Source organism: Glycine soja, chromosome 17, assembly GCF_004193775.1.
Source record: "Glycine soja cultivar W05 chromosome 17, ASM419377v2, whole genome shotgun sequence".
Lineage (NCBI taxonomy): Eukaryota > Viridiplantae > Streptophyta > Magnoliopsida > Fabales > Fabaceae > Glycine > Glycine soja.
Window position 1 is genome coordinate 7,902,099 of NC_041018.1, and position 121,952 is coordinate 8,024,050.

Consider the following 121,952-nt stretch of genomic DNA (forward strand, 5'->3'; position numbering starts at 1 on the left):
CATCACCAGCGGTGGGGAATATTCGATACGGGGAGTGCCAGAAGAATCATGCGGCGAATACGGGAGGTTATGCTGTGGATGGCTGCAGGGAATTCATGGCCAGTGCCTGTGAAGGAACAAATGCGGCGCTTACGTGTGCGGCTTGCGGCTGCCACAGGAACTTTCACAAGAGGGAAGTACTGCACGGCGTAAACTGAAGAACAAGTTCTGAACTTGTCATGACTCTTGAGTGAGTTCACACAATTACCCTCTTTCTTCTAATTCTGGTCCTTCTTCATTCGTACGAACCACCCACAGTGAGAAAGAAAAAATAGAAAGTTTGTCTATCAAATTAGATGATTGAATTGATGAAGGTTTAAGTTTCTTCCCATCATCTTGCCTTTTTCTTTGGTGCTTGCAATTAAGTGTTGATTGCCGATACAATAGACATTGATATTCATGATTCTTGTAAAAGAAAATATATTGAACTTATGGACTTTTTTGTTCTTGGAATATTATTCAATTGTTGTTCTCTCTTGTCTTTTGCACCCCCAAGTCATTTTCCTCCTTTTTCATTTGTTTATAAGGCTTAATCTGGCACGTGAAGGTAGGCTAAAATGCAGTGAAGATAAAGCGATCCACACCTGCTCCTTGAGCTTTGATTTTGATTTTTATTCATTTTTTTTTTCTTCTAAACTTAGTATCATTTTCTAGCCAACGCTACTGTGTCATCTTGTAATTAAACTTTTCTCATTCACCAAAAATAGTTGGGAATCATAGATAAATGAAATAAGTGGAGATTACGCGTTAAGGACTGCATCTGTTAAAAGAATAAAAGAAGAACGTGACTTAAATATTCTATCATATGTATTTCTGGTACGTACGGTGTTATTTTCTTATTAATTAGAAATAGTGTTTCATCTTAAAAACTAAAATTAACAGCTTCTAAAAGATGAAATGTTAATTTTGATTGAAGAATAATATAAAAAATATTTGTAATATTTGTTTAATTTTTTTACAAACATAAAATACCTAATAGAATAGCATTTAATGCATTAGAAAAATATTCTTTTTAGTTTTTATTTAATGAGTTTCATTTAATACCTTGCGGCAATTACTCTATTGCTTTTTTAAGTTCTTTTTTGTTGCTTTTCCTCTAATAAAGAAAATCACGACAAATATCTTAATTAACATTTGCTAATAAAAAAACATGAATACATTAATGAAGGATAATTTACTAATCATATAATTAGCTCTGAGTTAGAAAGTATGTATGGCTGGATGTATAAATTAACTATATATTTTGATGTTAAAATATAACTAACTGTAAATTAGAAAGTATTAATTGCTAATGTACAACTTAATTAAAAACTATAACTTTTTATTTCGCAAAAGGCTTAAGTCTTTAAGATGTTTTTGTTATACTTTTACTTTATCATCTAATCATAAATTATCATTTATACAAATTTATTAACTATTATAATAACTATCTTAAAAATCAAAATAATTTTAATTTGTTATTCAATCGTAAATTATTTATATAAAAATTTATTAATTTTTGTAATAATTATCTTAAAAGTCATCACATAAACAATAATTTAATATTAAGTAACCGTATAAAATAATTTTATAATTTGCATCATCATTTAAACTCTATTTTGTTAATGATATTAAAATATTTACGATTGCGATTACTAATCTAAGTATTTTTTTTGTGTGCCTACTATGATACCCGCATGGGTAAAATTACTATACATAATAAATTATTAAAAAGAGATCATTTAATGATTTTTTTATTTTTTCTATTTATGAATAAACTTGTTTTTAAAAAATGATACCCATGAAATAAATAAAAAAACTCAATATAAATTTATAAACCATCTATAATTCAGGCCGAAAATACCTTTCCATAAGTAAGCTGAAGTTTTCAAAATAATTAAGTGATACGTCATGTTTTTAATCATATATATCCCTTTATATAAATTCTAATTAACCTGGCTATCCGATTTTACATTAATTGTACTGTACATATAACTCATTATTTTGAGTTTTTGGCAGGGGTCCAGAAGCTTTATTTTTTGTTTAGTGTATACAGTGTATTGCACTACACACTGATCAAGAAAATTGAGTGGGACGTCGAATTTTTCTTATGATTATGTTTAAATGTCTAACCCACCACTATATCTAGCTAGCTAATTGTAAGTTGAGTAAATATACGAGGATTTAAGTTCAATCTTTATATAAAAAAAATGTTTAAATGTCTTTGATTGATGAATCCACTCTAGCTCTAGCTGCAGAAGATTGGGTCAATATTGACATTGACTGACAGATGAACTCGTAAAAAAAATTATGTCTTGTTAGTTTACTCGTAAAAAAAATTATGTCTTGTTAGTTTAAATCTCTTTTTGCACAATTTTTAAATTATAGTTTTTAATTAGAAACTTAAACAAATATTCTAATTTACCAACATTATATGTTGGTCGGAGTACAGCTATATTCAAATCACTTCAGCAAAGGTTTCATGTTTTAGTCTTCTCAATGGAATAATTGTGGTTAAAAAAAGAGATTTCGCTAAAAATAATTACCCAAATTTCTTGATAGAAAATAGTAATTAGTAACATCGGTGAATATATTACACGTATAACATAATCTAAGTTATTTACCTAATTAAATACTAATTAAATTCATTTGAGTGAAACCAGGTAATAAGTATTATCCATTTGGGTTCATATTTTGAATCACTGACTCCAAACTTTTTTTCCACTTTAGTTACAACGTGGGAATAAGGGATTTATTAAGAGCTAGAATTAAAATGAACATATTTTATATAAAAAAGAAAATGAAGAAGACAGCTATGGCAGACATAACCAAACATTCATATGGGTATTGTAGGGACGGTCTAGTGTGGAAAAGAGTAAGGATTTAAATCATGTAGTGAGCCCATAATTAGGTATAGATATGGACGGATGACCGTAAAATCTGTCTGGCATAGATAGGAGTGCATGCATGTATATATGCTTTGCCTTCTCAACTTTCCGCTGTTAATTTGGTCAATATTCTTCAATCCATCCCTTTGGTGGCGTCTCGGTCATGCTGGACCAAAAAGAAATCAAATTGAGAATTAGATTCTTTTTTTAAGATGAAAATATCAAATATTATCTCTATTTTGAAATGAAATCAATAAAATATGACGTATTAAACAAAATAAAAAAAACTAAAATTGTATTTCCACCTTTTTTTTTGGGTTAAATTTCAACTTTTATTTATTAGAAATTTATTAATTTCTAAATTTTTTTGTTAAGATATATTATTGCCTGTAAATAGTTCGATCTGCCGTTGAGAAGTCTAAAGCAACGGCTTAACTTATTTGGTTGTTGGCCAACCGTAAATATTGTGATTTCCAAAATTAGGATAAGACCTTCCCCCATATCTTATTTCTTTATATTGAGGCAATGAGTAGTTTTTAAAATTACATTAACCACAAGAAATATATTAATTTGTATATAAAGAAATAATAAAAGAATAAATTTATCCCTTTATGAATGATCGATCAGCTTCATAGAATTGTATATCAAGATATCTAACTCAGATGATTTTGAGCGGAGTGTGTGAACTTATAATTAAATTATTTGGGTTTAACCCCGAAGCATAAAAACATTTCATAGAGTTATATGAAGATATACCAATATACTATTCAATAGTTCAATTAATATTTTATTCATTCATGCATAATCAGATCCCATGGCTTTGAAGCCGCCGAAAGATCAGCATATACAACAAATTTAACCTGAAAGATATACCAAATTAAAGAGAAAAAAGGAAAATATGTTTTAAATTTCTTTAAATTGTAAAAAAACTAAAATACTAAAATCGAACTTCAATTTTTTTTTAAAAAAAATAAAACATATTTTAAAGAAACTTGGGATAGATTGAACTGGATGGCTGTAAAGTCTTTCGGTCAAAATATATAAAACCTACCAAACTTTCAAGAAAAAAGAAACTCTATTAGCTCAAGATGATCACGTGCGATGATGAATGCGGCTTGATTTTCCTTCTATACATATTGTTAAATGATGCAAATTCTGGATGGATTATACAAGGAAGTTTGCTATGTTATACCGAATCAACAAGGAATGGAATCTTATGTGTCGGTAACTTCATGGGACTTGCATTGTTTTGTAATTTTGGTGTTTGGGATATGTATGCACACACATTTATGTGAATAAAAACCCGTTTCAATTACTAAGATTGAGCTCATATTCATATTTATAGGAATGTGGGTAACATAATTTAATTTTTACCCCATTATTATAAATATGAATAACATAAAAGTGATATAATCACTTAAATTTAAATTATTAAGATCGAAAAATGTATTTTTTATATTTATATTTTGTTAGGATTTTTTTATCTAATCACTTTAATCTAAATATTTTACTTTTTTATATTTTTTTTCTCAACCAAACAATTTTAGTCGCTTTCATCTTCTTTCATTAATTTCTCACAATTTTTACCAAAGTCTTGAAAAAGGTGAAGTGGTAGAAACTTTATCCTCGGGATTAATATATATAGGACCTACATCTAAAGATGTCTCTTTCAATTAATATTTGATATGTAGAAGGCAAATTTGTTGGATAATCATATCCACCTCTCTGCCGCTGTACGGATTCTAAGTATAATAGTAGCAAATGGCCAAATTGGACTCACTGCAGGGCTGCAACATCCAATTAGTGCAGCTAAAAATAGCAAAGCTACCAGCATAACTTATGTCATGCAGCTGTCACTATATATATATGACAATCAAAATCAAACCAAATATGCCTTAGGTACTTCTTTAAATCTTAACCGTATTCAAATATCTATCTTTCTTCCCAGATAGAAGGCATTCAAAGAGAAAAAAAGATGATTCATGATTGATTGGAAAGAACTCAAGAAAAAACAAAAACTTCGTCCCTTATCTAACCACAGGCTATTAAACACGAATACACGATAGATAGTACTACTAATGCATATTTGTTAACTCACATAATTACTACGGTAAGCATTTGTTTTGTCTGCTTCCTTATTTTGAGAAACTCGAACATGTTTTTTGTGTGAAAACTGATGTTTTAATATTCTAACAAGTTATTATTAACATACTTTATTTTCTCTTTTATATCATTTAATTTTTATCTTTTTTCTCTTTATATTATTATCATATTATTCATTACATTGGTGACTTTCTCCATTTGTTTTTGTTTTTCATTTTATTTGTCTCTTTTTTCCACTCAAATCCTATTCCAAAATTCAATAATGACTTATACTTCCTTTCCTCTCAACTTTTTTTTTTTTTTGCAGGAGTAAAGAAATTATATATTAGTAGTGTTAATATACACAAGGAGTGGTTATCCACCCTCGACAGTGCTCAACAAATTAAAAGCTAAGAATCACTTTCCCCATGCCTACCTAGTGAATAAAATACAGCCCAAAATTAAGGAAGTTGTTGCACACATGATCGAGGGTCCAGTTGCCAAACATAGAACAAGGTATCAAATCCTTTGATATTGGCATTGATCCACGTCCATGCACAGTAACGAGCCTCATCCAATAAGTTTGTTACATCACAAGGAGTAACATTGAACCTGATGTTGTTTCCAGATTACTGCAGCCCATCGCTTTCTTCCCACTCACCGGACCCTTGTGTTGCCGGAAATGGTCCTTAAAGCTAGCAGGTAGCACCCTCATATCACCCCACCAAATTAATGTAACATTGTGTCCACAATGAAAGGGAGACTTTACATTCAAAAAACAAATGTTGAGCTGTTTCCTCCTCTGTTTTACACAAAATACAGCTCGTGCAAGTTCCACTAGGAATAATGTTCCTCAGCTTCAAATTATCCATGGTTTGAATTCTATTATGAGCTATTTTCCATATAAACCCTTTGATCTTGGAAGGAATAGGCAATCTCCAAATATATGAGAAAATTTTCCCAATTTCCGAAGATCCCTCCCTTTGAAGGACATTGTAAACCTCCTTGACCACATAGCTTTTGTTCCCATTTAATTCTAAACCCATCTATCTTTGGTGTCTTTTTTGGACAATTGGAGTTTCCCATTGAAACCATGCCCTTTTCCATGCCAACACATCATGCCAATACCCAACTTCCAAAACACTATTATCTTTTTGCTCGGAATTAAGATACACCCTATTAAATTTACAGCATAGACTTTCCTCCCCTAGCCACTTAGAATGCCAAAAGCTTACCTCACTCCCTAAGCCCACTTCCCTCCCAATGTTATGTTGGAACCACCCTAAACCGTTATCATATACCTCACAACATCTTAAGAGATCTCCCCACCATTGCGACCCTTTTTTCCCATTCCCTCCTCAAGCATGTAATACTGTATTTTTCTATCAACACATCTTTCCAAAGGCCTTCCTCACCTTCCACGAGCCTTCTGGAAAAGCTCTAAATTTTTTATACCCAAACCCCCTTTTTCAATAGGTGAATACACAATATCACACCTCACCCAAGACACTTTTTTCTCCTCGCCCTTGGTCTCCACAAGAAATATCTTTGTATATTATTTAAAATAGTAATCACTTTTTAAATAAAAAAGGATAAGAAATATATAGAAAGTGAAGAGACTATCAACTTCATCAAGCATATTCTCCATCCAAAAGATAAGTGTCTTTTCCTCCATGATGATAGCTTCCTCCACATCTTTTCAATCACCGGTTGATAAGTGCTAATTTTCTATGCACCACCCCATGGGTAGGTGGACCCAAATAAACAAACAACATGCCCGAGATTTTACTATGTAAAACCGAAGCAAATCTATCTAACTTTGCTTCTTCCACATGTAGCCCATTAAGTTACTTTTGGCCAAGTTAACCTTGAGCTCGGATGCTAATTCAAAGCACCTAAGGATTATTTTAAGGGTGATACAATCCTTCATGTCATCCCTAAGAAAGAAGATTTAACCTTGAGTCAAGATGCTAATTCAACTTTGAGTCTCTGTTTTTATTTTTTCACTTTCTTTGGTCTCAATTAACACATTAATATTGGAAAAGCAACGAACAATTGCATTGTTATCGGTGTACTCCGTTTCCACATAATACGTTCCAAAATCCACCAAAAAAATATATACTAGTACGAAAGAAATTATTCTTTTCTCTCTCTTTTTTTTTTCTTCTTTTACACACAACGCGATTATTAAATATATATTACAATTAAGATTGCAGATCAAGCCTGTTAAAATATAAAACTTTGAAGGAATTTATACCAAAATTAAACTAGAAATTAATTAAAAACGTTTCTTTCGGCATTATCAATCTGGTCAAATCAAAATCAATGGTGTGATTGGGAATGGACTGTTCCATAGACGACATAATTTTTTTTCTACAAAAACCTTCTCAAAAGATATAATTAATTTATTGTTTTTCCACTGTAATTTGAACAATTAGCAGCATTATTTGACATTTTGACAAAAACAAAAATTTAAAAGGACATGATTTATTTCCAAAAGACTAAATACAAATATTATTCTATTTAAAGTCAAATATTATTTGACATTTTAACAAAAATTTAAAGTCTCATTTTGATCCCTTGTTTCCATATAACGCATTTTCATAAAATAGGAATTAAAAGGACATGATTTATTTCCAAAAGACTAAATACAAATATTATTCTATTTATGAGGACAATTCAAACATATTTAACTCAATTATAAAAAAATATTTAACTCAAAATTTTAATAGTGATTTTGGTACAAGAAAATTAATATGCACCGGAAATCAAAATTAGCATAGTTAATTCCGAGGATTTTCACAACGGTGAATTTGGGACAAGAAGAGACAACTATGTGATCGACGTCCTGCCATGGCATGTTGGTCATGGTCAGTGAGATCGCACTTGAAGACGAATGGCACAGGAGCACAATGTCATAAACCACTCTACCAAACAAATTATGATAAATTTAAAAGGATTTTCGTGTAAGTTTCACATCATTATATGTGTGTTGCACATGTTTCATCAAATAATATACAAAATAAAAAAGTTATTTTGTAACTTAGGTAATTATCGTGTCATGTACTCTTCTTGTCCTATGCCACAAAAAAAATCAAACGAATCCTTAATCCTTAATGTTCTTGTAATAAAAAATATTATTATTCTATATTTTAAACATATACTATTTTAATTGTTGTATGAAAAATATTATTAAAATCAGAAACGATTAAGTTATTTTTATGTCCTTAAATTATTCAAAAGAATATTAAGTCTTTATATGTTGAGAACTTGTAATTTGGTTGTAGAACTTTTAACATGTGATATTTTTGTTAGGATCCAATTATGTTGATTAATTTTTTAAAATATTTTAAAGACTAGGCTGTTACTTATTCAGTAAGTTTTTAAACTGTTTAATTTTTTTTAATTGGATACAAAATAAAATCCAAAAAAAATGTGATTAGAACCTGATAAAATAATTTTAAATGGCATAAAACAAGAAAACAGCGCATGCCCTTTGGTACTTCTGAATCACATGGGTCTCTGGTCTATAGATGCAACAACTGAATGAACTGATCACCATAACTACTTGCGGTAGGTATCATATGATGGGTGTAGCTCACACGTACGGGGTAACACGTGCGTTACGAATCACCAACGGATATTATTTGCTTGCGGTAGAAAAACTGGATTTCTTACCACCAAAATATTGTTTTTCAAGGACTAATGTTCTGTGACGTGTGGTTTAATCTTCATTGTATTACAATTAGGAAATCTATTTATAATACACTACTATAAATTTACATTAATATTTTATTATTATTATTATTTCGATCCATATATATATATATATATCATTTATGAGATACAATGTAGAATTCACTTAAAAAAAAGACAATGTAGAATTATTACGTGCAAGACGAAAGTTCTCCCTTCAAAATCTCAGCAAATTTTTTCTTGTTGCATATTCTTTTATTTATTTTATATTTTTCTTTGTCTTTTCTTTTCCTCACATATTTATTAATTTCTTTATTTGTTTCTTCTGTATCTAATTCATCTCAAAATATGCACCTGAAAAAATATTTCAATAAAGATTAGTCATAGATAAATGTAGTTAATATTTCCCACCTGTGATTATACAAAATATATCCAAATAGAAAATTTCCTTTTCCAATGCAGAAATCCCAATAGAAAGGCAGACATGTAAGAGCATAGCTAGAACTCTTTCGCCCAATTTTTATTAGAATTTAGTTTGTTTCTTCGTCCTGTATTTTTCATCACTTTTTTTCATCCAACACAGAAAACAACAGCAACAAAAAAACTTATAATTTTATTTTTAATTATAAACTATGACTTATATTTAGTTTTTTTTTTAACCGTCAGCAGCTTAATTAGCATTTGCTGTCTTTGACCATTCTTTTCATGTGATTTTATAAGGAATTGAATTTTCTGCAGTTATATTTTTAACTGATGTCCATTTTAAATAAATAAAAAATCCGGAAGTTTTAAAGTAATTTTATACTTTTCAAAATAGACAAAACAAGCAGTCAAAAAAAGAAAAGACAAAACAAAGTAATTAATGATAAGAATTTTTGGGTGTTATTTACAGAGGATTGGATCCACCATTTTATAGTCTTCTCCCCTCCCTTTCAAAACACTTCTTTTTCCCTTACATTCTTCGAAAACTTCATATTAGACTTTTATTTAAGTAAAATATTTTTACAGTCAAAACTTATGGAACTAAAATTGTTCGACGATTAAAATTCATCCAAATAAGTTTTGTCGTTTTCACCAACAAAGTTTTTTCACAGAAAAACTGATTTTTTAAAACACAATTTTTTTCCTTACTTTCTTTGAAAACATCCTATTATACTTTTTTTTTAAAGTAAAATATCTTCACAATTTTAAAAGTTATTAGACTAATTATTCAAAACATAAAGTTCATTAAATGAGTTTTGTCTTCACTAATAAAATTTTTCCACAGACACATAATCAACTTATGTCAGTGTATTTCAGACATCCAACTATTACGAGTATGTTAAATCTTAAGTGAATTTGTTTAATTTTTTTTTAAATTTTTTTTAATAAAATAAGTAATTTTCTTTTTTTTGATGTGTTTATTTAAATTATTTTTATTTAAAATAAATAATTTTTTACTTTTTAAGAAGCAGATGCTTTATACTTCTTAAAAAAAACAATTTCATAAGAAATACTTATTTTAAAATTAAATTTAAAAAAATTAACCCCTTATTGGTATCATGTTAGCTAGTAGTAGTATGATATCATCATTGTGGAGATACCATTACGAAAGACGATAAACAAAGCCATCGAGCAGTGATATATTCATTACACATTCTGCACATAATGCATTTATGGTTATCTAGCCGCGATATGATTATTTAGCTGCGGCATTTATGATTGCACATTGTATTATATAGGTAGGTCCATTTGAATTTAGCTAAAGTTTGGGGTGTATGTATGAGTTGAATAAATTAAATCAAATTAATTTTGATAATAAATTTTATGTACATTCAAACATATATTAATTACAGTAACAAAACTAATTATGAATACTAAGGCGAAAAGAGACACTTTGTGATTCACTGCCTCCTCATATTTTTACTAAAATAAAAGAAGAAAAATAATGAAAGTTATACAGTAGTGGATGTTTGTGAAGATAATTATAGTAACTTATAGATATAATTATATGAATGAAATAGGTACAAAATGCGTACACTAAAACATTCTATTGTCTTTATATATAGTTCTAGATAAGTATAAATTATGTATTTTTATCTCTAAAATTAGCACAATAATTAATTATATATGCTGGAATTGTCTTAATTTACTCTATCAGGTCCTTCAGATGGTAAATTCAACTCCAAATTAAAGCTTCATTCTCATTGCTTCTTTATTATTAAGAGAACTGTAGAAGGGTGTGTTTGAATAATTAGAACAAACAAAAAAAAAAACTAACAAATTATGTGTTGTTGGTTCTTCCCCTTGTGTCCGGTATATAAGGTCTGTGACACTACGTACATGCACATGCAATGAGCTCAGCCTCGTGCTCAATCACAGGCCAACCTCAGATGGATTCGACTGCATGATAGCGGTGCATTTAGGATGGATCCAAAAACATACCATAAAGTCTTTTAAAAAAAAAAAAAAAACTGTAATTGGTTTGTCCGGAATGAATGAAACCTTGAACCGGAATTGATGTTATGGAGGGTTTTGTTCTGTTTTTACTCCTTGAAACTGGATTGCACAAGCAATCATGGGCACCCGCAAAGGTACTTTGATGCTCAATCAACTTGGTAAATTGTAGTATATAAATTTGGGTCGATTGACTCTATCCTAACTCATTTAGTCTTCGACATGTGAGTTAGGGTCAAAATGACCCACATATATAAATGGAAGGTAAAAGGAAATCATAAAGTCTTGTGGGCTAAGATTAATCCATGGAAAAAAAAAATTAGAATTTTTTTATTCTCAATTTAAATACATATTTTAATATAATGTTTCTTTATTTTTATACAAAAGAAACACGATAGAGATCAAATGTAATTATATATTAAAGAGTTAAGACTTAAATAACTATCTAAATGTTCTAAAACAAAATACAACTTTAAAACTATGTGCAATAAGGTAACAACAAACAACAATTACTTCTCAATTGCCAATAATATTTATTGAAAGCCCCATTCTACCTGTTATATACAAATAAAACAAAAGATCATATCAAAATTCGTCACACTAACATCATAACCAATACAAACATAAATTCAATTGTTATTAGTTAATACCCACGATTCCTCGTAGAAAATTATATTGCAAATACACTAGACCAATAATATTTATGTTTGCAAATACATATCATCAAGAAAGATACAAATACATCATACCAATTAATATTTATGTTTGCAAATGAAGCATGACAACTAAAGGCAAATAGATCATGATCGACAAGTGATGGGATATAATTTAGATACAACGTCATTAGATTTTTAGTTAGAGGTAAATCAACATTAGAGTTTTAGTTAAAGGTGACATAACGAGCTAGTTGACCAGTGCAGGCTAGTCAAATGCAGATTGTAAACTACAATGGAATGGACAAAAAAATAATCTAAATTCAATTTAAGACTCTAAAACAAAGTCCATGCCCCAAAAATGTTCAACTTCTTTTAGAGTTTTTAACAAGTTTTTGTCGGTCAAATCCACGCCACGTAATAATCAGATTGAGCTCGAAAGATCCACATTTCATTTGAACTCAACATTTAAAATCTATCATTCATCAGGTTGACTCTAGCCCAATTCATTTTACCACCTTTAGTTTTAGTATTCACAATCACATTTAAGGAGAAAAAAAATCATACCTAAACTTGTATTTGTATGGATAGTATTTTTATTATAAAAGTGTTACCAATACATTTTTTGATACATTTCTTCTATCGCATATTCTATTGTTGGCTAAAGCTTATTGGCAACAACAAAATAATTAATATGATGTAGGATCTACAATTTTTTTAAAATTTTTTAAATAAATTTTAGCAGAATTAAACAATATTTTTTAAAAAAAATGTGTGGCTAGCACTTTTTATTTTAGTATCCAAGCTCAACCTTCATATCGTACTTAAATCCATTAACGGCGTTTTTGTCTTACATGCCTTTATTTTGACAAACTATTAGAATAATAATAATATTTTAAAACATACTTAAATAAATTAATAATATAAAAATATTTTAAATATTTGTGACAAAATAAAATAAATTGAGTATAATTAGAATATACTATGTAAAATATTTTTACATTGTTAACCAACTATATTTATCATATATTTAAAAATCGTTAAATTTTGTGACAATTAATTTATTGAATAATAATATCAAATCTTTACTCGGTCAATATATTAAAATTAAACCATAATAATATGTAACTTTATAATTTATTTTTATTATATACGTTTGAATCTATGGGGAGTGGTTATTGTATTAGTACTTGCAATTTTTTGTGGATAAGTACTTCAATTTAAATTCAAACCTTTTCAATGGATAAAAGTCTTATTTAAAATCAGTTTCAGACTCAATTAACATTAATTTTAGTTCCCGTAATGTACATATCTTTTGGTTTTAGTGCTTAGAAAAAAAATCGATTTTAATCTCTACTAATTTAATTTATTCAATTATAATCTATATAGTGATTATGGAATTGACAAATATTAAAAAATAAGCATGATATTTCCTAAATAATAAAGACTCAAATGAAAATATTCTAAAATAAGATGAGCCTGTATTAAAACTTTAAAATTTTACAAGGACTGAAACAATTATACCAACACAAAAAGAAATATTAAAATAAGAACCAAAATGGGATGAAAAATTAGATTAAAATAAAATATAATATGATGACTAAATAAATTTTAAACCTTTTATGTTATTTCTTGCTTGGTCTGAATTCATTTGCCATCTCGCTTTTGATCAATTTGTTTACTTGCATCCGGAGAAAGATAAAGAGGCCCAAAAGGCATAGCGGCAGTTTTTTTATCGGTAGCCCATACGATGATAAAAAAAAGCCCATAGTTAGCGAGAGAAGGAAGGCCTAAGATTGTTATTCTTAGAAGAGGCCCAAAGAAAGCTGAGGCATGCATCCGGTCCCTCATTCACGGGAGTTGCTATTTTCACCCCTTTACTTTTTCAATATCATGCACAATGACACTCTTACCCTCTTCTATTTTCCTACACCCCTTCCCCTCACTGCACGCACTTTCCCCTCTCTAACTCTTGCTATATAATTTTTTTTTAATTATGATGTAATTTATCCTTTTAAATAATAATTAAATTAATTATGATACAAATTCGTATCATAATTAATTTATTACTATTAATAAAGGAAATTTACATAATAATTAATTTGATTAGTTTTATAAATGGTAAATTTTATGATAATTAATTCAATTTTAATTAAAAGATAATTTATATGATGTTGATTACTATAAAAATATTAATTGAATCTTAATTCATTTAATTTTAATTTATCACCATTAATTTGATGAGGTTAAAAGGGTAACTTACATCAACAATTAATAATATATTTTTTCCAGTTCAATGACTAGTGTAAAATAGTATGAGATTGTCATCTAATCACAAATCACTGTTTAAATCATTTTAAGATAATTATTTTAAAAATTAACAAATTTATCATGGATAACGAGTTATAATTTAGTGATTGTGTAAATTTTTTTACAATGTGAATATATAATATTTTTTCTCTATTTTTTTCCATAAAAAATTAAGAATATGAAAACGTATTTATGTTGATTTCGGTTGCGTACTTTATACAACCGAAAAATATTTTCATTTTGTATTTTTTCAAGTAGTGGAATTCTCCTCGCCATCTATAAGGCAATAGTGTAACTTGCACGCACATTATACTCCCCTTGGGAAGGTCTTTTTATTTTTCAATCAAATGAAATAAATAAAATCTTAAACCCTTCTTTAGATTAATGTATTTGGATAAGAGATAACCAGATGGGAAACTGAAAGATACGGGTTTTCAATCTCTGAGCTGTAAAAGCGAAACGGATTTTTGAACACTGGTATTGTTATTTTGACTTTTGAGGTAAAAAGAAAACTTGCAGTTCATTTACTGATTTATTTAATGGGTTTTAAAATCACGTAACGTGAATGCGATTGGTAATCACAAATTCACAAAAAATTCGCCTCAAACAAAACTATCCCTTGCTAATTGCTATGTCTTGTCCGAGTACGAACATGTGAAGCTGATCAGGTACTATTTGTTGCTCAACTGAACTCCTACACGTCATCTCATTGGACCACGAGTTTTGACCACCCACATTCCAATTTCATTTTAATTTTTATTCTTCTTAGTTCTTACTATTCTCTTTCGATCCTTTTTAATTCTGAGACTTGACCCGTTAATTCATAGTACTATATGAAGGCCTTTAATTTGTGTTTGTGTGTTTCAGCAAATACTAGTAATATAAAAACTACTACCCTTTAATCTTTTTTTGTTGAATTTGTCTTTCCTCGGACCTTGTTCTTCTTCAAAAATGTCAGACAAGAACATGGTTCCCTCAAGATTTATATTTTGTGTAATTGTCATTGCTGTGTTCCTTTTGGTGCTGTCTTCCTTTTTCCTCATCCACTTGAGCAATCACTCATTCATTCCTAGATCAGTTTCGGAACTTGTTCTTGTTAACAACACATCCCTTGATTTCAAACCCAATTTCAAGAGGGAACAAGTTCAACCACAAAGCTGTCAATTTTCCAATTCTAGCCACAAATCAAGTTCCCCAAGACAGCAGAGGAAGATACCATGCGATCCAACTAATGCTCTCTTAAGGGTGTTCATGTATGACTTGCCTCCAGAGTTTCACTTTGGGCTATTGGATTGGAAAGGGAATGTGAACCAAACATGGCCTAATGTGAATAACCCAAAACACATTCCACCTTATCCAGGTGGCCTTAATTTGCAGCATAGTGTGGAATACTGGCTCACCCTTGATCTTCTGTCCTCAAACATCGCGGAAAATTTTCGGCCTTGCACTGCAATTAGAGTGCAGAATTCGAGACAAGCAGATGTGGTTTTTGTGCCATTTTTCTCATCTTTGAGTTACAACCGGCATTCCAAAATCCATGGGAAGGAAAAAGTTAGTGTTAACAGAATGTTGCAACAGAGATTGGTACAGTTACTAATGGAGAGGGAAGAATGGAAACGTTCTGGAGGGAGGGATCATGTGATTGTGGCACACCATCCTAACAGCATTCTGCGTGCAAGAAGAAAGTTGGGCTCTGCCATGCTTGTGCTTGCAGATTTTGGAAGATACCCTTCTCAATTAGCAAACATTAAGAAGGATATAATTGCTCCATATAGACATCTAGTAAGTACTGTACCAAGAGCTGAGTCAGCTTCATATGAGGAACGTTCTACACTTCTATATTTCCAGGGGGCAATATATAGGAAAGATGTGAGTTTATCATACTCTAATATTATCTCTTTTATGCATGTTTAATTGACTTGTATAGTTTTCCCTCCTGTTTTGGATGGTAATTTATGCTTAGTTGGTAGTTGATTATAGTCATTTGAAGTTGTAAAACATATTGCATGATGCAAAGGTGACTTTAGAAGCTGAGTTGATTCTAAATTCTGAAGCTTTTCCATAAAAATTATATTGATCAGGAGTAAAAAGGGGGAAATCTTGATCTCCTCAGTCTTTAGTAACAAGCACCGTTTTTTACTGTATCGTTATCTACTTTTCAATGAGTGTGCACTTTTGTCCATTAACTAAATTTCATAGAAAAACAACTAAGAAATGAATAGCAGGGTTACTGAGTTGAATCCTGGGATCCTACAATATCAAAACTCATCCTGCAGTGGTAGTTTTGCTTAGAATCATCGTAGCGAGTATGATGTGATTTTTATTACCTTTCATCACATTATCAAAGTTGTTGTAATCAATTCTAAGTCTATTAGATGAATGTTTATTTGTTGTAATCCATTAAATTATCATGGTGAAATCTTTAGGGAGGAGCTATTCGCCAAAAGCTATATTACCTCCTGAAAGATGAGAAAGATGTGCATTTTGCATTTGGAAGCATCAGAAAAAATGGGATTAATCAAGCAAGCCAAGGCATGGCCTTATCCAAATTTTGCCTTAACGTTGCTGGAGATACCCCATCCTCGAATCGCCTCTTTGATGCCATTGTGAGCCACTGTGTTCCTGTGATCATTAGTGACGAAATTGAGCTACCATTTGAAGATGTTTTGGACTACTCAGAATTCGGCTTGTTTGTCCATGCCTCGGATGCTGTAAGGAAAGGCTACCTGCTCAATCTCCTTCGTTCAATCAAGCCAGAGAAATGGACCCAGATGTGGGGAAGGCTAAAGGATATTACACAGCACTTTGAGTATCAATATCCAAGCCAGCCTGGGGATGCAGTGAATATGATTTGGGAGGAAGTTGCACATAAGATATCTTCATTACAATTCAATTTGCACAGGAAAAACAGATACCAGAGACCTTAGCTTCTTGTTATGATCCACTGAAATACTAAGGTGGAGCCAGATAATGACTCTGGTCATATTCAACTTATCAATGGGAGAGTCATGGACCTGGTTTTACTTATTTGCTACTAGCAAGCTCCATCCTCTCCGTTGTTACAATTTTTCACCAAATCATTTTTTATCTTCTTGATGAAAAGATGGTAGTTGTTTTCTTTTAAATCACATGGGATAATTGAAAAGAGTAAAATACCATATTGATTTTTCCTTCTCTTCTTGGCAATGACATATTAATTATATGGATATTTCTACCGTATCCCCCTATATGGCGCCAATGCATTTTCTTCCATTAGATATTGTATGGAGATTCAGGAAACAATAATCTAACTGCCAACAAGGAGGTAAGTCTCCTAATTTCTTTCACAAACTAGATACTCTCTTTTTTTCATATGTGGAACCACCATATGCATTACCCCTGGCTTTTGTGGTGTTTATGGATCATTGATGTGCAAACAAGTTAAATGGCAAAGGAGCTATGGACTGAAAGTGTAGAGTAGATTTGATTTGATTTTCAAATGGGAACTACATCTTAATTTTATTAGATTGCATGGAATAAGCATAGCTGCATAGGTGAGCAATAGAATTAAACATAAGGAGTAGCAACTGATTATGCAGGAAAGTCAGCCTCCAAATTAAGATAATTTCTCATGTATTCTTTCTGATATTAATCAACATAACAATTAAATTTTATTATGTACTTAATCTGATGTTACATATTTAATTTGTGTGCTACGTGTTAATGTTTTGATTGATTGTTCGTATAATGATGTCTCCTAAATTAGTGGGAGAAACAAGCAGAAACATCAATAGAACGATATATATATATATATATATATATATATATTCTTCCTCTTCATAAGGGGGAAAAATTAACATGCACTATATTCAGTATTTGAGAACTAACAAGATCATAAACTATCCAGCTATTGGTCAATTCCTACGATTTCTCTACTCTATTAGAAACAAGGCTGGCTCAAAGATTTGTTCAGCACTTCAGCTGCAATTTTTCAGCTGACAGGTAGACTCAAGGTAGAATAGAACTGAAAACAAATATAAAAGAAAACGTAGAAAACCAACCAACCTCCTTTAGAAGTGGTTAAGGATGCAAAGAACAATTGTTTTTGTCTTTGCATTGTGAATTCTCTTGTCATTTCTCAGCATAGCAAAGGACATAGGCGAAGCAGCAGGTCAACTTCTGTTGTGAATTGGATCTGGTCCTTTTCTAACTGTCCTTTTGTTTGATTGATTAGGATCAAAGGTCATTGAAGGTGAAGGTGCCAACTCCACCTTTGATTGGAAATCCTCCACTGCTTCAGCCTTTAGGACACGAAAACTTCTAACAAATGGCAATAGTCCCTCATCCCATCTCAGAGCAAGATCTTTGCTTCTCAAGCCAGAAACCTTAAATGGTTGAGAAGCTAAAATCCCAACACAAACTAGAACAAAGAAGCCTCTAAAACTTAAGAGACTCATGTTCCCCTTTTTTTTTCTGCTATGAGATGAGTAATGTGGAATAACAGAAAGTTTCTGAATTTGAAGCAAAGAGGAGATAGGTAGTGTGCTGGCACAGAAACTCCTCTATTTCTTGTTACTCATTTCATGAAAGTAATGTTCTATGGGACTTGGAAGGAAGAGTAAAAGCATAAAGCATGAGAAGCCCGGAACATGTAGGGAAGGAAGTTTTAGATTCACCCCAATCATAAGTCATGCTATGGAAGCAAATATATAAGGCTGTTTTAGAAGACACTGACAAGGTTTTGAATGAAAGCTAATTGGAACAAACAATACTCTTGGGAAGCCAAGTATCTTTTCATTCAGTTTCCCTACATCCCTATCATTTGCCATACTCTTTTTTACCAAACAAAGACCAAACTAGGTGTATTGAACACTTTATTAATCTGCCACGTCAGCTGGACTTGCTGACGTGTCCATGTGTCGTACCATGAAAATATTTGCTGACCGGCTAAGATTGGATGCATTGGGCTTATTTGAACCAGCATCCCTATAGGCTTATTTTATTAGAAGAAAATGAGATATACCAAAATAATCTCTCCAATAGTATTTTGGAACAAAAATGATAGGCAAAGAAAGAACAACACTCTTTTTAATACTTTCTTTATAATTCACTGAAATTGACTGAAAATTGATAATTTAGTGGATTCTACTTGTTATTAATAATTCTTTATCTCAGTTTAGAAGTGAGATTTACTAATTAATGATTTTTAATAAATTTTAGACAATCATAAAAAAAAAAGAGTGTCATAACATTTCTCACAATAGGTATGTTTTATTAGAGATAATTATGTTGGAGAGTAACATTATAATTGATAAATGTCTTTCTAAGTTCTTAACGTACTTATAAAGTTTGGAATCACCTGTAACATTTCCATGTTAAGTAATTCATACTTCGGGTATAAATAATATACTTATTTTGATGTTTAACATGATAAACTATGATCATTTTAATTCTGAAAACATTAATAAAGGGCAACAATACCAAAGTTTAATCATTTTAGAGAGTCCCTTCAAAATAATACTATTTTGCAATTTCATAGACCAAGCGGTGTTCTTAATTTTAAAAACTATTTTGGTATATTTCTATAAAAAAAAACCCTAAGTGTGTCTCAGATACAAATATTATAAATAAAAAAACATAATTAGAAGGAAATTTTTTACTGAAAGTGACCTGTTTGTTAAATTCTTTAAGAAAGATTAATTATAAATAAAGTTAGGAATATTTCATACTAATGGCATGATCATCTATAACTTTTTTTTCCTTATTTTTTATTTTTGTTAATAATAACAAAAGTAGTAGTTATTTCTTTACCGTTTTTTTATTGATATTTTAAAATAAAAAGTACTTAAGTGATTTTGATTAGGAAAAAAAAAAACTCCGCCATTAAACCAGTTATCACATTGTCTCTCTTCTCTGGTTTTAGTAAAATGAATTGGGGAAATTATTTGAATTTCCTTTATGTTAAGACTTAAGAGACGTGAACCCAATTGCTTGCCATGACTGCTAGAAATAAAAGGTAAAGAAGTTCAGTGACTAATTTAGAATGCTAATCGAACATGGACAAGAAAGCCATTAAAAGTAGAGCATTTTGGGAGAAGGTGGGGAATAGCAACCACTCCGAAAAAAACAAACCAACCAATAACTGTCTTTTATGTTCTCTTTACTTTCTTTATGCAAACTATCTTTAGAATTCCAAGCTCTTCTCTCCATGCAAAAAAAATAAAATATATTGCAGTCTCGGTTTCTTGTGTTTAATGGAATTCCTTTATGCTTTTCTTACCTCTCTTTGGATGGCTTAGCCCAAAAACCTTCATTCAAAGTTTAAAGAAAACGTTTGTTAACTTCCAAATATGGCCATTCTTCCTTTATTTTTCTCGCTAATCCATGAAGACCATCCTCGACTCTCTTCTATCCAATATCCTCTTATCTCTCATCCTCTTTTTTCTTTTTAAATTTTATAAATTTATGGTTCCAATAAACAGTATAATTCGCATGTTTCATCACGTTAAGAGGATAAAGAATCAATGAGGCACGAAGGGAATCCTATTCTAAGAACATGGTCAATTACTTAGATACTCTTTCTGACCCTCCACTTTAGAGCTATGTATTAAAGTGAAAGAAATATCTGAACATTGTTTAAGGAAAAGAGAAAAAAGAAACAAATGAACCGTTGCTTTACAAAAATAACCCTTCACCGTAAGTAACAGCTTTTCAGATCCATCAATGGTAATATAATTGCTATACGATCAGAATGAGTTCAAAATGATTCCAGCTTATAAACAAGCATATGCTTATCTTTATTCATCACATCAGTACACTTCATTTGCCAGAGTAAATCAATTATTATACTTTATCTTATTCATGTGTTGAAGAGAATATACCATTTTTTTATTGATAAGAATTAGTTTTGTTAGCATAAGAGATCCCATCCGACTTTTTCCCTCTTTTCTTCTCCCTCAGTTATCTAACCCAACTAATCTCCTAAAGAAAATAGGCCATACGTAACCAGCATTTCTATTTTAAGAAATCATTTTGAAAACCAGACATGGAGTTTCTATCATCCAATACTTGTGTCAAGTCATGGTGACATGCATTAGACACCTTGTCCCTTGTGGAGCTAAGGACTCCTGGCACCAACCCAAAATAAGTATATAAACAGAAATGAATGCACGAAGTATGGAAAAGCAAACTCAAATTGGTAACCAAAAACCACTAGTTAATGTTATATCAATCAGTTAATAGTGGTCCCTCTCCCCCATTGTTGTCTCCTATCACATTAACATTGACTGCAATGATTGATCAACAAAAGGGTAAAGATCTTTCACAGTACTCAATTTGTACCTATTCTTGAACATATCTTAAATGTTAAGGAAGGGCTAAATACTCGACAGACAAACTGCTACACATAAAAGAAGGATTGACCTTCATCTGGTGCAGATGTCGATTGCCTAGTGGGCATGACTGGATGGTCTCAAAGTATGACAGAGAGGAATAGAGTTAAAGTGCACCCTATGAGGTGACGAGATACAACTCCAAAGGGGTACCAGATGAAGATAAATGCACAGCATAATCTGTGTTTCATGAATAATTGAGGAAAAATTATATGACCAGCGAATAAAAAATGGAAAATCTAACAAAAACAAGAAAGCAGAAAAGAAAATTGAACAGAAGCAACTGCTATAATCAGATATTCTGAACTTGGAAGCACATCGCCTACCATGCTGTTTTCCTCGTTATGAACTTTCTAAGAACTTGGCAATAGTTGAAGATTCAAATAATTTCTTAAAAGATGGAAAATGTCAGAATATTACTTCATTTTCCTTGGCTGCTTTGAGACCTCAGGATGTCCGCAGTAGACATTGATATCTAATACTATGGAGGAGTGCAAAATAGTACATGCAGTTGCATAGCAATTGAAGTAGATTAGACAAGTCACCAACAAGACCCGACAGAGTTAGTAATAGTTGAGCCTCTTAAATAGAGTTTGATTCTTGATTATGCATTGGGAAAAGACTTTGTTGAAAGAAATAAAAATTCATGTTAATGATCACCAAGATTTCCTCATCTGTTGTCTAACTTATTCGATAATATTATATCTTTAACAGATTCAAATCTCCACACTCCACACTCTATATCATTAAAACTTAATTATTAGGTGTCTATCATTTCCGCATTGAATCGTTTTGAAAGTGGATTATTTCCGCACTAAGTCTTCAATTGTGGACTAGATATTCCTTAATGCAAAAAAAAAAAAAAAACACAGAAAAGACAGATTCCCATTCCATAGAATATACTTTTCGTCAATATTGACCATATATAATAAGAACAACTATGATGCTTGAATACTTAGTATGACACAAGTACAGTACAGCACGAATATGAAAATACATTTTTTCTGAAATTTAGGATACAATGCATTTTGGATACATTAATAAAAAAATTATAGACAATTTTATATAGATGCAAAATATTGATAAAAAAGAGACATTGATCATTTATTGATAAAAATATATTAAAGGGTTCTTTTTCAAGGTATATTAAAGGTTTAGAATCTCATGCAATGATAAAGTCACTGCATAGGATCTAGTTTAGGGTGTTCAGATGGTTTGCTCACATGCCTGTATGCAATAACTTCCATAACATACTTCTTATGCTTGTGTATTAAGCTTGCACAGATGCCTTGCAATTAGTAAAAGAAAATGCTAATTGCTTCTCCCGAAACTCAAAAATAATTACTTAAGGAAACGTTGCAGGTCATGCGGGTTAATGCTGTGCTGTGTTTGAGGGTGGGGTCGTTGAGATTTACATTCATGAAATAAGCTACTGCCAAGAATCATGAAATAAGCTACTGCCAAGAATCATGAAATAAGCTGGTCAAGTTAGTATACATAAAACGTTTAGATCATAAAACACATAAAATGTTTGGATCCTCCTTTTTTTCCCATGGCCATGCCCACTTGTTCCACCACCACCACTCTTTCCTCTATAATGTTTTTTTCCTCCTCCTAATGCCATGTTAGCATCAGGTTTCACTTGCATCTCTTCTGGCAAGGGAAGAATATGATCCACACATTTACGGAAGCTAAAATCATCAACAGATTCACCCTCCCTGACGAGGAAGAAGCACCTACTTTTCCACATAGGATGCTTGCGGACTTGAAAAACACAGATTCCTCCTCCAATCTTAGTATCAGGTTCCGTATGGCCGTTCTTAAGCAATTCCAGTAGCATCATATGCTCATACTGCCACACAAAAAAAAACAACTTACAGTGAATTCAGTAAGTAAATTCTGGTTGTGGCTACTGCATCATCAAGATAATGTTACTGAGGCAACATACTAAGACTAAGCCAGTTTACACATTAGCTGACAGTGAATTTGCATGCATTTGAACCTTGAAAAATGCCAATGCATTAAAATACTGAAAATTTAGCTGGAAAAAATATTTGCCTTTTGATGCCCTATATGCATAGACAGAAATTTCTTCATCTTTGTGAAAAAAAATACTGAAAAATTAGCTGGAAAAATATTTCAAAAATAAGTACTGTAGATAACATCGGTGCATAGTCATGGCCAAATTAAAAAAAAAAAAGGATTTTTTTTCTACCTGCGAAAAAGGGATAAGTAGATAAAACGATAACGGTGACAAGTGATCGAATACCTGGTTAAGATTTTGAAAAGGGGGCCAAGCATGAAGGAGATTGTAGAAGTAATCGAACATTTCCAGGGAAGAGGCGAAGCTTTTGAAACCCAATTTCACGGGACCTGAAGGTTTCTTTTCTTCTTCATCCACCTTCCGCTTCTTCGAAACACCGTCTTCTTCGTCATCGCTGTCCACTCTAGTGCGCTCCTGATTTGAGTCAACGCCGTCGAAAGCCGTGTCTGCGGCGGCCATGGTGGTGGGCTCGACGATTTCCGGTTCCGATGCAGTGGCTTCCGCCATGGTCGTGGGTGGGCCTAGTTATTTCAAAAGTTTATTTATTAAAACCAAATTAGGGAGCGGGAGGGATTCTGATTGACCTAATTTTAATTTCTTCATCACACGCCAACCAATTGGGCCTCACTGATTTTTTCTTGGCCAAGGCCTTGCTGTTAAATTGGGTCCTAACATTTTATTCAGATTCAAGGTGAAATAAAAAAGGTCAATACTTTTTTTTTTAATTTAAAAATGATTCATTTTTTTTCAAAAGCATGGATAACTTATTATAATATATTTTGATTTATTATTTGGCGAGCTCATATAGGATAGGATTAATTTATTAATTTATTCTATCTTGTCTATTAATTCAAAATTTAGCCTCAGTAGGAAACCTAATTAGGAATAAATAAGATAAACATGGAGAAAAGTTTGCTCTTTCACACTTATGCAACTTTTTTTTGTTTCATTACAACTCACTATCTCAATTAAAACTTTTGCCCTAACATATATATTATTATTGTTATTATTATCACACTATTCCAATTAACACCTTTGTGCAACATATATGTCACTATTGTTATTACTATCGTTATTGTTATCATTATCAATCATGTATACAACTAGTCAAAATAGAAGTAGAGGAGAGTTACTGTAGGTTAGAAAAAAATATAAAGTTTAAAAAGTGATTTAAGATTAAAATTGTCCAATGAAATGTAATCACCAAATTGAGTATATTCCCTTTATTATTAGTAAGTATAGATTATTGTCACCACAACTACCTATGATCACCATTTCCTACAACCATCATTATACTATTACTATTATTTGTGTTCTGTAGTTTGTTTAAACTTATTTGTTGAAATAAATGTTTGTTTTAATAAATAAGTATTTTGTATTTTTTAATGTGTTTGTCTAAATTGTTTTGATTTAGTTTTTTTTTTGTAAAAGTTTAAACAAAGTGGCATGTTATCATTGCCACAATCATTGACATCATTACTATTATTATCATTTTGATATTTTTCATCTCCAACATTTCTATTATTGTTATTGCTACCACCATTATTATGATAACTATCATTATCATGACAACTATTATCATTATCACTTAGAGGTGCTAAAACGGACCAAAATTCATGAACCATCCGAGACCACCACTGATTCTTCTGGCTAAGGTGACTAAAAAAACTTAAATTTTTTTATTAGCTTAAAAATTAGAACACCCACTTACAACTGTCTCACTTGGGTTAAACTCATGGTGAACTAGGCTACCTCACTTGACCTACTTAAAAAAAATCTAGTGTGATAACCACAAATATAATGTTTTTTTTTGCTTTAAAAAATTAATTTATTTAAAATTGAATTTGTCAAAATAATAAAAAACCATAAACAAACAAATATATATATATATATATATATATATATATATATATTATTCTTAACTTCTATAATAATCACCTTAAAGTGATCCACATGAATAATTTCTAATAGATTCGTGATGAGGCATTATCAATCTAACCATTGTTATAAAATATTAAATTAAAAGTTTAATAATTTAATTTTAATGTATTATCAATCTAACAAATGTTATACTATCAATCAATCAAATATTATATTAAATATAATTTTTAAGCTAATTATTATGAAAATTAATAAATTTATCATATATAATATTTTATAATTAAATGATAACATAAAAATTCTTTATATTATTCGTGTGTGTATAAATTAAATTCTTAAAATAATTATATGTACTTCAGTAAAAAAAATGGAACTTAACCTATATAGTTTAATTTTTTTGGCATTTTCAGTATAAAAAAAAACATTTAAACAAACTTAAGTTTTTTTCTGTGTGGATAGGACACTTGCAAGTTTTATTCACCAAAAAAAGGATACTTACAAGTTTTGACAATTTTCAGTACAAAGTTTGATCTCCAATCAAGAACCTGCTTATGCACGACCTTGCCAAGCATATAAAATATTTTTTTTGCAGTTGTAGAACCATCCATTATGGATTGGAAAATCGCCAATTTCTCTTCATAACAGACGGGGAAAATAATTAGTGTTTTTTTAAATGAGTCCGTTACACCTCCATAAATACGATAACTCGCGACTTCATTTGGTTAGCCTTCAGTTAGAAGTTAATTAAAACGTAGAAATTAATCAATTTAGGGCGTTTCAAAAGGTAAAAACAAGTAATCAAATAAATAAGTAAATAAGCAGCCTTTGTGCCTTTAGTTTTGGCTCCAACAGTAATGATTACTAGTTGCTAGAGTCTATCAAGTTAGCGGAGAGGCAAATGATTATGATTTATCGCTTCATAATGTGTTCAACTTTCAGATCTATCTATTGCTTGGAAGAAAACGGGAAACGTGCGGTAACCATGCATGCATGGTCAGGAAGAGGTCCAGTCTTATGAAGATTACTGTATTTATCTGAGGTTGATCAATATACTATAGCCATAGAAGATTAATTAGCATGCCTAGTTATCGCTCATTCCCAATCATATTTGTGGAAAATGACTACGAATTGATAATTGATAGGAACATTTCCCGAACTTAATTAATTATCAGGCTATATGTTAAGTTAATGACACTCGTTTTATTTTATCCATTGGAAAACTTGAAGTAGCCACCCTCAACTAACTAGACACTAATCAATTGTTCCTGTCCCATTCACTCTCGATCTTATGAAAGTAGTTATCTTAATCCAATGGCTGAGATTGAGCACAACCACCTTGGATATATCCTAATCCTAGTAATTAAATTGATCTTGTAACTCTCACAAGCATACTCATCGTCACCATTAAAACGCATAGAAGGCGACGCGCACATTCTCCAAACAATTAATAGCCACCTTTAGTTACAAATGATTCACTCTCATCATATCGTATATTCATATATGTTGCCAACACTTCCTTTCATATTCCCACGTTCTACTACTGTTTCATCAAGGAAAGGACTTACTCCAATCCTTCTTCACTACTACTTCAGCATCGTTATACATATCTTCCTGTGTGAAGCATAATCATGGAGTCTCAGTCACTCATGGGTTGGAGCTCTTTCTACGAAATAGATGAAAAACCATTTCCATTTACGTGCCAATTTTCTTACAGGTAAACCATGAAACTTCTGTTGTACTATCTTACCATGATGAAATGTTTGATTTTCTTACAAAGTTTTTTTAACTTGTTGTAATTATTGAAATGCCTTTTCTCAGCGGAAACAGTGAAGTGTATCCCTCACTGGATTGGCCTTACGGTTTTCCCATACAAGACTACTATCTTGATGCTGTTCCTCTTATGGATTATTACCCTTCAGATCCATTATATGAAACATTAACACTCGCTACTACTGAACCAACACAAAGCGTGCAAGGTCTTTTATAATACTACTGTATCATGCATGTTATTATATTCTTGCATGCCTTGTACACTTGTCCTTATTTTGAGATTGGATATCTTAAAAATGTTACTGCAGACTATGACTTTTATGACATTAAAAAGGGTTTATCTGGCTGGAACGAAGTTGATGCTGTGTTTGATTCACAAAAAGTATTTTTGTTTGGCAACAACGAAGAAAGTGGTGGGATCGAGAAGCAAATGATGGAAGAAGATGGAAAAGTGAACAACCAAGGGAGAGAAGAGAGAATCAACAATAGCAGTTGCAGAACGTTATCAAGGAAGACCATATCTCAGTACTTCTACATGCCAATATCACAAGCAGCCACAGAACTCAATGTGGGCATAACACTTCTGAAGAAAAGGTGCAGAGAGGTGGGTATTCGAAGGTGGCCCCACAGGAAGCTCATGAGCTTGCAAACTCTGATAAACAACGTGCAGGTGAGTTCTCATTGTGTGAAATTAAGGTCGCAGTTTTGATATACTCTCCTAACAAAAACGAACATACACATTTGCTGATAAAAAAATGTGTTGATTAATAAAAATGAGGTTTGCAGGAGCTAGGGAAAGAGGAGGGGGGAGAGAGTGAAGAGAAGTTAAGAAGTGCGATTGAGATATTGGAGAGGGAAAAGAAGGTATTGGAGGAAATGCCAGATACTGAACTCGAAGACACTACAAAGAGGCTTAGACAAGCGTGTTTCAAGGCCAACTACAAGAAGAGGAAGCTCACAGTCACAGGGCGGAGGAAGGAACCACGCTCTTCTTCTTCTTCTTCTTTGCATTGAGCTTGATGAATGTCATTGCCATCGAATATGATAAGAAACAGTTCGAATCTTTCTATATGCATGCTATCTAATATATCCAAGTAACGTGTTTTGATAGTTTATACTGAATTCACTATGGGTTGTTTTATGTGGGCGTTTAGGCATAATATAGATAATGCTGGTTGAATTGCTCAAGTTAAGAAAGGGTACACACGAAGCAAGATAAAAATATCGACCGAGTTTACCATGTCCGAAATCATCTTGTGTGGAAAAGTAGGTGTTTTTTTATAAATATCTATGAAGGAGGGATGAATCTGTTGATGTTATGAATGTGTGGTGGTGTTCATATTATTGGTTGATAAAAGAGATGCATTTGAATGTTGATGTGAAAAAGCTATGTGGGGAGGTGGCGGGCGTGGCCTTGGGCAGCTCAAGATATTGTATACAATAGGAAAATTATAACAATTATACTCCTTAATTTCACATGAGATATACATTTTTAATTAATAATAATAAAAAAAGATAATCTAATTTCATGTCCCAATTCGATATCTATCTCCATTTACATTTTCGCACCTCTCCCATTCACTTGAATTTTAAAATATGATAATAGACTAAAAAAGGTTTAAAAACCGTCGGAAAATTTGATGTTATAATTTATTTTATGTTTAGTTTGAATATTTTTTTTTATCTAAAACCTGCAACGGTTTGGAGATCACTTGGTTGATCTCTCATCCATGTAATAACAAGCTGCATCGTCGGTTCACCGTAAACCTCAAACGTTGGACATCAAATGGCACTAGAACCTGTGATTTCTGCCATAAAATCTGTTTCCCACAAAGCCCATGGTTTCCTATTACAACACCATGATCAGGGCGTGCTCCATGAGTGATTCACCGCAAAAGGGTCTTCTTTTATATCGGGATATGAGAAGACGAGGCATTGCTGCAGACCCTTTATCTTCTTCCTTTGTTGTTAAGTCTTGTATAAGGTTATAAGGTTTTTGTATCTTCTTGGCGGAGTTCAGGTTCATTGCAACATCTTCAAATACGGGCACCAATGGGACACCCTTTTGCTCACTGCTGTAATGGACTTGTATTCAGTGTCAGAGAGGTGGTGATGCGTGTAAGGTGTTTGATGAGATGCCTCCGAGGGACACTGTTGCTTGGAATGTGATGATCTCTTGCTGTATTCGAAATAATAGGACTCGGGATGCTTTGAGTTTGTTTGATGTTTTACAGAATTCGAGCTATAAATGTGAGCCTGATGATGTTACCTGTTTGCTTCTTCTTCAGGCTTGTGCTCATTTGTATGCCTTGGAATTTGGAGAACGGATTCATGGTTATATGATGGAGCATGGTTATGGGGGTGCTCTCAATTTATCTAATGCTCTCATATCTATGTATTCGCGGTGTGGTTGTTTAGACAAGGCTTAAGAAGTGTTTAAGGGAACGGGGAATAAAAATGTGGTTTCATGGAGTGCAATGATCTCTGGTTTGGCAATGAATGGATATGGGAGAGAAGCTATCGAATCATTTGAGGAGATGCTGAGAATTGGCATTCGGCCTGATGATCAGACACTCACGGGTGTCCTTTCTGCTTGCAGTTATTCTGGAATGGTTGATGAGGGGATGTGATAGGTTCTGGAATTCGAGGTCCAGTGCCTCCCGAGAGCAGAATAAGCAAAAGGAAGCGAGAAGAAGAAGGATTAAGGTAATTGTGTAATTCGTATTATTCCATTGCTTGTTATTACATGGTAATATATAGATGGACCTAGTAACAGAATTCATGCTGAGCTGGAATAACTAAGAATCTTTCTAGAATATGTGTGTAACAGAATTGGGTTCCTATAATCAACAATTCGTTAATCAAGCAAGGCTCTGTATCTGTGCTTGTTCTAATGCTCCTTAAACATAGTCTTTTAAGTAGTTGGGCTTGATGATTCTTCTTTTGGGTTTTCCTACTTCTTGCACCCCCGTTTTTCCTACTTCTGCTATGCCCTGTGTCTCTTCTTCCTCATCTGCATAATCACCTTCAGCTTCTATTCCTGTAACAGGATGTCATTTTTTGACCGTATGAGCAGAGAGTTTGGAGTAACTCCCAACGTTCATCACTATGGGTGCATGGTTGATCTCTTGGGCCATGCTGGCTTGCTTGATAAGGCTTAACAGCTTATTATGTCAATGGTGGAGAAGCCAGACTCCACAACGTGGAGGACCTTGCTTGGTGCTTGCAGAATTCATGGCCATGTTACACTTGGTGAACGAGTAATTGGACATTTGATTGAATTGAAAGCTCAAGAAGCTGGGGATCATGTTTTACTTTTGAATATTTATTCTTCAGCTGGGGACACTGGGAAAAGGTAGCAGAAGTGAGAAAATTGATGAAAAATAAATCAATCCAAACCACACCTGGTTGTAGCACAATTGAACTGAAAGGAGTAGTACATGAGTTTGTTGTGGACGACGTTTCACATACTAGAAACCATGAGATTTACGAGACACTGGATGAGATTAATCATCAGCTGAGGATTGCTGGCTATGTTGTTGAACTTTCATCTGAGTTACATAAGATGGATGACAAAGAAAAGGGGTATGTGCTCTCTCATCACAGTGAAAAATTGGCTATTGCTTTTGGGGTTCTTGCTACTCCACCTGGCACAACACTGAGAGTGGCTAATAATCTCCGCATATGTGTTGATTGCTTCAATTTTCTGAAACATTTTTCTGGGGTTTACAACGGTGATGTAATTCTTAGGGACCATAATCGGTTTCACCACTTCAGGGGAGGGTGCTGCTCGTGTAGCAACTATTGGTAGGAATATCATGAGCTGGTGATAAATGTGTCATATCCAGCAACGAGTGTTAAATGATTGTCAGGAGCCCCTGCAAACGCAGAATAGATATCTTCACGGCTGGTATATTGTAGACAATCTGGATGAATATTGGTATAATTGAAATGCAACCATACATATTAACTACTAAGGAGGTTTTACACTGCATTTCAAGTGGGTGGGTGAAGGCTAACTAACCATTGCCTTTATTCAAGTCCTGTATTTCATGATATGTCTGAAGTTGGTGGATAGATCATTCAAGGTTGATCCTGCGGATCATGATATCAGATCAGACACCTGCCAAACACCATTGACCAGAATGCATAAAAAAAAAAAGAAGAAAGAAACCTGCTATCCGAGAAATTTGGTGTTGATTCTCTCTTCTATTTCTTTTTTAGAATTTTTGTTTATATTGACACAAGACACTGAAGACAGGGAAGGTTCATCCTCTGGAATACAAGGGGATTTTGTTTGAGATTGGCACTCCTCATCTGCTAACTATGTTATCATCTTTCGAGGAAACCCTGAATCAACTTCTCTGACCGATAATAAATTTTTGTTGAGTCAATATATTATTATTAAGGGAACAGCAGTAAAGCACTGTTACAATGCCAAATGATCATTTTCTATACATTTGATTTACAGAACAACAATATCTAACAAACACAGTTCTTTTCCCCATTTTTTTTTACTTGAATCATTCTCGCCCTTCTGGCTAGTGGCTGAGAGAATAGGGTAATCATGGATTCAAAGCAGACAAGAGAAACAGCTGCAGAAAATCTTGGCCATGGAAATTATTTGACTGATAAAAAATTATAAATACAATTTTAAAAATCACCAGTTGTAGTATTAGAATTTAGAACATCTTATCGGGTTCAAACTGCAGATTTGTCTGAGTGCAGACCATTTGCATCCATCTATTGAAGGGTCCATTGATCTGGCACTGATGAGTGAAAAGTGTATTGAAAGCTCAATCAGGCCAGCATGGTTAACTAAATTCTGCATCAGTAAAGGAGATTTCTGAAATACTAAAATATTCAACAAAAAACCAAAACCTGGTCTAATGGCCATATTATTCAAAAAGCAACGTTTACATTTTTTTTCAATTCTACATTATAATGCTTACATCTTTGAAGATTTCTGACCAAAACCTAAGCTCGGTTTAGAGAACAGAAATGGAAGCGTCCTCCCGTTCTACTAACAAAACTGGAAGTAGAATTGATACATAGAAAGTCTGAATCCTAAGTTCTGGAAGCAGTAAAGATGCTACAACAAATCTGCAACCTAAGTCCTCTAAGTAGTATTTATGCTCAAATAAATCCATAACCCAAGAAACCACCTGCTGACAAGGAAATTTAAGCAGCAACAGTTTGCTTCTGAGCAAAAGCAATCCCCTTCTCTATGCTGGCCTTGAGTTCAGGCTTAAGTGCTTCCAAAGCCTTCTGCTCATAGTCAGTCAACCCTTGGAGGTCAGATGGAATTAAAGCCTCAACTCCTGTCCTACCAAGTTTCACCCTTGAAGCAAAGAATGGAAGGTCAGTCAAGTTTGATTCCACAAATGAGCACTCATACACATCCCCATCTCCATCAAGTGCGCGAAGAGACGATTCAACAAATCTAGCAGCAGCATATGCCATCGACAAGGTAGCAGACCCTGTGCCTGCCTTTGCTTCAACAACTTCAGTTCCAGCGCTTTGAATCCTGACAGTCAACTCATCAATTTCTTCATCAGTGAAACTCGCCGAGGGTCTTGTCTTTGACAACAGAGGAAGAATGGTAATCCCGGCATGGCCACCAACAACTGGGACATCAACGTCAATCAGCTTCAGGTTCTTCCTCTGAGCAACAAACGTGTTTGCCCGCACAACATCCAGTGTGGTAACCCCAAAGAGCTTCTTAGGATCATACACACCCTTCTGTTTCAAAACTTCTGCGGCAATAGGCACGGTAGAGTTCACAGGGTTACTGATAATTTGAACAAAAGCATCAGGGCAGTAATCCGCAACAGCAGAAACCAAGTCCCTGACAATGCCAGCATTGATGTTGAAAAGGTCGTCACGAGTCATGCCAGGCTTCCTTGGAACACCGGCGGGTATGACAACAACATTCACATCCTTCAAACAATTCGGCAACTCAGAAGCTCCAGTGAAATCCCTGACCTGTGAGGGTGTGTTGCAGTGACTGATATCAGCAGCAACTCCCTTGACATTCGCAATATCATAGAGATGCAGGTTGGAAACTAAAGGCGACATCTTGATGAGAAGCGAGAGCGGCTGACCTATCCCTCCAGCAGCACCAAGAACCGCAACTTTGTACGAAGCCTGAGGCTGCGAGTTGTGGTTGTTTTCCTTTTGAGCTTTGGATGCAAAAGACGCCCGTAGAGCAGCACCGGTTTTGTTACCGAAGAAGGAGGATTCCGACTCACATCTCACGGATGACATGGCCTTGAGGCCACAGAAGCTCTTCAAATGATTCAGAGAGTTGAATTTCAACCCAAAGGACTTTGATTGAGGAAGCGAGCTTCCTCTTTGGCCGAGGGAACCGGTGGTTCCAATAGCGAAGGTAGCTGCTGGTGCTGCTGCCATCACAACCTGTGATACAATAAATAATTCAGGTCTATTCGATTAACACACAGAAACCTATCTGAAAGCTACAAAAAGCACCAAGGAAATAAGAAAGTATAAGGTTTGTTTTGCTAGGGTAGACCTAACAGATTATTCAATCGAACCAATTAAGATGCCATAGCATACAACACAGAAAGAGCTGAAAACAACTTGCATACATGTTCTAAAATTAGTTAATGAGAGTGTAATTTTGAATGAAAATTGCAACATCGATAATGGAATACAGAAAGACAATTGAGAAATGGAAATGGAAGAGAATAGCGTTTACACAGATCTGGAATGAGAAGTTTTGGATTGAGGAGTGGGAATGAGATCTGGGCGAGAAAAACGTACCTGGGAATGAACGAATGAATGGAATTGGAACAAGCCAAGTTGGGTTTGAAATCTCCGCCGAATGCTGAATAAATAAACGCAAAATACTTCTTCACTCTCCTGTCACATCCTCACATCACATCACTCTTCTTATTTTACTGTTTCCTTTTTCTCATTTATTTATTATTATTTGCTTTTCTTCTCCCTATTTTTTCCTTTTTAATATTATTATACCCCGAATGTCAATAAAAGAAGTTAAGAACCCATTATTAGAATTTAGACAGACTCCTGGTAGATGGTCACCTTCTTAACAATACCATATTCCCGGTAAGATTAGATTAATTTTTCCATTATTTTTGAAATTTAGATTTTTTTTTTTTAGTGAGGTTTGGATTTCACGCTCCTAAAATAAGAGGAGTACATTTTGAAGCATAAAATTTAATGATAACTATTAATTAGAAAAACAGTAGAAGTATCAATTATAGATACAGTTTATTCTCTAAAGATTAAAATGCAACCTTCATTTAAGAAGAGTGTGGGATTTATATTGAATAAATGTGAGGACACTGACATGTTAACAAATGAGGATTTTTTTTTATGTATTATCCATAAACATTTCCAAAAAAAAAAACTGTGCTGAAAAGTCGAAGATAAATGTTACCATACACTTTTTAATATACTCTTTTTAACATATTCTTTTTTACAAACTAGGAAAGTTTTAATTAAGCCCCTCAAAATTGTTTGATTTCGTGTTAGGAGTTCATAGTTTCGATTTAAAAAGGCAATAGATAAACATCATCCAATGCACTATGATGAATAAAAAAAAAAAATCAATGCATAGTGGCTGAGTAGTTCATTTACGGGTAAGATGATGAATCTATCTCTCTGCGTTTATTAGTAAAATTGTTATAAAAAGCTTACTAATATCATTAAATGCATAATTATAAATTATATATAATCTGTGGGTATAAACCTGTTACGAGAAACAATTAATTAAATGATTAATTGCATAGTTGATGGAAAGATATGTAAATAAAAAGTTATCGCATTTTAAACTAATTTCAATATCGGCTTAGTACATAGTAGAGGTTTAAGTAGTTTGTATGGTATCCTAAATTCAAGTATTATTGTTATTATTTTAAAAAATACTAATTTCATTATTCTATATATCCATATTTTCAAAATTTTATAGAAACTTAGAGAATTTGATTTATTTAAAACAAGGGGAACTAAATTTTTTAAATAATAAAATAGATAAAAGTTAAATATAGTTAATAAAAAATGGCAATAAAAAAACTAACAATATAAAAGTAATGTAGGTTAGAAAAAAATTTGAAATTTAAGAAATGATTTAAGGATAAAATTATTTAATAAAATGTAGACACCAAATAAGATCATTTGTACTATTAATAGTTATAGATGATAGTTTATAACAAATAATAAAGTATATAGTAGCCCAAACTGTAAACTTGTCAGAAAAACAATATAATAAAATTGAAATTAATTTTCAACTTTCTGATTATTTGTATTTAACATTTTAAAATAGCTATATGACTATAAAAATAAATTATTCAAAATATAATGACTTTTTGGTATGAAATAACCAAATGTCTGAATTTGATTGGTTACCGGACCTCTGGAAAAAGAAAAAAAAAACGATTCAGCTTAATTTGACATCCCCTCTACTTACAGCGTAGTGTGATATCTGTTTTTTTTAAGGAGTGTTGTGACTTTTTACTAACTGATTATTGATAAAAGTTGAATTGCTCTCGCAGAGAAAAAAAAATCAATTTCTTTTAATTTTTTTAAAAAAAACTGAAAAAGAAACAAATATTTCACGTTTTTTTTTTATTAAAAAGAGAAGCATCGAGTTATTTGAATAATATTATCGAGTTAAGTTAGATGAACAGAAGTGTCTTATGATAAATTGTATGCTTAAGTAACATATTCAAGTTATGTTTGTTATTTTAACAATATTTTTAAGTTATGCTTAAGAATAGTCATTTTTTTTCTGTAAAAAACAAAGTAATACTCATTTTTTTATGGACAATTGTGTGCGGAAATGAGAATTTATAGTTTTAATTGATCAGAATATACGAATGTTATAATCTTCAATAAACAGAAGTCGATGGGGCCACAAAATAAAGTCATCATCTTAGGAAAAAAAAAAGTAACGACAATCGTACAACCATAGCTATAAAAAAAATGCATTGCAGGGTCAATGGTATCAAGTATTCGAGATCTTACGTACTAGTGCACGAACTTTGGCCCTATAATACAACCAAGAGGTAAAGGCCGTTCATTCTTAATCTTAAGTCTTAAGTATATAAAATTCAGAAAACCAGACTAGGAATGCAGTTGTAGCTGTCATTACATCATTGGCATGGATATATAACGACATATTTTACACGTATATTTTCAATTTGGAATAGCTTAAACCACTAAATGAGTCACTAACAGCACACAACTTGAGAGCCTAAATCTTTAATTCTAGCTGATATAACCAATGGCAAAAGTATCTGAGAAGTAAACTTTTGCTAGTACCTAGTATTTCAATCAACCCCTTGCTTCGCTTACATCATTGTAGATAAAAGGTATACATACCGGTATGGGATTGCATGAAAATTCAATCCTTTTTTGCTTACACATATATAGTTAATTATCACTTAATTATAAGGAGATCATGTCCACTAGGAAACACGCAATGCAAAAATGAATGGCAAATATATGAGAGTCAAACTGAGACTATTATTGTCATACATTAAGTTTCTTCATCTCCCTCCTTATTGCATTGGCTCTCACTAAGCTCCCAATGGTGTTAATGGCCAATTTCAGATCCTCCAATGGATTGCCAGGCACCACCGTCTTGTACAAATAGCTATCAAAGGTCATCTTCTGCACATACTCATCAGCACACATCTCCACAAACGCTTCCCTTGCAGGGTTGGACCTATAAAACACCTTCTGAAGAATATCCAAGACCTTGTAAGTTGGCCAATAAGTCTTGTCCCACTTCTCCAAGTACTTCCTCAAGTCCCCTTCTTCCACCATCCTTTTTCCATTCTCAGAACCTTCAACAATTGCCTCTGCACACATCCTGCCACTCTTGGCTGCAAAATAGATCCCCTCTCCAGAGCATTTGGTTACATAGCCAGCAGCATCACCAACCAACGCCACTCTTCCCGACAACCTTCGCGGCCGAGGATGTTCCGGGATAGGGTGAGCCTCCACTCGGATGATCTTGCCTCCCAAAATCTTGTCCTCTGCTCTTTTCCTTGTTGCTAGTTGGAACTTCTTGATGTCTCCCTTGTGTGTCACGGTACCAGTGCCAACAGCCACATGGTCACATTTCGGAAACACCCATCCATAGAAATCCGGAGAAACATCATCCCCCACGTACATCTCCGCAAGATTCTCGTAATACACCATCTTATCATCCGGAATTCTTACCCTCTCCTGAAACGATGCAATCAAAACAAAACCTGGTATTACCTTTTGAAAAATCACAACAACACTCGCTTAAAAACATCACTTTGAAAGTTGAAACACACATACACTACATTTTATGGCATCATAATTCATAAATCAGAAGCTCTACATTCATTTTAGTTAAATAAAGAAATTACTAACTTTGAAAAAAATTCCCTACATCCAAGAAAAGAAAAAGAGCATTAACAAGTAATGGCAAAACATAGATACAGTTTCTTAGGTGATGTTTGTATCGTGCTTTAATCAGAACTGGAGTTTCATCCTGAATTCTCAATAAGTTGCATAATTCTTTCAAACCTTTATTACGCACGGATTATTGACAAAAAAAACTCCAGTTTTGGTCAAAGAACAACACAAGCAACATCTATGGAAGTGTATTTAAGTTTTGTCCAATATGTAAAACATCTATTTAGTTACTAAAATTTTCTTCACCAGCTAATTTGATTCATGACACTATGAAAAGGCATAAGCAACTTAATCCTATACTTTGGCGCCATCTACTAGACAACTCGATCCATAGTTTTGGTGTGCTTCAACAAGATCTTTTAAAAATTAGAGAGCAAATTGACTACTAAATTGATTGTTTTAACAATGTTTGGACCAAATTGACAAATGAGCCAAGTTTAGAAACCAATTGACAGTTTACAACACCACCAGTGTTTCGCTAGCAACATATTCTTAGAATACACTTATTGCTTAAATTTCTTGTAAAAAAAGCGTAAGCCCTACTTATTTAAAAAATAGCTTCATGACTTAATATTTAATAAATTTTGACTAATTTTGTCAAAAAATAAAATTTGACTAATGATATAAGGATGGATGTTGATTTTGGTCCTTGAAAGTGTCACAAGTGATAGATTGGTAAAAATTCAAATTTAGTATCAGAAGGTGCAAAAAGTACGACCAAATTGGTCCTACAGTTAAATTTGATAGATCATTTTATTATTAAGTTGTAATATTGAAGGACCAAAATCAATTTGACAACAAGTTGTATTTTCCAAAGATCAATTTAACGATAGGTTATAAAGTTTAGGAATCAATTTATAAAAAAATTATCGGCTGGACTAATGTATTGCACTTTTTTTTTTACATTTAGGAACTAAATTTGAAATTTCCATACCAATTTATCACCGTCTTTCAAGATCCTCTTCCAGCTAACAAAATGAACGATAAGAAGGTGAAGAAGAAATATACCTGAAAAGCGATGGCATACTCATAATCACCGGCATCGATAGACTTGGCGACTCTAGAATTGGCCCCATCGGCGCCAATGACAGCGTCAACTTCCAAGGTACGCTTCTCACCAGCTCCATTGGTTTTCCCGTCGTAGCTAGAGTAATGCAGAACGTAGGGGGAGTTATTATCCTTAGGAATATCCATTTTCAAGAACAAGCCGTTGATGACGTTGGCGCCGTTCTCCTTGGCGCGGTCCCTTAGGTAAGCGTCGAGCACCTCGCGCCGCACCATGCCGATGTACTCGTGCGGCTTCAGCGTCCTCCCGATGTCCACCGCCACGTTCGACGGCGATATCATCTTCATCTTCGTCACGCGCCGGTCGATGATGTCCAGCGGAAGGTCGAACTCCCCCACCATGCACAGCGGGATGGCGCCGCCGCACGGCTTGCAGTTGTCCATTTTTCGCTCGATCAGGAACGTCTCCACGCCGCCCTTCGCCAGCGTCTCCGCGGCGGCTCCTCCGGCGGGACCGCCGCCCACCACCGCCACGCGGAGGTTCCGGCCGTTCAGCCTGGGGCTGAATTTTCCGGCCACGACGCGGAATTTGCGGTGGGGAGTGGCGGGGCGGGACTGGGCAGCGAAATGTGGGGCCTCCGGCGAGGACTGGCGGAGGCCGACGAAGGATTTGAAGGCTATGGAGTTCATTGTTACGAGTGGCGAGTAAAGAGTGAGACTATGGAACTCTAATTTTATGTGTGTTTGAGGGGATATGGGTTGGGATTTGAGGGGGTTTGTGGCCGTTGGATGGGTAGGATAGAGGGTGGTGATTTAAAGTGGATAGATTTTGGGATGATGAGGGGCGTTGCTTTTTATTTTGAGTGCTTCTGGTGCTGCCACGTTATGCTCTCTTCATACTTCACACTCCACACTCCATCAATGGATTGAACTAAAAAGATACATTTCATTTGGATTTTTAAAATGAGATGCAAATCCAATAAAGTCCAATTTGTATGAGTTGTTGCAGGTTAAGTCAATACTAAGTCAACCAAATTGTACTAAAAAGCTCAAATTTAATTCATGATTCAAATTTAAAGTTAAAACTCTTATTTATCAACCTAATTTACCTTAACTACTTGCAAACTTGATGAAAGTTGCAAGTTACAGTGGATTGGAATAAAAACATTCATTTTGAGTTTTTAAAACAAAGTCCAAGCCCGATTTGTATAAATCAGATTAATTTCAAATTGGGACAAGATCAGATTGGATTAAATAACCTTTTGTGTAGAGGGACTAAAACAATTTTTCTTTCTTTCAAATTACAGGAATTTAAAATATCAATTTTAAATCTAGAAAATAAAAAACAAACTTACTCCAAGAGTCCAAGTCCAAGGGAATAAAAACATATATTTAAGTTTCATCGTATTTAATGCATCCACCGTGCTCTCTCATGCTATTTACGTGTAAAGCTAAAACTTCTCACATGGTACATAGAATACATGTTCTGTATCTTCCTTTGTCACAAACCTTTTGTTGTTTTTATTCCGTAACTTACAATGCTTTTAAATCTTTTTACAGCATTGAGATCATAATTGTTAATTAAAAATTAAATATTAAATTAAGATAAATTAATATTACAACATTTTAATTATCACACACATCCTGTACCCTTTATTACTTTAATAAATAAAGAGTAAAATTATAATTGATAATTAAAATTTCATAATTAGATGTATATTGAAATACATAAATATACACAGTAAATATATAATACATTATAAAAAAATATGAATATTTTTAATTAATTATAAATTGCAAGTCACTGCATGCCTTTTTTATTTAAAAGGAAGGAAACTCGTATCATTTCATTCAAAATAAGAGGGGCTGGGTTATTAAGGCATGCAGGAGGACTTGAACAAGTTTGGAATTTCGCGAAACCTTGAATCCATGCCTTTTAAGTTCTTTCCGTTACATTGCTGTAGGAATTAGTATTGCTGTTTTTGTTTTGGGACAACATTTGTTTCCCGGTTTGGTTAACTTACCAATTCAAAGTACAATTCACTCCAGAGACATCCATGCACGCACCGTGTTTGTTGAGAATTCAATTTTAAGGGTCATCGCCCCATACTTCTTTTAATGGGATTTCATGTTCCAACACGAACAAAATCTAGACTTGACAATTTGTTTGTGATTTCACTCTCTTACGTTGAAAATACAATACATGGGTAGTTGCAGTTGCTTTGAATCAATGCAAGTTGGTATATCAAACTATCTACTTCCCGCTTATGCATGCCCATGACATTTTCTCCATGTTTCTGCCAAACTTTGGAACAATCTCATTCTCTAATTAAATTTTCAAAAGTCCTAGCACCTAGCTTGCTAGCTATCAGTATAAAAAAACCAACCCAAATGCTTAATGGCCATAGAAGAGCATAGAGGCATAACTTTCTAGACAAATATGAACTTCAATCTTGCATTAGTGATTATAGTATCCACAATTTTGGGAATTGGGCTTGAAGGATGCGATAGCAAGGTTGTGCAGTTCATTTTTGGAGACTCACTCTCGGATGTTGGAAATAACATGCATCTCTCAAGAAGCCTTGCCCAGGCAAGCTTGCCTTGGTATGGTATAGACATGGGTAACGGGTTACCTAATGGAAGGTTCACTAATGGTCGCACAGTGGCTGACATAATAGGTAACATCCTTTCATTTTAGCATGCACTCACTTTGCAATCAGTGAACATACAAGAATCTTAACTCAATTTGATGTCAGTATTTAGGTTGGTGAATTTTCAAAAAAGCCTCTATGTGACAAGTTTCTATTTTATTTTTTGCCTAAAGTGAAAGACTGCTTCTTTTTAGTTTTCGGCATGAACATTTCAAACCTTAACCCCAAAGTGAAAAGACTTCTAATCCACATTGCTGCAGCAAAGATTTAGCTTTGACTTTCTAACTTTTAAGGTATTCATGTGGTGTCAATATGTGAACAAATTTGAATTAGAGTTTGTCATGTTATTTAGAAATGGTAGTGGTTTTCTATTGTGTCTGGGTGCATACTAATACTAATGTTATACATTTTCAGGTGATAATATGGGCCTCCCTAGGCCTCCTGCATTCCTGGACCCATCTGTAAATGAAGAAGTTATACTTGAAAACGGTGTGAACTATGCTTCTGGTGGTGGCGGCATCTTGAATGAAACTGGCGCCTATTTTGTGAGTTGCAAATATCTTATTTCATACACTATGTGACTTATAGCATGTATTCAAGCATAATTTGAATGGAAAATTCTATTTCTTGCAGATCCAAAGGTTTTCTCTGGACAAACAAATTGAGCTGTTTCAGGGGACACAAAAGTTAATTAGAGGCAAAATTGGAAAAAGGGCCGCGTACAAGTTTTTCAAGGAAGCTAGTTATGTTGTTGCTTTAGGGAGCAATGACTTTATCAACAACTACTTGATGCCTGTTTACACTGATTCATGGACATACAATGATGAAACCTTCATGGACTACTTAATAGGAACATTGGAAAGACAACTAAAGGTTTATTTAGTTTATATCCATCCTAACACAACTTCTTTCTCTTTTTTCCTTTTTGCATCTAATAATAAAAATCTTTTCACTTATGTCGTGTTTGTGTGTAGCTACTTCATAGTTTAGGAGCAAGACAACTGGTGGTTTTTGGGTTGGGTCCAATGGGTTGCATTCCCCTTCAAAGGGTGCTTACTACAACTGGGAATTGTCGAGAAAAAGCAAACAAGCTGGCTCTTACCTTCAACAAAGCTTCAAGCAAGTTAGTTGATGACTTGGCGAAGGACTTTCCTGATTCAAGTTATAAATTTGGAGATGCATATGATGTTGTTTATGATGTGATTAGCAGTCCAAATAAGTATGGTAAGTAAATATGTTACTTTCTTCACAAACAGGATGCATGCACCATTAGCAATTATCTAAATGAACATAACTCGTTGTGTATGTGAAACACTTAAAAAGAATGAACTTAGGATTTCACACATTGTGTATGTTACTTTCTGAAGAATTGGCTACATATCATGCATTAACAGAAAATTAATAATTGCTCTAGCTTGTCTGCTGACTGCTGAGAGTTATTTATATCGTAACTACGTTTGCTTTGCAGGATTCCAAAACGCAGACTCGCCCTGTTGTTCCTTTTGGAATATTCGACCCGCCCTTACATGTGTACCTGCATCAAGTCTGTGCAAAGATAGAAGCAAATATGTCTTTTGGGATGAGTACCACCCCACAGACAGTGCTAATGAGCTAATTGCAAATGAACTCATCAAGAAATTTGGACTTTCAAATACTAATCAAGGAAGTGTACCTTCCCCAGCACCTGCTGTTGCTCCATCCCCGGATGACCAATGATTCAGGGTTTTATTGCCTAATGCTTGAATTGCCTGTCGAAGCAAGTATCTTCATGTTCCAAGACCAGTGTTCCTGTCAGTTATAGTGTTATACATAATTTCTTGTTAGAAAATAACAAAGAAACTTTTGATATCTCCTTTTATTCTGCATCAAACATGTAGCCCACCAGTTAATTATGAAATACTGTATTATCTTCTTCAAATTGAGCCACTTTGGTCTTTTGATCAGGTTCAATAAATTGTTTTTGTTGAACTGCACCATTTCCAGAAGCCTGCAGCTTAGCAGCAGCCATTTAACTTTTTATTCCCTTATAGAAATTTCTTATCTTTTAACCTCAAGAACAAATTGGCCACTGATTCATAAACATTCCTAATCAAAGAATGTTCAGTAGCTCACTGCAATCATTTCAGCATGAGAGTAATTGCGCATGGTGATGGTAGACACACACACACACACATATTGAGAGAGAGAAAGTACAATATATTTTTGCAGTTGAAGATTGAAATTTTTTTGTCATGCACGGATGCACCTGACTTCAGAGGAGATCTGAGTTAATTCTGAACTTCTGATATGGATGAAATTCCACAAATGTCTTAACCGAAAAGTATTAGCGCTAAGGTTTGCATTTATAAGTGAAAACTTACAAGAACCTTCAGGTATATTAATTTCTTTGATACTAAAGAGAAGGAAATACACAAAAGTTAACAGCTAATCATGATTAGTTTACCATACCCCCCAAATTAAGCTTTACCTTGCAAAGGATTGTGTTGTGTCTGTCTGTGATTTTATCGTTTACATTTTATTTAGACTAGCAATGCTTAGCAGAATGACCTATTGTTACCGATTGAAAGAATGACCAAAGAAAGAGAATTGTATGTTATAGAAAAAATTTAAAGGCTGAAAGAGTTAAGCTAAACAATCTTGATGAAATCACAGACAGACACAATCCTGATAGCCAAAGACGTATTGGATAAGAAATAGTGCAGGACTCCAATATCATATTGATTTGTTTTGGGAAACTGACACTGACTTGATCAGTAATAAGGAAATTAATCCGCTAGCTTTTGCTTTAGATGAAAAAACTATCTAGATTATAAAAAATACAGCACTAAGTTTATACTTAATAGAAAACAAGACACAACTTTAACGTGGACTTGTTTCATATATTAATCCCTGTGGTATTTTATTGCAAAGAGATTATGTATCTACATTAGAATATGGTCTCTGTGAGACGTCCTGTTATAGGCTTACACCTGAACGCTACACCAAGACTTAATTTTCTGCTAGCATTACTTTATGCATCTCAAGTATATTAAATTCAAATCTCCACACTTACGTGCAATGTACAATTACGAGTTTCGGATCTTATGTGCTTCTAATAATTCCCACTAACTTTATATGCTATAATTAATGAATATTATTATATTGGCCTCCAACTTTTCCAGGATATGTTTGAGAAAAGGCTTCTGGGGGAGTGGTAGACAAAGTATGTCCCAATCAACATTATACATCGCTTTCTCCCCTGAAAATAAAACAAATAAATATTAAATTTGCTATGAGACAATCTTCAAGTGTACTTAGTGGCCAACTAGCATGATTACTTAAATTAAACAAACGTTTTGGATTAGTTCCGATTTCACTTTCCAAGAACTTGGTTATGTAATCCCTATCAACTTGCTCTGGGTGGACAAATGGTTCTTCACATTTAAATCTCCAAATTTCTATTTCGGACACAAAAAGAACGGCCAAAAAGAAAGCTACATTTTAGTTTAATGCTTAGTGCATCACCAACTCGTAAGCAACTATTCACATCCGCATTTGTTTATTCGACGACTTAATATTGGGGTGGAGGATTATTGGCACCACGAACGATCCGTTGTTCAGCTTCTTAGACTTACTTTAATTACATGCATCTAGTGTGGTTTTACCAAAATAAAATCTATGACTGTGACATTTTCCTTCTACATAGATTTATTAGTGATTGGTTTTTGTTTTCCACACGGATTCTTTGAGTGAGAATCCTTTAGACAAACAGAATAACTCTGTTACTAACCACTGTTTTGAAGGTAAAACTGATGATATATCATTTTTTTATGACTAGAGCACAAATGAGCTGTAATGCTATTAGTTCAATAAAATACAATTGAAATTCTGGGTGCTTAATATATGGATATAAAGCAGAGTTTAACAAATGAGTCTAATAGACATATGCACTTTCAATGTAAAAGTCTTCTACAATATCAACAATCAAAAATAGCTTTGTCGTCATTTTTAAAATAATTGTTATAAAAGTCATCAAACTTATCATATATTGTGATTCTGGGATTGAATAACAATGTAAAAGACTTTTATACTACAGTGCATGTATTATTTATTCTTAACAAACATGAGTGTCTTGAGTTCTCATACAATCATGCTGAGCACTGCTGGGGATACAACTCTACTTAGCCCATTCTCTCATCATACATAATTGCCTCTAGAATTCACTGATTATGCTTACTTATATAAGATGTATTACATAAAGGATGCCTACTAGCTACCTAGAGAAAACTATCGTCCAGCACACCATTATTTCACACACTATGGTGCTCTTGGAGTGTGACGACCATTAGGCCCTGATGGGGAATAGTCGTGGAGTTCCAATTCCATCCTCTCAGTAATGGGTTGTTCCTCCCAGTGCAAGTTTCTCTCCGTGATAACCTGTATTTGAATAAAATGTAACATAAGCTTGGTGACTTGATATATATATGGTTAAAAAATGTATCACACGTCTTAAGCAACATAGGAATAGGGCATCAAAGTGCACCTTGTAGTTGTTCTCCAGAGTAAGGTGAACTTGGGGACCTTGCATAAGGTTTTCAGTTCCTGCTTATATAAAAAGCCATTTGTAAGAAAATGAAGGGGAACTATAACTCTACCAGAATACAAATAGAAATATAGCAGTAGAATTTACTTGTAACTGGGACTGCTTTCAAGCACATAAGATGAGAAAGCCCTAGAAGAATCACGAATAAACGAAAGAGAGTGCCTGCCATCCTTGTATTGCACTGCTCAACTAGACAACAACAAACTCTAGATTGTGTTGCTTCCCATATGCCAGTTCTCAATTTATACTTGTACACAAGATTTTTTTGTGAATGTGTTTTCAGCATTGAAAATCCATTATAGAGGAGCAATCATGCTACCAAAGTCATAAAGGTGATAGCAACCCATCATTTCTTGGGAGAACGACGTGTTTTCACTCTTAATTTGGAGAGCTTTTATCAACTTGAGGCCTTTTCATGTGTGAAAATTCTAAGTTAAGGAAAAATTATTAAGTAGTCTAAAATCATTACATGTCTATGATCCTGATCAATCTTTAGATGTTAACCCTTTGAACTTTTCATAAGAAAGATTTAATAATATTTAATTATGTCACATTGTAAAAATTAGTAGGACTCGTGATAGTCCTGAATAAACTAATAATTTCTCCGGTATTGGTGTGCGGAGAATTGTTAGGTGGACATGAAAGTTATATTTTAAGTTAATATGGAGCACACTATGGAAGTGGAAAGATGACAAGGAGCGTTTGTGAAGTAAAACCTGTACAATAATCGAAGTCAAATTAAGGCTAGTGGGAAATGCAAAGGGCATATGAGAACAGTATAGGTAGGTCACTACACATCCCAAGTAACTCACAACGGGCAACAGCACAATGGTATGCCAACAAAGGTATAAGAAAAACAGATGGTTGGCACTAAATGTGGCAGCAATTAGCCACACGTTCACCGGGATCACTCAAAAATAAGTCTCACACTTCACATTAGTATAGAATAAAACAAAAGGGTTAGATTATAATTAAATTTAAAGTGTTAAGATATGTTTAGACTAGTAAGTCATTAGTCACTTAAGCAGAAAAGCCTATACTAATTTAAAGATGTTCCACTCAGTAAAAGAAAAGAAACATGTGATCTTTGAAATTAACTCAAAGAAAAAGGAGCCTCTTAAACAAAGACAAACAGGCCACTTAAATTAAAGATCCAGTAACTCTCATTAGACATAGACAATACTCACATAAATTCAACGTTGACCTTGTATCAGGTGCAAATTTTCTATACATGATAAATAATTTCTGTCGTACGTAGTGTTAGTTTATGTTTATTCCCCGTATTGTTTTGTATGGCCCAAGTCTAATAACGGTGTAAGAGTAAAAACCTAGTGGCTGTACATCGGTTGCAGTTGCTGGAAGTGGAAGTCATCATATTCAACAACGAAAACAACCCAAATGTTGTAGTCATCTATGTTATTGCTAGTGTAGTGGAAACAACAAAATTCTCCACCAAATCTGTCGAGTGGCAAACCAACTTTGCTATCTGTAGACCAGTAGACCACACAAAGCTGTCACTAGACATAGAAATGGAAGCTATGAAAATTTCTCTTTTAAAAGATAAAAAAAAAAAAAAAAACACAGCTACAAATTCAGATTGATCTGTCATAGAGCGAATTTCGGCCCCTGAATATATATATATATATATATATTGTTCTGAATTTGTTAAGAATTTATTATGGCTTCGATCAGTATCTGAATTTTTTTTATGTTCTTAACTGGAGGAATTATGGAAGGTAATAGGTTGGTTATAAATTAACCAACTAGGGTACGTCGACCTTGTATAGGAGTTGAAATAGATGCATGAGAACTTAGGTGTTACAAATTTATGGGTAATTTTATTTGTTACTATTATCAATTTCTAATTATGATTTTTTTTATTTAATGGTTGTTAGTACGAATGAAAGTATGAGCATCAGTATTCATTGCTTAGTCTTCCCAGCATTTCATAGTATTTTTAGAATTTATTTGCTATTTCAAATTAGTGATAATCAATGCTTTATTGTTCTTGAGAGGCTTGGTAAGGTTGAGAGTTCCAGAAAACACGTAAATACTTACACGAAGAGATGAAAATGCAAATATTTGATAACTTAGCCATAATATATTGTCATTTTTTTAGGGTGATAATTACCACTTATAGACAATATAAACGAATGCTTATCTTGATGGTAGTGATCGATCTTTGGGAGGTTGTTGAGGAGGACTATGTGATTGATCCTTTACTAGAAAATTCTACAGCAGCACAAATTAAATCAATAATCATAAGGAGAAAAGGCAGCAAAAATCAAAGATAAAGTCTTGCATATTTTTTGTTGTTTCTCAAGCAATCTTTACTTGAATTATGACTTTGAAATCCGAAAAGGCCATTTGGGATTTTCTCACACAACGGTATAAAGGAAATGAGAATGTCAACAGGATGACAATGTTGAATTTGATCGGGAGGAGGATTGAGATGCAACGAATGAAAGTTAGAAATAAACAATGAGTATTCTGACAAACTTTTAAGCATTGTGAACAAGGTGAGGTTGACTAGAACTAAGTTTTTTTTATATAAGGATGATTCAAATGATTCTTATGACTATTTTCTTCCTCTCCTACGTAACTGTGATAAGATGGAGGAACGCTTAACTCTTTCATTCACATTTAGGTGATTTCTTTTCTCCCTCTCCCACACAATAGTATAGTGGTATTGGGTCTTGGCCTAATGAAGCATTTAATCCTGCTAATCGTGGGCTTGGGACATATTATTATTATTATTATTATTATTTTAAATGGGTAAAGGGATAGTGCCTAGTGGTTCTTTGGACGAATAGGGGAAGTGCTATTATTGAATCATGTATTTTTTTTATTATATTTCGAAAAACTCATTTTAAAATATAAATTTATATTTTAGAATGGTCATTCTAAAATACATAAAGAGATGCAGGATTCAAATAAGGGAATATAGGATTCAAATGCCCTTAATCTAACTTAATCTAATGTACAATATTTAGGCTCAAAGTTTTATTTTCTTTTCCTTTTTTAAAATCAGGGGAAGGGCTAGTAGTTCTTTTGGACAATTAGGCAAAGTGCTTTAGGGAATTGCTTCCTGCATCTCACAAATTACCTCCTGCAACCCATGGAAGTTTTAAAACAAACTGAACTGACAGAAGGAGGAAAACAACTGCTTCATTTACTAAGGGAGGGAGACTGATGGAAGGGGGGAAAAGAGAGTAATATGAGGATATTAAAAATTATATGGGTGCAATTAGCAAAACATGGGGTACATGAAGCAATTTATATCATGTTCAGCTAACGCGGGACTATTGCTAAATACCCCTCATTGAGTTGCTAAAGGAACCTCCATTTAGGTTTTTTCTCTCAAAAATACCCCTTTCAGAAGCTAATTTCCAAAATATCATTGTTCTGTATGATGTATCATGTATATTCTAGAAATAAATTTTCGAACATGTAAACGTCACTGCCACTTGCCAATAATTCTCACATTAAAACCTTCATTGCCATTCAACATAGCTCTACGACCTCATTGTTTCTCATGGCTCAAAACGAAATTACCTTTGAATATTGTTGAGTGGTAAGGCACGCAAATGCAAGATCAAGGTCTCTAGTGAAATGTTACGATGGCGTCAACAGTGATGTGTAGGAAACAACTCTGATGCGAAAATTAGCATATGAGAGAGAAGTTGTAAAATGAGTGGTCATACATGGACATGACAAAAGGAGTCCCTTATGTAGAGCCTTTCTGGCGGGAAAAGTCGTTAGGTCACTTGAGTATATCACGTGGCTAAGTGTGTTAATTAGGCATATTTGGCATCAAGTGTTCAAAGTGACTATTGAGAGGTGAAATCGACTTAAAGGTCTAGCTAGACTCTAGAGGTTCAGATGACCTCCATAACAACAAGTACGTCTAATAATTTTAAGATAAAAAAAAACTCAAGAAAATTTAAAAATATTGCTTCTTTAATTAAAAAAAGCTAATAGAGTGGCATATATTAAAATCTCATAAATTTTTTAAAGAAAAAAACTTATGTAAAGTCAAATGCTTGCGTTACGTATTTGATACAGAAGTCAAATGTATGCTCACTATGGCAACTTAGTCATTCATAAAATTTAATCTAAAATAAATCACATTAATAAGCAAACAAAAATTCCACCATTTTTTTCAAGAGAAAAACCCTAGTAACCTATTTAGGAATGCTAAGTTGCCCTTGTCCCCACCTATATATAGGTCTAATAAAAAAAAATTATAATGCAAAAGTACATAGAAAATTTTTAAACCAGTGAAAAGTCAAAATTCCAAAAGTAAAAAAGCCCCAAAACTGACAAAACCGTAACCAATCTCCTAAATCAAAGAGAAAGAAAAACCTTCGACACCAGAGTTGATAGATAAGAGGCATCCAGCTATCCAAGGCACGTGGTTTTTGTTCGTGTACGTGCTGGTTTGTGCTTAATTTGATTGCATTTGGCATGGTCGTATTACATCTCATGCATGAAGCTGTGAGAGATGTAGCTGCAATTCACGGTTTTTCATGTTTCTTAATTTATTTCCCTTCTAATCAAATAAGAAAATAACTTGACAAAATATTGATATTGATTAATATATACAAACATTATCTAGAAAAACAATTCGATCAATCTAAACATACACTAATTAATCCTAACAAAAACAAAGCAGAACAAAATCTCAACAGCATGAATCATATATATATAGCTAGTCGTTTTGAACTTTTGACGAGCCTTACAAATGATTATTCAATGAACTATCATTCATCTCAGATCATTTTGTTTTGTTTGGAATGGAGGGTGTTATGGAGAATACATACATGTAATCTTTATAAAGACCTTTTTCGGCTTTATTAATATTATAAGAGACAAGGGGAGAATGAGTCAATAGCAAAGATATTTGGTGCAAGTTTGATTATTATATGCCTATATATATTTTAAATGTTGTGTTTGCTTATTAATTGTATTGGTCTTGTCTTACATGTACATTTATAATTAAGGGAATACTATATAGGTAAATTCAATGTGAGAGTCCTAATCAATGTTTTTGGCAGATTCTTTATATTTAAAGTGGCTTCAAATGACCCTAATCCTCAACCGACCACGCGGCCGCCCCTTGCATTATGAAAAGCATTAGTGTTGATTATCTTTGTTTAATTTGTTGTCATCTTATTTGTGCTCCTTAATTACGTGTACTACCAATAACTACTTTGCCTTAATAATATATTAAAATTCCCCACTTAGAGGGACACACGCATTTTAGTATTTTGTTTCTTGAAAGCAGATTCATTCCAAGAGAGCTGCATGGAAAGTGATCAATACGTGCCAATAAAACAAACACGTGTCTTTCCCCCGTGCGAATTGATTGAATATTCAGCTTTCATAAACTCCAATTACAAAAGAAAACGGGGTAGAAAATGCTTGGAGCAAACGTGTCTAACGAGGTGCATCAATCCTTTTCCTTTGATGATTTTCTCCTTCTCTTTAGATTAGCGTTAGCCTTTAGTTTAGCCACAATCTTCGCTTTTCTAATTGTTTTATCAATGCTGCAATGTTAAAGTCTCTTTTTCCTATTTCTGAGCTTAGACACATCCATTTGCTTCCAAAACACAGTTCCGCAAGTTGTCGAGAGTAATTTTAGCTTTTAACCAACACACAAGTTTGGTTGAAATATCGGACGCAAAAATAAAAGCAATAAAGAAATCAAACACTACGAGCTATTGCTGTTTGCCCAGTCATGTATATTGCGGAATTTCTTTTTATTATTTTTATGATAAAAATATATTTAATCAAACAAAATTTGAGAATTTAATTGGGATTAGATGTTATCAATTATTTTTATTTAATTTTTTCATTTTATTTATAATAATTAATTGTTATATATATATATATATATATATATATATATATATATATATATATTATATCAAGTTTTAAAATGATGTAAACTAAAACCAAAAAAATAATTTGCAATAAAAAAATAAAAAATACAGGATTAAAAAAATATTTAAACCAATTAAAAATAATTCTTGTTCAATTGTTTGACTGGTTTCATTAAATAAATATAAAATTAATTAATAAGCATATTACCACACGATATACCGTTATTTCCTTTTCCTTTGTTTAACTATCCGTAGAAACTAAAAGCCTATAAAGAAAAGAAAAGAAAAAGGAAAGAGATACCAAAGGAAACATCTTTTTCATCATTTCCATCTTTTATAATCTATCCTTTCTTTTTATCATTTTTTGCCAAGTTGAGGAAAAGTTGGCAAATGAAAAATGTACACATTCAAAACCATATCCTAATGCTCACATACTATGTTAGCAACACTGTGAGCAAGAGTTTTTTTTTTTTTTCCAAAGCACACATGTATCATCCATTTCAATACATGTGTTTTGTGGTATGAATTAAGTAGTAGATAATTATGTTCAAATTAGATAAAATTATTATAAATGATAAATTTTTTTCTTAAAAATATTTAATATAGTAGTATATCTAAAATTTAAGTCCTAAATCATTAATGAAATAAAATAATTTTATATCAATTAATTCACATAAAAAAATACAAAAATAACAATCTTAATTTGTTGGCAAAACTACTTGTCTTAAATTTTGTAGTGACAAACCCAACATTCTCTATGTGGTAATTGCGGATTTAACTAAAAGTAAGAAGAAAAAAATGGAGAAAAACCTTCATTCTATTTAGCAAGACTGCTTCTAATCACATGACGCCACATCATCAAGATTTTAGAAGCAAAAAGTGCTGACATGGGTGCACACAACGAGCGTGCTACCGAGAATCTAACAGGCAGAAGAAGAAGAAAAGAAAAGAAAATCTAACAGAGGCCACAAGAACTTGTGGCCTGGAATCGAAACCTCGGTCTGACGTGGCACCTGACTCTGCTTTAAACGGATCAAAATCCTATTCGTCGTGCTCCACTGACACTTCACATCAAAAACCCAACACAAGTAACGAAGAAGTCACTGCCATCTCGCAAGTTTCGATCCCCAGAAGGAAAATAAAAATGCACGAAATTAGAGACCCTGCAATTCGGCTCTTCGGTCAGAAGATCCCTTTCCCTGAAGATGTTGACAAAGAAGAAGAGAGTGCTGAGGATAGAGAACAAGAGATGGAAGAACATGAAGACGAAGGAGACAAGGTACTGTCGGTGTTCTAGTTTCTCAGAAAAATGGTTTTAAGAAACATAACATAGCAACGCTTTCCTTCTAATGCTAAAACCACTCTCATGGCTCCGTTTTTTCTCTTCAATTTTCCTTTATCCCCACTCTTCTGGTTTTTTTTAAAAATTTCGTTTTTACTTGAATTTTTTCTTCTCAAGTTGTTTTCAATGAAAATCTTATACCCTTTTGTTTATATTTTTCTTAATTTCGATTGCAAGTTAGTTTTATGCATGTTCCCAATTGCGAGATTTATTGCTAATAATATGTAAGCTTCTATGTTTTGGAAATTAATAAGTAAGAGTAATGAAAGAAAACTTTTCTCTTTTTACTTTACGATTCCAAAACTGGCTATTTTTCTGGAAAAGCTTATACAGGTTTTGTGACCTTGCTAAGGAATTGGAATAAAATTTGTTTCCGCCGTTCATAAACAGCAAACTTTTTTCGTGTTCTGATTTTGCTGATTGTGATTAATTCTGTTATGTTGTTTCTGTGGAACATTTCGATGTTTTAGTGGTGATCACAACAATCTACCGAACAATTTCAGTCAACTCTGTCTGTGGAACAGGAACATCACTGTTTCTTTTTCACATCAAATTGTTTTATTGTTTCTCAGTACAAACTACATGGTCGTGCTTAAAACCAGTGTTTTCTGTCGGTGAAGTCCTACTCACTCCCAAATCTCTGTGAGTAATCTGCTATGTGGCTGTAAGGTTTTTATTTTCCTTTTCTTACCTTTATTAGCCATACAAAAATTGAAAAACGTTTGGAACTTTCAGCCCACAGCTTAATTGTCTAAATAGTTCTTTCACTTCCTTGAATTCCTACATCAAGTATTTTCTTAGCTCTTGGAATTGTTGTATTCTAGAGTATGTCTAATGTCGAAAAGAAAAGGGAACTTTTTGCCGTGGAGTATGGTAAGAATGATTTAAGTGGAAATTTTCATTGAGTTTGCTTGAATGATATAGTTTTCACTCTATCAAATTAAACATACTCTGCCATATATACTAACATAAGGATCAGTTTTTTGAATTTTTCTCCACTAAAAAATTAAACATACTTTGAGTATGGTAGTATTTCTTCAAAAAATTGTTATACCTTCCTTATTGCCTCATATTTTTGTTCTTAGTGTTATAAACTCATAATTGTCATGTCAACTTTAGAAAATTGTGAATATATATTTTGGTTTTATTTCTTCAATTCTGCGGCATCGATTTTAATAAGCAAAACATTTTTAAAATTACTAGGATACTAGAGTTGAAAATGTTACTAAGGAAGAGCTAGAAGCTGATCCTCCTCTAGATGCTGAAGAGACTAAGATTTCAGGCACATCCCCTGAGGCTATTGTGAACCCCAAAACACCTTCCATAGAAGAAGAAACAGCAAAATCAAAAGGTGGCAAATCAGAGAAGGAACAAGGCGATGCAGCCAACTCACAAGAGAAAACCCTGAAGAAGCCTGATAAAGTGCTACCATGCCCCCGCTGCAAAAGCATGGACACTAAATTCTGTTACTACAACAACTACAATGTCAACCAGCCGCGTTATTTCTGCAAAGCCTGTCAAAGATACTGGACTGCAGGTGGCACCATGAGGAATGTTCCTGTGGGGGCAGGACGGCGAAAGAACAAGAACTCTACCTCGCATTATCGCCACATCACTATCTCCGAGGCCCTTCAAGCAGCAAGAATTGATGCTCAAAATGGAACTCATCTTCCAACTTTGAAAGGCAATGGTAGAGTCCTCAGCTTTGGATTAGATGCACATGCACCTATTTGTGATTCCATGGCATCTCTCATGAATCTTGGAGAGAAAAAGGCTCTTAATGGCACAAGAAATGGGTTTCATCATGGCTTTGAGGATCAAAGACTCCCCGTTCCTTGCAAAAGTGGGGAAAATGGTGATGACTCTTCAACTACATCCTCCATTACAATTTCAAGTCCCAAGGGAGAAAATAACAAAAGCACCTTCCAACAACAACCATTGCCCCAAAATCATGGTTTCCTTCCTCAAGTTCCATGCATTCCTGGTGTTCCTTGGCCCTATACATGGAATTCTCCAGTTCCTCCACCTGCTTTGTGTCCTTCAGGATTTCCCCTACCATTCTATCCTGCTACATTTTGGAATTGTGGCATGCCTGGGAATTGGAATGTTCCATGGTTTTCCTCAAGTTCACCTGCTTCAAACCTCAAGTCTCCAAGCTCCAGTCCCAATTCTCCAACTTTGGGGAAGCACTCGCGGGACAGTGACATGATTAAGCAAGACTCTTTGCACAAAGAAGAAGCTTCAACGCCAAGAAACGGGAGTGTTTTGGTCCCAAAAACGTTGAGAATTGATGATCCAAGTGAGGCTGCAAAGAGTTCTATATGGGCAACTCTAGGAATTAAGAATGAGTCAGTGAGTGGGGGAGCTATGTTTAAGGCCTTCCAATCGAAGAAGGGTGAAAAGAATCATGTTGAAGCCTCTCCAATGTTGATGGCTAACCCTGCAGCTTTATCTAGATCCCTCAATTTTCATGAAAACTCCTGAATTAGTGGCACTGGTGAAAAGTCCTTACAGCAAAGTTAGTCACTTCTTGAGTTATTTGTCTAGCTAGCAAGAGACGGTGACCATCTTTGAGTGACATTGACCTTGTATAGAAGAAGCGAAAGGGTGGTAGTCTCTGATTTCCTCGGCACAAGTGAGACGACGAGGACTAATTCTGTCTTTAATTTCATTCGACAATATTAAAATAGAGTATATAGGTTTTTTTTCATGTGCTTAGTTTGATGAGTGAGTTCATGTATATGTACATATATAAAAATATGTGAAATACTGATCTTTAGCCTAGAGAGACGGAAAAGATCTTTTACTTTCTTGTAGTATAAAATAAAAATCCTGACTGTAGAAAAGTAAATAATTTTCTTTTGAGTATTTGCTATGTATTAACTATGAAGTGTCGAATTTCGATAGAAAATTACAGAAGTAGGAAGATAAGCACAAGTACTACGATGATAAAAGTAAGGGATATGACAGTCTTGTCATACTCGTACATGATGCATGTCGTGTGCTTTGATATGCTGCCAAATAATCAATATGCTTTTTGGTTATGTGTGAGGTGGAGTAATATATTTTGGATCTGAATAATCTTAATGTTAGTAACTACTAATGTTCAGCAAAGTTCTAACATATTTGCCTATTTGATAAATAATGTGTTTTTTAAATATGTGATAAGAGAATTTGATTTTTTATCACATGAATAATAAAAAATTTAAAAGAGAGTTTAATTTAATTAATTAATTACGATGTAAGATTATTATAAACTCTTTTGTATATATTTTTAATTTCTAAGGATAAAAGAAAAGACTTTGTTAAAGAATAAAATTTACTTAAACAATCTCTTCATCTTCAAAAGAAATTATTTTTTTATTTTCACCGATAATAATCGGTCCTATTATAACATAAGAGAATCTTCATCCATAACTTTTATCCTTTATTATTATAGCCTGCAAATTTTTTCCCGCGTGTGAAAGACCCCTATAGAAGGCCGGTGAAAACTGAAGATATGACATTCAAGTCATTCGTTGACTTTTAGAGTGAGAGGATAAGCTTGCATATAATAGCTTTTTTTCAGATAAACTTGCATATGATGGTTCTTTTCTTATCTTTTTCGAAAGTGGTTATTTTTAAGAAATAATGGTTTTTAAGTTTTTTCATAAAGTTACAAAAAGACAATTTTTTCTTGAAAATAATCTTATTAAAATGTATGCTAAAAATATTGAATAATTCTCTTGGACAGTATGAGAGATCTAAACAGGTGACATTAAACCTGAACCACTAGAATATAAGTTATCTAGATTTTTTTTTTCTTCTCGGTCCTTTTTACTTTTCTAAAATTCTAAAAATCAATACTTCAAACCAATTTAATATAATTATCATAGTAAATACTAAATAACCATTAGATGAAAATATTCAATTTAGTACATATTTGGTTCAACTAATTTTAAACCATAATTGATTACTTTTATTAACTTTTTATAGTTTTTTTAAAAATAAATAATTATTTTTCACATTTAAACTAAACCAAATATGATATCAATTTTTAAATTAAATACATGTTAGCCTCTACAATCTCCTTATTCAACAATTTGGTAGTAACATCGCAATTGGGGCAACATGTGTGATTGACCAATCAAGCAGAAGAAAACATCTAGATATTTTCCAAGCTTCAATCTAATACAAGCCACACTTAGAGATATGAAATGAGTTGTGATGGGACCCTAATGTTAAAACATGAAACCTTGAGTTCATTTTCCTCTTGGCACCCAACTTTTGACTTTTTTTTCTTTTTATTTCCCTTTTGCCCTTTCCCTCCGCAACACGAAGAAAGCAATTGCTCTTTTCTTTTCCTCCATATGTTGTGAGTGCCAAATTTCAATTATGAAGGGAACGAAAACAATAAATATAGTTCGTTCTTCGTTGGAAGTAAGCATCCTTACCAATTTCTTGCCAACAACCTTGCTAAAGAGTGTTCTTAACAATGGCACTAGTGATTGAAAAATTATAAGAGATTTTTTCTTTTTAACTGAAAATCATATAAAAATACATTTTTACGCATTCTAATAAAAAATATATATTTTATTTTCTCTTTAATCAGCATTGTCTTTAAATAAATGTATTTTTCATAATCATTTTGACTTTTTAAAAGTTTCTATATTTAATTTCACAAATAAAATTAAATAGATTTTATATTGAAATATTCATTTTAAAAATATTATCTAATTATTATCATTTTTATTTAAATATATTTTTAATTAAAAATTCATTTTCCCTTAAAAATAATACAATCATCAAACAGTTTGAATTTAATTGAATGTGAATTCATCTTGTTCATTCTTTTTCCATTGGTGGCTTTGAAATGACGTTTAAATTGTACCTACATTGGTATTTGGTAATTGTATATCAATATCAAGTTTTTGCAGCCGACAGTCACTTATTCATCTCTCTTATTAATCTTCTAAATTATAATCGTTTCAACCTAATTAACTTGCGTTTTTAAATTAATTTCAACTATAAATTAAAATTAAATTGTGTATTTTTATTATAAAAAAGTGTGAAAAAATAACTCTTTGAACGCCATAACAATTTGGACAAGTAACAACCAAACAAAATTGAGATTATCCAAACTGCCAAATTCCATTACCAAGAAATTTTTGTACGATGGCAGCGAAAAAAATATTTTTAGCATAAGAATTATAAATTTTGGCCAGTTTGACGGACGATTCTACAATGAACTTGTGTGATAAATGGTTCACCAGTAGACCAGTCCTTTTACAATGAACAGTAGCCCAATATATTTAAAAAACATTATAAAATGTCAAATATTTTTTAATGTTAATGTGTATAATTGGTAAAGTTGTTTTTTTTATGAGTTTTCAATATAATTATACTCTTAAGTATTTGAACCAATGTTAAAAGTTGATTGTAAGGGTGTTGTGAACAAGATCAAAAGCTCAGCTGTTGACAAAACTGAACTTGATCACTTAACTCATGGGTGCAGAAGTTTGCTAATCCCTCCTATGATACTGGATTTGTTAAGAGATAAGATAATAGTGATGTCCTATGAACTTGTTAGTGTCGTATCATCTTTTCCTAGTCTCTACATTATATATCATATTATTCCTTGTATTGAGCAATTTGTTATTAATGAAATATGATTCAGTAAAAAAAAGTATTTAAACTAAAAATATCAACTAACTTACACGTGGAATAATATTTAATAACAACTTAAAAAATATATTTTAAGATAAATCAATGAGTATAAAATAGAATTTTTATTTTATTTTAATCCTTTAATTTTTTTAGGCAGTATAAAATTTAAATTTTTATAATCATTAGTGACATTAACCGATGACATAATAACAATATAACAAATTATTAACTTATCACGTTATCAAAGAGTTTTCCAAAAAAATTACAGTATAATTATTTCGTTACGTGTAATTATTTCATTACATCATTGATGAACTGATACTTGATAATATGAGATAAAACAAAAAAAAATACAGAAAATAAAATCAAAACAAAAATCTTTAAAGGATGAAAATATAAATAAAAAAATTCTCTACTTTATAGAGACCAAAAGATTATTTTTAAGCTAACATAATATCATAAACTATGTACATAACCTTTTATATATATCAATAGATAATCTTATTCCTTAAATTCATAAAAAATATTTGTTAACTTCTTTAATGAATCTCTATTTAAATTAGTTCTTAGCTCTCAAACAGTTGAAAACCCAGGGTATTTATATATTAATTTAAAGCAATAACATTATTTTAACTATATTATTATTTCTTTTTGCCAATACTTTAACTATATTATTAAAACTTCCAACTAATTATATTACATTGTTAAATAATAAAATTTATTTTCAGTTAGCATGTGTTTAAAGGACATATGTTAAGAACTAAACATAAAATTTATCAGTCCTCATTCAATATTTTTTACTTTTAATCCCTTAATTTATACCTTAAAGTAATCGCTAACAAGACCCTTAAAATTTGTTTATTTTTTCTCCATCAAACTAATTATTACAGATAGAATTAACAATACACTCTCTAGCATACTCATTTTAACATGTCGGTAGCTATAGTTAGAACAAAAAAGTTTCTACAACAGAATGAATGGATCCTTCCGTGAACATGATATATAAGTCGGTTCAAATCTTATCTCTCAACAGTAAATAGGTTCCCCACCTGTTTAATATCCATCAAAAGAGAAAATGTTGCAAGATTTGAATATGCCCTTAACATATTAAAATTTGAAGGATCCATTCCAGTTGTTATGATATTGTGGGGTGAACTGTAAAGGATATGAAAAAGAACGAATAACGCGAACAAGTGAGCGCCAGAACTTACCTTCCAAATCATTCAGATTCTGCTCAAGAGAAAAACGGTGGAGTTTAAGGGAAGGAGAGAGTAATGTAGCTACACTTGAATACATCAACTTCAAGAATGACAATGTCATCACTTTTTTTTTTGCAGTTTTAGCTTGTCTGTACACAAATTTGTAAGGATGAATAGCTACAAGGACATCATTTAGCCCCCATCTAGGAATCAACCACACAATAGATTGATATGGAGATAAATGTTTCATTGTTCATTGGATTCTACACCCCCCAGAATCTGGTCCACGCCGTACATTGCCATAGGCCGACAGTTCCAGAAGATCCATATCACGATCTGCAATGCATCCAGTACTCCATCAATAAATTTCCAATTACTATTTGCTACTATATTTAACATAGTCATTATAGTTGTACCTGAAACCCTGCAATAAGAACTCTTCTGGATAAGTTCAGCTTTGGAGATCTCTGTTCGATTACCCTTTGAACGATTAACTGTTGCCTGAAAAGCCATGGATAGAAACTTTATTAAATGAATACAAAGCAAAGCAAAGCAAAGCAAATAGGGAAACAGATTCAATCCCCAACTTTTTTTTATTGGAAAATAAACAACAGCTAGTGACGTAGTTTTACCACTTGCACCCAAATCATATTGGAATGGGGGACTAAATTGTAGTAGCAAAACTAAACTCCATGAACAGTGACGTGAACAAATCAATTGGAAGAGGGAAATTATATAAACACCTAATAGAATTAATGCAACACTTGTGGGACGACTCGTCATTAGAAACTATATAGTTTGAAAATCATAGTGTAATGGAAGAAACAGAAAGAAATATCAAATTTGAGTAATCTAAATGTTTGTATCTAACAGAGCAAAGGTGCCACTTTTTTAGAACCAGCTGAATATATGTCATCACCACTAATCCAACTTCACCATAACTGTTTGAAAGCTATATTAACAAGCCTGTTTCACCCTATTTACATGGGCTCTGGTAAAGTCCCTGATTAGTTTAATGTCAAGAAATATGTTAAAAGAATACTTTGACACAACACTAAAAAGTGGTTATTTTATAATAGAAAAACTACCTCTTTGGTAAAAGGAAAATCTATAACACAAAAATGTGGATGATTATTTACGTACTACAGTACTAGTGTAAAAACTAAAAAAGAAATGCTTATATCAAGTTTATTGGCATCTTGGTAATATAACAGGATAAGGATCAGTGGAAATATGTTTAAATTATAAAAAAAATGTATTAACATATTTTTTTATAAAGAAAAAGGCATGTTGTTAAGCACACTATGCAATAAAACATATTACAAGACTCCCTCAGCCACTGGCAAGGTTCAGCCTCAAACGGGAAACAGAGAGATGAAGAGAGGATGAGGAACCTTACCTGTAATACTTGACAGTTTTCCAGCGTGCTTTCTCCCCCCTGTAGTTTAACAAAACATCCCAAATGAATAATAAGCAAAAAAGAAATTAAAACCAAAATGAATTGGTTACTTAATGGTGTCCTGATGGTCTTTTGTTGAGTGGCATATGTTTGGATGTTATAAAGGGAAGACAGTGGAATAGAAGAAAAAAATTGGAGGGGAGTGGGGTTATAATCATACAAAACTGATGAAACTTCAAAGTGTTTGCAAAGATAACTAAGACGGGTTTGGAGGAGGATCACATAAAAATTCATCATCATCAATTCATCATCTCCTTTAATAATAAACTAGCAAAGAAGACTGTTAAACTCAAACCTTCCTTTCCCCTTTATTATTGTTCTTACTTTCTCCACCATCAACACATAGCCACAGATAAGTCACAAAGTTAAAATCTAGTGCTATTTACAGAAAATTCAAGGTTTTAAATATCAGTCAAGGTTTTGCCGCACGTTTATTGATATTGCGGGAAATGACTGGACAAATGCAGCCCCAATTGCAGTAGCAGACACTTGAAAAACCATGTTGTTGCAAGCAAATTCACGTGCGACCTTTTTTAAAACTTGACAGAGATTAATCCTAAAAATGCAGCAAAGCCTCAACAAGGACAACTATCGGAGTTGTTTCTGCACCAATCTGGAGATATGTAGTATATAAAGTATGCACTGCAGATGAAAGTGCAGAGTATGTTCTTCTCCTAAGACAGACAGGTACAATGCCACATTGCAATTCAAGGAATTATTCAAATGAAAAACAATACAAATTAAATCAAAAAGTGGAAACAAAGGGAATGCATGACCTTAGAGTAAGGAATAATGTGGTCGTAGTCATGGCAGAGACAACCGGGGCAACCTACGAGCTTGCGAAAGAGAGTGTTGCCGAGGGCGTCCCTGCGCCAGCGATCGGGGTCGCGTCCTTTGACTTTGTCGGCCTTTTCCCAGCATTTCTGCTTAACGCTGTGAGGGAAGCTCCGAGGGTTAGGATTAGGGTTAGGGTTAGGGCTAGGGTAATCGTGAAAGAGTGAGGTGACGTCATCATCGACGTCGAGGAGAGTGGCAGAGGGTGAGGTGCTTCGTTTGGATGAAGAAGAAGAAGAGGTTAACTTAGATGAAGAGGTTTTGGATCGGTCCTTCACTGGTGACGTCGACCTCGCCTTTCTTCTCCTTGCTTCTCTGCTACTCGAACCAGAACCAGAAATACCTCTCATTTGGTTCATCCACTTCTGCTTCCTTATCAGTCTATTTTTATTTTCAATAAATAAGCAATATTTTTTATTAGTTTATTAAAAATAAACTTAAATATATTTTTCATTCTTGAACCAGTCACGAAGTTTAGATTTTGTACTTATAAAATTATTATAGTCTTACTATCTAAACCTACAATGTATAACTTTTTACTATCTACAATTGATGTAAAAAAATAATATCGTTTTAATATAATCAATTTTTTCTCTAAACAAAAAAAAAAGACTCATTCTAATTTTATGAGGATAAAAAATAAATAATTTTTTATGGAACAACAAAATTCAAATTTTATCAATTTTATAAGAACGAAAAATATATTTTAACTTTAAAAATAATTTAAGAATATATTCAGTGCATTGGATTAGAAGATTTTTTTTAAAAATTAAACTATTCAAATAGACCTTTAACTCTTTTTTTTTTCCTAAAAGTTTAAAAATGATGTTTTTAATTATTTAATTAATGACATATTAATCCTTTCATAAAAGTATTATTTTCAATTTTTAGATACAATAATCTTTTTTTGATTTATTAAGATATGAAAATTGTCTCGTTAGATTTACTTGCATAAATTTCATATAGTGAAATAAAAATGTCACAACACACAGATATTTTAAAAAAATATCATAAGCATAATAATAAAAATTATGTAAAAGGTGAGTTTGATGAGTAATCCAAAAAGTAAGTTTCATTTTTAGTTTTTTAGTTATTCATGCCACTCATTTTTCATGTAATTTTTATTTTTATTTTTTTCAAAATTAGTTCTCATGGTCTTCACAATGTCAAAAACAGATAAAGACCTTCGGATAATTTTTTATTTTTTTTACATTTGTATTGTTTTTGAATTTTTTATTGATTCTTACAACTTTGAATGTTTGTTAAAATCTATGACGTATTTTCAAATCATATAAATCCATAAAATATCTTCAAACTTATAAATTTTCATATCATATAAATCCTTTAAAATTCAAAAAAAATTCTTGAATATAAAAGTTTAAAAAATCGCATTTTCAGCTTTTAAAATAACTTATATGCTTTAATTTGCTTATTAGCTGCTATTAGTTTTACCAAACACACAATTTAAAGATAGATAGCATTAATTAAAAAATGATTAAAATATTAAAGATCTAAATTGCTTTTCTTTTGTACATAATTTCTCAAGACACTTGTAATAAGATAATATATATATATATATATATATATATATATATATATATATATATATAATTGTAAAAAAAAAAGTTATAGTCTAACATATTATATTCATACATGATATCTATTATTGATTGAAAAACATGTGGGTCTCATCATCTTAAGGAGTAAAAACATTAAATAAGAAATGAAATGAACATTTCAAATCTTATGAGTTTCAATTGAAAAAAATGTTAATGAAGATGTTACTTGTATTTCTCTTTTCAAAAATAAGGATTCAAATTAATAATACGGGATTGATAAGTTGTTAATACATTGAGAGACAGAAAAGGAATACAATGAAAAAAGGCTGTGAATTATATTTAGTTATTTACTAATTTACAATTCTTTATTTCGTAATTTTTTTATCTGAGCAACCTAGTTTCTTTGAAAATTGTAATACAAGTTAATAAAATGGAAAATATTTAATGTTTAATATTTTGGATTTTGAAATCTATATATGTAAAAATTATAAAATATTTTTATCTCATTAAATATGAAAATGTTAGCCTCTTATTTAAAAGTTAATAACATGTAATATTACTCAAGCTTCTTCCTTTTCAGCCATGGAAAATAGTAGTTTTTTTCTTCTTATGATATGTTTGGCACACGAAAAATAACATGAAAATTGAAAAGTGAAAGAAGAGATAAAGGAAATATTTGAAATTAAATTTATTTGCTAAATAAAAAATATAAAAGAAAGAAATATAACGTCACATGAAAAGAAAAATCATGGATAAAAATTATAGTCTATAATATTTCTGAAAAAATATTATATAAGTTTTTACAAAATTATGACAAAAAAATTCAAATTAACTAAGTTTTTATAAATTATAATTAGATCAATGTGTATCTTATGATACAACACCTATTTTTTTATGAGAATAAATTAATTTTTTTATTATCAACGTATTTCAGTATATACAGAGTGGGGGTATTATATGAAAATATCATTTTATGTGAGAATGAAAATAATCAATCTCAACCGTTGGATTAAAATAAAATGTCAAGATTAAAACATTTTAAATTTAAATTAAAGTTTTATTTAACCATAAATTTTTTAAAATATTTATCAAACAGGAAATCAAATATGATAAAGATTTAATTTATATCATCCTAAAATATTTTAAACTTATTATCACCATGACCACCGTCACCACTGTCATGACTGCTTTCGCCATAACTAACATGATCGTCACCGCAACCACTGCCACTACCAGTATAACTGTTGTCACTATTACTTCCACCACCATGATAACTATTGTCCCGTTACTTCCACCACCACTGTGATTGTTTCCTTGACTACTATCATAACTAGTAATACAATCTCAACAAGTGACATCAACAAATATCATGTTGGTGGTGACGACGATAGTCATAGCAGTGATCACTGTGATGATTGTTGTGATAACGATCTTGACATAGAATAAAAAAATTGATAAATGACATAAATTAAATCTTTTAAAAAATTGATAAATGGTTAAATAAAACTTTAATTTGAATTTAAAATATTTTAATTTTGATCTTTCATTTTAATCTAATGATTAAGATTAATAATTTTCATTCTCACATAAATGATAATATATAAAGAGCGAGAGAGAAAATATATAATATGAGATTGAAGAGTTAAACGTGAACAGTACAACTATATATGAAAGATTAAGATTTAATGTTATGTGATTTTTTAAAAATTTATTACTTTATAAAAAAAAACCCACATGTTTTAATTCTGACCATTCTTATCGACCAAAAAAAGAGACCATTCATGTCAAATCTAACGGTCAATATTTACTCCTATGACTCTCACATAAGAAAGACCCTCTTACTATATATATTTTACATATGAAATGAGACTCACTTACTCCACTCTAGTTAGAGTTACTTCTTATTTTGAGCATCCATTTTTTTTATCTAATGGTTAAGATGAATTAATTATTAAAAGAATGAATAATGAGAAAAGAATTACTCTTAAAATAAGTATATATCATCATTAAATCACAACTTATCATACATGATAAATTTATTAACTTTAATGATAATTACTTTAAAAATTATATTACCAATAAATTATTATTGAATAACGATATAAAAATATATTTTTACACTTCCATTGACCATTAAAGTCTAGATATATACTGAGGAGGCAATTTCCCCAATACCCCTAAGATGCATTTGCCCAGCCTCAAATTAACTCTTTCATTGTGCCACTGAACCACTTATTGTTGTCTTCTCTAAGCCATTGATTTGCTCTAATTAAAGGCTCCACACCATATTTGCTCCCATTTACTCCCTCCGTTACCATATCTGCACAAGACTCTACACATAGGTAAGAAAGAATCAACCCTAATAATTTGTTGTTTCTCTAATAATCGATTTTAATTAGAGAATTAATTTTCATCAATATGATAATTGATTGTTTTTATTTAAAATTGATTTTAGCATGTAGTATATTGGAAATCGACTTTCATATGTGAAAATCATTATTTTTATTTCTCTTTTTTTTTTTATTCACCATTCTTTGTCCTATGCCAAATATTGGATAGGAACACGCACGTTGTATAATTATATTTTTCTATTTATTACATTTTATTTGCGTGTAAATATGTTAGAAGACAGTTTCAATATATATATATATATATATATATAAAGAGACACTTACAAATGAAGGAGGTAGGAAAAAAAAAAAAGAAACAAAGATGTGAGTTTGTTAAAAACGTGTGCTATTTTGGATTTACATATAGAAGAAGATGTGACATACATAAGTTTGTTTGTAGGAAGAGAAAGGTGTTTGTTGCATATGCTGCCAACAGTTGGTGTCTCAAAAATCTTACCGTCCATTTTCACGTTACGAGCTTGGTTGGTTCTCTAAACTCCATCCACCGAAATCAAAGCTACACCTTTCGTCCTGCAACAATTTTTTAGCTCTTAGATATGATACTCATCTTTCCTTTTTTTCTCTCTACTCTGTATGTCTTTCCTTAAACAAATATTGTTCTAATTCTTTAGTTACCTCACACATTCACCTCTTTTCAACATTTTCATTCACTTCCCTCGATTTGTTTCCAATACATTGCCTCCACTATCGCAAGAAGGTTTGTTTTTCGCCTTATTGCAATTTGGATTTCCCTTAAAACATTGAAATATATCTCTGCCCCTTAGCGTTCAAGTTTAATTTTTTATTTATTTATTTCATATTCAGGTTGTTTTTGTTTGTTTGTTTGTTGCATTAGAAAAACTCAATTTGTGGGTATTGATGATAAACTTGTGGTGTCTCTGACCCTACTTGCTTTTTCAATGGCTTGGAAAAGAGTTTTTTCTTTCTACCATAGGGTTATTAATTTGTTGCTTCTAGGATAATTTCAAGTAAGTTAATATGTTAAATAAAAAATTGTACCATCAAAATTTTGTTAAACTAATAATGTTTCTTTCCTGCAATTGTGTGTGGGAATACTGGAAGGAAGGGAACGTTGGATGTGTTAACTCATAATCCTAAATTTGCAGGATGGGAAGAGTTAAATTGAAGATCAAGAAATTAGAAAGCATAAGCAATCGGCATGTGACTTATTCAAAGCGAAAAAGTGGAATTATAAAAAAAGCAAAGGAATTATCAATACTGTGTGATATAGATATCATCCTTCTTATGTTTTCTCCAACAGGAAAGCCTACATTACTACAAGGAGAACGCAGGTAGTAATAATGATCAATCATTTTTGTTTAGTACCGAGAATGTATGATATTGTAGCTTAATTTACTAAACGGTATTAAAAACTAAATCATACAACTACTAACTAGTTTGCCTTGATTTTAACCTGACTTTCACATTTAACGTTCATTTTTATAATTTTTTCTTATTCATGCCAAAACCAAACGTATAAGTTCAAACAACTCTATTAACTTTTTTAGAAAAGCGGAATAGGCCACATTCGTTGAATCTTGGACACTAATTTAAAATTCACCTTTAAAGTCTTGAAATTAAAAATATTAAATCCATGTATTTTTTAATGATTTTGCATACTGGTTATTATTTCCAGCAATATTGAAGAGGTCATCGCAAAATTTGCTCAACTTAGCCCACAAGAAAGGGCCAAAAGGTTTACCAAATTATTTTATGAAGTTTTTATTTTTCATTTATCTGTGTGACAAATAAATTAATCTATTTTCTCATTTGATTGAGCAGGAAAATGGAGAGCCTTGAAGTAAGATTATGTTTTTTTTCTTCTCATATATGCCTTTTACATATATTACTTTTGTTGCGTTAAATGTGTCTTTTATGTTGTCTCTCCAACTTCTCGTGTTGCTTAGAATTATGGTTTTGTTTAAAATTTAGGCACTAAAGAAAACCTTTAAGAAGTTGGACCATGACGTAAAAATTCAAGATTTCTTAGGTTCAAGGTAATTTATTGTGATTATCAAATTATCAATATCTTTTATGTAAAGGCTTAATTTTAAAGGTTATAAGTTTTATTTTTCTACCTTGCAGCAGTCAAACAATGGAGGTACAATTTCTTCATAGACATCATTATGTTTAATAATAATTTCAGAGACTTAAGTTAGCAGATGAACATCCAAAATGTTATAACCCTCATGCAGGAATTATCTCACCAAGTCAAGGTTTTACAAGCTCATATCACAGAAGTACAACAGAGACTGAGGTGCAACTTTGGAGCTTTTGGTTGTTAAAGTATTTCTTTTTCTTTTTGGTTTTACAAGCTCTCTTGTTGAACTATTATTCACATGACCTCTAACTTTCAGGTTTAGTGTTTTGCAATCACTGGGTTTTTCTTTCCCGCATATAGTATGCTTATGTATCATTTTCTTGTGTATTTGAACTTTGACATATTCGTTTTGCTTATATTCTTGATCACTCCTTACACAAATTCTTTTAGATGATACCACTTAACATTTCTCAAGCATGTCTAAAATTGATTTAATTTTATTTCAAACATGTTTATATGGTTGGTGCTTGGGTTTAGTGTTTAAGCATTATTGATATTTTTTTAATCTCTTTGACATTTAAATTTTCTCTATATAAAGTGATTAATTAGAGCATTAAAGAGATGAAAGAGAACTAATGATAATGCAAAATGTTATTATATCCCTTTTCCTTAACAAAATACTAACACATTACATGAAAATGTCAAGAAATGTATATGTGAAACTTAATTTTTTCTTTCAGAAATGAAACTAGTACAGTTGATACTTAGTTGTTAAGTTTTGTTAGTAGTTAAATTGTGACTAAAATATTATAAATTGGTTGATAGACTTGCAAAAGTAAAGAGATTGTTATTTTCATTTTACGCATTATTCACCGTTTATGTTTTAGTAATAAGTGAGAAAAAATCCAATCAAATTTCACCTTTTGCATCACATCTTCTTCCATCTACGGATGTGGATTACACCTTAAATTTTCACAACTAGGACTTTGTTTAGGTTAGAAAAAGTGTAACCATTATACTAGTTGACATTTTAAATATCTAGATTTTCATAGTTATAAAACAATTCCTATGCAATTGGACTCAAATCTACTTTGTAATTTTGAACAGTTCATATACATTAAATTTCATTGAACTTCTACCTTATTTTTCTCTGCCAATAATAACATGATCATAACATAAACATAATATTACGGAAAATTGATGTTGTTATGCATGATTTGTGGATCATGAAAGTTTGAGTATCCATCATAGAGTAATATTGTTTTACATTTGCAATTTTTTTAGCTATTGGAATAATCTAGAGAAGATCAATAACTTAGAACATCTTAGACAAATGGAAGACTCACTACGGGAATCAATCAATCGAGTAAGCCTACAAAAAGTAAGATTTTTTGTTTCATGTAGACTAATCATATTGTTCTCTTAACTTCAAATGTCAATATACCAGTCTATTAAATAACTACTAAAATATTAGCTTTGTATTTTTAAATGTTTGCATTTTTTCCTAAATTTGACCTAATTACTTGAGTTTTCCATTGGCAGGAAAATTTAGGAAAGCACCAACTCATTTCACTGGAATGTGCTAACCAGGTAGCAAATGTTGTACTCTGTTTTTGTGTGTCAATATCTCTTTTTCTTTTCTCAGAATACTTATTTGGGATAATGTTACTTCATAGTTGCAGGAAGGGATGACATTACCTTTGATGATGACAAGTTTACAAGAATCCCAACCTCTATCTTGGCTTTTGAATAATGATAATCATCAGTTGATGTTACCCAACGAACCAAAATTTCTATCCTTTAGGTGGGTTAATTCTTATGAATCTTGCATTCTCAATTTCACAGAGCTTTGGACTTCTCTTGAGCTAACATAAGTTAAAGTATTGAAGTGGATTCTTGTTAAAGTATTGAAGTGGATTCTTCTTATGAAAATTATATATACATTTTAACCATCTAATGAATCGATATTCCGATTAATATGTTTCATTAGAGTTCTAATTTTATCAATTTTCTATCTAAAATTGGCACATATTGTCTTTTGTTTCATCTTGAAATATAGTTATTAATTCAATTGAATAACATGCAGTGATAATACCAATAGAGATGTTGAGTGCTCAACTGACATTTCACTCCCAAACTATTTTGGTCATATTGGGAGCAACAAACTTGAAGTTGGCAGTTCTCCCCAAGTCACTACTATGGGTCAAGGAGGTGGTACCATGAATGAGTTAAACGGAACTACTTACTTAAATGTACAACATTGTGACCAGTTTGCATACCCTCCTCCACCAGATATTGAGGAAGTGAAACATTTCCCTTCAATGGACAATAAATCGAACATTGTTGATTACCAAGTTAATAACAACTTTGATCTTCCCAGATCACTGTTTGAAAATGGACATCAATTTTGGAATTCTGCTTCTGGGTCATGTGGGATAGCCATGTATAATGAGAATGACTACCATAGGGTAAGCAATTATTTTCTGTTTCATTTGTTCATACTTCTTAGTTCAAGGTAGGTTTTGAATTTGTTGAAAGATAGTATTCATGAAAAAAGAAGATACTATTATTCATCATGTTCAAACTCTTTATGTTGTATTTCTCTAGTTTTCTAGTAAACAAGTAGGTTTTGGTTGGTTTCTAATTTCCTATGTTTTGCAGTAATTGATTGGTAAATTGTTCATGGTGGCCTTTTCAAGTGAGAAGAATGTTAGCTGATAAGGACATGACCAATGCTTGCAAATCATCTCCACAAAAAACAACTTAAGTTGCCTTTCCACCTGTGAGGTTAACGGGGCTCATAAGAGTGGGCAATGTTAGTTGTATATATTGTATGACTTGTAGGATGCAGTTTGTTCCCATATAAGTATTTAAGTTGACTAGTAGATTTTTGGAATTGATCAATGAGCCAAGATGTAAATTTGAATTTTGTACAAAAATAATTTCGTGTGATTTGAGACTCGAGTGCAGTTATTTTAGAAAATCGTTTCTTGAAGTAAAAATTTGTTGATGCTCTTTATGTATAAGATAATATTCTGCTTTTATGTAAAAAATGATGAATTGGAGAATTAGGACAAAAAATGAGTATCAACAAACATTAATACTTACGGAAAGTATATAGTTAATAGTTGCCTCTTCCTTGTCTGCTTACCAAAACATAAATTATGAGAATTATATTATATATAAATCTAAAAATACTATGGACAAGATGCTAATTGGCAGAGATAGAGGAACACTTTAAAGCCGAATACATAATTTTATTTTATTCATCCATGTCTTCCATTCGTTCTTACACAGAATCACCTCTTAAAGCCGAATACAATGACATATAGAAGCTAAAATACTGCTGCTTTTATTTTCTATTCTATACCTTTATAGCTAAGCCCGAAATTACCATACTTGATACTTCCATAGCAAAATTAAAAGTTGAAAAAATGGCGGGTTGATAAACTATACCACCACTGCCACCTTAACTAACTCTGTCTCTTTCAATAAATAAAGGAGTGTTGAGACAATCCAAATGACCAGGGCCATCTTAAAATATGCCTCTCTCATTTGCTCCCAATGACTCTCACTTCTATATTATGTTACTTTTTTCTAATTGTTATACCACACTTTTGGTATTATACTAATAACCAATTAACCATAATCTATAAATGATACACTAATTTTAAGTGCCAACGCTTCCAGAAACTAACTGTAAAGTGTTGCTATGTCCTTCTATGTCTCTTAATTGAATTGTTTCCCTGTGAAGGTCTGGCCAAAGGACCAGCTATCAGGGGCAACATTGTTAGAGACCAAGGTGCGGCCCTCGCTAGTGGTAACCTTAAAGGAGAGGCTTTGTCCATTGAGGTAAGTGTTGCTTTGCCAGTTCTGACCCCAGTTTCTGGACATTGGTTGCCAATTAGTCCTTGAACCTTTGATTGAAACTGCTTGAACATCACCAGCACCACCAACATTGGTGATTAGGACTAGATTGAAGTAAGAATGGCCATTGATGGTGAACCTGATGCCTCCTCTCTTTTGACATGGGACCCTGCATTATCACAAACAAGGAAAATCGGCATGAATTTGCCACAAGCATAGATTCCTATAATTTACAAGAAAATCGGCATGGCAAGTATATAAATTAAAGAGAACATGTGACACATTCTTTCTAGCATAGTTTAGTATTATCGGGTAATGAATTTAATATCATTAGTTATGAAAATCAGCTTTACATGAATTTCACGTAATAGTAAATAATAGATTGAAAAGAGTATGTTAGATCATCTCAGTACTCTTTCTTTTGTTCTAAACTCATCACTCATGTTTTGTGAACCTTAATATGTTACATCAGATTTAAGAATTTCACTAACTTTTTACTTTACTAATGGAACCATTTAAGAACTTAAAATCTTCGTCTGATGATCACCTCAACTTGTTAGAGTTATGCCCGACGCAGTTAACCAGTTCGTTAATAGCGGATGCCTTAGGCATCTGTTTTGTTAGATGGTAGTTTTTTCATCGTTTGTTCCTGCGTTTTATTGTTTCCCCATCATAAAAAAATTTAAGAACTTAATGATTTTCACATATTACTCCATATCTTTATACTTTCTGCTAAAAAAAATATTTTCATGTTGAGAATTGGTTCTTAGATAAGAAATGTTCTAATTCCGTAACTTCCAAGTCAGTCTTCTCATGCCCGGTTCAAAGATAAAACAACTAAAACCTTTACTTTAGGCCTACCAACAAAAAAAATGTTTACTATTGATTTTTATAAAGTAAAAAAGATCGCATATATGTTAACAAAAATGTCCAACATATTACTCTTTCTTTTAAGGTATTTTTTTTCTTCTTTAAATTTGCTTTAAGCCCTTCTTACCATTGGACCGGCCTGAGTTTTCTCTAACCATAAACTAAATAAGAACCTTTCTTGAACTTATGAACCTAGCAAGAACTAGTGCTAGAAAATAGAAATGCTCTTATAAAATGTGCTAATAGCTAGTATTCCTATTCCTAGTGAACCATGACACATCCTGAAATGATTAGGAAAAGAATATGAAAAATTGAAACGAAATCAGCTACCTTTTGTAAGCCACAGGTACTATGCCAGCTCTGTATTGAGCTATTTGTTGGAAGACAGGCTGAGAGAGATCAAAATGTTGAAGGGGAGGGTTGCACCAGCCACCTGCATCATTTGGGAGGGCATTGTTTGGTGGACAGAAATTGGTGGCAGTGACCACAACTGTGTCTGGAAGGCACCACCTTTGGTCATTGACACACTTGATCTCAAAGCAAGCCCCACAGCTCAAACCATTGTTGAACAAGGCCGTGCTCAAAGCAGCCGTGTTAGTTCCGTAGCCCTGGCTATACAGGTTTCCATATCCACAAGCTCCACCTGCAACAAAGCTCCAAATGAAGGTTTTGTTGTTATTCTCAGGTCATCTTTGTCATTAGAAGTTACACCATTTCTACATGGGACTGGACTACATGTCTGTGGCCCTATGCAGAGGGATAATAGGGGAAATTGAGACAAAAAATGTTGAGGGTAACCAAATTAATGTGCAGCATGTTACACTATATAGTTTCTAACATCAGTAATATAAAAAAGTTTTGTATGTGTATAAGTAAAAATTAGTTAACATTAAAAGAAATGAGTTACACCTGCAAATTCCAATTGACTATTCTATGAGAATTCTAACCCAAAATGAAAGAGTTCCTAGGATGCGCTTGTTATAAAAGTGAGTAGTTCATAAAAGTGTGCAAATAAGCGGGATGAAACTTTCCAGTTTCTACCATGCCCATGTTTGCTTGACAAAAAAAAAAAAACAATGATAATTTACTTTATTAATGGTCAAATTTTATAAGGTAAATTACAAATGAGTTGGACAATATTCTTAACCATTTCACATCTTTTATAGTAAGTTTGAACTGATTTTATTTTTTCAAACTCAATTAACTTCACATCAAGCTTTTCTCCTATTTCTTTAAGATTTCTTTTTTACAATTTTTATAGCCATGACTCCCCTCTCTTGAAAAGTTTGGACAAATGTTATAAACAAATACATAATACAGAAAAAAAAATTAATGTTTTTTGAAAGAATAAACAAAGTTGGTCCTCCTTTAGCATGCTTAACAACGTGTGGAAGAAACATTACAGTAAATTGTCACACATACCCATTGTGCCAGAGGCATCGCCCCCTCCATAGAAGGTAGCATGAGCATCCATCCAACCATCACTGTCCCCATAAGCACCTAAGAGAAACCCCACCAAGAGAACACCCAAAAATACCATGTTTCCTGCAAACTATACGTAGTGAGTCTTGTACAGTATAATTAATTACTATAGCTAGCTCACAAAGTTTAAAAAGAGTAGCACCTCGATAGAGAGGGAGAAAGGGAAGCAGAGAAGTTGTGAGGAAATTAAAAGCAGAAGGCATAGGCAAGGAATAAATAGATGCCGCTAACTGAGAGCATGTTTGACAATCCGGTACAAAGTGACTTTTGAAGCAAAAGTAATTTTGCCAAGGATCAAGATTCTTGCTTTTGCTTTCATTTTACTTTTATTTGTTGAGTCTGCATTGAAATAGGTGATGCAACAATTTCAACTGGAAACCAAACATGCACTCAGTCTGTGTGATTTCGCAATTAACTAACGTAATGCCTACGAAAGGAACTGACACAATTGTTAAGTGTGGGGACCTTGACATGCCAAGTGTTGCTGTTTCATTTTTATGCAGGGACAAATATTTTTTTGCTGAAACCACGTGGTTTTGAGCCCTTTCTACCTTTGTTTGTTCCCAAAACTAGAGTAGAGTTAGAGTTTGCTGATGTGCAAGTAAGAAACCGTCGTTGCCTCTAGAAGGAAACGAGCCAAGAATGTGTCATTTCCCTTACACACTAACTACCAGTGCTAGTTAGACCCTCAACTAACCTTACTTTTCTGATGCTTGTGTGCTAAATTTGATCAAATTGTAACTAGAGTGAACTAAGACTCTTTCTGAAACAATGACTATAAGAGCTCTAATCTATATATGATCCTTGCATGCATGGCTTAATATCTGGCACATATTTAAAATATAGATTGTATTATTTCCAAGACAAGTAGTGAAACCAAAGATTATTCTTAATTAACTGTTTAAGATCAAAGTACTAAACTCGCGAAAACGACCATAACTTTCTTTTGTGCAAAGAAAAATTATTTAATTAATCAATCAGGCCAACCAAAAAGCTCTTAAGTTATACTTAAGTAATGATGGAGAAATGGAATATCCTTCTACAAGTGTTCTTAATATTTTATAAAAAAATTATTTAATATCCAGAAAACATAAAAAAAAATTAACACTTACTATACAATAAGTAGGAAGATTAGCAAACAAGATGTTGTAAAAGAATTTGAAATTATTGCAATGCATGATCATACTACGCACGTGATCTGCTTTATTCAATTTTATTAAATATTGAAATCCATAAAATGTTTAGACAGAAGCTTGGTGGAAGTGAGGAAAGTAAAATTGATAGTGTGAAAAGCGTTTGGTTTGGCACGGTAGAATCCATCTAGTTTCAAACCAGCTGCCACAAGATTGTCTAATAAGTAGAATTGAGATTGGATTCTTCACGTAAAGTTTTGAAATTGAGTTTCATAGGAGGAAAAATCTATGAAGCACGGACATCTCAGCTCCTTGCCGTGTCTCACACGCGTCCGTGTCAGTGTCCGACACCAACACCCATACTACGTTCTATATTTTGGACATTATAAGTATTCACGTGTCCGTGTCCGTATGGTGTCCGTGTCGGTGTCGATGTTTTATGGGAAAAAACTATATTAAAGATAGCCAACAAAGGTCCATTAACACAAAGATTAGTAATCAATAAAGTTAATAAATATTTTGAACTGGTTTCTGGGTCTTTGGATCCACTTACCAGAGATATATTTGAATTTGTAATTGATTGCTAACATTCGGGGCCACGGGAGGACACGAAGAAAACCAGAAGCAGCTAGCTCGTCACGACTCAATCAATGTTATAGTACGGTAGCTAGGTTGCAAGCTTACAAAATCGGTTGCCTTAATTAATTGAAACTTGGAAAAGAGATATATAGGATAACGCAGCACGTGGATGAGGCGGTGAGTTATATTCGTTCGGTCATGTCTTGGAGGACCAACAACATTCCAATCTCATTTATTACGTACTTTCATTCCATTCAATGCCTAATGCTTTCTTTGAAAAGCCTAAATCACAAACATTATTTAAACCATATACTGCACGTTGCATTTGGAAAATTTTCGTAAGTAAACTTGCTTATGTTAATTCAACCCATATGAGTGTGTGGTATTTCTGCTATGTAATATACAAAAATGACTGATTGGTGGGTGCTGAAAAACTATTTGACCCTGATTGAGAGAAAGTGATGTAATTATAATATAATAAGTAGAGATGTCAAAAAATAATTACTGTTAATAAATCTAAACAAGCCCATATGCTGGCATTTGATAGTGTTCTCGAGTGAAAAGAACAAAACAATGACAAGGTTCAGAAAACAAATATATTGTGTATACACAAAGCAAAAGTAAACTTCAAAAGTAAACCTCTCACATACTGTTAAGGACTCACTTAATATTCCAAATATAACCCACAATATAGGCTAAACGTGCGACACTAACATCGCATTCAAATTTACCATAAACGGCTAAGAAGTATCACGTTATAAACCTCAAAAAAAGAAAGAAAAAAAAAGTATCACGTTATAAATACTAGTATTTTAATTTGTAAGCTCTGTGAGATAAATGTGTATTTTTATATCATTAAGATTTATAATAAATGTCTTTGAATATATATTATATATTTGATTTATAATGGACAATTTCGGTTATAATATAAGGTTATTTTTAACTTTTAAAAACATTATTAAAATTTAATTTAGAGATGGAAACAAATAAAGATTATCTGAAAGAGATAGACAATTGAAAAGTCTGCAGATAAAGATAATTTGTGTGATGACCGAAACAATTTTTTTTAGTTAATTGCGAGAGTAATGTGCGAAATGTCCATTCTTGTAAAAAAAAGAATAAGAATATTAAGAATGTTTGAGTGGGTGAGAAGAGTAAGAATATTAATAGTTAAGGTATGCTTTCCATTTTCATGATTTAGATTTCATGAAAATATATTAAAATATTGTAAATTATTCATTTTCAACAGAAATATAAAGAGAGAAAGAGAAATCGGATAATTTAATTAATAAAAAACATTTTATTTTATAATATCTAAATAAGAAAGAAATATGTTTAAAGAAACACACACATGAAAGGGTCATGACATCAATCTATCTGCAAACCATTACATCCCTGTTTTTTCTCTGGCAATTAAGTAGTGACACTTTTCTAGAATTCCAAACAATTACGTGCCACGGTGCTAGTACCTTGTCACGATTATTCGCTTTCAAGTTGATTGTCCACAAAAATTGGTAAATCAAGCTACTGTTGTGGACAATTACAAAATATTTGGCAAATTAAAAAGCACGTTTGTATCTGTTGACAGCATATTAGTAACATTATGAGTTAGTGTATTATACGCACCTTGCCAATAAATGTCACAAACAAAGCTCATCGAGAACTAACATTCTGAGAGTCGTCATCGTCGTTATCAAAATAAATGTACGTAAATATTGTCAGATGACTCATGTATATTCATAACGGGACACTTGTATGTCTTGCAACATTTGAACTCTTGTCAATAATTGTTACATATATGATAGCTATGACAAGTGAATCAGCCCGTAACATAAATTATTTTTAATAAACATTATGTTTGGAACAATGTGATAATAAATAAAGTATGTTTCTAACCTCCTCAATTTTATAAGGTGTGATTGTGTGAAAGCAAGAGAACTGACCGATAATATTTTTTTCTTTTTTGGAGATAAAAGATAGACTTTAATTTTAGAATTTTGTTAAACAATATCCTTAAAGCATTGATTAAAGAACTAAAAGAAAAAAAAATTATCGTAAAGATTAAAGGGAAGTATAAAAAAAAATTCATTAATAACATTATTTTATGTATTCCAATAAAAATATTTTTTCTTTTAATTTTTTAAGCAATGTCATAAATACTCGGATAAGAATTCGTCTTAATTTTAAAGCGATGGACCTAATGCTAATGGTGACAGTGTGAGCGTACCCTTTCGTCAAATTCAGAGATGGGCTTGCATTTATTTGCAATTTATTTCTGGCAACTACTTCTTGCATCGTTACAATTGCTTGTTACACCTTTTTATGCTTTTAGAAAGATTATTTCAGAATGTAAAGGGGTTTGGTTGTTTTCTGTTTTCATTTTGACTGAAAATAAAAATGGTGATGAAAATATGTTTAGTTGAATTTTTGTTTTCATTTTCAGTGAAAATATTTTCTCAAATGAACCAAAATCTGAAAACAATAAAATCTCGTTTTCAGTATTTTGAGTTGAAACCAGGATCCTTATTTTGGATAAAATGAAAACGCGATGACAAAAAATGTAATTTTAAATAAATCTAAAAATATATTTCCTTTTGAAAACTCATTTTCAGTGTTTTTATTTCTTGAAAGCAGAAAACAAGAAGTCAAACTAAACATATTTTCAAAATTCTAATATTTTGAAAATGAAAATAATTTTCAGAAAATGAAAATATAAATCAAACACATCCTAAAATTTTATATTATGTAAAAGTTAATTTGAAATGTAATTTTACATTTTGGATTAGGTACAGAAAGCAAAGATGAAGGTGCATGAAATAGTTGTCTTTATTTCACTACATGGAGGTATGCAGGTCCAATGGAATCCCATGTTGGTCTTTCATTTACATTCATTAAGGCCAAATCTCTTATCTTGGGCTGTTAAGCCTAATTTTTGTTTGGGAGTTGCTATTTGTCCCATTTGGTTTTGCTACTAGCCCCTACCATTTCTCAAAACTCCAAAATTATCCATCACCGAAATGCACTATGGAATTGTGTTTCCACTACATAATAGGAGATGCACAAATTATGTTCCATTGTGCAAATATATAATGAAATCACGATTGCGTTGTGCATAATTTTCGCACCTACTGTTATGTAGTGAACACAAGATTCTGTAGTACTTCTTTATCTGCAGAAAAAATGCAAACTAAATCATGATTTCGTTATAAGGGGTGGGGGGGATAAAAATAAATTGTACAAAGAAAATGTGGTTTCGTGATGTGTAAAAATATTATATGGAAACATGTTTATGCCTACAAAATCTAAAATGGAATGCGTTTCCGTTATGTAATTTTTACGCATTTTTTTTTATACAATAGAAACATGTTTTCTTTTAATATTTTATCATGAAAATTTTATTGTAGAATTAAGTTACCTTTTTTATTTGAATTAATTTTGATACAAATTATATTAATGATGACACACATTACTTTTTTTAATAGTAATCAAATTAATTGTTGCATAAATTACCTTTTTGTTTAGATTTAAATCAATGATAACACATTACTCTTTTTAATTGCAATCAAAAAAAAATATTTTGAATTGATTTGATTACGATTAATAAAGGTAATTATTATAATAATTAATTTGATTACCTTTATAAATGGTAACTTGTATCCAATTAATTTAATTTGAATTTAAAAATATATTGAGTATTATTAAAAATGATAAATTATATCACAATTAGTTTAATTACTTAAAAAAGGTAACTTACATTTATAGTTAATTAAAAATCATAAAACAAAAAAATACAACAAAAATATGATTTCATTGTATTTTTCTTAAAACAAAAAAATATATGACAAAAATACGATTTTGTTGTGTGTCTCAAGACTCTCAACAAAAATCACAACAAAATCATATTTTCATTGTATATTTATTTTGTTTTAAAAATACGAAAATGTGATTTCGTTGTGTATCTCAACAAAAGTCACAACTAAATTGTGTTTCCATTGTGTATTTGAGAGAAAGTGGAAGGTCTCAAGAAGGAAGGGGGGGAGACAAAGTGAAGGGTGAAATTTTTTTAAGTAGGGGGCAAATTGGGTATTTCACCTTGGTAAAGGTGCCAAAAGCAAAAGTTGTTGGGGCCAATAGTAGTCCCCTCTCTGTTTTGGGCTACTCTCAATTTTTACTTTGTAGGCCTAATAAAACACTAGGATATGCTTATTTTTCTGGATTAATTACATTTTTACCTTGTTTAGTTCAAATAATAATTTGAGTTGATTATGTTTTTTAAATGAACCACATTTAGTCTTTTAGTAAAAATTTAAATTAAAATAAACCAATAAAAAGATCAAACTTCACTTAAAATAAAATAAGTTTCAAAACTTATCTTTTTCAAATGCTAATTTGATTTTTTTTATAAAATCTAAATATTTTTTTGCATCTAGATTTTTAAAATGAATGAATTTATATATATAATTTATTGTAAATTTTTATATGTTTATAAAATTTATTAATTTTAAAATAAATAAACTTAATTAACTCATATTAAAGTTTATAAAAAAATTATAAGGAGTCAATAAAAACTACAATTAAACCTATTTCTTAATCATTTTTAGGGTTGCAAATCACAGATCCAACGGTCACGATTTCGTGAGAAGGTTAAAGAGAAAAAAACCCGACTCTGTCTCCTATACCCTAATCTTTCCGATCACCCCTTTTTCTCTCTCTATATATACAAACACAATGTTCTCTAACCCTAGCTCCAGCAGCATCAGCATCATCGAAAGCCTTCTAGGGTTATTCTCTCTATCAGTCGCTATTCCGTCTTGTCTTGTGTTTTCCTTTCACCCTCTGCATATCTAAGTATTTCAGCATTTTTTTTTGTTTGATCTTTTCAATTCAATTATATTTAGTTGCTATGTGCCTATGATGGTGTTAAATATACTCCGAGATTTATTTCTATGACCTCAACTTCGTTCTGAGGCACTAGCTTTATCTTCCTTATTTTCGATTAGAAGCGCATGAAAGTGCTGTAAGGGTTTCGCTATACTATTTTTGTAGCGCTCAATTTTATTTTATTTTGAGTTATTTCATGATCGAATTGTAACTGCAATGTCATGGCTCTAATTTGCTGAATGCACCCGTGCAACATATGCTTAGTCTTAAGTTTTGTTCTGCCATTTTGTTTTAACCTTCAAAATCCACACTTGTATCTCGTAAAAGCAATATTTATGCGCAGATGATGACAACATAGACAGGGACATCAGCACTCTATAGGAGAATGGTGACTACGTCTAATGGGAATCTCTCTGATGCGCTCATGAAATTTCTTTTTTATTTGGAATACATTGTGAAACAAAAACCAAAGGTTGTTTTGTTACAAAAAAACTAGGTTTTATTTATAGCTTATATATACTTGTTTAGTTCTCATAGTAACTATACCATATGCAAGTGACGATAAATTAGACAGGGACATCAGCACTTTTGTAAAGAATGATGATTGTCTTTGGGAATCTCTCCGATGCATAATGATTTTTGTGTTTGGTTTTGTAATGCCTGTTTGACTGTTTGTGTTGATGTTGAATCGTTGTTTGATACGCCCTGTAAAATACATTCAAAATGCCTTCGTTTTCTGATTGATTTTATGTGTCGGTCTTTGGTTTGCAAATTTATAGTCTGTACACAAACTCCCTTTGTCTTACGGAGGTTATTTATTCTAATTTAAAGACGTTGCCAATGATGTACTCAAATGCACGTATTATCAGACTTGGTCATGATGATATCCTAATTGTCACTACCTCTGAGGCCATGTCTACCTTGAATTTATAGTGTCTGTTATGATTAGTCTTGTGTCATTGTTCTATTCACTTCTTTTTTCAAAGAGGTGCATTAAACCTGCTTTCTTATTCTGATTGTTTTTCATGGTAGTTTTGTTCTTTTACAGTGTTTGCTTTGTATTTGTGTATTGAATGTTGCAAACTTGCTTCTTCTTTTATCATTGTCATTGTTTTGTAAGTCATTTGAGCTTGCCAAAGTTAATTTTTTGGACAAAATTAGCAGATTCCATGGTTAAGAATTTTGGTGCTGGTGTGTGCAGTTTACAAGCCTGATGATTGTCACCAAGAACGGAGATTTGAAGATTCTTTTGTTGAAGCCTGACCATCATTGGGCTCCAAAAGCATCTAATGTAATAAATCGTTCTATATTGGTATAAATTAATGAAGGCTCTTATTGTGATTGCAAATGCAAGCATGCCTTGAAAGAATACACTGATGGACATAGGTGCATATGCATGTTATTTGGAATGTAATTTGAGATTGAAAACCGGGGAATCGGTCAGGAGGTGGTAATGGTTCAAATAAAGCATGGAACTAACCTTTAATTCTAATAAATCATAGATTGGCTTTGATAAAAAAAATTGTAAACGATCTGAAAATTGGTTTAAAATCATTGAAAATTGACAAAAAAAATATTGATCAAAGGGAAGTAAAATCAAATTGTTTTGATTTAGGAATTTTGCCGTTTGCTAGTTTCAAATTGTTTTAAATTATTCACTTTCATTGGGACTTATTGTGAGGAAGATTGCAATGTAAGGGTAATATCAATGTGATGAAACAAATCATCTTTTTATGCTGGAACAAATGAAATTATAGTAACGAGCTTCTCGCTAATTTTCTTAACAATTATACTGCTTAAACTAACCAAAAATTTACTACATAAGATATCTACACACATACTTAGTATTAGAAAATAATTAGAAACTCGTTAGTTGTTGTGTTTACAAGTACTTTCTTCTTCGTTGGCCTTAAGTCGAATGATCTTTCTCATCAAAAAGTCCTCAGGAATTTGATGTCATATTATATGGAAGAGATTAATATGAAAATTTTTGGTGTTAGTATGCTTTGTATAAAAGACCACATTTTTTTTATCAAACTTTTTAATTATCCTTTGCCATTTTCAAATAAGAACACAGGGTTATAATACAATCTTTCACATCAAGAAGTCCTTTTGTCATTTTTATCAGACATTCTTCACTTAATATTTTGAACTTTTTTCTAATAAAAGTTAGTGGATTAGTAGATTTGCTTTAAATTTCTAATAAAAAAATCTCAATAATTTGTTTCTTGTTTATTGAGAATACATACTTTGAACTTTTGTCACATATTCTACACTTAACGGTTGAGTTTTTTTGTTAATAATTTAACTCCGTTACGAAATCATTCATAAATGGTTAAATTTTAAGATTAATTGAGGTGAAATTGAGAATTAAGTGTTTATGCATAAAAAGAGACAAAAGGTACTTACGAAAGCAATAAAGTTAAAGTTCAACTAGGATTTTGTCGAAAAATAGTTCAACTAGGATGAAATTAATGTTTAGACTGTGTGTCTATTTGTAAAAGAGACAATTTAGGGGAGTTGAATATTTTTTGTTATTAGTGGTGGAAGTAGTAGTAGTTTAATCAAACAAGAATGAATTTGTTGGAAAAAAAATGAATTTGAAGGTGAAAGAAACTCATTTGCAAAAGAGACAAAGTTTAGGGGAGTTGAATTTTTCTCTCAATTTTAATAGTATTAGTAGTTTTATTAAACAATAATGATTTTTTAAGAAAAAGAATGAATTTAAAGGTGAAAAAACTCGCAACTTTCGTGTAATTTTGACCTCTATATACAAGAATTATACTTTATATGGATATTAATTTGTTAAAGTATAAATAACTTTAATAAAAAAAAGTAAAAAATAATTATTATTGAATCAGTCAACAATTGAAATAATAATAATAATAATAATACATGAAACTATTATAAGTTCGATCTGTTTAATTTTTAATTAATAATCATTATTCTGCATTTTACTCTAAAAAATTGCACCCGACAATTTGAAACTGTAAAAACATACTATAGAATAGTTTATATACTCCACTAAATGTAAATAATTTTCAAATTCTTTATACATTTCACTCACGTATTTATATCAATAAACAAATTTCCAAAGGCATAAACCCTCAATGCATTCATGGAATAAGCCCAATGCCAAACAAATCTGAACCAAATATCCTCGCATAAACACACAGAAATCTAGACTACCACCCATAAGAACTTGAGCAAAACCTGTCGGCAACAGGGAGAATAACGAAATCCGAGTGATATACTACTATATTTATATTACTAAATCCAACTCATATATCAATTGGCCTATTAGCTCAGTTGGTTAGAGCGTCGTGCTAATAACGCGAAGGTCGCAGGTTCGAGACCTGCATGGGCCAAATTTGTTATTTTTGCGATTTAACTGTTTTTACTTTTCAGTTTTCAATGTGCTAAGGTTCTTCGAGACCTGCATATGCCAAAAATGTTTTTTTTTTTTCGATTGTAAACAGTTTTTAGTTTTTAACGTGACGACTAGTGATTTCGCAAGTTCCACTTTCTTCTGCTTAATTTTGTTTTCTCCTTAAATTCTCTTATCATTATCTTTCTTATAAAGAATTAATGCTGAATCGAGAAATGAGAATTGGTTGAAGATTTTTCTTTTAGCAGAATACACGAGACAAGATTTTGAATGCAACCAGCGGTTGTGGGAATTTTATAGAATTTACTGTATCTGGTTGTTTCAATGTACAAGACTAAAAAATACTACATGAACTTCCACAGTATACAGACATGATGAAAAGTTAAAGCACCATGATTTTTTTTTTTAATTAATGAGAAGAGACGGACGAAGTGCAAACCGCCATATAAAAATAAAGTCATGAATGAGGCTGAGGCATACAGCTGAGCTGAAAGCTATTTTATTGTCATATAATTTGAACCAAATTGCAACCTGTTTATGACAACAATTTTTCAGCTTTTGTTGGCTGCTGAAATAGTGAAATGTTATCTTGGACTGAACAATTCATTGGTCGCACTATGTTAATTTGAGGTGAGTATGATTCAGTAACTAACAATCATGATGCATCAAAATTCAAAATCAATTTTCCTGTTAGAAACCTGCACCGGCTTAATTTCTTAATTGGACAAGTTTTATTTTTGTCCCTAATGGCTCATCTAATTTGTTGGTTGAGCTAACCATTTGCCAGAATTATTTGGACTGGCTTCTTAAACAACTGAAACAAGTTGTAGTTGATACTAATGGCCTTAGTTTTCAGGTCCTTTATCACCATTTTTTCACCACATTTTTTGAGAAAAATGCCGGCACCCCTTCTCTATTACCATGTGATTTATGCCTAAGCAGTGAACAACGACGAGGGGGTTCTGATGAATCCAGCCTGGATTATTATGTGAGAGGCAAATGAATTAATTGTCCCTGATCTCTACCGTGTTAAGATTTGGTGCACATTAATTTTGAATTCCCAATATTAGTGGTTTCTATATAAATTCATTAGGAGCTAGTCCCTATCGTGTTTGCAAGTCTCAGATATGCCCTATCCTTACCGATTATTAGGGAATGTTACCTTTAATCCAAAAGTTATCTAAAAGAAACTAGCTAGGAGCTCAAAAAGCTAGCACAAACTCATAAGCATTTTGTTACAAATGATATGATTTAGGCTTTGTTTAATACATAAGTGGGCTTATGAGTCATCCAAAAATTCCAGTACAAAAACATATAGAACAATTGGTTTAATATTAAATGGACTACAAACACTGAACATAAGTTGTGGCACCTTCTGCATGCATTTTACTTTAGTGCATGTAAACTAGTAGAGGTGTGCAACTAATTATAAAAATAGCATGTTAATCAGTATGCCTAACCCACCAAGCCTGTAAGCCAATCAATTAATTTACATTACAGATCCTCCTTTCTGGTGAAAATGACAAAGGAGGAGCAAAATGGATTTTCTATTTCAATTATCAGCTTGGGCTGTTCAAATGAAGTGTAACTATTTTGTTTTCTCTGGGGAACTTACTATATTGTATCAATATTCATTTTGGACTCATGCATATTTTCAACACCTAACACTCTGCGTTTCGTCAGTCGATTATTGGTTAATTGGAAATTTATAATAAGCTGGTTCATCAAATCCAATAAAATTTTACCATCCTACTTTTCTTAGCAGAAAAAGAATTGATATATATATATATATATATATATATATATATATATATATATATATATATTGTGGCTTTAATTTTTTAATCTATTATTTTTTTATAGTTTATGCCAGAATGCTAGGAACATATTCTAATTATAGATCACTTAAAAGATTCCCTTTAAGTTCGAGACATATAATTCCGGAAACTTATACAACAAATGAAAAACCAGAGCTTCAGATCACTAATGAAAAACCAGTATATACATTTAAAAATAAAATTGTGTTTAATTAAATCCCTATTAACCAGGGAAGGGTGGCGAGGAATAGACTTAACACCTAGACCCAAACAAATCATGACAACCTCAACAATTTCAGACCCCCAATGAAATTAAATAAGTTATTAATGATCTACACTATTTGAACACATAAATTCTACACTATTTTTTAAATTTATTTCAATAAATTTATTTACAATCTTAGAAAAAAAACATTTAATTTATTTTAATAAACTCACTCTTGTGTAACAAGTGCCTGTACAACAAGTACTTTTTTTTATACATTAGAAATATAAAGACAGGAAAAAAAACCAAGATGAGTATTTTATCATTACAACAAGTATTTAATTTAATTATTTATTAAAATATACATTATTTATCAATCATTATTCACTAAATGTTGGCTTTTTAATTGGTCTGAATTTTGAGAGAAGTTTTGTTTGATTCTATCTCCAAGTATCATTTCCTCTAGTTAAATTGAACGGGACGATAAATACTAGTAATATAACTATAAATTACATATCATTGTATTATAACATAGTAAACTTTCTTCTAAAAAAAAAATAAACTAAAATAACTCCCGTAAACTACATTTTTCCTCCTCAGAGTTCTTTGATCTTTCCCATTTTCTAGTCCTTCCTTGTCTCCTTCTCATCTCCTTCGTCTTGGTGACAAAATTCCTCCTCCATTCGATACCCCCAAAGTTATATATGGCTTAAAGTTAGCATCATTCTGTGAAAAAAGATATATCACGCGGAAAACGAAAAAGTCATATCATCATATTGGTGATAAAATTATTTAATGGATACGAACTAGAGATATGCTGATGTTAGAAGAGTCCACAAGTCTGATTAAAAATATATTCCACAAGTGCAAATAGTCAAGGAGACAACACACAACCAATCGGATCAAATAGGAATATTTCCTATCCTTTGTTAATTGGGAGCTGGCTCCCATCCTTCTGAAATACTATTATCTTTCTTTTATTGGAATTTTTAAAGACTCCCTTCAAAGTTCAAATTGGTTTATACATTAATTGTTTTTTTATAAATCTGTCTCACATGTAGATTAATGAATTTATATATGGATAACCATAACCGATCAAAATATTTTTTAGGGATTAAGAGTGAAAACCCATATAAAATGGGCAACTAAAAATTAATTAACCTAAATAAATATTATTTCTTTCATTGTTATTTTCTTAGAAATATATATGGGGTAAATAGAGGTGAGAAAATTAACTTATTAACCTATGTTTTCATGAGATACGTTTGAGTTACGATGACCTGATGATGATGTCGAAATTAATTAAAATTTATAACATACAAATATTTTTTTTTTAAATAACCATGTGACTTTAAGTTTTTCCATTGCACCGGAGGATATATATAATAGCAGAATCAAACCATCAAGCTAAAATTAATTTTCATAATTTATTTTTTCTTTCAAATATATTATATTAATTCATTTGAATTCAATTCCTTTCTTTAGATGATAAAATAAATATTTTTAAAACATTTTAATGTTGCATATTTATAATTAGAAATAATTGTCTTAGAACGAATGTCATAAGATGCTAATATATTTTCTATACATAATCTTTTCGAACTCAAAATCTAATTTTTGAAACATTTTTTTAAGTTTTTAAAAATATTTTTCCTTAAAGTAAACTTTGGATGAACTTCCCAGTAAAAACTTATAAAAGAAAAAAAAATCGTAAGATAAAATTTGTTTGTATAAGTTAATTTGTAAAAGTTATGTTATATTACCTTCTCAAAAAACTTATTTTTAATTTATGTATAGGTTAATTTTATTTTATGAAAAAACTTATTTTTTTTCTCTTACAAGTATTTTTGGATAACTTTATCTAAAGTGGTCATTTGATAGCAAGTATTTTTTTTAAGTATTTTCGTCGATATGTTGCAACTTTTTTTAACTAATAAACTAATAGTAGTATTATCTTAATATAGTAATTAGGCTATTAATTTAGTTAATTAAGTAGTGTGTGTGATTTATTGTAAGTATATGATAGTTGAGTTTAATTTTTATGAATAATAATGAGAGAGAGAGAGAGGGGGGGGGGGGGGGGGGGGGTAAGTTTTGACACATTGGATGACTATTTCGGTTGGCTTTGTTTTAATGAAATAGAAATGAGTTAACCAACTAGAAACCTTTAATTGGTCTACAAGGGTGTCATAGAATAAACAGAAAATTAAGTTTAGTTTGAAAATTGTGAGTTTTGCAATTTATTTCTTAATACGTAAAATAAATATGCTGAGTACATTCCTATATAAAGTCAACCTCCTAAAAGAACTAGTAAAATATAATTTAAAAAAACTACAAATATAATGGCAAGTAGTGAGCCGTTAATAAATGTTTTAATAGCATGGCGATCTCCCAAATGATTTATTTTTATATTTTATTTTTATTCATATTCGTGATTCTCACATTCCCCTAATCTCATTGTCACCTCCAAAAGTTAGGCAGTCCAATGAAAGGGTCAAATCATTAGTTCAAAGATTTTTGCAGCTAATCAAGGGTTTCCACATAGCACGCTCATCTATCAAATCTCAATGAAATTTGCATATATATAATGCATGATAACGGGTTTTGGAGCAGGAGCAATGGCATTGTTCCACATGTTTGTGTCTTTGGTTTCCTCATGTCGGAACAGGAGAAACTGGGCCCACTTCAGCAGTGCCTCACTTCAAAACCCCATTGTTTATCATCAAATGGTCAAAGTTACGGATTTGCGTTGCTTAATCTTAATTATAATCTACCCTAACCAACGTTTGTTAACCGAAAACAGTAGTATCAAGCAATGGGTGTGGCGGCAGTGTCAATTACTTGTTACTGCCTTTAATTGGATTTGTCATTTCATGTTCAAACTTTATAGATTATAAATTTAATTTTCTCCAAATTATCATGTTCAGATGACTTTGATTCTGAAAACATGTTAAATTATGACCAAAAATATATACAAATTATTTCATTTCAAATTCACTCTTAACTAAATTATCTTTATTAAAAAAATGCACACACTGATGTTGTTGGATTATGCTTGTGCAACTCTTATTTCACTATAGAAAAAATATAATTAGTAACTAAATTTAGCAACTAAATAATATCAGTCGTTAACTCGTTAATAGTGTTCACTTAAAAATAAATAATCTCTTGGTAGCCTGTAATGAAACATGATTGCAATAAAGCTGATCGATCAATCTAGCACTGGATGATAAGTTTTTACAGCTAAATATTTGTTGCTTAGTGGCAAAATCGCAAATGGTCACTAAACCACATACTATTTTATGTCATTTAACAATTGAAACACTGAACTTTAATGATTGAGATGTTGTTGGTCATTATTAAACCTGAATGTTTGAACTCCTATGGCGTCTTTGTAATGAAAAAATTAGTGACAATTTCTTACGTTAAGTAAATTGTAATCGATGTAATGACCATAAGATTTGGTTTCTAAATCTTAAATATAATTTGATCATTCATTTTCTTATTTTATTTCTTTTTTTGGTTTTAATTCTTTGATTTATTAAAGAAAGAGATCCTAACTAATTCAGAATTCGATTAAAAGATAAATAAAATTTGGTCAAGAATTATTTCAATAAAAAATTAAACTTAGATAATACTCGAATGATTCAACTTTAACTTCAACTCATTAACCACTTGTGTTCAATTATTTGAGTCTTTCTTCTCTCATTTTGTTTGCAATTTTATCCTCTGGTAGGAATGTTAAGATGGGTCATTTCAATCCAATTCAAATTATTTTCAACTTGTGAAAAAATAAGTCAAAAAATAATGAATAACTCATAAGTTGATTTATCAATTATTAAAACAGCTAAATAATATAAGTAATCTAAGAATGATGTCATAGTTACAATAAAATATTCATTTTAGTCACTAAAAGTGCAAGATGATAATAAATTAATTTTTAAAAGATAAAAAATTTAAATTTAATTTCTGAATGTACAAAAAGTATAATAGGTATTGATCCTCAAATTTATATTTTTATTTTCATTTGATTCATTAAAAATATTATAAATTAATTTTAGTTTATATAATTAGACAATTGGATATGAAAAATATTAACCTCGTGTATTTTCAAAAATTAAAATGCTAGTTTAGTTATATTTATAGACTAAAAGTATATTTTATTATTTAAGCAAAAACAAAACCAAAAGATTTGAAAACTCTTGTTAGTTTTTTTCTTATGGAAATATAGCTCACTTTTATTTTGACTTCGTTAAAATATAATTAGGAACAAAAAAAAAATGATAATTTTGCAACATAAAAACTTGGTCAAGTGGTTATGCGTCTTTGCTTTACAGACTAGACAAATTTGCTTATGAAATGCCAACGAATTTGCCCATCATTTTGCAACCACCCAAGTGAATACTACCCCAAATCCCAACATTCATTCCATATCATCAAATGTTGTTTTGACTAATTTCAAATACGTATTGCGTTTTGATTCATTCGTACGTATATAGTTATATTATTATATGTTCATAAAATATTAACTATTCTAGGAATTTGTTCAAACTTATATCACCATCAAAATATTTTAGTAATTAAAAATATTATTTTCAGTTATTGACGATAAAAAAAGATTTTGTACTTAAAATAATGCCGGATTTTCCATGAATGATTCTTAAAAATGTTTTTAGGAGGATTCTTAATAATGTTGAGAGTCCGATTAAAATTAATATTTCTATAGGACTAATCTAGAAGAGGTAAAGTACTAGTTAATAAATAATTTCTCTATCTACAAATACTTCTTTATTTATATAGTTTGACATCAAACGCCTATTATATGCTTAATTAAGATCCCTTTAATTTGCTAAAATGTAAGAAATAACAAAATACAAAAAAAATTTGTTATTCATTGTGACGGCAGGGAGCATGATATATAAATTTCACGTATTATTCATTGTTAATTGTTTATCAAACAACATACAAGATGAAAAAATTATAATGACTTAGGTGATTGTCTTGTATTATTTTCATTGTATTGTAACTCAATGTGTGTCCAATGCATGAAAAGCTTGCGTTACTTGGTGCTCATATCATACCATATAATTTGTGAGTTCAATGTGCCATTGTTGTCAAAATTACTGATTTGACCAAAGACGGTGTTATGACGACACTAATTTGATCTGGGATTTCCTATCGATTCAACAACAGTTTTTTTGTTTTGTCTACACTTGTTTATCTACATACAGTTTATGTTTTTTTAGGTGAATACCCATTGTTTATCTTTTATTTCGAGGTTGTCTATTACTAATTTTCAAATTCAACATTGTTTACATAAAATTCAATTTTATAAGAACTATGTCTGCCTCGGAAACTATTTCAAGGGGCAGTTATTTACTTATTTGTCTTATTATTTTTTGTTTCCTTTTGTTCCTAATAAATCTTGAAGACCATATTTGTAATTTCAATTACAATAAAGTGACATAACTGATTTTGAAAAGGAAGATCTATTATTGATTGCATTCATACAGCTGGGATAAGTTTCAGAAAAAAAGAATATTAGCTTCCCGAATACTCTTCTGTTTATATATATAAATAAAACGAGTTTTTTTTTTCTTCTTTTTTTTTTAAAGTACAGATTCTTTATTTTTGTGATAGTCTTAAGTTCTTGGTGGAAAAACACACACTATCAACTCTGATTGATTCTAATAGTCTTTCCTCTTCTGATTGAGAAAGGAAAAAGAAAAACTTATTATAATATTATCCAAACCAAATATTGCATCAAAAGGTCTTGTTGGTCCTGGTTCAAAAAAAAAAAAAAAAGAAGAAGAAGAAGAAGGTCTTGTTGGCCCCCTCACCACTCAGATATCCATTTTAATTTTATTTTTATTTTTTTACACTCCAAAAATGTTTAAATTGAAAAATTCATTATTTAACGTTTTATCTAAAACAAAATTGATATAATATAATATTCTGTGAGAGACCTAATAGTAACATTCACACAATTAGTCTAGTTAATTATTTAAAACTTTTCAATTTGATAAGAATTTGAATTTACATGAAAATATTTATAAATTTATAAATATTCGTAAATAATTTAAATAATGAGCTTCTAAAAATGTTAAAATATATAAATTAATTTTAAATTTGATACAATAAATATATTTCTTTCTTTTTTGGTGATACTTGAGAAGTTTATCCGAAGTAACATAAGATTTAGGTGGTGACATAAAATTTTAGATATAACATACTATTGGTTAGAGTAGAATTGAGTTTAAATCTTAAATAATATCTTATGAATAAAAAAAACATTATTGAAGATGAAACTCTAAAAAAATGTATTAAAAGTGGTGAGTGACATTCAAAATTAATTATTAACAAATTGAGGAAATGTTTTGCACTAATAATATGGGTGGGAAAAAAAATAGTGATAAATGAAGATATATGGTTTCAGTTTTGAGTTTTCACTTTCACTAGTGGAGCCCATGGCAGTGAGATTAACTGTCTGGTGAATATCCGATGCATGCGCGAATATAGATAAACTGAGACAGTAAAGTTTAGTAACTACCTTAGCATGATGACAATTATATGCATGGGATGATTGATGAGCGAGAAGAATTTAGGGTAGTGAGAGATAAAAATTGTGATGTGAGAAAAAAAGTTGTAAGACGTGGGCTTAGGCTATAAACAACCAAATAAGGTTACCTTACATTCCACGTTTCTTCCTCCTCCCCCAAACAGCAGTATTTATGGCCTTGTTTTCCTCTCTCTCTATTCTCCTCATCATATTCACATCTCCATCTACACTTCCTTCATTTCCATCCCCTTCTCTCTTTTAAACCTCACGCACAACGAAATCGTGATTCTGTTGTTCTTTTGAAATGGAAAACGCTCCGGTGGTGTGTAAGGAAGATGATCAGATGGATTTGCCTCCCGGATTTCGGTTCCACCCGACTGATGAAGAGCTTATAAGCCATTACCTCTACAAGAAGGTCATTGACACCAAGTTCTGCGCCAGGGCTATTGGAGAAGTGGACCTCAACAAGTCTGAGCCTTGGGATTTGCCATGTAAGTGAAACCAAACCAATCCAATCAATCTCACTTTTATGTATTGTATTGCTTTTAATTTTCTCCAAAATTAATATTATGATCTTGTGTGTAGGGAAAGCCAAAATGGGAGAAAAGGAGTGGTACTTTTTCTGTGTGAGAGACAGAAAATACCCCACTGGCTTGAGAACCAACAGGGCCACCGAAGCTGGGTACTGGAAGGCCACAGGAAAAGACAAAGAGATTTTCAGAGGAAAATCTTTGGTTGGAATGAAGAAAACTCTTGTTTTCTACAGAGGTCGAGCACCTAAAGGTGAAAAAAGCAATTGGGTCATGCACGAGTACAGACTCGAGGGGAAATTCTCTGTTCACAACCTCCCAAAAACTGCAAAGGTATTTTGTTATTCTTATTCTCTTCCTTCAATTCCCTTTCTTCCTTTGTGTTTTCAACTTGGATTTGTTTTGATGATTATGATTGTTGTTTTTTGTGGCAGAACGAGTGGGTGATTTGCAGGGTGTTTCAGAAGAGTTCAGCTGGGAAGAAAACTCATATCTCGGGGATAATGAGGTTGGACTCTTTTGCTGATGAATTGGGTTCTTCTGCTCTGCCACCTCTCTCGGATTCTTCGCCTTCTATCGGTAACACTAAACCTCTTAATGATACGGCTTACGTGCCCTGCTTCTCCAATCCAATTGATGTTCAAAGAAACCAAGAAGGTGTCTTTGATTCCTTCACCAACTCTATCTATGCGGTTTCTTCAAATCCTATGGGCATTCTTCCCAGAATGCCACCTTCTGGCTCCTTCTACTCCACTCAAGGTGTTCAAGCTGCGCCTAATTTGGCATTTCCTGGTTCTGTTTACACCCTTCAGGATCACACCATCCTGAGAACCTTATGTGAAAACAATGGTTACAAGCCAGAGAGGGACATGATCAGTGTTTCGCAGGAAACGGGTCTAACTACTGATATCAACGCTGAAACCTCTTCAAATTTTGATATGGGTAGGAGGCCCTTTGAGAATCACAATCATGCATCTGTTTCTGTTGCCCCATTGGATCTTGATGGTTTGTGGAATTACTAAAAGTTTAAATAAAAGGATCAATTACAGTGAATAGTGAAATTAACCCCACTTTTGAGCTAGAAGGAAGAGGAAAAAGAAGAGCCTCGGATGGGATTGATGCTATTGTTGTTTAATTTCTCTGTATAGATTTTATCTAAGACATGCATGTACTGAAGCATATGTTGTTAAGTGTAAGAAATGTTGTGGAATGAATTAGGCTGGTTTGGTCTGTTGACACTTTAGGCTTGTGCGTGGCTGGCATGAGCATGAGCATGAGCATGAGCATGATTAATTTGTTTCAGTTTGGATTAAAAATAATAGTAGAATGGGACTGGTGGATTAAAATTAGAATATAAAAAGTCATTATTTATGTACCGTAACTTGTTGATCTTGCTTTTCTGGATTGGATTATCAGTATAGTATAGTCCAGCTAATACTGAGACCAAGACCAAGAGCTTGATTCGGTTAATGTTTGAATAGTATATTTTTAGTTTTAAAAAAATGTGGGGGCTGTAGTGTGCGGTTACCAATGAAAATCCCTCAATTCTCTATCTCTCTCGATTTGGACACACGTGCACGCGCATACTTTGACATAGACAAATGTTAACAAACTTATCTGCATTTACCTACTCCAAAGCTAACTGTACAAATCATGACTCTCAACTCTGAACTTCTCTCCCCTTTCTCTTTCTGTTTACGTGCGTGTGTAGTATGATTCATTGTCAAATGCAAAAATTCAAAGGCTTTTACCTAAAACATCTCAGCACATCGCTCTAGCCTCTAGTGGCGGCGTTCACATTTCACACCTTTCTCTGATTTAGCTCTTTCAAAGTGTTTTGCATTATTAATAACAAGGGTGAGAGCAACTGATATTTTATCCTAAAGCAATTTCTCGAAATTAATTTTCTTTAGCAAGAAGAAAGCGTTTTAGAATACTATGATGTGTTAAGTTTGTAGTCAAGATACAAGTCAAATTGAGAACAAAGGATTTGTGCCAGTGCAACCTCCAACATATTGGTATTGCTTATGATTTTCAATCAAATTCCATCCCACTGGGCTATATTCAAATAGCATGTTACTGATTTTTTTTTATTTTTTATTTGTAAGCTTAAGCTGTATATAAGAAATAAATTAATAATAAAAATACTCCTTTTTCGGGGTGTGATGGCTTTTACTGAATCAGGAACGCTTGTCAGTATTTGTGATAATTTATAGTTTCTTTTATTCATTCGTTTGAATTTGTCAAATCATCCATTTCTCATTTCATGATATGAATTCCGTTTTGAAGCTGTAATGGCATGACATGAGCGCATTGATCTTCTTTTTCTTATTTTGTCCAAAAATACAATATACGTATCTCTTTTGTACCATGTGGTGTTTACATTTATAGCACATGATAAATCCTCTAAAAAAATTAATCCACCAATTTGAGTCCTGCACGTCTTGATCCATAACTATATGAAAACACTGGCAATTTGTCTTTTAATAATTTTTCGCTTAACTCACTTAGTTTGATGGCAAATAAATACATTAAAGGTAAACCTCACAGTTAATATTTCGTTTTCTTCATGATATAATGACGCCAATCCAACGCCCTTATCCTTTCTGAAAAAATTTGGGTCCCCTTCTACATTGGCCTATGAAGTGTTTATTTTTATTTAGCATATTTTACTGTATGAATGAGATTGAAATAGAAAATTAACTATCGAGGACGTATTATAAGTTTTGTGTCTCTATCCTCTGATTGGTGCAATTGTGGTATAAGTTTAGAAACGCCAACTACCTTATCATCATCGCATTAGTGAGCTATGACCTATGGGTAATATTCCGGGTTTCAAAGTTAGAGTATTAAATTATGATTAGGTTGTTAAAGGTAAAACTTTCACTTTCAATCAGAGTAATTTGAGTAACATAAAACCAAACGAGAGGTATTCTTCCAACCCGTAGCGGTTTTGTACTCACGAGTGAAAAGAAATAAATAGATTACATAAAAATATGCAAGAAATTAATAAGTTTGTTGATTTTATAATAGTTATCTTAACAAATTATATTGATGATATTTTTTATTAGTTAATAACATAAAATGTTTTAAACATATTTATATTAATTATTTATTTTTCTTTTTAATATAAGTGTTAAAAAATACTATAAAGTACTTTTTAAAATAAATGAAAAGAAAATTAGTTTTCTTCCATTTCAAGTTAATTTAGAGAAAGAGAATAATACTTCTAGTGAATATTGTAATAACAAATTCTTTTTATTAAATAAAATAAAAGTTTAACAATTTTATTTTCTTTGTCCTATTTCTATCCAAACGAATGGGATATTTTTTGTCATACAAATATTTTTCTTTAAAAAAATAATCTTATTTGAATTTTGAAGTATGATTAATTCTGAATGTAAAATATCTTTTAACGGAAATTTAAACTTTAGTATATGATGGGAAATAATTGCCTTTCACTGTACTAAAATCCAGTTTTGGTTAACAAACATGGTATTAGTGCGGTTAAAGAGTTAAAGTCTTATCTTTATCTTCAGTGACACAACACAAGTGATAAAATTTGAAGGGCGTAAAGGTCACTTCACGTTCACGACATGGAATTTAGTGGCTTTGGAGATTCCGTTGGCAAAGGGCACTGGCACGCACACTGCGTGATGTCAGTCTAAGGACAAAGTTAGGCCTTTTTAACGGTCGATACCTCCTCTTCTTCTCCCTCATCTTTTTCTTCTTTTATATATCTCATAAATATTCGTTTTGGTCTATAAAAATATCAGATAATAATAAATTTTAATTTTAATTTATTTTTTAAATATATAAAAAAGTAAAAAATGTGACAGATTAATATGTTTATAATTTAATAATAAATTAGCTTTTAAAATTTACAACTTAATGTTAAATTGAATTAAAAAATATAATTTATTATCAAATTAATTATTAAATATTATAACTTAATAAAAAAATAATTAAAAGTTTAACAGTTGGATCAATCAGTCGCATTTTTTATATTTAAAAATTATATTTGAGTTTCCATATTGTAAGAATCAATTTACATCACCGTTTTAAATTTCAAAGATCAAAATAAATATTTTTTTCTTTATATATTTGTTTATCATCCATGACCTATCACATTTTATTATTTTACTGATAGAGCCAAAAACTAATTTAAACAAAAAATAAGTTGTATAAGTTAATATAAACAATCTCTCCGTCTCCAACAATGTTGAAAGTACAAGTTAATGAGAGAAGTAAGAATTGCACAATTATTAGAAATCTCACGTAAACAAGAAATATATGGTTAAAATAAGTTAGAGTAACTCTTATTTCTTGACCTATCCCGACCAGGTAAAAAAAAAAAAAGAAGAAGAAGAAAAAAACATTGATTGTATAATAAGCACATGTTGTTGAACAGTTGAATTAAATTTTGAAGAATTGGTAATATTTTAATTTTGATAGTACCTAAAATGCTACTCTCAACAAGTTTATATCGGGTATTTTTTCATGTGGAATGCTAAACGAATGTGAACAGTTTCAAGTGCCCAACTTCTTGCCAAATGTCCCTGACTATGTCGTGGTCGTCGTCATCGTCTGAAAACAGTGTGTTGATTCAAATGTACTGGAAGTAATAATTTTTTATGTTTTTGAGATTTTATCATATTTTAAATTCAATTCAGCTGAATATATAATTATGCCAATTACGTAGTGTATTTAACAGATTGAATATTATAATAATATTTATAGAGTGCACACTGCACAAAACTTTCTCCCAAAAAAAAGGCAAAAATGCATTTCCATTATTGTGATTCTGGTTTTCGTGGCCCACTCTGCCCCCAATCATTGTTCTCGCCATAAGAACTCTTCTATTTTTCTCAACCCCAACTCGGGAACAAATATTCATAAGCCACGTTTGATTAATAATTAAACATTTTTCAGTTGAAAAAATAATAAACATGAACAAATTGGCTCACCTAATAGACAATTTGTTAATATAATAATTTTGCACATGATGTTTCTTTTTATAATAATTCTCTTTACCAATCTTGTAAATTAATAATAAAATAATGAGTCCTCCTTTGTTTTTCCTTCTTTTCATTTGTGATTTGCTGTATTCACCTATCTATGAGATCATTATTTTATCAATTTGCAAGATTAATGAAGAGAAAATTAAAAAGGTCCAAGAATAAAGGGCCATAGGAAACGACGTCTATGAGATCATATTTGCCACGTGTCACTATCATGTTTGGCTAACCACAATGTTGATTCTTACTGTGATTAGGTAATGTCAATTTTTTCACACCCTTGAGGCACTTAATGGGGTCTGTTATTCACATACTTCCAATATGGTATCCAAATAAAGTAAGTGGAAATATTATAAAAAAAGAAAGATACAAACAATGAACAGAAAATTGAGATATCCACGGAGATTTTTTGTACAAAGTATAATCAAGCTTAATGCAAAACCAAAAGTGGGAAAGGTCAATCTTACCCTCGTTTCCTTGGCCCAGTAACCACACAAAAATGATTGCAGTGTAGTGTAAGAGCGAGACATTACGAAACAAATTGCCATTTTCCTACAATAAGAAATTATATAGTTAGTTAGTACATTCCTTTTATGCATAAATGAAACTAATAGTAAGAGGGATCTCATTCAACAGATTGATAAGCATTGAGAAGAAGTTATGTGAAACGGGTGAAGATAAAAATGTTTTGGAGAATATGTGGTGTTTTGATCTGGAAAAGATGATATAAGTTACAACCACACCTTGGACAAATTCAATTGGGAATTGAATTGAACCGCATGTTGGACTTTTTGTTTGGGAAGGAAATGGAGCCTGATATATATGTGGACTCTTTTGGTGTGGTTATTCATTACAAAACTTCCAAACGCATGTGCGACAAATTTGTTTTGGTAACAATTTCATATGTTTACATTTGTTCATAGTCGGGTAAATTAAGGCCAGATATTTTCAACTTTATTACACAAGGGCACTAAAGTAAGAAGATCAACTTTTAGAGAATTGGTTCCATCCACATCGTAAGATATATATGATTAACAAAATATCCAAGTTTCGATGTGCTATGGCTGATTTAGGTGGTGATGTGAGGGTGGTACTTTCAATAGAAGTGTATATAGTTTGATTCAGAATGATTTTACTCTCTCTTCATCTAATAAGACACTTTTTTTTTTTATAGTTTATTTAGATATTATATAAATAATCATGTTTTTCTCCATTTTTTTAATATATAAATCCCAATAAAAAGCAATCTTGAGCTATGTGGTATAAGTATAAAGAGAAATTTTTTTGCTCTAAATATTCATCGTAAATACATACTTAAGGGTCGAACTTAAGATTATTCATTAAATTAAAAGTTTTCAATAATCTTGTATTAGTCAATTCACACGCTGCATAGTTTCCATTCAATTTTCATCCAAAGAAAAATGTGCTAGAGTTATACGAATTTAATAAATAAATTATGAACTTCTATGTGAAACGCTAAATATTAAATGACATTTTTTTTTCTTTTTTTTACCATATAACAAAAAATAAGAGAGAGAAACCCACATTAAAAATTATTTCATAAATAAGTCCCTGCGGGTCTAAACATAAAGTGATAAAACGTTTTTTTTATTATTATCCATCCTAGCTATTTTTCTTGATCAATAAATAAATATAATGATTTACTCAAGATATAAAACAACTTGCTTCACTATTGTCACAAAAACACACAATCGCAATTGAAATTTATTTGGCAGAAAATTTCTATTTTAACTTGTGTTTTTTAAAATTTGAGAGAAAAAATTACAAAATGAAGCAAATAGTAATTTACTTTTAATTTACCAAATATCCAAAGAGTACACAACTATACATGCTGTTTTCATTATTGACACACGTGTAAACAGATTGGAAATTAGTTTAGTGAGCGATTAGATTTTGTGAATAAGTACAGAAGCATTCTCCAATATGTGGATGATATGATATGATATTTTATTTTCGTGTTTAAATACGTCGATAATCCCCTCTTTTTTACCAAAAAGGAAAAAAGATAAACGTCAACTAATTGGAATGCAATAAGAAAACACGGGTGAAACGTATACACTTGCTTACTTTCTTTGCAATTTCCAAAAACTTCACTTTTAATCTCTTTTACTTGAATTAGAAATGATTCGAATTTGATAGGATGGAGAAGTGCCTCCTAACTTTGTGTTTCTCAACCTTTTTGTAAACACTTAAGATTAAGATATATTCTTCCGTGATAGCGACCTTCTATGTTGAATTTGATTCTCCATTACTCTCCCATTATCGTATGAATTATGTATACTTCCACTAACCTGTGACATGAATATGGTAATTCATTGTCAACTGATAGGAAAAGCATATTGTATTAACTTGTTAACAACATGATTGATCTAATTTAAAATGGTCCATTTGGAAGGATATCCTCGTGAAATCAAACGTTGGGCTTAATTTAAGCCCACAGAATGATCATTATCCTCCAACATGGGATAAGACAAGTCTTTAAGCAATTAAGTAATATTTTTTCTTAAGGATGAAAAAAAAATGGTTGCAACTACATCTTCATTGATCTCTGTGATTCAAAAACAACATCATGGTTCAACTGTTGGACAACAAGCTCAGTTGCAAAAACTTCAAACATCTCTATTGCTACATGCTTGAATCCATAGTTCATGGCAGATGACAACCAAATTTGGGATGGTGAAGTTTAGACAAAATCCAGTAGACAGAAAATTATCTAAACTCTATCTGTTTTATAATTTTATCAACTACAGATAATAATCTGTATTGAAATACTTTTTTTTTCATTATATTTTACAATAGACATCATCTAGCATTATTTACTGAAATGCATAGTTTGTTGGTTAAGTTTAAAGACATTATATGTTTCTATCATATATTTTACAAAAGTTAATATTCATTACAAAATAATGTCTCCGGCATTACACGGTATTAATTCTAGTTTTTCTTATAAGAAGCTGCTAGATGATGGGCTTAGCAATGAAGATCGCACCCCTAAGGTGATTTTTATTTTGTATGACACCTGTGGGTGTTTATTCTTCATTCTTTTTTAAATCTTGGTTTTATGTTCACCTTAATCATAGCAGGGCTGAGAATCTTAATCTGAGTTCCACATTTTTCATAATTTTTTACAATTTAAATTCCACTCTATGATGTGAAGGTAATCACTTCATTAGCAGTTTATCGGAGAGGAGGAGAAATAACACTGTTAATTCAAATTGGTTGTTAGAATAAGCATAGTTTTCCTTCCCCTTGGAAAGAAAAGAAAAATAGTAGAGAGAGAGAGAGAGATTTATATATTTCGTCTTTTCAAACATTGATGATCAATTAATATTTCATTGATATCCCAGTTGAGGCCAAAGAAAGAACTGATCCCTGCATAAGAATAATGAAGTTGATTTTCGAAGTATTTAGAGGTCCACTCGAATTGTAAAGCTAATTTCTTAAACCTGCTTATCCAAGTCATTTCTATGCATTCAATAGCCCTAAAACAGAAAAGCTATTCTAAAAGAAATAACTCATTCTATTTTACAACAAAATTTGCAATACTTCATAGCTGAGTTTTTCAAAATAGCATACATAGCATTCATCATAACTAGCGATAACTATCACTGTCCACAAGCTTAATGCCCCAGCTCATATCCTCACAGTGCCTCACATGGAACAAGTTCACCTGTGTAAGTTCCTCTCTTAGCCTTACAGTTAAAGAAGGGGGGAGCATGGAAACATGGCTCCATTGACATGGCACATGGACAGGGAGGATCTGGGACCGTTCTATTCTCAGGTTTGTACAGAATCCGCAGTTTTAAACCTCCAAGCCCGTGAGCCACATACCCAAAAGTAGACCATGAGCTAGTAGCCAACACATCAGTTAAGCTTAACAGATACATTTCTGCCCAAGCTTTTTGGTTGTGCATCTGCTTCTGTGTTTGTTGGTATCCTTCGTGGCTCGGCTGGTAAACACCAACCGCTTCTCCCGTCACCGTAGGAAATTCCCAGTAAATGTCTCTCACCTTTTCAAAATAACCAGAGTTTAAGGATGTCATCAAAACCGCTCTTGACTTGGGAATTCCTGATGAATTGGTAGCATCCTGCTGATGGTTAACATCGGGCAGAATATTCTTCTTCTAAGTACAAGCTAAGATCTGATCCATTACATGTTGAAACGGACCAGGTTTGGTGTCAAACACTCTAATTTGTATGCCAACTCTTTCATCAGCTTTAGCTAAATAAGCTTGATAGTATCTGACAACAAGTCCCCACACATTGTTTGTGGGGTGGAGCAGATATCTACCCAAGAAATGGAAAACTGTTTCCTTATTTGGGAAGAGATCATTCAGTTCCTGCTCAAAAGATGGCATTAATAATACATAAGGTACAAAGTAGTTATCAGTTTTCATCATTAACCACGGCACGTTCCGGAGAAAACGTTGCTCTTCATCACAGAAGAAAAGCTTATCATGGTCATCATAATCACGGGCTATATGAAGGTAGACAAAAGATGCAACAGTAGAATCAGTAACTGCTTTATTTTTCAGCATTTTCCCATAACATTGGTCAGAATTCTGACTGAAATTATTAAACTGAACATTAAGAGGAAAATCACTAGGGAGAAACCAGGAAGAATCTGGAAATGGCTCACAAAAGAGATCAACCATATCCGTTCCAGGGTCAACCACTAGAACACGGTTTGTGAGTAATGCATAGAGAAATGCAGAAGCTAGGGTCAAAATCCTATTCCCTAATCCACTAAATGAAATCCACAGAACATATTTACACTCTGAGGACTCAGTAAATTGAGCACCAGACCTAAGTTGTTCCACTGTTTTGTTATAGGATTCAGTGTAAGGTCCACATTGTTTGTGCTGAGCTTCATATTTTCTTAACCTAGAAATGAGGTACGAAGAAGGCTTTTCTGATAGCCCTTTGTGATAATACATGGCAGACTGATACCTGCTGAGACAAGTTTCTTCATCATCAAATCCATCAGCTAGAAGGCCACCAAGCAGTTTATCTTGTTGCAGCTCAACAGAATCAGAGGTTTCATTGACAAAATCTACAAGAGGTTTCATTGACAAAATCTACAAGAGGTTTCATTGACCAAATCTACAAAGTAAAAAGAGGATGAAATTTTGTAACTTTAACAAATGGGGTGGGATAAAAAGGTGAAAAAAGTTAACCCTTTATTATACCGAGGAAAGCAAGGATGAGGAAAAAGGTAGGTACCTTGTAGAGTTTGTGCGATTTGCAAGAGGGGTGTGAGTGATGAGGGTTCGTGCAGGGCGGCATCTGAGGGAGGGTCTCGAAGAACAATGGAGACTGAGAAAATCACAGAGCAGAGGACGAAGGAAGCGACGAAGAAGCCCATCATACTCATCAAAGAGAGGGTGAAGGAACATTTGGTGTCCAAATCCGAAGGTAAGAGTGAGAGTTTCTTCATCAGAACAAGTGCAGTGACTGTGAGTGTTGGAGCAGAGTGAGGACTGAGGAGTAGTTTGCTTTAGCCACACTCCCACACCATGACACCAAACCAAAGATGCCATCGACAGTCATTTGTTTCGTTATAATTTAACAACGTTGTACTCATATTAATTTTTTTTCAAGAAAATAATAATATGGAAAAATATGATTTTAATTCTTGTATTTTTGTAAAAAAAAAAATTATTTTAATTTTTTTGTTTTATTATCGAACATTTTAGTTTCTAAAATTTAAAAAATCAGTGTTTTTAGTCCTTCAAAATAAATGTCACATGGGAAAAAGATGTTAGCACTTAACCGTGTTTATTCTAAAAACCTAAAAATACTTACTTTAAAAAGTTAGAACAAAATGTCAGGATTAAAATATTTCATTTACAAAACATAAAGATTAAAAACTATTTTTTCTCTGATAATGTTAGTGTTTCTCAAAAAATGAATATGAAGTGATGAATAGAAAAATGAATATTAAATGGGTAATCCATGGATGATAATGTAAGTGGACTGTCTGCGGTACCCTTTTACGCTCCATTGCGTCACCTTCAACTTGCAAGCCGCATTCATTGCAACCTCAACCGATTTTTTTTTTCATTTAAAAATTGAAAAAAAAAATGATCTCATCACGACTCACATATCTTAATTTTTAGGATGTCTTAAAAACACGTAAATGAAATTACCGACTTCACAATTTGGACATGTAAATATATGTTCAGATAGCTTAAGAACAACTTTTGACCAGTGGACTTTGTGTGTGTGTGAAAGCTACATGCCCAAGATGTTCATTGTAAAAATAAAATTAACATAATCAACATGAATAACTAGATTGTTTTTAAAAAATAGTCGTACTAATGTAATATTGTAGAATAAATATTATTAATTGTTTTAGACTGATTTTCAATTTTCGTCTTTTGTCACTCTATTGACTTACAAGTCGATCGGAAAAAGATAATTTTAGACCTAAAAGTGGCATTAAAGTAGACTATCTCTTCAACTGACCTTTTAAATTAATGTACATTTTAGCATAAACTCTAGATCGATTTCGACATGTCACACATCGTGCACCTTAGTTAATTTGTCATGTCACGTAGTTTAATTGTAAATTATATTAATCATCATTTTTTCATGTGCATTCTACATGTATATAAGACATCCTATGCCTCCAAGTATACATTTAATCCTCTTCCTCGCTTACCTCTTACAAATATTGATTTGAAAGTTGAAGTCTTTGTTAATGGTGACTATCGAGTTCTTCCTTTGCAGTTGTCATATTATTGTTTATTTTGTCTAGCTTCCCCTATTGAGAATTGTCTTTGCGTGTCGAGTATCCATTCTTTAAGTTCGACCTCTCAAACATTAATAAAAATAAATCTCATTCTTAAATAAATACATGCATGAGTTACCATCCGCTTGAATGCACACGAAGGATGTCTCGAACTTCACATTGGAAATTGTTTTGTGCTTTTGCAATAGGCAGTCACCAAACTCCTTAGTTAATTACCGGTGTTAAAATAGGTCAACTCAACTTACTAAAAAATAGGTTAAGCTGGATTGAATCCATTTTATCATTAGATTGAAAATCTCAACATAATCTAACTGTGATAAGTCATAGATTGGGTTAGGTTGACATGCCAAAATTTGTAAAAAAATACGTCCAACATATAGCTCATGATTTACCCATCAAATAAAAAATATATATATAATTACTAACATTTTACACTTCCTAAAAATTGTTTTTCTTTCCTCATCATGAGGAGGATGTGTTAGAGTATCCATTTAGTCAAATTTAGGCTATGATTGATTTTTTGTTTGTTTGGTTTACTTTAAAATAACACCTTTAAAAATGAAGTTAAAATTGTTTGACAATTTATTTTATTTTGAATTCTGTCGTTATGAATTCTGATGGTTGTTGGGGTATGAGATAGTATATGGTGGTGGAAACACAATGGCTCGGGTTAGTTTGTAATGGTTGATTTGTGGTTGTTTGGAGGAAATCTGATAGAAACATGTGTTTTGGCAGGAGTCGCTGGTCAGGGTAGTAGGGTAGCAAGTTTCAGACTCCATTTATATTTATAAACGGTGGCCATTTCTATGATCTTATAGTGGCAATAAACATGTGGTCGGTTTTAATCTGAATCAGTACAATGTGATGGATGCTGGAATGGTAGAAATACCCATGTGAGATTAAAAAAAAATAAATCAAATTCATAACTTTTATATATATATATATATATCACTAAATTAATCTTATAGCTCTTGAGAGCATCATCAAGTATCAACACAGGAAATCTCGGCTAATACTACACTCTGTTAACGGTTTGGTTGTTATGCTTTAATGCTGGCAGTTTTTCTGATGTTATTATATTTATAGGGTTGGACTGTGATCTGGCAGCCATTATGTGTGTGGGGCAAAATTTTACCATTGGGATAGGGTTCTGTAGGATGGCTGTAATTTTGGTGAAGCGTTGTTATATTTATTTATACTCTTGTACAAGGTATAAATAGAAAGTAACCAATGGCAGCTGGGTGCAGATATTTGTTTGTATATGTCTTTGTAAATGTATTTGAGATACCTCTTGTATTATTTTTTTTCCCTCGGATAGAAAACCTAATATCTTTTTTATTCATTGAATCAGCAATTAATTTTATTCATGTAGAATTAATTAAATTTTTTTTATACATAAAGATAAATAAACATGAATTATCTCATTAAATAGATCGAGGATTTGTAAATATAACAAAACTTTATATAATTATATAAATCTTTTGAGTTAAATGTCTGTTGTATTTACTATTCAGTATAATTTATTTGCTGATAAAAAAATGAAAAGTAGAATTAATATCAAGTTATTTTTGTCAGCATTTGACGTAAAATGGAAGGTATGTGGTGAATGACTGAATGTGAGTTAGGTTCTCTTTTCGTTATTCAAAAGGAAATTAGGTTACATTGAAAATGTAATTCAATAATTGAAAAAAGGAGAAGAAAATAAAATAAGAACAAAACTAAGTTGAACTCAATCATCTCATGATAGTCTGCTCCAACTCGTGGGTTGGATGGAGCAAATCAAAATAATTCAGGATACTTCCTTTTTGTTTTTTTTTTTTAACAAACTCATCTTACAAGTCAGTTAAGCTAAATTGACGCATAAATTGAAACACATTCTGACAGTTCTATCAATAAAGTATTTAATGTGAATCTTGAATTTTACAACAAAACGCATAATAAAAGTAGCCTAATCCCATGAATTTTGGCACACTGAATTCTATTTTACCGCTGTTTCGTGTTTCAGATAAGTACGCATGTAATGCAAGTCATATTTTGCTTTCAAAGGCTAAATTTTAGTATTTCGTTTTCTCCATAACATAATTTTTAGTGGTGGAGAAATGCTTGCCCTACCCACACCGTTAAGTAACACGATTTTAACATGACAGCTAAGGTTTTCTCCTGCATTTATTTATAGCCACATTAAGTAACACGAATCAGTTCTTCATAAGCATAAATGAATTCCCTTAAAAAATTTGTTTACGTCAATTCTTTCAAAATTAATTATATTAGAACATAAACCAAACACAATTTTCTTTTCTTTTCTTTTTATGAAAATAGATCAAACAAGTTCTAAAGTGGCTGCTATGTTAGAAGATGAAATTAATAATTAACACTTTATTTTTAATTAAAGGAACCGAAAGGCCCAGAAAAGGAGCTAAACTGAGAGAGATAATCGAAGGAGGGACAACTCCTAAGATACAAGCTGCTCACACAAGAAGGGCAATGCTCAAACTACAAGCCAACTTTGCCAAAACATCTGCACACGAGTTGTATTATTTTATTTAGAGTATGTATGGTTGAGACATGATAATAAAGAAAATAAAAATAAAAGTAAAGCAAAATTCAGAAGGTGTGAGAATCGTATATGAGAGTACAATTTTTGTTTACAAACGTATTTAGTTGTGGTAAGAGACAGTAATAATAAGTTACTACTGTATTGTATAGTTATATACATAAAAGACAGTACTAATTAAATAATTGAAGGCAAAAATGGCCTTGCAGCTGTGTTGAACTGAGAGGTCAGCTAGAGAGACAGAGCGCCAACCATTGCAGATAAGCACATCCCTACCAAACCACATAACACGTGTCATTCACACGACTTTCCAATTTTCATATCACAAATCACAAAACTAAATTAATTCAGACCACACCACATCGTACACACACACACACACACTTTTGTCAAGGCATAGGATTGGTGAGGTAAACTTGAATTGAAGTGAAGAAGGAGATGGCTGCAACCTCTTCCTTGTGCTCATCGACCCTCCAATCCCAGATCAATGGATTCTTCCTTCACAAAACCTCTCTTTCCCATACTCCTTCCCTCACTTTCTCCAGGTATTCATTCATTCCTCTTCTTACAATCACTTGATCGATTCGGAAGCATATCAAGGATACCCAAAACATCAATTTACCTCTTGTACTTTGGATTGAAAGATTGAAAATCGAATTCACTCACTGGGACCCCTTTATGTCATGATGGGTGTCTGTCTACCATTTTTTCAAATTGAAACAAAAGAACAATCTCTGGGTAGCTTGCAATCAGCTAATTCAAAAGTCATATGATTTACTTCATCCATCATGCATGCATTGTCTTCTGGTTTTCGTACATGTTATCTTCATTTGGGAGGACTGTGACATCATGTTATTCTGTTTTTGAACCTGGATGGTTCTGTTTGATTTGCGTCTTTGCTATCGGATTTGATAATGGAGGTTTGGGAATCTCATTCATAGGGTTAAAAATGTTAGCTTCAGAGCTTCATTCTATGTGCCAGCATTTCCATGTATTTTTGTCTGTGGCCTTGTGTTCATGTTGAGTTTTAAAACTACTTTTCATGTGATTGGTACATATTTATGCAGATTTGTGCCTCGGGGTATTTAAAAGGATAATATAGTCTGCTTTAATGTTCTTTTGTTACTCCATGTTCTGTGAATTCAGGAGGAAAATTTCAACCACAGTGAAGGCTACATCTCGAGTCGACAAGTTTTCAAAAAGCGATATCATTGTCTCTCCGTCCATTCTTTCTGCAAACTTTTCAAAATTGGGAGAGCAGGTTCTATAACGTGCTTTACATTTTGTAATCAGTATTTCAGTTTCATATGTTTTGGTTTGCTAATACAATATGTAATATTTCATAATCATTTTATCATGTTTGCTGATTGCCAGTAAATCTGTCCTTTTGTTTTCAAGGCACTATTAGCATGTTTTTTGATTATCAGCGATCATGATTGTTGTAGTTTGTGTTATCTTGTCTAGGTGAAAGCAGTGGAATTGGCTGGTTGTGATTGGATTCACGTTGATGTAATGGATGGTCGCTTTGTTCCAAATATTACAATTGGACCTCTTGTGGTTGATGCATTGCGCCCTGTGACAGATCTTCCTTTGGATGTACACCTGGTATTCATCTTTATACAAATACTAAATTAATCTGATTTTGAATCTAAGTTCTTTTCTGACTTTTATTGAAACACTGTAGATGATTGTAGAGCCTGAACAAAGGGTACCAGATTTTATTAAGGCAGGAGCTGATATAGTCAGTGTTCATTGTGAACAATCTTCCACCATCCATTTGCATCGTACAGTTAATCAAGTAAGATTTCCTTATGAACTGTACAGGAACTGGACAGTTGAAATTATTCCTTGGAAATATGTTTCCCCTCTCCTGTTATAATTTTTCAGCTTAATATATCTATGTTCCCTTGTTTTAGGTGAAAAGTCTGGGAGCTAAAGCTGGAGTTGTCTTAAACCCCGGTACCCCCTTAAGTGCAATAGAATATATCCTTGATGGTGAGCCATTTTTACTCCCTTTTGCTTGCCTACTTTTCTTTTCATTATACAATAAGAACATTAGTGATTTATGACATGGGTTCCCAGTATGCTTTACATGGACCAATGCCAGCCGACTCTGTACTTAGTTTAGAATAGAAAAGTTACCAAAGCTGTCAGTTAACTAAGAGTTCTGTTATTTGTTTGCATTATTTTTTAATAAAAGAGTATATGTTGAGCTATTTAAGTGACAAAAAGGAAGCTATTTCTGTGTTTTGACAATACTTGTAAAAGAAAGTTATAATTTATCAACAGAAGACAAAGATTTAGTCAGCAATTTTAATAGCAATGTCAGACATATTAGTTACTCCCTCCGTTCCTATTTATAAGACCCAAATTTGAAATAGTGCTTGTTCCTTTTTATAAGACCCCACCGATAATGTTCCTTGCATTAATTATTTTTAGACTAGAAATACCTCTAATCAAAAGAAAAGAGAAAATGAATTGGCAAACAATTAGAAAAGAGAGGAGTATTAATGATAAGGATAATTTTTGAAAAGTTATAAATTTAAAACAAATTTATTGCTACCAACTAAATTAACTATTTTCTTTAATTTTGATGAAGTAAGTAATTGACTCTTATAAATAGGAACAGAGGGAGTATATTATTAAGGTTGTCATCACAGACTTACAGTTTACTTTAAAATTAAAATCAAGGGGCTAATTTCTTGTTTCAAAACTTTAGTGCTAAAATAATGAACAAATTAGAGGAGTAAAACTTATTTTTTCTTGATCTTTATTTTTATTTACTTTAATTACTCACGAGAAATGCATGGGCATTTTTTACCTCATTAAGGAAGTAAAAGAGAGTAAAACAATCTCTTTCACAATATATTGAGATCTATTGAATATTTGAGTTACTTGTTTAAAAGTTTTGGTAGTGAGAAAATAAAAGCTTTTAATCCTGTTATGGTTTTTGCAGTGGTTGATTTGGTCTTAATTATGTCCGTAAACCCTGGCTTTGGTGGCCAGAGTTTTATTGAGAGTCAAGTAAAGAAAATTTCTGATTTGAGAAGATTGTGTGCGGAGAAGGTACGATGATTGGATCTGTGTTACTGTCTGTTATTTTTTGTTTTGCCCCCCAACTTGTATGTCATACATAATATCTATCTGCATTCTCTCTCTCTTCAGGGAGTGAATCCATGGATTGAAGTAGATGGTGGAGTTGGTCCAGCAAATGCATACAAGGTGCCATATACATAATCAATGTCTTCTATCAATTTATAATTAAGAATGATCTGTAACAAGTCTTCTTCTACATGCTGAGCATAAACTGATAGGGCTCAATGATTGCCTTTTTTTGAGTGGGTGAACTCAACATAAAATATTTGGAAACAGCTGATGTGACATGCATATCCATTCATGCACTTTAACTTTATATATACCGCTGTATTTTGGTGAAGTGCTCCAGTTTTTGGATAGATTAGGAAATTAAAAAATAATTAGTTAGGATCTCATTCTTGTTTATTCATTCAACAAGGCATAGTAATAGAATTGATCCATTTGAGTTGTAAGATCCAATTTAGTATAATCTTGATTGACAGGTGATTGAGGCTGGAGCCAATGCACTGGTTGCTGGCTCTGCTGTTTTTGGAGCTAAAGATTATGCCGAAGGTACCCGAAAAAATATTTTTGTGATTTGACATATATATATAATATATATATTGCAATGTGTTGAAATTCAATGTGATTTTGATAATTTTAATGACTTCAACTCCCTTGTAGCTATAAGAGGAATCAAAACCAGCAAAAGACCTGAAGTAGTTGCTGTGTGAAATGCCTGTGTGGTTCCATATTCACCGTACGCTCCAATGTAAGCTGTATTTTTTGCCCCATAGAGGTTTCTCCATTAAATTTTGGCATATCGTTTTACTGATTGGGTGGTTGAATATAAGCAAAATTGACTGCCAGTATGAGAAACAATCAAGTAAAATAATGGCAGACATTGCTTATGCGCCAGTTTCAAAGTCAACTATATTATATAATTAAGTTATGCTTGTGGCTCAATCATCACATGTATCTGACTGATAATTACTCAATACTAGTAGAAATTTTACATTTGGTTGTGTTAAAAATGCTCCATTGGAATTACAAAATGTAGAAGGTATTGTCCTGGCTCTGAGCATGATCTCAATCTAATTCTCACTGCGGGTTTTACTCTGTTTGAACCTGGCAGACAGTATTCATGAATTAGTGGCCTATTGGGCACCGTTATGTTGCCTGGCTTCTGTCACCACTGGCAATTTGCTTCTCTCTGGAATTAACTATAAGAAATCAATCCAAGTAAGGCTGCTGCTGTGATGCATAGTTTGTATATAATATTTTGGAGTATCAGGACAAGTTTAATTCAAGATAAAGCCCTTTACTCTGTATCACCTTGTAACCTGTCAATTATATTCCCCCATATTGTAAAGCAGTTGAGCTTTCTATCAATACAAGGTTTGAAGAAAACCAGCTAAATACATTATATGCTTTTGTTTTTTTTCAAAGTTGATACCATTTTGTTTCGTTCTAACAATGTCAATGAGGAAAGGACCCCTTGAAAGATGAATAATGACCAATTCACTTCAAACTTTAATCAGAGTGCCTATGTGAATTTTCACACTTTTGAGATAAGTGGCAAATTGATGTCTAGAAGAATGAGGAAAAGACAATCTTACTGCTATACTGCCAAATTCTTATGCTAACAGCGGACTATTGATTGCCCTACACGCTAAGTTAATCGTATGTTATATCAATGGTTATTAAATATTCCACTTTATAGTCTTTTTAACAACCATTGCCAATTCACCATAATGGTGGCTTAGCTGGCTTGATAGAGACTTTGAAACAAACCACTTCGTAAAGAACAACATCAACAACGTTGTATGACAAATCCATACGCCAGCAAAATCAATCTCATTTGTTAAATTCTTCAACGGTTGAATTTTTTGTTCTGGCGCATTAGTCTTAGATTAATATTTGCAAATAATACGCAAAATTGTACATGGAATTAACATAATTAGAAAATTGTAATCATTCATTCATATACTTTTCAAAGTTTACCATTTTCTCTTTTTTTTTTCTCCCAAAACATTTGTTATTGGGCATTGGCTTTCATACCAAATAGTATTATTTAACAATTACATCGCAGAATAGTACAAAATGCCAATGTCAACTATACAAAACTTAATGGTAATCTCAGTTTGTATGTAAAGAAACAAATAATAAAACATATACATCCGCCCATAAAGATAATCTCAAATTGCCCAAGGAACAAGTTATACATTCTGTCTGCAGACAGGACAAGAATCATTCTTGACAAGCCATTTGTCCACACATATCAAGTGAAATGTATGGTGACAGCGAGGTAAGCTTCTTGCAATTTCCCCTACTTCAATATCCTGTAAATTTCACTTCTCAATGTTAAGATCATTACATTAACAGTTTCATTAAAAAAAAAACTCAAATGGGAATAATGAAGACTTGTAGGAAGTGTTATGCATTTTGTGGTCATTAAATCTCATTAATATCCTCACAAGCAAGAAAAATTAGAGGCTTCCTTGGTTAATTATGCACATAATACCTACCTACTGCTTTAATATTAGTATTTCCAGAGCCTCCTTATGAATATTCTTTGTTCTTTTTAATTATTTTCACATAGGAAACAGAAAAAGGATTAGGAGATGGACATATGTTAAAAAAGAATAATCACCTGCAAACATATTGCACAGCAGGTATTCTCTGCCTTTGAGATCATATGGTGGGGTAACCTCTTCAATGAATCTCCTGACAGTCCTCTGGGTGCAACTAAGCCATGAACATCATGAGTCTCAACATAGCCTGTATTCGCAATGCCAACCTGCTCAAACTAAAACAAATGATCATACGTCAAAAACTAGATATTATCCAACAGACTGCGTGATAAAGTAGTCCAAGTACACAATTTACAAGTGTCTTAAGGATACAGTTCTAAACAATAAACACAGCAAAAATTTATAGAAGTTCATATTAGTTACATCACTATATGTAAATAAGCTTTACAAACCATGCTTGTTTAAAATAAAAATCAAAGTGGTCTACATATGGGTTTACAAAATTCAACAAGAGTCAAAATAATCTAGAGAGATTTACACAAAATGTGCAGGTTAAAAAACATTAAAAAGTAAAGATAATCCTTTAACATACAAAAGCAATTGAATGAATTGATAGCAGGCATAAAAATTAAAATGTGCTAGTTAAAAAACATTAAAAAATTAAAGATAATCCTGTGCACATGCAGCGTCAATGGCAGTGATATTACCATAGTTTGGTTGGTTATGGATCGTTTAGTTAGTTACAGTCTTATGGATGCACATGTGATTAGTTGGCGTGGAAAATAGTCTCTCCTACTATATAAGCGGCATATAGTTATTTTGTAAACAACTATTACATCGCCAGTGCAACCTTAAACAGCTGCATTAAAACAGCCACATGGCTGCATAGTTATCAAAATGCTACAATTCACGATTCGAATCTTGTCCATGTGTGTACAAATTTGGATTATTGGGCATTTTAAGATTTGTATTTTGCATTGAATGGGGAAGTAGTTGATGTCCAACTAAGGACTGAAACTCTAACAAAGACCACGAATTATAAATTTTGATTGCAAATTTGGAATGAACAAATTAGATATCCCACAGACAATTGTTGATTGAGAAATTTTCAGAGAAATAAAATACAAAATCCTTCAAAGGATGACTGGTTTAACCATGGTACCATTCCTGATTTGATTAATGTACTTTTTAATTTAATGGATGATTTTCTTTACAAAAACCAGCTCTCTGCTGTCAAATCTTTGTTTTTGACTTAATGTGTGCTATATTTGTTTGGATAAATAATCAAATGTCTGCAGATCGATGCACTCTGATTTGCATTCCAAGTGTTTTGAGGCTTTTTTTACAAAGTGAATAGTTTAAATCTCCTTTTTTAACTTTAATTTCAGATTTCAATTGTTATATAGGTTACATGAGCTTGCCACAAGCTGATCAAACTGAGAAAAACCAATTTTAGGTGAATTGAAATAAAAAGAGGCTCATTTCTAATTCAAGAATAGAAAATATGCTGATAAAACTAGCCAATGCCCAAGGGGAGGAGAAAAAGAAAGCTGGCATTTTGCAAGCTTCCATATTGCAAAGGAAAAATATATAAAAACAAGTGGCATTACTCATAAGTCTTAAAAGGTTAAGTCCATCTCAAATTGGCCATACCAAATAGGCAATAGCTCTTAGTATTACCAACTCAAAGATAGCCCCCTAGACTATTATATTCATCCACTGAAGCACACAGCTATTGCTTTCAAAAGGCAAATGTGGGGCAAGAGAAAAAGGAGAATTACCTGCAAATTGTAAGCAGTTAAAATAGCAGGTGTAAGGGATTCCTCAACAAGCCTCCCACGAACAAGTTCCTCTATGAAATCTGCCTGGATTTCAATGTTAAAATATTGGCTTAAAACTAAGAATTAAAGACTGCCACTCATAAAGGCTAATCATATAACAGGCTAGCACAAACAAGTGCAAGGCTTGAAACTTAAAAAGGTAAACCATATTGTGCCTCATAATTTTGAAAGTTACTACAAATCATTTTGCTCACAAAGAGACCAAGGAAAATCAAGAAGAGAATGACTACCAACCATAGATGATGCACTCCGTGAGCCAGTTTGCTCCATACACCAATAGGCACGGGAAGCTTCCAACACCTCCACAGAGAGTATAGAGCCGGCAATGGCACCCAATGAAACTCCCCGGAGAAGACCACTCTTAGTGGCCTTAGCTGCTAGAGCACCAGCTATAGCTCCTGTCAGGGCCCCAGCTGCAACCAAAAAGCACAATTATATGAGACCAATGAAACCAAACCAAACCAAACCAAACTGCACACCCTGTGCAACACTACAATAGTGGCCACTGGCCAGGCAAACAATCTACACCCTTCAAATTCTCTACCCTTGTAAACAACAACTACCACACCAACCATAAATCTCACTACCAAAACCAATCCAGGTCATTAAAAAGTACAAAGCTTAAAATACAGTCACTTACGTGCTTTTTTAGCTTTGTTCTCCGATCAGAATTATAGTTTCGCCTAAAAAAAACTATGCTGGCCTTTAAAGTAAATATTTATTACGGAGATTATCGAGGTGAAACTTCAATTCCAATAGAAAAACAACACAAAAATTACCTAAAAAAACTGCCTCTAATTTGTCTTATAAAAAAATCCAACAGTTCAGGGCAAAAAAAACCCAGCACAAATTTGATTTATGCATACAATTTAATATTTCTACTTTCTACCTAACAGCAAGCAAGCCTGGAGAATTACACCTTAATAATAAAAAACAAATAGTATAACAAAAGTCAAAAGGCTCTAAATTGAGGGCAACGGGAATCGATTTATTGACGCCCCACTAATCAAAAACAAAGAATTAACGATAGTATTTGATAGAAAACAGTTATTTCCTTAAGGAAAAAATAAATAAAATCAAAAGGTATTATTATTACCAAGGGCAAAACACACGGTAAGGGCCCCAGAAATGGTGCATAAAACGAATTTGGATAGAGAGCGAAATCCCCAAGGTCCCTGGATTATTCCAGTTTCCATGGTGCCCAACCCAAATTGGGAGAACCTGGGTGTGTCAGAAAGGTGCAAACTTCAGGGCCATGGCTGCTGCTGATGTTCTTTTTGTTGTTTATTGGTTATGAGATGATGGTGGGATTAGATTAGAAAGGATAAGAAAGAGCCCAAATTTTGGGGTAATGGAGAAAATGAATTGAAAGCTAGCTAGAATGGATCAATCAAAACAAAAATGATGGGATTGGATGGTATGATAGGACTTACTGATGTCAAGGAAAATATTATTAAAATATATTAATAATAGTACTACTTTGTTACATTATATGATAGTACTCTCATTCCATATCATATGATTCATATATTCCAACTCTCTTGTTAATTAGTATTTTTAGAATATTAATAACAAAAATTAAAAAGAAAAAGAACTTATCATGAAAATTAAAATAAAATAAAATTATGAATAATATATTTTAGTAAAAAATATTTTTTTTAATTTTTTAATTAATATTCTAAAAACACTAATTAGTATTATATTTGCCTACAGTATATATAATTATGGAGGAGGCTAAGAAAAACAAAGTCACGTCATTGGCATGGGTCTGTGAGATGGTTGGTACCAACCAAAGTTTGTATTAAATTTTGTAATTAATGCTATAATTAATTGTAATCCCCTCATGTTTAAATTTTACACGCATGGCTATCACAGAAATTGAATTGCTTCTAGGATTGAACGATGTGATGATAGGCTCTAAACGGCCCAGCCGTAATTATTCATAAGCAGTACTCCATCATCAGATCCAATGCCAAAAATGATCATTATTTTCAACACCTCCTGCCACAATATTTGTGTCCACACTTCACACCCCCATTAGTTGAGCACCTATTAACTTTCGGTTCGTGTTTGATTAACTTCTTTAGCTTATTATGGAAAAATAATACTCCGTACAATATCCATCGGTTTTGCAAATTAAAATGGTAGTATTTCATATAATTGTTCATGGGGGCATTTGGGTTGCACCTTGTTCTCACGTACGTTTATTCTTCCAAATAAAGATCTCACCGGTTTGCATCTTGATCTTCCAACTTATACTCTTTTCTTTCAGTACTTGCCAACTATTTTGCCCCAGGCAAAATGAATTGCAATTATAATATGAACTTAAATTTTCATTCCCCCCCCACCATGCATGTTTGTTTTAAATAACCACGATTTTTTATTCTTATATCAATACAAGGCAAACTGTTTTTTTTATACTATAAATGGATTTAAATTTACAGATGTCACACTAATGCAACAGAAATGGAGATGAACAACTTAACGAAGCACAAATTCATGCACCAAATCTTAATGTTAATGTTACAGAGGTAGCTTCAAACTATTCTCAGTTCAGAATTCGTGCCAAATAATTTGTTCCAGCAATAGTTTGGTGTATAATAAAATAAAAGATTAATTATTATTGGTTTAAATATTAATAAAAAAAGAATATTATTGAACAAAGTAATCATATTATAAATTGATAAATAACTTGACGTAAATAAGTACTTCAAAAGAAAAATTCTAAATCTTCATATTAATTCCTCCACTTATACATTATGTAGTAATATTTAATTTTTTTATATTTTTAATATATTTATTAAAAGGTTTCTTAAACTTTTTCAAATTTTTTTATTTATTTTAGTCTCTAAACAATTTTTTTTTAATAAGGATGGCTAAAAGCCCAAGAAGACTAAACAAGAATCCTACGAGACACAAGAAGTCTGATTACATCTTTTAACCAATCCGCAACCATATTAGCTCCCCTAAACACATGGACCACACATATAAATGTCCCAATCTTTCTCCTTCCATCATCAAATAGCCTTGTCAATAGGTCAGTGAGGATGATGAGATTCCACGCCACTCGTCAACAACAAACTTTACCACAACTTTGGAATCACATTCCACCCAATGTTTATAAACCCCATAGTTTCAGCTTTCAAGCAAACATGCATTGTATTAGTTACACCCAAAGCTATGTCATTTCTAAACAAATTTTTGAACTTTTTTATTTTTATTTTTATACCTTTTCTTCATTAACAGTTTTAGTCTTCGTTTTCAAGTAATATTGAAAATTTAGTGACTTATCGTAAGAGTCTAACAACATAATTATGTGTGTTTTTTTTAAAACTTTGTTTCTTAGAATTATTCGTTTTAAAAGATATGAATTTAAGCATTTTATTGAATTAATTAAGTCAAGGTCGATCTTAAATGAGCTTGGATGTGAGAACCTAGAAACGGAAAAACATAAGCATCCATTCCCGCGAAAACACAAGTTTAGTATTCAGCAGAAAAAACAATGCGTTATTTGGTTTTGTTGAGGTACGATGTTTATGAAAGTTTTGGTTCGTGCAAGCGGCAAAAGAGTTGTTCAAGAGCACTTGTTGTCCCTATTGCAGAACTGCAACAGCGTAAGCACCCTCCTTCAAATTCACACCCAAGTACTTCTCAACGGCCTCTCTCAAAAGAACTTCATCGTCGCCAAGCTTCTCTCCTTCTACATAGCCTCTGGCCATCTCCAACATGCCCACCATCTTTTCGCCAAAATGGACAACCCAACAACCACCGTTTGGAACCACGTCATTAGAGGCTATGCCCGCAGCCACACGCCTTGGAAAGCCGTGGAATGTTACACTCACATGGTGTCTTCTAAGGCTGAGCCTGATGGGTTCACGCACTCGTCTCTGTTGAGTGCGTGTGCGCGAGGTGGGTTGGTAAAAGAAGGGGAACAGGTGCATGCCACGGTTTTGGTAAAAGGGTATTGCTCCAATGTTTTTGTGGACACGAGTTTGATCACTTTCTATGCTGGGCGCGGTGGCGTTGAGCGGGCGCGCCATGTGTTTGATGGTATGCCGCAGAGAAGTGTTGTTAGCTGGAATTCTATGCTTGCTGGGTATGTCAGGTGTGCCGATTTCGATGGGGCTAGGAGGGTTTTTGACGTGATGCCGTGCAGGAATGTTGTGTCTTGGACCACCATGGTTGCCGGGTGTGCTCGGAATGGGAAGAGCAGACAGGCTTTGTTGTTGTTTGGGGAGATGAGGAGAGCATGCGTGGAGTTGGATCAGGTGGCGTTGGTGGCGGCTTTGTCCGCGTGTGCTGAATTAGGGGATTTGAAGTTGGGAAGATGGATTCATTGGTATGTTCAACAGCGGTTTGTGGCGAGGAACTGGCAGCAGCCCTCTGTGCGTTTGAACAATGCACTCATACACATGTATGCTAGTTGTGGAATCCTTCACGAAGCTTATCAAGTGTTTGTCAAGATGCCTCGGAAAAGCACCGTATCTTGGACTAGCATGATCATGGCTTTTGCGAAACAGGGACTCGGGAAGGAGGCCCTTGATCTGTTTAAGACTATGCTCAGTGATGGTGTAAAAGTAGATGGAGTAAGGCCTGATGAAATAACCTTCATTGGAGTTCTTTGTGCTTGTAGCCATGCAGGGTTTGTAGACGAAGGACACCAAATTTTTGCATCCATGAAGCATACCTGGGGAATCAGCCCGAGTATTGAACACTACGGATGCATGGTTGATCTCTTGAGTCGCGCTGGATTATTAGACGAAGCACGAGGACTTATTGAAACTATGCCCTTAAATCCTAATGATGCGATATGGGGTGCCCTTCTCGGTGGTTGTCGAATTCACAGGAATTCGGAGCTAGCATCACAAGTGGAAAACAAGTTAGTACCTGAGCTCAATGGTGATCAAGCTGCGGGCTATCTTGTGCTCTTGTCAAACATATATGCTTTTGGTCAAAGGTGGCAGGATGTCATTACAGTGAGACAGAAGATGATTGAGATGGGTGTGAAAAAGCCTCCGGGCAGAAGTTGGATCCAAATTAATGGAGTTGTCCATAATTTTATAGCAGGTGACATGACTCATAAACATTCATCTTTTATCTATGAAACCCTGCGTGACGTCACCAAGCAGGCCAATTTGGAAGGCTATGACAGAGAGATAATTGTTTTCTTGGATGTTGAGGTGTAGGAAGTGCAAGAAGAACCTACTATTTGCCTCGTTCTACAATTATATTTGTCAGCATCTTTTTCGAATTTTCTGGTTGTCAGAGTGGCTGGTAGCAATTGCTAGCGCAAGTACTAGTTTCCTATGGTGATTCTATACCATCACTTTGATTAAGCATTCTGAGGAGGAATGCTTGTATCATTTTGTCACAACCACGCGTGTTCCTTCTCTCTTGCCATGTCTTTGAAAATGACGCAGAATTCTCGCTGGCATGACAACAACATTAACATTCTACTAAGATGGGACATAAGTTAACATATTACATTTCTCTGAATATCTTGTAACAAGTAAACCGAATCAGTTATTGACTTATTGTAATTATTTCATTCAATATTAACAGATGAGCCATTCTTTATGCCGTCGGTTTCTTTAATCAAAATACTTTCCTCTTGTTCTGGCTTTAGGAACTTCACTTTAGAATTCTGTTTTATATATAAGGTGTGAGATATCCTAGACACACCCTTTATGATTATGACTATCATTCTTTGTGTTCCATGCTTTCCTTTGAGATGTCCAGCAGTGGGTTCTAAATGCATGTCGCGGTTAGCTTGGTGGAAGCGTCAAGCAAGCGAAGATCATTATTACTATCATTATTTATTTTACAAGCTCTACCCTTCCAGGGTAGTCTATTTTTTTATTACTATCATTATTTATTTTACTACCTCCGTCCTATATAAACAAGAGTCTTGATAATCAGTGTTTATAAATATTTTTTTCTCTTTTGTTCTTGAATAAGGATATTGGTTAGCATCCGTTTATAAACAATTACTTAATTCATCAATACCAATTAAAGTTGTTAGATTGATTAATTTGTTATAGTTTTTAATTTCACTCCAAGACTCCCGTGACATTAAATGATTCAAAAGATGGTTATTTTTCAACCCATAAGTGTATCTTATTTGATTGATAGCTCAATAAATATACTCATTTTTATAGGAAAATATTAGTATATCACTAATAGTAATAGATCTCATAATTAATTAAGGACAAAAAGAAAATATAGCAATATAATAATTCTACAATCTTATAATTAGGACTAAAAAAAATATTATTTTTTTATTTTTTATATATAGGATGGAAATAGTATTAGGTTATATTTTATGTTTTTTATATAGGCAAAGATATATTTTTAGTCTCTAAACTTTTTTTTTTCTAAATTAGTCCCCCTAAAAGTTCTAAAATGGTCATATTAAGAATTTTTTTAGTAATATGTTTGCTCTTCCATTAATTTAATCCAAATGGCATTAGACTTGTGTTATCGGTGAAGGTGGACATAAGGAATTAAATTAAAAACAAAAAAAAAGTTAGGGGACAAAACATATATTTGAGTAATATTTTCTTTTATCCTAATTGAGACACCATGAGTGTTTCTCAATCCACTCGGTGATCATAGACGATTTCCGCTCTGAGTATAACTACTACT

The 121,952-nt window shown here is 32.2% G+C and overlaps 15 protein-coding genes, 2 long non-coding RNA genes, 5 other non-coding genes and 2 pseudogenes across 30 annotated transcripts; 15 read left to right on the forward strand and 9 right to left on the reverse strand.

Annotated features, from left to right (window-relative positions):
• Positions 1-14,615: 14,615 nt before the first annotated feature.
• Positions 14,616-17,295, forward strand: LOC114393062 (probable arabinosyltransferase ARAD1). Its single transcript, XM_028354322.1, has 2 exons — positions 14,616-15,952; positions 16,510-17,295. The coding sequence occupies exons 1-2, from the start codon at positions 15,035-15,037 to the stop codon at positions 17,008-17,010; spliced, it is 1,419 nt and encodes a 472-aa protein (XP_028210123.1). The 5' UTR covers positions 14,616-15,034; the 3' UTR covers positions 17,011-17,295.
• Positions 17,296-22,532: 5,237 nt separating this feature from the next.
• LOC114392686 lies at positions 22,533-24,120 on the reverse strand (annotated as a pseudogene). The gene is made up of 2 exons (XR_003662367.1): positions 23,723-24,120; positions 22,533-23,305 (listed from the first exon to the last, which is right to left on the reverse strand). The product of XR_003662367.1 is annotated as a protein EMBRYO DEFECTIVE 514-like (transcript).
• A 2,886-nt stretch (positions 24,121-27,006) lies between these two features.
• LOC114393529 (protein RKD1-like) lies at positions 27,007-28,162 on the forward strand. The gene is made up of 4 exons (XM_028354881.1): positions 27,007-27,092; positions 27,197-27,354; positions 27,457-27,818; positions 27,935-28,162. The coding sequence occupies exons 1-4, from the start codon at positions 27,007-27,009 to the stop codon at positions 28,160-28,162; spliced, it is 834 nt and encodes a 277-aa protein (XP_028210682.1).
• Positions 28,163-28,724: 562 nt separating this feature from the next.
• On the forward strand, positions 28,725-31,752 carry LOC114393003 (pentatricopeptide repeat-containing protein At3g47530). The gene is given in 5 exon segments (XM_028354259.1): positions 28,725-29,142; positions 29,145-29,242; positions 29,244-29,774; positions 30,198-30,486; positions 30,489-31,752. Coding segments are annotated over 5 exon segments (1,545 nt in total). The 5' UTR covers positions 28,725-28,986; the 3' UTR covers positions 30,960-31,752.
• A 258-nt stretch (positions 31,753-32,010) lies between these two features.
• LOC114393002 (malate dehydrogenase, chloroplastic) lies at positions 32,011-34,070 on the reverse strand. Of its 2 annotated transcripts, none has more exons than XM_028354257.1 (2): positions 33,932-34,070; positions 32,011-33,565 (listed from the first exon to the last, which is right to left on the reverse strand). In XM_028354257.1, the coding sequence occupies exon 2, from the start codon at positions 33,557-33,559 to the stop codon at positions 32,330-32,332; it is 1,230 nt and encodes a 409-aa protein (XP_028210058.1). In that variant the 5' UTR covers positions 33,560-33,565; positions 33,932-34,070; the 3' UTR covers positions 32,011-32,329. The 2 variants fall into 2 exon arrangements, with proteins under 2 accessions (XP_028210058.1, XP_028210059.1); XM_028354258.1 differs by having other exon boundaries at positions 33,867-33,935.
• A 2,210-nt stretch (positions 34,071-36,280) lies between these two features.
• LOC114392628 (geranylgeranyl diphosphate reductase, chloroplastic) lies at positions 36,281-39,376 on the reverse strand. The gene is made up of 2 exons (XM_028353831.1): positions 38,594-39,376; positions 36,281-37,366 (listed from the first exon to the last, which is right to left on the reverse strand). The coding sequence occupies exons 1-2, from the start codon at positions 39,278-39,280 to the stop codon at positions 36,665-36,667; spliced, it is 1,389 nt and encodes a 462-aa protein (XP_028209632.1). The 5' UTR covers positions 39,281-39,376; the 3' UTR covers positions 36,281-36,664.
• Positions 39,377-40,950: 1,574 nt separating this feature from the next.
• Positions 40,951-43,209, forward strand: LOC114392570 (GDSL esterase/lipase At1g74460-like). Its single transcript, XM_028353754.1, has 5 exons — positions 40,951-41,268; positions 41,656-41,786; positions 41,875-42,114; positions 42,216-42,465; positions 42,710-43,209. The coding sequence occupies exons 1-5, from the start codon at positions 41,031-41,033 to the stop codon at positions 42,955-42,957; spliced, it is 1,107 nt and encodes a 368-aa protein (XP_028209555.1). The 5' UTR covers positions 40,951-41,030; the 3' UTR covers positions 42,958-43,209.
• On the reverse strand, positions 42,564-43,042 carry LOC114392571. The gene is made up of 2 exons (XR_003662344.1): positions 42,914-43,042; positions 42,564-42,812 (listed from the first exon to the last, which is right to left on the reverse strand). It is a non-coding gene; the product is annotated as an uncharacterized LOC114392571 (long non-coding RNA).
• A 2,025-nt stretch (positions 43,210-45,234) lies between the features above and the next one.
• On the reverse strand, positions 45,235-46,218 carry LOC114392927. Its single transcript, XM_028354186.1, has 3 exons — positions 45,911-46,218; positions 45,764-45,822; positions 45,235-45,657 (listed from the first exon to the last, which is right to left on the reverse strand). The coding sequence occupies exons 1-3, from the start codon at positions 46,107-46,109 to the stop codon at positions 45,538-45,540; spliced, it is 378 nt and encodes a 125-aa protein (XP_028209987.1). The 5' UTR covers positions 46,110-46,218; the 3' UTR covers positions 45,235-45,537.
• Positions 46,219-52,633: 6,415 nt separating this feature from the next.
• LOC114393625 (cyclic dof factor 3-like) lies at positions 52,634-55,918 on the forward strand. Its single transcript, XM_028354988.1, has 2 exons — positions 52,634-52,987; positions 54,254-55,918. Exons 1-2 carry the CDS (start codon positions 52,853-52,855, stop codon positions 55,532-55,534), a joined length of 1,416 nt encoding a protein of 471 aa, XP_028210789.1. The 5' UTR covers positions 52,634-52,852; the 3' UTR covers positions 55,535-55,918.
• A 3,972-nt stretch (positions 55,919-59,890) lies between these two features.
• Positions 59,891-62,561, reverse strand: LOC114391841. The gene is made up of 4 exons (XM_028352829.1): positions 62,131-62,561; positions 61,295-61,333; positions 60,312-60,396; positions 59,891-60,231 (listed from the first exon to the last, which is right to left on the reverse strand). The coding sequence occupies exons 1-4, from the start codon at positions 62,545-62,547 to the stop codon at positions 60,149-60,151; spliced, it is 624 nt and encodes a 207-aa protein (XP_028208630.1). The 5' UTR covers positions 62,548-62,561; the 3' UTR covers positions 59,891-60,148.
• Positions 62,562-66,548: 3,987 nt separating this feature from the next.
• On the forward strand, positions 66,549-71,213 carry LOC114392391 (agamous-like MADS-box protein AGL65). 4 transcript variants are annotated; one of them, XM_028353515.1, is made up of 12 exons: positions 66,549-66,619; positions 67,265-67,450; positions 67,795-67,854; positions 67,941-67,959; positions 68,091-68,155; positions 68,244-68,259; positions 68,354-68,415; positions 69,484-69,580; positions 69,742-69,789; positions 69,876-70,003; positions 70,286-70,667; positions 70,861-71,213. In XM_028353515.1, the coding sequence occupies exons 1-12, from the start codon at positions 66,561-66,563 to the stop codon at positions 70,861-70,863; spliced, it is 1,125 nt and encodes a 374-aa protein (XP_028209316.1). In that variant the 5' UTR covers positions 66,549-66,560; the 3' UTR covers positions 70,864-71,213. The 4 variants fall into 4 exon arrangements, with proteins under 4 accessions (XP_028209316.1, XP_028209318.1, XP_028209317.1 ...); XM_028353517.1 differs by having other exon boundaries at positions 69,882-70,003; XM_028353516.1 differs by having other exon boundaries at positions 68,247-68,259.
• A 222-nt stretch (positions 71,214-71,435) lies between these two features.
• Positions 71,436-74,874, reverse strand: LOC114392393 (expansin-A1-like). Its single transcript, XM_028353519.1, has 4 exons — positions 74,561-74,874; positions 74,359-74,481; positions 73,267-73,579; positions 71,436-72,235 (listed from the first exon to the last, which is right to left on the reverse strand). Exons 1-4 carry the CDS (start codon positions 74,619-74,621, stop codon positions 71,929-71,931), a joined length of 804 nt encoding a protein of 267 aa, XP_028209320.1. The 5' UTR covers positions 74,622-74,874; the 3' UTR covers positions 71,436-71,928.
• A 5,935-nt stretch (positions 74,875-80,809) lies between these two features.
• LOC114392691 lies at positions 80,810-82,533 on the forward strand. 2 transcript variants are annotated; one of them, XR_003662370.1, is made up of 2 exons: positions 80,810-81,483; positions 82,213-82,533. It is a non-coding gene; the product is annotated as an uncharacterized LOC114392691 (long non-coding RNA). The 2 variants fall into 2 exon arrangements; XR_003662371.1 differs by having other exon boundaries at positions 80,810-80,978.
• LOC114394304 lies at positions 81,033-81,105 on the forward strand. Its single transcript, XR_003662709.1, has one exon. It is a non-coding gene; the product is annotated as a small nucleolar RNA Z267 (small nucleolar RNA).
• LOC114394305 lies at positions 81,348-81,434 on the forward strand. Its single transcript, XR_003662710.1, has one exon. It is a non-coding gene; the product is annotated as a small nucleolar RNA R44/J54/Z268 family (small nucleolar RNA).
• LOC114394306 lies at positions 81,560-81,643 on the forward strand. Its single transcript, XR_003662711.1, has one exon. It is a non-coding gene; the product is annotated as a small nucleolar RNA R44/J54/Z268 family (small nucleolar RNA).
• Positions 81,847-81,923, forward strand: LOC114394323. Its single transcript, XR_003662726.1, has one exon. It is a non-coding gene; the product is annotated as a small nucleolar RNA snoR122 (small nucleolar RNA).
• A 1,772-nt stretch (positions 82,534-84,305) lies between the features above and the next one.
• On the forward strand, positions 84,306-84,379 carry TRNAI-AAU. The gene has a single exon. It is a non-coding gene; the product is annotated as a tRNA-Ile (tRNA).
• Positions 84,380-93,100: 8,721 nt separating this feature from the next.
• On the forward strand, positions 93,101-94,891 carry LOC114391911 (NAC domain-containing protein 100-like). The gene is made up of 3 exons (XM_028352924.1): positions 93,101-93,471; positions 93,566-93,843; positions 93,945-94,891. The coding sequence occupies exons 1-3, from the start codon at positions 93,285-93,287 to the stop codon at positions 94,530-94,532; spliced, it is 1,053 nt and encodes a 350-aa protein (XP_028208725.1). The 5' UTR covers positions 93,101-93,284; the 3' UTR covers positions 94,533-94,891.
• Positions 94,892-101,973: 7,082 nt separating this feature from the next.
• Positions 101,974-104,100, reverse strand: LOC114392596 (annotated as a pseudogene).
• A 4,105-nt stretch (positions 104,101-108,205) lies between these two features.
• Positions 108,206-112,415, forward strand: LOC114392110 (ribulose-phosphate 3-epimerase, chloroplastic-like). Of its 2 annotated transcripts, none has more exons than XM_028353146.1 (10): positions 108,206-108,402; positions 109,004-109,118; positions 109,322-109,462; positions 109,542-109,655; positions 109,774-109,852; positions 110,814-110,923; positions 111,023-111,079; positions 111,436-111,505; positions 111,617-111,704; positions 112,072-112,415. In XM_028353146.1, the coding sequence occupies exons 1-9, from the start codon at positions 108,296-108,298 to the stop codon at positions 111,664-111,666; spliced, it is 843 nt and encodes a 280-aa protein (XP_028208947.1). In that variant the 5' UTR covers positions 108,206-108,295; the 3' UTR covers positions 111,667-111,704; positions 112,072-112,415. The 2 variants fall into 2 exon arrangements, with proteins under 2 accessions (XP_028208947.1, XP_028208946.1); XM_028353145.1 differs by having other exon boundaries at positions 112,068-112,406.
• A 468-nt stretch (positions 112,416-112,883) lies between these two features.
• LOC114392112 (NEP1-interacting protein-like 2) lies at positions 112,884-116,710 on the reverse strand. Of its 2 annotated transcripts, none has more exons than XM_028353148.1 (5): positions 116,404-116,710; positions 115,542-115,720; positions 115,248-115,331; positions 113,586-113,732; positions 112,884-113,274 (listed from the first exon to the last, which is right to left on the reverse strand). In XM_028353148.1, the coding sequence occupies exons 1-5, from the start codon at positions 116,501-116,503 to the stop codon at positions 113,152-113,154; spliced, it is 633 nt and encodes a 210-aa protein (XP_028208949.1). In that variant the 5' UTR covers positions 116,504-116,710; the 3' UTR covers positions 112,884-113,151. The 2 variants fall into 2 exon arrangements, with proteins under 2 accessions (XP_028208949.1, XP_028208948.1); XM_028353147.1 differs by having other exon boundaries at positions 112,890-113,274; positions 113,586-113,741; positions 116,404-116,708.
• Positions 116,711-119,056: 2,346 nt separating this feature from the next.
• Positions 119,057-120,493, forward strand: LOC114393530 (pentatricopeptide repeat-containing protein At5g66520-like). Its single transcript, XM_028354883.1, has one exon. It carries the CDS (start codon positions 119,057-119,059, stop codon positions 120,491-120,493), a length of 1,437 nt encoding a protein of 478 aa, XP_028210684.1.
• The last annotated feature ends 1,459 nt before the right edge of the window (positions 120,494-121,952 follow it).

Excerpts from the sequence above, each read along its gene's own strand:
- LOC114393062 (XM_028354322.1), top strand. The coding sequence starts at position 15,035 with ATGTCAGACAAGAACATGGTTCCCTCAAGATTTATATTTTGTGTAATT. Across the intron at positions 15,953-16,509 it reads GGGCAATATATAGGAAAGAT|GGAGGAGCTATTCGCCAAAA; the intron begins GTGAGTTTATCA and ends TGAAATCTTTAG.
- LOC114393529 (XM_028354881.1), top strand. The coding sequence starts at position 27,007 with ATGGAGTCTCAGTCACTCATGGGTTGGAGCTCTTTCTACGAAATAGAT. Across the intron at positions 27,093-27,196 it reads ACGTGCCAATTTTCTTACAG|CGGAAACAGTGAAGTGTATC; the intron begins GTAAACCATGAA and ends GCCTTTTCTCAG. Across the intron at positions 27,819-27,934 it reads CTCTGATAAACAACGTGCAG|GAGCTAGGGAAAGAGGAGGG; the intron begins GTGAGTTCTCAT and ends TGAGGTTTGCAG.
- LOC114393002 (XM_028354257.1), bottom strand. The coding sequence starts at position 33,559 with ATGGCAGCAGCACCAGCAGCTACCTTCGCTATTGGAACCACCGGTTCC.
- LOC114392628 (XM_028353831.1), bottom strand. The coding sequence starts at position 39,280 with ATGAACTCCATAGCCTTCAAATCCTTCGTCGGCCTCCGCCAGTCCTCG. Across the intron at positions 37,367-38,593 it reads AGTATGCCATCGCTTTTCAG|GAGAGGGTAAGAATTCCGGA; the intron begins GTATATTTCTTC and ends GCATCGTTTCAG.
- LOC114392570 (XM_028353754.1), top strand. The coding sequence starts at position 41,031 with ATGAACTTCAATCTTGCATTAGTGATTATAGTATCCACAATTTTGGGA. Across the intron at positions 41,269-41,655 it reads CACAGTGGCTGACATAATAG|GTGATAATATGGGCCTCCCT; the intron begins GTAACATCCTTT and ends ATACATTTTCAG. Across the intron at positions 41,787-41,874 it reads ATGAAACTGGCGCCTATTTT|ATCCAAAGGTTTTCTCTGGA; the intron begins GTGAGTTGCAAA and ends TATTTCTTGCAG.
- LOC114392927 (XM_028354186.1), bottom strand. The coding sequence starts at position 46,109 with ATGCTGAAAACACATTCACAAAAAAATCTTGTGTACAAGTATAAATTG. Across the intron at positions 45,823-45,910 it reads GAAAGCAGTCCCAGTTACAA|GAACTGAAAACCTTATGCAA; the intron begins GTAAATTCTACT and ends TTATATAAGCAG. Across the intron at positions 45,658-45,763 it reads CTCTGGAGAACAACTACAAG|GTTATCACGGAGAGAAACTT; the intron begins GTGCACTTTGAT and ends ATTCAAATACAG.
- LOC114393625 (XM_028354988.1), top strand. The coding sequence starts at position 52,853 with ATGCACGAAATTAGAGACCCTGCAATTCGGCTCTTCGGTCAGAAGATC. Across the intron at positions 52,988-54,253 it reads ATGAAGACGAAGGAGACAAG|GATACTAGAGTTGAAAATGT; the intron begins GTACTGTCGGTG and ends TAAAATTACTAG.
- LOC114391841 (XM_028352829.1), bottom strand. The coding sequence starts at position 62,547 with ATGAACCAAATGAGAGGTATTTCTGGTTCTGGTTCGAGTAGCAGAGAA. Across the intron at positions 60,397-61,294 it reads AAAACTGTCAAGTATTACAG|GCAACAGTTAATCGTTCAAA; the intron begins GTAAGGTTCCTC and ends ATGGCTTTTCAG. Across the intron at positions 60,232-60,311 it reads TTCTTATTGCAGGGTTTCAG|ATCGTGATATGGATCTTCTG; the intron begins GTACAACTATAA and ends GATGCATTGCAG.
- LOC114392391 (XM_028353515.1), top strand. The coding sequence starts at position 66,561 with ATGCTGCCAACAGTTGGTGTCTCAAAAATCTTACCGTCCATTTTCACG. Across the intron at positions 67,451-67,794 it reads TTACTACAAGGAGAACGCAG|CAATATTGAAGAGGTCATCG; the intron begins GTAGTAATAATG and ends TATTATTTCCAG. Across the intron at positions 69,790-69,875 it reads CACTGGAATGTGCTAACCAG|TTGCAGGAAGGGATGACATT; the intron begins GTAGCAAATGTT and ends GTTACTTCATAG.
- LOC114392393 (XM_028353519.1), bottom strand. The coding sequence starts at position 74,621 with ATGCCTTCTGCTTTTAATTTCCTCACAACTTCTCTGCTTCCCTTTCTC. Across the intron at positions 73,580-74,358 it reads CGATGCCTCTGGCACAATGG|GTGGAGCTTGTGGATATGGA; the intron begins GTATGTGTGACA and ends GCTTTGTTGCAG. Across the intron at positions 72,236-73,266 it reads GTACCTGTGGCTTACAAAAG|GGTCCCATGTCAAAAGAGAG; the intron begins GTAGCTGATTTC and ends GTGATAATGCAG.
- LOC114391911 (XM_028352924.1), top strand. The coding sequence starts at position 93,285 with ATGGAAAACGCTCCGGTGGTGTGTAAGGAAGATGATCAGATGGATTTG. Across the intron at positions 93,472-93,565 it reads TGAGCCTTGGGATTTGCCAT|GGAAAGCCAAAATGGGAGAA; the intron begins GTAAGTGAAACC and ends TCTTGTGTGTAG. Across the intron at positions 93,844-93,944 it reads ACCTCCCAAAAACTGCAAAG|AACGAGTGGGTGATTTGCAG; the intron begins GTATTTTGTTAT and ends TTTTTGTGGCAG.
- LOC114392110 (XM_028353146.1), top strand. The coding sequence starts at position 108,296 with ATGGCTGCAACCTCTTCCTTGTGCTCATCGACCCTCCAATCCCAGATC. Across the intron at positions 109,463-109,541 it reads TTCCTTTGGATGTACACCTG|ATGATTGTAGAGCCTGAACA; the intron begins GTATTCATCTTT and ends GAAACACTGTAG. Across the intron at positions 109,656-109,773 it reads TGCATCGTACAGTTAATCAA|GTGAAAAGTCTGGGAGCTAA; the intron begins GTAAGATTTCCT and ends CCCTTGTTTTAG.
- LOC114392112 (XM_028353147.1), bottom strand. The coding sequence starts at position 116,503 with ATGGAAACTGGAATAATCCAGGGACCTTGGGGATTTCGCTCTCTATCC. Across the intron at positions 113,742-115,247 it reads TAACTGCTTACAATTTGCAG|TTTGAGCAGGTTGGCATTGC; the intron begins GTAATTCTCCTT and ends CATTTGTTTTAG. Across the intron at positions 113,275-113,585 it reads GCTGTGCAATATGTTTGCAG|GATATTGAAGTAGGGGAAAT; the intron begins GTGATTATTCTT and ends TGAAATTTACAG.
- LOC114393530 (XM_028354883.1), top strand. The coding sequence starts at position 119,057 with ATGGACAACCCAACAACCACCGTTTGGAACCACGTCATTAGAGGCTAT.